Consider the following 144,179-nt stretch of genomic DNA (forward strand, 5'->3'; position numbering starts at 1 on the left):
ACTTTTGGTACACTTAAAAAAAAAAAAAAAAAAAAAAAAAAAAAGAATAAATAAAAAACATTATTGCATGTTGCATTCATGAATTGTACGTCTGGTCATTTGCGATGCAGGAGAACCGTGAACAGAGATGTTAACCTTTCCCATGAGTGATGGCCGTCAAGGCACACAGCTCCTCTCCATGACAAACCCTATCCTTAAAGGTCACATATCACCATCTATATGTGCCTGTCACTTTATGAGAGCAGGAGTTGAAGATGTGTGTAAAAGACTCCAGCCTGCATTCACACATTCAGTCATCATCCCAACTACTGCTAGCAGCACACAAAAAATTTGAACATTTTAAAATTTCCCTAGTGGTCTCAGCTCCCAACTGTATAATATTTTTGCATGTAAATGCTCCCCACATGCATCGATTTACTGACTCTGCTGAGCAGCAGGAATCCCTCAAAAATAGGTCAGCATTGATGAAGACCTGCCACTTCTTAAGAGTAATGGTTTAAACATCTTGCAGAGACACATAAATAAATAAATAAATAAACAACATGATTAGCATTTAAGGGGGTGGGGAAGGGGTTTGTCACATTAGGAAATCACTTCAGTTCTGTTGTTGTAGTGAAAATTTTTTTTTAGAATTGCCATTTTAGACTTCCATGACAAAACATGATTATACATGTTGAACATAACTCACTAACTTGAGTTTTAAACTGTCAACACAATTAACACAACCATGGAAACTGTTGAATTATAACGTGGCTATAAATTACACAATAAAATATTCTGCAAAATATATTCAGATGCCTTTATATAAATAAATATTATATAAATTATATATTGATCATTTTAAAAACAATCATGTTTGCTTAGTGTTAAACTGTGAAAGTGTGTCATAAAAATAACATAATAAACTACAAACTAAATAACTAAACAACTTATTTAAATTTGCATGTCACTTTAAGTTAAAATTAAAATGCATCCCATTTCCATTATTTAAAATCTGGAACTGAATTGAAATAAATCATTGTACCAAGCCTTGTGCCAAAATAATTTACACACAAGCTCGCTTGCATCTATTTACCTGCACACAAAAGCAAATTAATAGAGAGAAACCAACAAACCAGACTAACACAGGCCATCTGCAGGTGCATTAGTTTTGAAGAGACACGTTTCCCGTGAGACCCGAGGAACGGGATGATTAGCATATGCCTGCGATGACCGCCCCGATCGCTGCTTCTCTGCGGGACTGACGGGAGGGAGGGGTGAAGGGAGGGAACGAGGGATGAAGGGGAGGCTCCATCTCTCTAATCTAGTTGATGAAGATCCCTCACTCCGGAGACCTGACAGGGGTCGCACTCTCTCCAATCACGCGCGCTACGGACCGCGAAGACAGCGAAGCAGTCAGCGAATGCATTCCGCTCTGTCTTTTTTTCTCGGACAAGCTCACTCACTGTCACTCTGTCTCAGACACTCGCAAACGCGCGCGCTCTCTGTGCATGCGAAAACCGCAGGAATCTACACTTAGCGCGCACTCGCTTAACCTTTTTTCTCAGTAGTGGCACGCGCATATGTCTCCGCTTCTGTACTGTACAGGATGAACAAGAACGGTAGACTGCTGAGAGAGAGAGTAGATGAAAAAACAAGGAACTAAAACCACGAAGGCAAGGTGAAACGAAAAGGGGAAAGAGGTTGAGGGCAGATGACGGAAAAGTGTTTGTGAAGCATTTGGATTTTACTTATTTCAAGCCTCCATCTAATTTTTGCCTTTGGAAAAGGACTCAAGTAAGGTAGGATGTGTTCTATGCTCAAATCCCTTGAGTCTGTGTGTGTTTTGCTGCGTGGACTTTCTTGCCAGGGCAGTAATGAAATGTTTTAGGGAGCGTGGAGCAAAAACTGAGAATTTATAACTCTCTAAAATTGGTGTTGGGTTCCTGTCAAGCTCCAGCCAAATCACTGATATGTCAGCATCTTCAGTCATGAGTGTTTATGCCCAGACATTCAGTCAATGTAAATTGCAATACTTTCAGTGCTAAGACTCAGTGCAAGCCCATGATTAATCCCTGTACCCTTTAGAAACTAGCAGTTTTTGCCCTCCTTTTTGGAAACGCATGAGAGTTTGACTGTGGAGGCTGAGCAGAGAGATGGTTGTTTTGCTGCCTGACTGTTCAGAGCGAGGGGAAAACTGGCTCGATGCTCACAGAGATTGGAGTGGAAGTCCTGATTGCAACCCACCAGTACAAACACTCATACTTGAAGTGTGTGTGTGAGCTTCAGTTATGAGTGTGAGCCAACATGTACATATAAAAGCAGGTGCGCGCTTTGCTTCGCACTGCCACAAAGTTGTTAACCACAGGTTGAAAAAAAGGAAAAAAAAAAAGAAAAAGAGAAAGAGAGAGAGCTGCTACTAAGAGACAGTTGGGCAACATCAAGGATCTGCTTCAAGTGCTTTTGAGGACTCAAAAAGAACAGACAAATTACTAGCAATGCTGGATATCTCAATTGGCTGTAAAATGCAGTGTTTCCCTGACAGTTTGTTCCCATATGAAACAGCAGTGCAGTGAACAGTTTCAGCATGTTGTGAAGAACGAGACTTAATCCACATAATGCACTTGTTAATCTTTGTTTCTCCCACGTCATTGTCACACTATCAACAGAGAAATGCATGTACAAAGCGCCGGGGTCTGGTGTTTATGTATTTGTTTATTTAATCTCACAGAGATTATGGATTTTGTGACATGCGAGAGGGATTATAACTCGAGCAGTTCTGTGTTGCTGAGGTACAGTATGTGAATCACACACATACACTAGCAGATGTGCCATAGTTAGAATTATATGAGAATGCACCATTTGGCTTATATAATACCTGGACAACAAAAGAGGAATGATAATAATTTATCATTAACCAAGTGAACTTCTTTATACAAAAGACTAGATGTTCTTGCTTCCACTGAAGCACAAGATGCTCTTTGGAACATTTGAAACCATGCTGGAGTACGCAATGATCTGGTTTTACTCTTGTTGAGTTCATGCAAATGTTCATAAAATGTTCCTGATCATATAATTTGTAAGGAAAACGCTTAATGAAAAAATATTATATATATTTTCACAAGTAGTCCCAGATATTTGGACACCATTCTACAAGTTGTTGAACCATTAAAACTCCTAAAATATATTTTTTTTTTTCTCGTGGGAAACGCTTCAGAAACCTAAATGCTTCAGAATCTCATTTTGCATTGAGATGCAAAAAGGACATCATCTGTAGATTTAATACAATGATCAAATTCACAGTGATTCATGTTACAAAGCACTTCATGACTGTCAGAATTGCTCATTATTATGATAAGTGTAACCAAATATAGAATCACACTCTGGTGTTGAGTTTTCCCCCAGATACAACATATCTATAATTTTTAGTGGTTGTTTGTGCAAATGTGGCAGCTGTTACGTGTGTGTGTGTGTGTGTGTGTGTGTGTGTGTGTGTGTGAGCCAAGAGAGGTGTGGCTTAATCCCTTATGTATAGTCAAATTCAGCATCAGCATTCCTAGAATAAAGTAGAAAATAGCGTTAAAAATAATAGGAGGTGAGCTGTGAAATCCACTTTAATTCCTCCAGACTCTTGTCTCTAGCTGTCAGAAATGAGAGGACGTGATGTGCTAGGAATATGACACAATATCGGTCCATCTCTAACTTATCCACCTATTTTCACTTGATCTGTTGCAGCATTGCAAACGCCACACAGTAAAAAAAAGCTGATCCCATCCATCTGTTAAAGGTTGCACAGATTTGTGGGACACTCTAGGACAGAAAAATGTATATTAAAAAAGATGAATGCAGTCAGATGGAATTTAACTCACAGATAAAGCCAAAATCAAGCCAGCCTTTACAAATGCAAGGAAGGTCAGGTTTCAATCAGTGTCTGAAATCAGTAGGCAGGGACAATAGATAGAATAGATCCCTCCTGAACTTACTTTAAAAAAAACAAGTTGACAGGTCTTGGTTTGCTTTGTGTGCTCAAGATCAGAGCAGACAGTAGAAGAAGCAGAGCTCCTAGTGATCTGAGCTACTGGTGAAAACAAAGCCATGTCCCAACAAGAGTCCTATTTTCCAGAGGGAATTATAGCAGATGTGCTAGCATTGGGTTTAATGAGGAATCCTATTTTGACCAGTTGGTAACAAGAGCCAGACAGATCCGAGAGAGACAATCAGCACAGAGGGAGGGAGACAACTCTGAGGGTGAGCTAAATGAGGTCTAATCAGCTCAAAGCAGATGGGAACCCTGAGACGGAGGAGAACGAGAGCACAAGATTCGACATGTCCCCATGTCCCTTTCATCAGGATTCAATTGGAATTGAGAGGGAGTGATGACATGAAGTGGCACAGGTCCAAGGACACGAGCACAAGGGTCAATAACAGCTGGACACACTGATATATCTGTGTGTGTGTGTGTGTGTGTGTGTGTGCGCTATAGACCCAAACATCCAGATTAACCTTGAACCCCTTCACCATTCCCATAAAACCACCATGCCTATCCATCTCCATAAAACAACCAAATTAAACATCATATCATGAACCATGTTTTTTTAAATACAGTTGCAATCAAAATTACTCAACCCCTCAGAGACTGCAGTACTTTACAAATACAAGCTTTTCTGAAGATCCAGGATATAATAAAAGTTGCATCTATAACAGTTCTCTGGCATATTAAAAGTGATATTGTCAATATATAATGTAATATATTTGAGTTATAAGATTTTTTAATAATACTGCTATGTCATAATTATTGAACCCCTATTCAACATTGCTGTTTTTAAATCACTTATTTGCATGGTGGGGAATAAAACAGTCTCAAAACACAATTAAGCCTTTAGAAACTCTATTAAAAACAGAATTAGCTTGAGCCGTTACACATACAGTTAGCCCATGCATGTATTGAAGTTGAGTAGCAATAATGTCAACAGAGATCTCACAAAAGCAAAAGAGAAGAAATATTGTATTACTTTAGAAAGGCTAAGGCTATATGAAGATTTCCAAGATATTGAAAGTTCATAGAAACACAGCCTTATTTCTTAGCTTTAAGTGTGTTTTACCAGAAAACCTTTGAGGGTGTGGAAGAAAAAGCACAATATCATAAAATGTTTAATCAGAGCAACTGAGAAAAAACCTGCAATGTACAGCCAAAGACTTGCAAGATGACCCGATGAAAGGAGGAAAACCATTTCAATGCAGCGTGTAAGAAGAACACTAGACAAGTATGGCCTTCATGTTGAGACATCTTGTAGAATATCACTCTTGATCAAGAAGAACAAAAAGCCAACTTGAACTTGATAAAATTCATTTGTGTGGACCTGTGGAGCTCTGGAGGAATGTTTTATGGGGTAATGTGACCAAACTAGAACTTTTTGGACCCATGGATCAGCGGTATGTCTGCTGCAAAAAATGGCAAAGCTCATAAGCAGAAGAACACCATCTCCATCGTCAAGCTTGGTGGTGGATCAGTCCTGTTATGGGGTTTCTTTACTGTAGAAGGAAGTGGAAATCATGTCTGTATGAAGGACATCATGGATTCTTTCTAAGTATCAGGTCATTTTGACAAGAATTGTGATGCCTTTGGTGCAAAGACTGAAGTTGATGATCAATGGACTTTCCTGCAGGACAGTCATCCCAAAGTACACATCCAAATCTACTACTGCTTGGTTCAGAGATCAGTCATAGAATGTACTTGAGTGACCTGTTCAGTCTCCAGGCTTAATTCTCATTGCAAATATCTGGTTGAATTTGAAGAAAGCAGTGGCAATGTGAAAACCAAAGATTGTCAGTGATCTGGAAGCTCTTTCAGGCGAGGAATGGTCCAAGACTGTTTTAGAGAGGTGACAGAAGCTTCTAATCACTTACAGACAGTGTTTATTGGTGATTTTAAAGAATAAAAGATTCTGCAAAAAGGGGGTTGAATAATTTTGAACATGAATGTTTAGAGCCAGTTTGAATTTCATCATGATTCATCAGTGTTCCATTCTCAGAATCACTCAAAAGTGTATTAACAAACCTTCTCTAATACTTTACTGATGCCTTTGTTGAACTGAATTCATAAAATGTCGTTCTCCACAACAAAATGTCTTGCAGGTCAAGGGGGTTGAATAATTTTGATTGCACATTTTAAACAACTTAAATTGCCAATGGATTTTGGATAGCTTGAACGGTTTTGTCGTGGTGATTTTTTTAAATGACAGTAAAAATGGAATTATTAATTGTCCTGCATTTTTAAATTCCAAACACTTCAAAACCTTTTTTCATATAGAAAAAAAGTCATTCTGAGTAAATATGGATAGTTTCACGACTTTACAACACTGTATGGATAACAGAAAATTAAAAAACTGTCAGACATCTCATCTCACTCTGTCCCTCTGTTTGAGTATATGTGCTTCAGACTTCCAGACTTGTCTGAGAGAAATAGCGCCCCTACAGGTTCAATTCCCGGACTTTTAGTTTCACTTTTAAATTGGTTAAAATACAAATAAATACTTAGATTTAATTCACACTGACAAGCTAAACCAACATATCTGATTATTACCGGTTCAGGGCTCATGGATAAATTATTTCTGGCCAGAGATACGTGAGAAATAGGAGAGATGAATCACCGCTGTGATCACGAGCGTCTGGAGTAAAGAGCTCAGAAAAAACGAATTTATTCCTGTTTTAAAGCTTTTAAAAATAAATTATTACAGCGATATCACACAATCAACCAATTAGAACACACCAAGAGCTAAATTCAGATGTTTTTGAACTGTTTGTGTGAAAATGAAATATTTGTGGCTGCCTATCTGAAATCACCGCCTCCGATCAGCGCGTACAGTGTCGAGCTCAAAACAAACGAATTTATTCTTGTTTAAGAGCTTTTTTAAATAAAATAGTAAATAAATAGTAAAAATAATAATAGTAAAAAAGGAACCAGTAAATGTCTTTTTATTTTTTTAAAGTGCAGCTTCTAAACACTTACAAAAAAAATGTACACATAAAAGACAAGTCATTCTGAGGCATATTTCCTCAGAATGACTGGTCTCATGACAATAGTTTCATGACTATACAACACTATATGGATGATAGAAAATTAAAAAACTATCATACATCTGATGTCACACTGTCCCTCTGTCACTGTGGTTAATGTGTGTGTGTGTGTGTGTGTGTGTTAAGTGAATTAGGTGTGAAACTATCAGGGAGCATTTAGTCTCCAGCGCCAACATTTTACAGAACTGCCACTTTCCTGGAGTCTCCAGAATTACTCGGTGTCAGGCTCTGAGAGACTTAAGATTCCAAAAAATGATTTAATTAGAATACCATGAAGTATTGTGAAATACTATATATTAAGGCTTTATATATAGGCTTTATGAACAGATTAGAGTGACTCGTGAAGGACCAGCACCACCTCCTCTTGTTCGATGGTTTGAGGATTAAGATTTAGGAGCTCATTTTTATTCCACCTCCTTTCCTGAAAGTCTGTCTTGCAGAATTGACTAAAAATTAATCTTCACATTATTTCCTAATTATTTTGCAATTCTTTTTGTCAGTTCTTCTTGACCTGTTTTTCTCTTCCAGCTTTCCTGGACTATTGTATAGCACTCATAAATGATTAAATAAAAAATAATGGTAGTTATTAAGATTGATATGGTTTGGAATTGGTAAAATGTGCTTGGAAAAAAATCACAATAAAACAATGTTTTAATGTTTAAGTTTGGAATATTAACTGACATGAATGAATGCTATATAAATATTGTTCATGTTAACATAATGTTTATGAATGGAATCTTATTGTAAAGTGTTACTAAAGTTATATATATATATATTGTTCTGTCAATGTGATTTTAAAGTCTAGATGATTCGGATTAACCCTTTAACTGCCATATCCTTTAAAACCTCACTGCCAGAGGGATATTGTGAATGCATGTGCCCGCTGGGCACAGTTTACCTGATGCCACCAGGGTGGCGATGGCACTGGTGGCTTGAGCCCGCCATCGCTGCTTGCAGCTATATTTATTATTATTTTTTTTATTTTTTATTAAACCTTCCGGGGGTTTTTGGGGGCCTTAACATGCTCAAAAACTCATGAAAATTGGCACACACATTGGAATCTGCGGCCATCAGGACGCTGCAGAGGCTGGGACCCGGGCGTGGCACAGGGGCTCTACGGCGCCCCCTGGAACACTGTCAGAAATCATGAACCATAGCTCACACACACTTGCATATATTTATATGAAACTCGGTACACTTATAGATCTCATTGAGCCAAACAACTTTCACACTTTATGTCATAGGCTCCGCCCAACAGGAAGTCAGCTATTCATGGCTGTTTAAAAAAAGCATGCTCTGGAATTTGAAATACTCCTCTGAGGTTTACAACCCGTTCGCCACGAAACTCGGTGAACATGATCTCAAGACATTGGGGATGAAAAATTGCGAGGGGATTTTTGATATCTCGAACGGTTTGCCCGTGGCGAGGCGTTGAAATTAGGGCAAAAAGTGAGAAACAGGAAATGCCTAATAACATCCACATACATTGCCTGAGTTTGATCAAACTTCATTGTTTTATTCGTTGTATGATACCGATCGTATATATGTGACTATTAAGAGTCAACGTTATAGCGCCACCAACTGGCAGCAGGAAGTGAGTCATTTTCAAAATGCTTTGAATTCAGCATCTTATTTTTACTCAATTTGCTTCAAACTTCATCAGAATAATGACAAAACATGGCCGATGTAAATCTGTTTTGGGGATATTGATATCTTATATATTGTTGCCATGGCAACGTGTCAAACTTGAATATTCTGTTATGGTGATTTTGAGGCAGATAACAACCTCAGATTTACATGAAACTCAAAACACATATCAGTATTCTTGATAGCTAGACAATGGAAAAAGCTTTTAAAAGGGCGTGGAAGAGGCACTCTATAGCGCCACCTTTTGTCAAAAGTGGGGGGGTTAGTTTTAGCTACAGACACCAAACTGGGTACAAAAATTGTTCTTATCAAGACGGACAACTTTCTAATTCACAGTCATCAGCTACGATCAACAGGAAGTCAGCTATTTTGATTTGAATGTGGATTTTTTTTTACATTTAGCTGTGAATTAATGCATACTGCTCAGAGGAGAGTAACACTATACACACCAAACTTTGTCTACATGATGCCAAAAAAATGTGTTCCACCAGACCATTATGGAAATAAGTTGCAAAAATGGGTCATTCAGAAAGCACATATAAACATATTGCAGCCCTTATATACATACAGTATATAACACCTATTTACAGGTAAACAAAAAACATTCCAGCTTATACACTGTCATAAAAATTGTACCTAGAAGCCATACATTTGTGCCTGATTCTATTAGTCATTAAAGGGTAACATACACACATTGGGTGTATATAAGGTACAAACATATAGCTTTGAGGGATCTGCCTCATAGATGAGCCAAAGATGCACTTTTTGCACATTTATTGTTTCTGACAGTGTATTCAGATGTGGCGAAGTCCACTCTGCGTAGCCTTCTGAATGATCCTAATGTTAGAGATGAGCAGGAAACCGGGAATGGTTGTAACGCTGTAAAAATGTAACACTTTTTTTTCTTTCCGTATTTTATAATATATTATGTTTTTAAAGCACCAGATCAGCATATTAGAATGATTTCTGAAGGATCATGTGTCACTGAAGACTGGAGTAATGATGCTGAAAATTCACCTTTGCAATCACAGAATAAATGTAATTTCAATTAAAATTAAAATAGAAAATAATTATCTTAAATTGCAGTATTATTTCACAATATTGCAGTTTTTACTGTAGTTTTGAATAAATGCAGGCTTGGGGAGCATAAGAGACTTCTTTTAGAAATATAATTAAAAAATCTTTCTGACCAAAAATGTTTGAATATGTAGTGTAAGTAGAATATGTAGTATGTTTTGCATCAACCAGAGAAGCATCACACATATTAGAATACACCGCAAACCCACAAATTGTAATTGCAGTTACTTATTTCATATGCAAAAAGGGCATTTGTGTACTGTAGGAATACTAATGGAACAGTAGATTAAATATGTAGTGTTATTAATTCTAAAGGTCACAAAGAGGGAGACAAATGATCACAAAAATCTAAAAGATAACTGTTTCTGCTACAAGAAACCTTTAACATTGTAAGTGGACTTCAGAGAAAAGAAAGCTGCTAAAGTAGATGCTATGGCCCAGGGATACTTCACAACATGTCCTTTAGACACTTCTTAGTCACTTCACACTCCCTTTACACTCCAAAGCATCGAGTTCCTTATTCCTTATTCCTTATGGCTCTTTTCATTCACACAAACCTGAGCCGCTTATCTCTGGTTCTCTCTTAAATTGATCTCAATGCATAATGCAGCTGAATAAGCCATCGCTGATGCAGTGCAAGAGCTCTGAGGGAGTGAATGGTTGGGCAGTGCTGTACAGAGGAGGATATACTCTCTGGTGTGCTGCACGCCGCCGCAGGCTGCAGGGAAGATCCACCGTAATCCTGTGTACATATTGTGTGATTGGCGAAGGCCTTCAGATATCCTGGAGACTGAATGGGTGGCAGCCGAACCCCTCTAATTCCAAAGTCAACAAGGCCTCAGACAGTTCAAGGAATAGTTCATCCAAAAAAATGACAGCTCTGTCATCACTTACTCACCTTCATGCCATTCCAAAATGATATGACTTTCTTCTGCAGAAGAAGTTGACATCAGGCCACAATTTTCAGTTCTTTAGTGAATCATTACAATCATCATCAGATTTGGTTCAGAACGAGATCTGGAATCCAGTCTGAATGATTATTAATGAATCAAACTCGTCCATAAATAAATACCTCTGGAATTATCATCAAAAAATAATACATATGTAAAGTCAAAGTCATTAATGCCTTAGTTTAAGGAATGGTTCATCCCAAAATGACACCTCTGGAAACCTCTGCGTAACCTCATGTCGTCCAAAAACGACAAATTTGAAGAATGTTTTCAATACGCTTTTCCAATAAATTAGAAAACATCATAAAAAAAGCTTGGGAAAAAAGTGCTTTGTTTTACTTGCTATATTGTATGCACATTATAACTGACTGGAAAAAAAGATATTTTCAATTCCTGATTGAATCATTAGAATCATCACTATTAAACTCAATGTGATTTGAAATTCAGTCTAGATGATTCATTAATCCGACTGATCCGGTTCTGTTCACTCACTTTATAATCTATTCGCAATGAATAACAGCTTATTGGAGGGAAAGACTGCCAAATGTCTTTTTGTCACAAAATGCTGCATATCATTTGACTCTAGAAAGAAATGGTGACAGAATTTTCGTTTTTAAGTGAACTACACCTTTAAGTTCTTTCTTTCTGTGCTTTGGTTAATCTCTTCATTTTCTTTCTGCATCTGGCATCTTCCCTCCAACCCTTTCTACGATCTTGCTTCTTGCTTTCCCGTCTCTACTTTCTCTTCATCCATGTAATTTTAATGGAAGGACATAACATCAGCTCTTACCCTCCTTTATGTTCACAGTGATGATAGCTCCTGGTATTGAACTTGGGTGTATGCGTGTGTGCATTTGAGTATCCATTATCATTTTCATCCAAAGCGAGAGATCCGACCAGATCACTCATCCGGATATGCCTGCCATCAACACTCAGTGCCGCAAACACTCCTGTCGAGAGCCTTCTGCCAAATGCTGATCAATAATTGAGATTATTTGGACTCCCTTCACTTTGGGCCATATGTAGTTTAAAGCTTTATCTTAATTTCTACACTGTTTTATCACAGGCAGAGCTGCTTGTGTGTGTACTAGCATGTGCATGTGTCTGCTTGCATACAATTGAGATGTCACCTTACGGTTACAGATAGATCCGTTGCTGTGACATTGTTACTGCTATTCTGAAAGTCTTGAAACGTATAAGGCAGCAGCTCCGATGCATTCAACGGATAGCAGCCTGGAAAAAAGTGAAAGAGAATGAAAATCATTTTGACGTGTTTCAAGGTTGAGGCAACAATACGGCATTTACAGACAACGTTCCTAAAGCTACTGAGCTGCCTACGTAGCTAGGCATCATAAAAGCTTTATTTTAGCCAAATTCAATGGCAGCATTGGATATGTCCTTCAAAAAGAATGCAATCCCAGGATGCTTTGCAACAAGCTGAATATTGCAATCACAGTTTTATCATTTTATTTTATTGTATTCAGTTGTCAGTTGTCATATCAATGGCATTATGTTTTCAGTTGCATAAAGTAACATTTTCCTTCTGTTCCGTGGGATTTCTGCTGCCATCCCATTTCGAAAAATACACGTTAAACAAGACTACACTTTAAAACCTAAAAAAGATGACTTATGTAATATTTTCTTTGTTTTGCAATTGGACACAAAATAAGTTTTTCCCTGCATATTACGATGTAAGACATTTTACGTTTTTTTATAATCGCTATAAAATGGGTCCACTTATGTTTGGGGTAGGTAAAGAGGTCTGAAATTTTTTTTTATACAAATATCATAATGATATAAAAGATACATAAATATTTTACGTTTTTTAGCTGTAAATATGTAATAACGTTTTAAATGTAGAAATACGTCCAAATTGTGTGTTTCAGCATCAGTCAAAACATACAAAATTGTATGTTTTGTGCTTGTAAATGTTACACACTAATACCTGTGTATAAACAATGAGACCAAGCTCAAAATATGAAGCAGCACAACTGTTTTCAACATTGATAAGAAATGTTTCTTGAGCGGCAAAATCAACATATCAGAATGATTTCTGTTTTACTGTATTTTTGATAAGCATAAAACACTTCCTACAGACCCCAAATTTCATATTAATTGCATTGTAAAATAAATAAATAAATTAATTACATTTAAAAATATATTAACAATTAAAAAATCTTAACCACCCCAAACCTTTGAATGACGAATTAATAAGATATTTACCTTAGCTTCAGAAGAGTGCTATTTTGCGAGTATAGTGACATTTGTATAACACAGAGAGCTGCCGTGTAATTAGAACATTTCAAATCAGTCCATTGCAGTTCAGATTTACCCTTTGAAGCAAACAGCAAGGCATTTCACTTGGCTCCGGAAAACAAAGCCTCTTTGTTTTTTCCTAATTTCCATCACTTGTCTTTTTTCTGCCATTCCAGACCTCAGCCTTTCTACCATTTTCAATTTTTTTTATTTTATTATTTTTTTTGCTTTATTTTGAACATATAACCCCTCCGTCACCCTCCACCTGCCACACCTACACACACACACACTTTGAGACAATCAGCAGGAGGGGGACTAAACATCTCAAATTAAAGTCTGTGATGGATGGGCTTCTATCTGAGAGAGATATTGCACCTGTTTCCCCCCTGAATGATAGCCGCTTCTCGCCATCGTTTATATTGATTTGTCTCCATCCTCCCTGCTTGTTTCTGGCAGCTGATCATATACACATACTTAATGGCAGTAGCATTAACATCATGCTTCAACACATCTACATATTAACTAAAATCTCACTCTGATGCTTTTACATAATAGATAAACACTTCAACTATGCGTAAACTACAGTATCTTTCCCACTTTTTTAATCCCTCTTTCTTGTTCTCTGCATTTTCTCCAAATATTTGCAGACAATAAAGAACTCACATTATTTTGGCTCTGTGGCTCAGTGGTAGAGCATTTAGTTAGCAGTTTAAAAGGTCCTGGGTTCAATTCTCAGGGAACACATACTGATAAAAAACACAGTGGATAACTTTGGATAAAAGCGTCTGTTAAATGTAAATGTTATTGCTTTTACATTGAGAGAACGAAAAGGTGGGATGTGGAAAAATTCTTTGCCAATGCAGAGGTGGCTTGGAAGAAGAAGAAAATAAGTAAAAAAAAAAATAATAATAATAATAAAGAATGAGATGTTAACAATATGAAAACATCCTCTGCCATACAAAAAGACAATGTCAAGCTCAACCATATTTAGTTATATATATATATTCGTTGTTAATAAATATCCCTAGTAGTTTCTGCATGATAGGTTTATATATAAAAAATAGGGGTGTAACGGTACGTGTATTTGTGTATACAGTGTTTTCGGTACGGTGCACGTGTGTACCGAATGACCAAATGCAATATTTTGTGTTTCCAAACGAACATATTAAGTGGCGGAAGTCTCCGCGTTCAGCACAAATCCCGCCCTGCAGCTGATTCTAAGGCCGGTGACACACTGGCTGCGTGACGTGAGCGTGGCGTTTCTGCTGCGTGTCAGTTGTGTTACGGCTGCTTCGCGTTTTCTGTGTCTTTACACACCAGAATCGTGCCTGACAAAAATGCGTTTTCTGCTGCTTTTGTAGGTGACATAGAGGGAGAACGCCGACAGACCAGGATCTTGTCTTCACGACAACAATATCCATACTTCATGTTGAGCATAAATATAAAGCCTACTGATAAAGGACACCGTCAACAGTATTGACGGCAAAATAGACTATGTGTGACAGGTGCAATATGCCAGTGTGTCACCGGCCTAAGGTTTTCAAAAGCCATCACATGAGTGTGAACATCACTACAACTAGGAAAAAAACGATTGTAATTCAAACGCAGCTCCCGTCGACATTTAAACAGACCTTTGCTCTTAATTCCGATTGGTCCAATGCAATTACGAAATCGGAGCAGGTCTAAAAACTGAAACTGTTGTTGCTGCACTTTACACTTTGGAAAAGTTATGTATATTTTTTTAAATATGAGCAGGCCTACAAGTTAGGATTGGTAATGCTGCACTGTAATCATAGTTATTTATTTATATTTTCCATTATATTTTATTATATGATATTGGTTTGAGAGTATTTTAGTGGAGAACTTTGCAGCAGTATTTTATTTCTTATTCTTTTTTTATTATATATATATATATATATATATATATATATATATATATATATATATATTATTAAAAAGTATATAAAAAAAAAGTTTAAACAAATTGTAAAAAAAAAAGTAATAAACAACCTTTTTGCATTTCTTTCCCTTACTGTACCGAAAATGTACCTTGACTTTAAAACTGAGGTACATACCCAACCGTGATTTTTGTGTACCGTTACACCCCTAATAAAAAACAAACAAAAAAACATAAAGGATAATCTTTCATCAAAATGTATTTCCTTCAGCTTTAGAAACAACTTTTCTGATCTAACCTAGGCTGCAAAAAACAGGACATATAATATCAACTAATAATCCCATAGCCTAACATATTTTTCTCTTGGTATTGTGCAAAACTACACGATCTATCTATCCATGCAAAGATCTAGCTTTTAGATCTAGACTTTAATCTTCTATTTTATCTGTTATTTCGATTCATGAGACCTACACGCCTTCAAACCTTAGAGAGATTCAACCAACATATGAATCATTTTCATGCTCAAGTTGAGTAAATGATGACAATTTTAATTTCTAATTTCTAGGTGAACTATTAAGGTTTCTTAATTGTTTAAAACTTTCAAACAAGTGTTTAAAAACCCTTTATTTTTCATATACTGTACATTATTGCAGGTCAACTATGCCCCGCCTCTCTCAAATGCATCATTTTCTACAAAGTTTCTCCTTCCAACAAGCGCAGTCTGCTATGCATCTACTTTCGGAAGTCAAATAAAGTGCTTTTGCTTTCGCCTAGATACACACAGCATCTCAATGACATAGCTGCTTCAACACTAACTGCGGTTACTGAAACCACACCTTCTTTCACCTTGTTTACTGTAGTGGCAATCACTACAAATACTATATTTGAACTACGGTCACTTTAGTAAAGCCATGGCTAATTTTCATAAGACTGCCAGTGAAAGACTGTTGCATGCATAAAATGCCACCTTTTTATTGACAGTGTATGATTTATATTTACATTACAGAATAGAACATGATCAATATGAACTTTTGACGTTCAATTAAACGTAATTAAAGTTAAAAGTTAGAAACGTAATTGCACAAGCTGTGAAGGCTACAATTTCAATTGGTTTAATATGTATGACTTAATATTCGGTTTTTGTTTTAAATGTGTCAAATTATCAAAGTAAAAAACAAATGAGATCAAAGACTGTATCATTTGCATTTCTCTCTGCACAGTTAATTTCTGTTCTACAGCATGTGGTTTACATGCCGTGCCATGATATTCCTCCTGTATAAACCTCTTTTTTTCTGTGGATGCTGTGTGTGCAGTGACATTATCACCATGTTCTGTCGTCATGCTGTTAACTCATATCTCTGCATGGCTTTGATACTTTTCAGTGTTTTTCATGATCATTAAATGTTTCTGTTTCAACAAGCTGCAATTGCATGAATTTTTTTAATTTATGAACCACCCCACCCCCTCCGCTCCCTTATTTGAATGGATAGCTGATGGGTTCGGGTTGTAGAAGAAGTTTTGAATATATTCATGGGTTTACCTGGGACGAAGTGAAACCCACACAGTGAAACAACATCAAGACAGAAATGAACTGGCTGAAGTCCTACCACAGCCATGCAGAAAACAGCACCTCTGCAGCAGGGACAGAAAATGTATGAGCACTCGTGTGTAAAATAGAAAAAGCGTTATTGTGTGTCTGCATATACTGCCACATATTCAGCATTTGGATCAATCTCAGCATGACATTTCCAAACATACAATGAACTCCAGTGCTGTAAGTGGGCCGGTACGCACCGGTACTCAGTACCGCCACTTCCAAATATAGCTCCTGAGCATACCGCCACCTCTCCCTGCGCCCAGAACGTGCTTTTAGCGAACCGATACGTTCATTTGGACATCTGTTTTAATAGAGGTTTTAATCGTTTGCCTGCGCTGCCGCTTTTCAGAGCGCCTTTCACAATGCACGCTTCCTAATTCTTCCTAAATCGGAGTATGAAGCGTGAATCATTTGAACCAGTTTGGGAGTTCGGAGCGGGATCGCGAATCATTTGAGTCAGTTCGGGAGTTCGGAGCGGGTACGCGAATCATTTGAGTCAGTTTGGAGATCGCAAATCATTTGAATCAGCTCGGGAGTTCGGAGCGGCTTCGTGGATCATTGAATCAATTCAAGAGGTCGGAGCGGGTTCGCGAATCATGTGAATCAGTTTGGGAGTTCGGATTGTGAATCATTTGAGTCAGTTTGCGAATTCGGAGTGTGAATCATTTGAGTCAGTTTGGGAGTTCGGAGCGTGAATCATTTGAGTCAGTTCGGGAGTTTGAATGCATTGCAGTAGCTCTTTCTAAGGGTATTTTTTCAAAATCCTTTTGCACATTTTATTCATGTTCAGTAGTTCTTTCTAGGTCAAGCAAATCCACAAACTAATAAAATGATTTATTATTAAGGTTGCCTGTTGACTGCTGTATATAAAACCCCTTCAGTATATTGTTGTTACCTCAGGGGATGAGGGGAGTCATCAAAAAAAAAAAAAAAAAAAAAAAATGGCTATAATAGAGTACCGGCATCTCTTTTGGGCCACTTAAAGCACTGATGAACTCTATCCATATGTGTATGTTGACAGTATGAGACTTAATCTTACAATATAGGCTAATTTACACTAGAAGCAAGCAAATGTGATGAAACAGTGTGCAATATTGTACACCATTCTGAATTGATATGGAATTGAATTTTATTTGAATTTTGAATTGAATTGAGCAAACATAAAATTGTTGTTTAAATGTAATGGAAAGTAAAATATAACTAAAATTTAGTTTAAATTTTGGTTTGGAGAACATCAAAGGGAGCACAGAGCAAAGAGACTTTTAATAACAAAAAACAAAGGAAATCCAAAACTACATTGGCAAATGACAATTGAGACTAAACACAGGACTCAAGAAATCATGGGGCTAAATACAGGATCTAAATGGGGAACACCTGGAACTAAATGAGGGACTTAAGAAGACATGGATCTTAATGGGAACAGGAACAGGATTGAACAAATAAAGGCATAATCAAACACTACGGGGCAAAACTATGACATGGAGCACATGGGTCAGGAAAATACACACAAAACTGTCCATGGGTGTGACAGGGAATCACTTGCACCTTTTTTCTTCTCATGCACAACATGCATCAGACAGTCGTGGGTGTGCTGTTTGAGGCAGAGGCTAGTAATCGGCCTCCAGACAAACTCTCAACAACTCTTCTTTGCAGCTGGTAATATATCCTCTCAGACTGACAGACATTTGTGCAGCACATCTCTCTTACCACTTTAGCTGCATTCATCAGTCTAGGGTTGTCGGTGAGGCCCTGCGGCTCACGGGAGTGCTAGAGGAGGCCTGCAGAACTGATGGTCTCCTCCGAGGCTTTGTAACTTTAAACATAACCCAGCCATTGCCCATTGGCACCAGGGGAAAGATTTCCTGTCAGACAGGTGAATGACTATTAGTTTACAGACATGGGGAAGTGGATGGGCTCTGACTATTTCCCCCAAGCCATATTACATTCTCTCGCGCTCTCTTTATCTCTTCTCCTTCTTTCTCGTTTACCCTTGGCAAGGTAATGGCAGAAGGGATAGTATAGAAAAGAGGAAGGCCGAATACTGCTTGATGATCAAAAGCTTGAAGTGGTTGTTGTACAAAAACAATAAAATTAAGAGGAAGTGAAGAGGGAAGAAGGGCCGAAGAGTCTCAGCCACAAGCGATGACTAAACAAAATCAATGAAGCAGCTTCAAAGCATTAGAGATGCTCCTTTCAGACAAACGCCCCAAAGGGTCAAATCAATATCATCCATACATATTCACTCTCATCTATACCTGAAAGTTTCCAAGCCATGCAGAGGGGTTCTCTATGAATAGATTTTCGGTGTTAGAAATGTCTGTTAACAAAGATTATTATTATTATTATTATTATTATTATTATTATTATTATTATTATTATTATTATTCACTACCTTTCAATTTTTTTTATTAATACTTATTCAATAAGAATGCAACTGATTTGTTAAGATTTTTATAATCTTACGGGGAAAAAAATTGAAACTAAAACCTAATGGCTGCTTTAATTTCAGTTTTGGATTCACATTAATAAATTATATTTTAAAATATATGAAAATAGAAAGTACTTGTGATATTTCTGTTTTCACTGTATTTTTTGATAAAATAACTGCAGCTTTGATGACTTTCATACCACTTTAAAAATAATATGACCGACCCCAGTCTTTTGAACGATAGAGTTTGAACACTGGTAAACTAATTAACTAAATCGAATGCATCTTATACACATGAGGTTAACCAAATACAGTATATAAACAACATAAATAATATATTATAACTTACAACTGCACACAATGATGCAAGTTATGTTCTAATCTAAATGCATAAGTCAAGTTGCATTTTGCACTAAAATGTTACAACCAAAAACTGCTATTTTTGTCTAAAATGAATATGACATATAAAAGATATTTGCATCCAAACACATTGACTATTACTAAAACTAAATCAAATTAACAAAGTGTCAGTAGTTGCCAGTCCAGTGCATTACCAGCTGAGCTACATGTTCATAGAAGACTGGTGTTGAGTTGAGTGCCGCCCACAAATTGTCTTGCACTTGTCCATCACAAAGAGCCCTCTAGCTAGCACAGCCCTCAGAAATTGTGTCTGATATTATGAAACTGAATTTAAATTTGGGTGTGTATGTCTGCTGAGGAAAAAAAATTACAGGATTTTCTAAGCATGCCAGTTTTGCCAATGCTTCCAAGATGCTGAAACAACAGTAATACCATGATTTGACTTAATACTATTTAGAGGTGCATTAATCCTTGGAAACTGTAATTATTTGGAAATGGAAGACAGAGGAAAGATCCATCTCACTAAAAATATTCATATACTACTACTGCATCTGTCTATATTACTTATGCTGACCACATTATTTAAACAACTAAGGCCAAAGTGAAGACTTTGACTGAAAATACTCATTTGAAAACAGATATGTAATACTTAGTCAGTATGAATAAGTATTACTTTCTAATCAAGCATTTCACCAGAGCCTTTTCCTACCTCTATGAAATTAATATTTCATCAGCTGCTGAATGTCACATGAAATCTGAGGTTATATGCTTGCATGCCAATACCTATCTTCATTTCATTAAGAGAAAAAAAAAAAGTGTTTCCCTTGATTATAATTTCCTTGTCCAATGGGTCAAGAATTTCAAGGAAAACTAAGTATAGTATACAGTACAGTATATGCATGCAATTTCCTTTTTTTTTCAGTGGTGTGCTGGATTAGTTTAGAAAAATCTACTGTTCATTTGAAGTATATCATCCAAGTGGTTCTACCCCTGTATATGTGCCATCTGTCTGATCTACAACAAAGCTGAATTTCATGAGAATATAAACATACTTGCTTACTCCATTTGACCTCATTTCACCAGCAAAGCCAGTATGACAGGATTATCTTCTTCTTATAACTACAATGATACAACATACAGTTCAGCAGTTATTATATAGAAGTTTTAGACCACAGAATGTCACTATTTGCCAGTCAGAATTAAATAACACAATGTAATATGTTTATGCTAACATACATTTACTGGGAAACCAAGGCTCATTGGAAATACCTGACTGCCTAAAACTACAAAAATGTACCTAAACCTACATTTCCAGATGAAATATACACCATAGTGCTAATAAAATGCCAACAAAATTGTTTACCGTTTCATACAAATTACAGTATCAATGAATAAAGGCATACAGTACGGTATTTTTCGGACTATAAGTCGCATCAGTCCAAAAACACGTCATGACGAGGAAAAAAAACAGTCGCACTGGACTATAAGTCGCATTTATTTAGAACCAAGAACCAAGAGAAAACATTACCGTCTACACCCACGAGAGGGCGCTCTATGTCTTCAGTGTAGACTTCAGGAGCACTGAGCAGCATAGAGCGCCCTCTCGTGGCTGGAGAGGGTAATGTTTTCTATTGGTTCATTTCTCTCGGTTCATGTTAAATTAATTTTGATAAATAAGTCGCACCTGACTATAAGTCGCAGGACCAGCCAAACTATGAAAAAAAGTGTGACTTATAGTCCGGAAAATACGGTCATGACACTCCACAAAAGAGTGCCTTATGTTTGGAAGCTGAACAGGCATTGTTGCTTCAGCATTTGCTTTTGTTAACACTATTGGTAAGATTAAGGTTGGGTTTGGGGTAGATGGTATGTCAGTGTCAAATGCTATAGTCAGAGCATTAACCTTTTAACTCACTGGAAATGTTATTTATAATAATATATAATAATTATAATAATATAATGCAGTCACCTTTAACCGTTTCAAATAAAATTAAACATGCTATTTAGCACCAAACAATGGGCATTTCACTTTGTTGCTGGATGCTACAGTTTTTATACATTAAAATCACCCCATTCATGGCAAATATATGCTTCAGGTCTGCCTAAGGACAACACACAAATACAATATTATGTTTGTGTCAAATGCTGGTATTCTGGATTCATAAAAAACATAAAAAAATAAATAAAACTCAGTCTTTGCGCTCCTGCTGCAGTGGCTCAAACCTCAGTGAAGTGAGGCTTCTTGGCTCAGAATTTGGCCTAGCTCTCTGTTTCCTCTGAGCTGGATGGAAGAAGCAAACAGACTCAGTGTTTGTTCATCAATCACAGAGATTTCTCTCTCTTTTCCACCAGCTTCTGCTTTCTCTTCTCATGTTCCATTCCTGCAGGGTCATGATCTTACCTGCTCTCATGATTCCCTTTTTGCAGAGTAAATACCAGTGACATTTGCCTAATCCCAGGATGGTCACCGATTAGTCTTATCATTAAACATAAGCAAACATTAAACTATTTATACATGCAGAGACTCTTGAGCTTTCTAGCCTGCAGTGCCGAGTGCATCATTATTTTACTCTGTATTATAACAATTATATTTTAAAGCAAGACTAAGACACTCTTTGGCTTCCGGTGTTCTCATGCATATGTCATTAGATGAGGTGGGGGGTTGGAATAGAAATATATATATTTTTTCAGGGATTTAATTGATTAAAACATAGGATGTTCCTAGATGGATGTTCTTCATTGTTCTTGAAGGAACAAACCATACGGGAATTTGCATAGCTTGTCAGTGAACTACGGCTGTGTGTAGTGAATGCTGCTCCATCTGAAAGCACATGGAGATTTACTACTGATTAAAGAACTGGTTTTACTAACTAGATGCGCATGAAAATCGCATTCGATTAATCGTGCAGCCCTACCTATAATCCAGTGGAACTTATTGCTTGATGGAAATACAGTTACAGAACTTGCAAAGGATGCTGATCCAGAAACATTTCCCACTTGTTCAGATCACATTAAGCAGGAGAAATAAGAATGTTATATTAAGTGCAGAAAAGGAACAGGATTAAAAAAAAGAGAAAATCGGACCAAATTTGGCAACCCCACCAAAAAAAAAAAAAAATCAATTTCTCCTTGAGCAGCCTTCAGACAAATTCAAATGCTATTGCTGAAGTAACAACATCAAGATTGATGTGTTTAACAGTGAGAAACCAACATGCTGTCCATGCCTCGTCAATTCTGACCCACATCCGAGCCAATGCAGATTAACCTCCAAGCACCTCAGAGCAAAGAGCCACATCCCACAAGCCCCTGACAAAGACTTAGGCAAACTCATCATTCTTCTCTCTAATAATGCCAAAAAAAAAAAAAAAAAAAAAAAAAAAAACGTATTGGGCAAACAGGAGTCACTGAAGAGAAAAAAAAAAGTTAAAACAGTAAGTCAATCCTTCAAAGACTGCTATGGATTTATAACAAAATTGCCCATGTTCCCAAAGCCCCCCTTTAAATTACAGTGACTGCAAAGGACGTTGTTTCATCACCATACTTTGACTAAACAGCTTACAGTTTGGATTAGGGCTCGGCCCCCCTCCAATCCAGCACGGCTGCTTCGTATAAACCATGAACCCGGGATAGAGATAAAGCATTGCTCTTCAACTACCAAAATGGAATAAGAAATCATTCTGACTGAGCCAAGCGTCTTGACGGCCCGGCGAGTTGCAGAGAGAATGAAGGGAGGCTGAAGGTCACTGTTTTTCAGAGCCTTTCCTGGAAACAAAGAACCGAGCCATTTTTGATAAGAACATGGGTTAATGCATTCTGTTTAGTCTGGGAAAGGTGCAAGGTTTAAGGTGGGAAACCGATACGCTTTGATGGACAGAAAGAAACAGAGAAGGATGTCAAAGTGGCAGATAGAGAGACAGGATATCACTGGATCTCTTTAATCGAAATGTAATTCAGAAACAACACGATTAATCCTGCATAATAAGACAGCATTTTGCTTTGAGACGCAGTATGATGACAGGCACATGAGGACAGTTTGCTATCAAAAGAATCTTAATGTCAAAGTTTTGTTCGACCATATATCCCTGTATAAAGCTGACTCATACTGGATATACTGCGCCAGATCACTGAGATAGAATGTCATATTTGTCCAACCTTGATATGTTTCCCATGTCTTTAACAACCTCAACATGTGATTAGATTATAAAATGAGCCAATTGTAAAACACTGTGCCTTGAACAATGGCAGATCACTGTATAGCCAGGTTTCTAAATGGGCATATAGCACTGCATGCTGCATATTCAGGTAGTTTCATGGGACACACGGCTGCTCTCCATTCCGCTCACCCATCTCCCCGAAAATGAATTGTGTCCTAGTGCATAAGTTTCTCTGAGCAGTTCCCTGAGCTTTACTTCACCACCTCCTTTCACTTCACTTGCTATCTGTCTGCACAATAGAAATAGGATAAACGGTCTGCTCATAAAAAGTCCTACTAGAAGCCAACAATAGGGAAAGGATGATAATAAATATTGCAAAATATTATAGAGATTTTAAATACCGTATTTTTCGGACTATAAGTCGCACCTTAGTATAAGTCGCATCAGTCCAAAAATACGTCATGATGAGGGAAAAAACATATATAAGTCGCACTGGACTATAAGTCGCATTTATTTAGAATCAAGATCTAAGAGAAAACATTACCATCTACAGCCACGAGAGGGCGCTGTAGCACTGAGAGAGCACTGAGCAGTAAAGACGGTCGCGGCTGTAGACGGTAATGTTTTCTCTTGGTTCATGTTTCTTAGTTCATTTCTCTCGGTTCATGTCAAATTAATTTTGTTAAATAAGTCGCACCTGACTATAAGTCGCAGGACCAGCCAAACTATGAAAAAAAGTGCGACCTTTTATTCCGGAAAATACTTTTTGTAGCAAAATTTTCAGCATCATTACTCCTGTCTTCAGTGTCACATGATTCATTGTGGCTCTGACTCTGGAGCTAGAGTAAGAAGAGAGAAAAAAATATATATGTGATGAGTGTTTGCAGACAAACCTGTAAAAAACATATGTCCTGCGAAGTCGTGCTGCTCGTGGGAGTTGCATATGTGAACAGCGGCGGGGCTGAACCTGATACTCTGCAGGTGAAGGGAAGGCAATAGTTATTTCTCACCTCATCCATACTTGCAGATTCCCTCTCCATCAAACATGACCTATAGGGTGAGGAAAAATACATTACCAACTGGAAATGTAGAAACACATAAAAGAATTCACATACTCATGTGAACCGTTCTTCTAATCCCAGGAGATGGATGATGCACTAAAGCTACTGACAGGTTTTTCTAGCACACGAGCCAATAAGAAAAACAAAAGCTGCACTTCACTGATGATCCGGCTGTGCACAAAACTGAACAAAGTATTAATGCAAAGGCAGTACGTTTTGTTTTTAGTGAAACTTAACTGTTCAAAAGTCAGATATTGTATAAATGCAGTTGTATATTATTTTTAGACTTTGTTCCTTGTTTTGTGTGTGTTTTGCTCTTCATGTGCCTTCCTTGCCCTTATTTGGTCCTTCCTGACCCCGTTTAGTTCTGTTAGTTCCAGGTGTTCCTAGTTATTAGTTATCCTCCTCACCTGTCTGCCCCGCACGTTAAACAATATGACAAGATAAACAGAAACTCAGTTATTCACTTGGCTGCATAACTACAGTAACCCCTCTAATAAATAAATAAATAAACATATAAATAAAAATAAAATGTTTCAAATTTTCTGTTTTAATAAATTAAAATAATATAATATTTAACTTACTTAAAGTAATATTAGATTTTCACAATTTTTTTAAACTTTTAAATGTTTTCTGTTTAAATAAATACATATTAGTTTAAACAAAACAAAAAAACAAACAACAAAAAAAAAGATGTCAAGCGTGTAAGTTTAATTCTCTTTATGTGCAAACAGTTTTTATGCTCACCAAGCCTGCATTTATTTTGATAAAAAATACAGTAAAAACTGTATTATTATTATTATTATTATTATTATTATTATTATTATTATTATAGATATAAATTATTCTAATATGCTGATTTGCTGTAGAATAAATAATAATTATTATACATTTTAAAAACAGTTGTGCTACTTAATATTTTACATAAACAGTGATACTTAATTTTATTTTATTATTTTGTATTATTTGATGAATAAAAAGTTCAAAAGAACAGCATTTATTTGAAACATCTGTTGCTGTTGTCTTTTATTTCTTTATCTAATTCAATTAATGCACCCTTGCTAAATAAAATGTAAATAAAAGTAACAATGCATATCAAAAATATTGTTTATTAATGTTGTTGCTACTAAAATACGTTGTTATTGCTTTACTCTGATTATTTGCATTTTGTTTTAAAAATAAATAAATAAATAAATAAATAAATAAATAAATAAAGTAATGCAATAATTAATAAAACAGCAGTGAACAAAAACATACAAATAAAAATAATAAGTTCTTAATAATTATCCCATTTTTCAGATCCTAAAACATACATGCATGAAAGTTTGCCATGATGCCAAGTTACACCATGATGCTTAACAAAATGTAGTAATGCAAACAAAAAATATGGGTATTTGGGAGTCAAAAAGAGCACTTATCTATTCATGACAGAGCCTGCACATTTGGAGCGTCATTACATTCTTGTTAGCAACATGTTCAAAGAGAATTATGAATCAACCAAAAGCTGAAGCACAACACCATACACATTCCTTCATGGAGAAAAGAGCCAATCCATTCTAGCAGGTCTTGAAATCAGCTATCTGTAGGATTTTCTGCTCTACAAAAGGTCTATCAGACTCTTCCTACTTTTCCTCCAGTGAATGCCTGCAGTCTACAGGACATGCTGAATTCGTTATTTTTTTATTTATATATTTTTTTATAGAGCACTATGGGGAGCCATCAAGACCATTCTCTTGAGATAATTGAGGATTTATTTTACTCCAAAGAGTCGAGACTTCCATTTTATGCTTGTATTCACTCATTTAAATTACAAGCTCTTGTCGTAAATTCCTTTAAGTCCAGCAGTGCCTGCAATTAAATGTTGCACAAATACGCTCAAGGCCAACCAATTTCTGTTTCCCTCCATGGGTCAAACCAAGGAAGGAGAGATTTTAAGCAACACGAGTTCCCCTTTGTCACTGCAGAGATTCTGTATGTCACACCGTTGTACACATATACGAAAAAAGTGGGCGACGGCAGACTAAAGCTCACGGTAAACCTACACGGACTGTTCATGAGAAAGCAGATTAGTTTTATATTCAAAACCTGCTCTGCACAGTTACTACAGAAGAACCAGAAGGAAACAAATGGTTTAAAAACACATTAGTATATACTTAATGTATGAATGAGGAAGTAGTAATATATTAAAAGTAAATTACATTGTGCTGCAAAGCCTACCCTGGATGTGCATCACCATAGGACTAATTTCCCTGGGGAAATCAATAGTGAGTTTTGCATGTCTGCACAATTGGGAAGGTCTCATACTTTTATGTTCGTATTGTCCTATTCTCCATCAATACCTGTTTTTAATCTACCTCTCTGGCATTTCTGGCTTTGCACACATGACCATCCGCACCTAACAAAGCACTGGAGCATGTTGGCATCCTAAATGAGTTTTACATGATAGATTACCGTTTGTTCACTGGGTTCCCAGAGAAAGCCAAGAGAGAGTATTGATTAGACTCCATGATAGGTGTGGCAATGGCTTCACGCAGCCTAGATGTGACATTCAGATGTTTATGTATGCAGAAAAGCATACATCTTCAGCCAGGTTCAAAACCGATGAACTGGAAAAGGGGTCTTCCCTACGGCTCCATTTTAACCTGCTGACACATGCACATTTTGAAACCCGCTTTCCACTTTATGGCCACTGTCTGTGTGCTGTAATTGTGTGTGTCCATGGAGAACTCTCAAAATAGTTTTGGTTGGTTCTATTTACAACCTTTTCAGCGGTTTTAATTATTGGCACTTTTGACCCACTATTTAGGCTGTGAATGCCTAAGTTCTGATCCAGTTTTACATCTTAGATTTTGAAAACGTCTCATAGCTGGAATGCTGGGATGGTTTAATAGCACGCCGGCTCAGAAAGAGAATCACTTGAAGCAGTTTCAAAGCTTTTGTGAATGTTATAATTGAGCTATTCAATATTTCAGTAGGATTGCCTGCAGTCAAAAGCACATGGAAATATTGTCCTCCTCTGAGAACCTGGCCTGATCTACCTCCCAAAAAAAGATACAAATGAGCATTACACAAAAGGGAAAATGCAGATGACAACAGATGGAGGATAGACAGCAACTTGTCAAAGATATTTTTCTCTATGAAACGCTACATTGAAAAATTATTATTTATTTTTTTTATGTTAGAGTTTCCTGCAGTAGCCTACACCAAAATGTTACTATTAATATTAATATTGAGTTTTATGTAAATGGATTCTTGTGTAGTAATATGTTATAATTATATACTTTATTTTTATGGTATTTTTAATTTAATAATAATATTTTATTATTCTGTCATATTTTATTTTGTATATTTTAAGTATATATACCAGTATAACCTCTTGCATATACATTTTGAAATATATATATATATATATATATATATATATATATATATATATATATATATATATATATTGATGTGCAGATTCAACTGATAAATCATAAAATAAATTATTATTATTATTATTATTATTATTATTATTATTATTAATCTTTTGATTTCAACTGAATATATTTACTTTCTCAAACTTATTTTTGTAAATTAGTTTAATTAGGCACAGCATTTTTACAATCTAAATGTAATTTGGTCATATAAATATATATATAAAAAAATATAACATTTACTGACACTCCATTTAAAAAAAAAGAAAATTACCAATGTAAATCTTATAAAATGAAATGTAAACAATAAGGTATTTGTCAACAAAAATATGCGTTTCAAAGCAGTTGCATGTCAATCTCACAGCTCTCGGGCAACAAATTAAATTATTCTACTGTAGAAAGACTGTTATGGCTGACATTTTAATTGTACTACCTATTGGGTACTGAAGTACCAATACTTTTGACAACCCTGAGCAATTATCTATTTTGCTCAGTCAAACTGCCTACACTTCAAATGGCAAAGCATGAGTCTAATTCATTGATGGAGGCATTTCACACTTATTAGGATTTGCATGCCTCTTTGTGTCCTCCAGCATGATATGTCTTTGATTAAGTGAGTTGTATCACCTCATTGCCTGAAATAGCCAGCTTTAATACCGGGCAGTGGGATTACTGTGACATGGCCCGGGGCTAATGTGTCTCTTCCTGCTACTTGATTACTGCATTTAGTGCTCTAATGAGACCAAGCTAGCCTGGTGCCTCTCACATTGTATTCATCTCAGCTATTAAATAAAAATACATCAGTGTTTGTGAGGTGCATAATGGAAAATATTTTCCTTCTGATTCAGGGAGCAGGAGTACCCTCAATATCAAATTTTAGAATAATTAATGGCCCCTTAAAACAAAGGCTAACATGAACAAATGACTTCAAAACTGACAATATTTACCTTACGAAATGTTTTAATGAAATCAATCAATCAATAGTTTACAATATGCTGTCAACAACTATTATTATTATTATGGTAGCACTTTATTTTACAGTCCTGTTCCCCATGTACATACTATGTACTTGTTATAGTAATTACAATAACTATGTAATAACTAGGTACTAACCCTGAACTTACCCCTAAACCTAACCCTACCCCATGAAGTTACCTTGTATTACCAGAACTTTCTTAGATAAATACACTGTAAGTACACTATAAGTACATGCAAGTACATATACTGCAACCATTATTATTATTATTATTATTATTATTATTATTATTATTATTATTATTATTATTATGCCATATATATTTTAATAGTATTAGTGATATTACAATACTGAATTAATTTATTGATATTTATTGAAATATTTGATATAATTTGAAAATAAAATAAATGAATACAATTTTATATAAATTGAAAGCACTGGTTACAATCTTTTGTCAACAAGCATTATTATTGTTGTTGTTGTTCTATTATTAAATACATTGCATTACAATATTGTGATATTTCTTTATTCATTTAATGTTTATCATTTGGAAATTGATAGACAGAGATAGACACCCGGATGGATGGATGCATGGATAGATATATGGATGGATGGAAGGATTTTGTGTAAAACACAGCATATGAAATAGCTTTGTAAGCCAAACAAAAAGGCAGCCCACTTGAGTGGTAACTTGTCCTCAAGAGTGTTTTATTAGCTACTCAGCAAATGAGCTGATTGCTGCCACAGCTACTGCTACCAAGAACAAATGTCTGACAATTTCCATGAGCAATGCTCGGTCTAGTGTTGTATGCAATTATTGGTGAATGCAAAGAGGTTTGTTTTCTTTTTGCAGTTTTTCTTTTTTTACTTCTTTTTTTCAATTGAGTACTGAGTACATCAAGAGCGGCCACAGCTTCTTATAAGATGTACTTAAACGTGAAATGAATGGAAAGACCAACTTAAGCTGAAGCAACATATATTTGCTGAACCTTTATTCAATTTCCACTAGGCACGGAGGGAGTTAGATGGAAGCCGAGCGCGCTCCGAGACTATATTTTAATGGACTGAATGTACTGAGAACTTCATCACCCCATAAAGGCCTAATTCTTCCTGTCACCTTTGCCTGAGATTGTTTTCGGTATTCACAAGTGCATGACAGTGCAATGGACTTCCGCCTAGTCAAATTAAGCCCGGCTAGATCAGCCATAAATATTCACAATATGAGAAGCCTGTGCCAGTTAACATCCTTCACCAGACCTGAGGCCTCGACATGTGGTGATATATAGAGCTCTGACAAATGGATAATGGGTTGTAATCAAACTTGATATACCTATTTACTGAAAATTGGACAGAAAAGTTGGCATTTACTGGCTGTATTCATGGTATTAATAAAAAGAAAATCACAGGATCATCTCATAAACAGCGCATGATAATTCGATTATGGCTCAGTCCCCATGAATTTTAAATAACTGCTATTGTTGTGCTGTTCAATTAGATTGAAATGAGATCACATGAATCATTAGCAACACAACAGAAGAACGTTCACAGCAACAGCAGTTTAATAGCTTGGAGTCACTAAGATAGATTGACATCACAAAACTCTGTGTTTGAGGTTTTGTTGGTGTGTTAACATAGAAGAACCATTTTGGGTTCCCCAAACAACCACAATTTTCTTAATGTCAAGAAAAAATGTATAATCTGAAGAAACTTTTTCCACTTGTGCAATAAAATGGTTCCATTAATATCAATTGTTCTACATGGAACCATTGGTGCATTAAGAACCTTGATTTTTAAGAGTAGAAGAACCCTTTTTCTCAATGTGAAGAACGTTTGAATAATACAAAGAACCTTTTCTACTCACTCTTAATAATAAATGTTTGAAAATGGGGTTTTTCGCAACAATGCCATATAAGAACCATTTTGATTCTCCAAAGATTTTTGACATATAAAGACATATACTCACACACTGGTTCCATGGGTGTAGAGAACCTTTAGTGCAATGGAAATGTTCCATGAATGTTATTTGTTTTTAATGGAACTACAAATGCCAGAAAGAACCTTTGTTGTTTTTAGTGCAACCCAAAATCAAAGAAAGAAATGGAACAATTAAAATTAATTTTCTCCTAATCTGAGAGCCAAATTTGTCTATCAATGGAAAGATTATAGTCTAAGAGACCATGTTTTCCAAAATGTGTAGTAAGTGTACATTTAGAAGATTTGCAATATAGTATACAATTAACATTGACTAAGCATTTATTGACTATTTTGCTATAAGTTTGATTGCATCATATGATAATTGATGTTAACAGTGTTTGTCTGTTTGATTACCTCTTTTATAGATTTTTTTGTACATTTCTGCCATATTTACATAAACTTCCAGTCACCACTTATTATGCTTCTACTAAATATTGTAGAAACTGAATTTTCTGTAAAGTTGCTTTACCGCTATTTGTATCTTAAAAAAGTGCTATACAAATAAACTTGAACTGCTGAATTGAATTGAAGTATTGCATACAAGCAAAATGCAGCTTTTTAAATAAATAAATAAAAATAACCTCAGTTTTTACAGTATTTGGGCCTGAAACAATTTTTTCATTTTTAAGTGAACTATTTCTTTGAGATGCTCATCTCACTCAACTGTTGCATCATTAATGGATGGTGTTGCTCACACGCCTCAAAACTGAACAACTTCCAGTCAATTTTTTGCTGCAAATCGCTGCCAGTGTGAACACCTCTTTAGTGTTTTGCTATAAATGACCTGTGATGTCATCACAGAAATTCCTCACGTTTTTTGATCCATTGAGATCAAAGGTGTGCAACCAATTTGCAATCTTTGATCTCTCGCTCTTTTGCACGCTTGCAAACTCACTGTACCTTTTGCTCTCAACTCTCTGAGTCTCGATGCGACTAACGAGCCACCACTGTGAAATATTTCCTAGAGAAAATATAGCCTAGAAAAATATTTGCCATTTCATGGAATATTAAAAAGATATAGAGCTTTTAACAAAAAAAATAAAAAAAATAATAATACTGTGAAAGCAAAATCCCTGGTGAGAGAATGTCAAACAGTGAGAATGGGATAAGAGAGATGCCACGAAACCAAAAAAAAAAAAAAGCACTAGGGAATAATCAGTCCTGATGGTGAACAAAAGCAGCCAGAGGCCTAACAGCCAGAAACAGAAAGACAATGAGAGAGAAATAAGGGCCTGCATGAGCAGATTCTGGCATGAAACAGCTGAATCACCCCAGTTCTCAACATCCAGTGAGCTACAAGGTCAGCTGCATCGTTTTAGGCTCACTGAGTTTGCAAAATCTACTGTTTAATGCAATCAGAATAGGTGGTGTCTCTCCAGGGTGAACAAGAATTCAAGGGCGGACTTATACTGGTGTGTATCCTGTTTCACATGCTGTAGAGGAAGTAGCGTTCTCATTATATCAACAGCATGTGAGCAAGAGTGTGGGCAAGAGTATATTTTGCCACTCTTGCATTCTGTTTCAAGTTTTGTAATTATTCGTCGGCACGTGGAACAGATGGACAGTTTCAGGAAATAATAGTTGCATTTGACACACAGCGTAGCATATAAAAAATGTATTAAAGTTGCATCTGTTTTTTTTTTTTTTTTTTTACATGGTGGTGGATGGTGGGTGCATTGTTTTTTGTGATTTCTCTAGTATGCTGCAACCACTAGTAATCACCAGAAAGAAATGGAACGTCTTCTGTATGTGGGACAAACGTTTTCCGCCCTTTGCAGCCTATCTCGTGGGAAGTCATAAGGATTCACAAGGTGGTTCAGTTGTAAGGAAATGCACCGGTTGGATATTGTATTATGTTTATTAATTTATTTTGAATGTGATTTATGGTAGCAGACAGAAACTAAACCTGAATTTGAATATAAGTTCTGACACTTCAATTTTTTAATAAGAAAAATGAAAAAAACAAACAAACAAGACTAGCATTTCCCACTAGCATTTTGAGCAGATTCTTAAATAGCTCTGATTGGCCATTGTATTCACCTGATTTTTGTAAGCCACATCTATTAGCGAATCCGTCTGTTTGAGCAGATATAATATCTTTCAAATGCTCCCGTGTGTATCTGTGTAAGCACTCAATGAATAGCGTGAAGCGATGATCATTTTAGCCAATCACAGACAAATCTGTTGAGCACGAGAACACAATGGCCAATCAGAAGTGTTTGAGAACCCACACAAGCGGGAATCTTGAAGTTTATTAAAGGTTTCATATGAATCAGTGTTAATTTTGACACGAAATTTTAATTTAGTTTTAGTCTTAGTCTTTTGACTATAATTCTTTTTAGTTTTAGTCAAGTTTTAGTCATCTAATTTGTTTTAATTTTAGTCTTATTTTAGTCGACTAAAATTGCTTGGTATTTTAGTCGACTAAAATTGCTTGATATTTTAGTCGACTAAAATAAGACTAAAATCAATAACAGATTTACTAGACAGTTTTTTACAGCTGGTATAGGAAACAAACTTAACCAAAATATATAAAACAACAAATTCAACTTTATTTCAACACAACTGTGTCTTTATTTCAATTCAAAAGCTTTTATGCAGCAACAAACACTGTCACGATAATGTAAACAATAACTAGCTGCCAATTGACCATCAATAAAAGAAAAATAAAGTTAGATCCAGGACCTTAAAGCTTACAGCTGGGCTAAACAATAATTGCATACATTTAAAGTAAATATTTAATAAGTTGGCAGCTAGGTGGATAAAAAAAGTAACAAGATTTTATAATGTATTCATTTGTCTAGCAATATTGTATGTTTTAAATACTACAATATTGCTAGATTTGTATGTATAATGATAGGATGTGAACATTCACGTTTCACATGACTAATATAGAAATATTTGTGATATTGTCAACAAGTAGAACACTATAAAATATACTAAACATTAGTATTAATCAAATGTATGTATCATAATATTACGTATTAGCATCTAACTTGAAGAAGGGGCTATTTTACAGTACTTTTCAGTTCGTAATATTTAATGCTACAACATCTACGCACTGCAGTCTTCCAATTTTGCTTAGCTCAATAAACAAAAGAACATCGTTGTGAAATTACATTTGATAAAATGTCCGGGTGGCTCGTCTGTAAATGTCTTTTCAAATTGGTTGTGTTCTTGCCACGAATGAGCGCTCCGCATGCTTTACACTTTGTTTTGTTTTGTTCGTCGTCAAACGTGAAGTGAGCTGTGGACATTTTGTCGCTCTTTTAGACATCACCTCTTCGAATGCCGTGTCTTCCCGGGAGCTCATTTAAAAACTGAAAACCTTCGCTTCACGTCTCAATAAGTCATGCTCGGATTGGTTCTCTTCTCTCATGCAGTCTCGCCTGTTCCGTTTTGCCGGTTCTTTTGTTCATTCCTCGCATCTCTCCCGTCTGCTGATTTGATTTTCGTCACAGTCTATTTTCGTCTCGTCCTTTATTCGTTGACGATAATGTCAATCAATTTAGTCATAGTTTTAGTCTCCATCAATGCCTTCTTTTTTAGTTTTCGTTTCGTTTTCGTCCGCAAAAATATATTCGTGACGAAAATAATGACGAAAATATTTAGTCAACGAAATTAACACTGATATGAATAAACATAAAGATTGTGTTTCTGTACAACATTATATAAATTCAGCATTTCATATGAATTATTGTTGCCATGAAAGTGTGTTGTTCCTACAATATATAATTTATGACTGGGTCTGTCACTAAGGTTAGGAGAATACTTAAACAGATAATTTAGCCAAATAAATGTACTGGAAACATGTATGACTGTGTTTATGTGAAACGCAAAAGTAGATACTTAAGGGGAGATACTGCAGGCAAAAACATGTTTTTTCATGCACCTGTCAAGTTTGAGATTTTGGGCTAGTTGGGTTCTCATAAAAGTTTTTTTTTTCTTTTCTTCTTTTTTAATACTAGTGGAAAGAAAACATGAAAAATATAGCACTTTATCTGTTTGTGTCAATAGATTTCAAGTACAATACATCTTTGTAAACTCAAAATTTTTTTATTTTATTTTTTTCTCCTACACTGAGCCACAAATCTCCACTTCAGTAGCATTTACACACAACAAACTTTTTTTTATTTTTTATTCCTGTCTATATTCTGAAGGTTTTAACAGAGGAATTTGTTCATATATAATTTTCTTGATTATCTACAACATTATAATCCCCAAAATGTAGAAAAAATAGGGTTTTCTGTTCATTCTAAGCATTATCTGAATTATGGAATGAAAAAAAATGAGATACCCAAAATTCCCTCTGTAAAAACTTTTGACTCTAATATGTCAAAATAGATAAATAAATAAAACAGTAATAATTTTGAAACTGACATCATCCATCTTTTAAAGAAATATATGCAAAATAGCACATATTTCATTAAACAATTACTAATTTGCATATCTAAACCTAACATTTTAGATCACTTGTAAGATATTTTATAAAACTTTATAAATTTTATAAAACTATGAAAAAAAGGTTTGCAGTTATCAATGTAAACAATCAGTTGGGTAAAGCGATAACTATTTATTTTTATTTTATTTATTTAAAACTATTCACCTGCAGTGTCTCGCATAAAAAAAAAAAAAAAAATAATAATAATAATAATAATATTTATATATTTATATTTATAAGTTGGATCCCAAAAGCATTCACTTTCATTGTATGGTGTAAAAAAAATAAAAATGTCTTTTATGTGTCTTTTAAAATATCTTTTTGTGCTACAGAATAATATCCTACAGGTTTGGAATGACATAAGGACGATTAAAATATTTTTGCAGAATTGATTATGACTGATATGCAAGGATTCAGAATGAAACTCCTCAGACAGCTTACTGCAGGTGCCATTTTTAGCTGTTTTTAGCAAATGTGAAGATTTTACAAATTTTAGCGGGGCTGAAACAGATTTCCTGTCAATAGGAGCCAGGCTTCTGTTTAATTCTGTTGCACTGTGTCTAACTTTCTAATGCAAGAACATACCCTGCTTGAAGGCCAAACATGTAGGAGTGCCACAAAAACATACACAAAGCCACTGATACCGTACAACACATCTACACTGGTACAGCCAGGTGCATACATGCTATAGATGAATAATGACTCGCTATTGCACGGATGCACTTCTGAAATGAATCAATGGCAAGAAAAAAAAAAAGTAGGTTTCATCAAACTTGCAGATGAGATATTTCATGAGGACAAGATAAGGAAGGTACAGACTAGATACAAACCCCGGACAGGTGGCCATTCATTCTACTCCTAATTAATACACATAGTAAGAGGGCAAAGCACTTTCATATGTACTCAAGAAGTGTATTAATTAAAGCAGATAACACACTGCCTAAAGACACTTCATTTGTCTTTGTATCTTAGAATGTTCTTAAACTCGAGACTTTAAACCAACACAGCATAAAGAATGACCCAGAACAAATCTTGCAATATCACTTACACTAACAGCATGCAAATAGATGTTCAACAGTGTTGTGTGCCATTCTGCTTTTAACCTAAAATGAATTTAATTACAATTCTGAATTGAAATTTGAAATGAAATCAGGTAGCAATCAGGATAGAGAATTGCTTTTCAAATGCAAAAAAATAAAATAAAAATAACTTTAGAAAAAAAAAGTTTAGCAAGACACACAAAATGAAATAAATGTATTAAAAAAAACTATAACATTGACAGTTTATAGACCTATAGATGTACAGAGAGAATGACAGATTGAATGATAGAACCACAAAATGAACTACAGACAGACAGACAGACAGACAGACAGATAGATAGATAGATAGATAGATAGATAGATAGATAGATAGATAGATAGATAGATAGATTTATCACATAAACACATGTTTCTGATTTATGACCTGTTTTTGAACCACTGTTTTTGCTGGTCACACAGTAAACACTGTTTTCACCTTGCACTGTAAGCTCACATTTATAGCCTAGAATGACCTCGACAACTGACCTAAACACCAAGAAAAGTGCTCGAGAAAGTTGCAGCCGGTCGATATTGGTGTAGAGAGTGGGATAATGTACGACATCCATTCTCAACTTCCCTTGCATGTCATGCAGTTTTGGTGACAAATCGTTGGTGACATATCACCACATCCAGGTGGAGAGAGTATCCTTATCATGAGCTGACACCTCTGGCCAGCATGTTTTGTTCATCTGCTCGAGTTCATCCTTGAAGAAAAATGATATATTAATGGCTAGTCTCCCTGGAGGTTGACCATGCCTCTGGTCTAGTGTCTGCTCTCAATTTTTTATTTTTTTTGTACATAAACTGTGTATTTATATAGTGAACGATATATGTGTATGTGGAATATTTCCTACACATTTCCTTCTCCGAACTGTATTAAATGACGCTTTATTTTCTCCAAGCAATACAACTTTTCATTATTTAATGCATTTGTTGAGCTTATTGTTATGAGCACATAATGGAACAACTACAGCTTGTCTCGTGGTAATTTATTATCTGTAGTATGGACCTGTTTTCATAGCAGAGGAATTCAATTCTAGTCTTTTTGAATGAAACACCTGTGTTTGTCATATGAGCATGCGCTAGTGTGTTGTGAAACAGGGAGAAGTCATGCTTATATTGAGGTTATAATCAATATATGATTTATTTTTAATTCCCACTCTCAAACATGCTGATAAAATTATGAATTGCTGTAGGTTAATTGTTCTCTGGGGTCAGTTTTTACATTTTTAAAAAAATTAGTATTTTATACAGCTAGGATGCATTAAAATGAATAAATGTAACAGTGAAGACGATAATGTTACAAAAGATTAATAATTATAATAAATTACATTTTAAAATATTAAAGTATGAAACTGATATTTTATATATATTTTTAAATATTTCACAATATTAGCCCAAAGTTTTGAATGGTAGTGTATGTTTATCATGTGACATTTGCTTCAATACTTCATATTGACATTTATCAGACACTTTTATCCAAAGTGACTTACAGTGCATTCAGGCTATATATATATATATATATATATATATATATATATATATATATATATATATATATATATATATATATATATATATATATATATATATATGATGAAGCAAACAAAACTTCAGGGGGGTCAAGGCCAACATAATATAATGGGACCTAACACCCCCACCACAAGTTTACAAACAAAAAAAAAATGTTTGTATGCAATAACAGCATTAATACATTTAGTTTTCCACTGAATGGACACTGGACAGGGCGTCAGCTACAACATTCTCTGACCCTTTCTTATGGCGAATATCAAGATGATATTATTGGACCACCGCATCAATCTCTGGTTCGAATTAGCCTTTTGTGATGGAAAAACAAGAGGGTTATGGTCAGTGTAAAAAAATAATTGGGTTACAGTTACCTCCAAAATACACTTCAACGTGCTGCAATGCTAATGACAGGTCCAACACCTGCTTTTTGATAGTGCTATACCTCTGCAGGCACTTTATAAACTTCTTAGAGTAATAAAACACAGGGTGGTCAATCCCATCACGGTCCTCCTGTAGCAGCATTGCTCCAGCAGTGCTTGCATCCACCTGTAATGTCAACGGGAGGGCAAAATTTGGAGCAGACAACACTGGTGCATTACATAAAATATATTTGGCAGTATTAAAAGCATGTGCACACTCTGGAGTCCAAACACGCTTCTTAGAGGTAATGAGAAGGTCCATAAGTGGAGAAACTACAGAGGCAAAGTTTTTTACAGAAACTTCTATAGTAGCCGGTCATTATTACAATTATTACATACCTCCCCAGTCTAGGGATTGGAAGGAGTAATAAAGAAAGTGGAAGAAGAATGGAGGGAGCTTTCCACTTCTACTGACTCACACCATAATCGATTCAAAACGAAATGATTTATTTAACACAAGCAAGCAAACAGAACTTTTTTTTTTGGGGGGGGGGGGGGGGGGGTGTCAAGGCTAACATAATAAACAGAGCATATTAACTCCCAAAAGCAATCTACCTAATTTAACAAATAAAATAATGAAAAAGTACAAAATATTACACTAACTCCCTTGCTTTCCTTAAAAGTTTAGTCAAAATAAATAGCAACTACTTCTCTACAGCTTCCCACAAAAAAAAAAAAAAAAAAAAAAAATCAGTCTTAACAAAAAAATAAATTACTTGTATGTTTGGGTTAAAGGAGTTCTCCAACAAGAGGATTAAAAACCTTTCAACAGACTTTTGTCAACAACAAGTTAACCACAAACACGAGAAGCCAGCAGAAGGTACTCTTGCTCCAAGACTCCACGCTCTAGACATCTCAGCTCTGCCTTTTAACTCCAAATATTCCCTCTAGTGGGCCAATCAGAAAAGCGCAGTCATCAGCAGAATCATCAGTTTATTGAACTCCACCTGTTAGTCCTTATCTACTTTTGAGAGAGAGGGAGAGAGAGAGAGAAAAAACAACAGAACACATGCACAAAAGAGACACTACCACTTATATAGGTCCTGGGATGTAACAATATTTAAATACAAATAATAAATGGATTCCAGATTTGAAAAGGGTCATATCAGACCTCTCTATATATTGGAGTGTTATTGTTTATTTTTAGTTTTCTTGAGTTTCTTAGTCTCCCTGTTATCTGTTCTTCAGTAATGTTGGGCCATAATTCATTTGAGGTAAAATGGTAAATCCATTAAGAGCTTTAAATAATTAATCAGACCTTTCTCCAAGTTACAAGTCCTTCATTATTTATGCAAAATGCTTATTGGACCATAGCACATTTGCTGCACCCTGTAATTAATTGTGGAGTACCTTAACATGTTTACTTTCTATATCACAACCCTACTAGCCCCAAAACAAGCAATTCTATTCCAAACAAGCTAATATTTTTTTTTTTAATGCAATATGTAGTGATCTCGTAAAAACATAATTTTTCATTGTCTATGGTGCCTGAATGTGTAACTTCACACACTGCAATGGTACAGTACCTCAGTTAGAAACACAATACAATTCAACACAATAAGCCTGTCATTACTTCACACTAGTTTGCAGACCATTAAGTGTAGACTAAAGAAATTAGCCCCTTTGTAAAATCTCCCTTTGTGAGTAAAAAACGAAAAACAAAAAGAACAAGAAACTTACAAGGTCAAAGAACTCAAAATCTATTATTTCACATCACCTGTAAAAGAACCAATATCAGACATCCTTTATCAACAAATCCAAGGGACTGAAAAGCTTTTCAATCTACCGTGTTCACTGTCACCATAGAAATTGGCTGTCTGTGTCTTGACATTGGCCTCTGGTAACAACATAACTTGGTTCTGTCGAAACCCTCTCTTCTAGCAACATTTAAACCAAATGTCCAGGTTTAATGAATAGTTCAATATATGCACTACCTGAATAAATGAAACATACCATTAGTGTTTGTTATTAATGAGATAGAAACCTCCAATCTTCACCAATCACTCATGCATAACTCATATGTACAGTATGTTGTTGCACTTAACAATGGATCAATGGCTTATGACCGAACATAATCAAACATTTATTAAAATGACCAAATTAACTTATGTATATATATTATGTATATATATTATGTATGTATATATATGTGTGTATGTGTGTGTGTGTGTGTGTGTGTGTGTGTGTGTGTGTGAACTAATTTGGAAAAAGCATAGTGGTAACACTTTATTTAAAGGAGAAATTCTTGCTATTAACTAGTTACTTATTAGCATGCATTTTACTTGCATATTGGCTGTTTATTGGTACTTATAAAGCACTTGTTAATGCCATATTCTGCATGAGCATTTTGTGAATCCCCTAATCCTCCCCACACCTAAATGTAACTGTCTTACTAATATTAGTAAGGTAAATTATTAGTTATAGGTAACTTAACTTTTGGTTCAGGGAAAAGTTTTAGTAAATAGTGAATATGTGTTCTCTATTCAAAAGTGGTACACTATTCAATGAACATATCTATTGAAAGGCTTACTTTATAGATATCTATGTATGTATCATCCATCCATATATCCATACAAACACTTTATCAAAATCATCAGATTAACACAAATAATTATTTGATAAAGAAAAAAAAATAGTAAAAAAATAATAATTTGGCCATATAAATATAAATATTAATATCTGTCTGTCTGTCTGTCCGACCATCCGTCCATCTAATCTTGTAGCCACAAGATTACCACAAGATTATTTTTATTCTACTTGTTGTTGAAATATGAGTAAAATATAGAAGTATGTTGCAAACAAATGAGCAGTATTTCTAAATTATTGTAAGTACTGAGTTAGTTTGGTACCTCGGGGCTGACTGAGAAAAAAAAAAAAAGAAAGAAAGAAAAAAACACTTGAATGTTAAATTAGAAAAATCTTAAACCAGTGTTTACTTAACTGGAAATATTTGGCTACCTGTCACTGTTACTATTTCATTTTTTGTATATATTTTTATTTTATTATACTGCAGTCTGTTCAACAACACATAAGCACAGGTAACATCTCCAGAATGGTTTTATATGAATATAGCACATTCTCCCATTAAAACCCACAGTCAAGCCATCATGCACCATTGAGGAAACCATTCCCAGACTCCCCAAGTGCGGTCAGCATCTATGCGGCCTACATCATCTCCACAGGGCCACACATGCCCCAACAATGAGCAACATTATGCAGAGTCGAGTGAACAGCTCATTAAAGAAAGTTCAGCGCTCTACGTGTGTCAGTCATGCTATGGCTCTGCCTGCGAGAACAACATGCTAATTGGCCTCTCTCTACACCAAACCTTGAACAGAATGCAGACTATAAATTATCTGAATCAGATCAGCTATCCAACGCTGTTACTGAACATATGACTATTGTAAGTGGTTCAATGCATGCTGGGGGTTGTCTGAGGTCAGGGATGAGTATGCTTTATGCTGACTGTAGGAGATTCTGCTTTATGAGCAATATGACTGCTGCCTGGAAAAATAAAAGGAAAGATTGTAGAAGTAACGTGGACTTTATGCCCTACAAAATGACAAGTAATGAGTAGTGCACTGTAATAAATCAAATTTAGAGTAGCATACTAAATGTAGCTTAGATAGAATCTGAATCCACGGAAGCTCTCCGATGATCACATTCTGAGGATGGGATATACATTCACAATAGCCTCCCCTATCATAACAAATGGGAACAAACTATTTTGGTTTCGATTTTCTGGTAAGACTTTAAAATTAATTAAACGTTTTTGATGTTGAACATTTAAAAGTTAATGTATACTTTATCAGATTATTATTTTTATATTACCTTTAAAAGTTTGGAATCAGTAAGGCTTTCTTTTTTAAAGGAATTAACATGTAGATTCAACAAAAACGTCACTTTAAATTGATCAAGTGACAGTAAAGATTTTTACCTTAAAAAAAAAAAAAACTTTCAATTTAGAGACTTACATTTTTAGTATTTTTCAACTTTAATAAATGTTAGATATGTTGCAAATTGTTAAATCATGATACCTACTGTACTAACATCAACAAATTGAATCTTACTGAAAAGTGTTACAAATTATTATTTTAGTATTTGTTAGTTTACCACTTGAATAAAAACAAACTACATGTATTTTGGTTGGTTCTGTACCACCCATGTTTACAAACTGAACTGTAAAATAATAACTGAATTCCTCTGTATATACAGATATGTCTGTCTTAAACTCACATCTTTGATTAAGCATATATTGCAGACAAACAGAGATGTTTCGATAGTGCCACTGTGTTCAATACACTTTACATTACTAAAGACTTATTTCTACTCATTATCTTCTTATTGCTTAAACATTGATTTGTAACATCAAACAGTGAAACCCATTTAAACACTGATATAAACAACCAGTCTCACTGTAAACCTCACATATAGACAGAGAACGCAACAGGCCTGAGTCTGACTCGTGACTGATTCAGTTCATAAGAGTCAATTATTTCCACGACAGACTGCAAGCAACCAGCAAGGACAACAAAATACAGCAATGTGCTATCTATTTATTGTTCTTCTCTTATTACATTCGTTACAGACTGCAAGTTCACAACTCATACTTTCTCATAGAAGTGCTATAGCTATGATATGAGTAGTATGTTACCTGTATCTCAGTACTGCGTTTTATTCGCAGAAGCCAAATATACACATTCAAGGACTTTTAACAGAATGAGCATCATGAAAGCGGTTTTTCCTGGTTCAGGTTCTGGTTCTCATTTCTTGGCTAGCACAATCTCTGCATTAGCCTTCAGAGGTGGTGTTGGCACAGTGGATAAGACACATGCCTTTGGTGTGAGAGACCCGGGTTTGAATCCACTGTGAGACACCAATGTGTCCCTGAGCAAGACACTTAACCCCTTGTTGCTCCAGAGGTGTGCGACCTCTGACATATAGCAATTGTAAGTCGCTTTGGATAAAAGTGTTAGCTAAATAAATAAATGTAATGTAAATGTAAGAGCTGACCAGAACAAAGATTGATGGCCAGGGCGGCTGGAAGGGGATATAACGAAGCCTTTTACCACCATTGGTCCATATCTTCCTGCACAGGCCTAGCTGTAGTGATCCTATGTGATCTCTGCCAGGTTTTGTTCCCTCGCTAGCCTGTGAGACTCGGTTTTCCGTACACAAGCTTGAAGCATTGCTGTTATTTTTCAGCCTGTCAGATGACAAAAAGCAACAAAGGATGAGAAACATTGTGTTAATTTGGGAGTCTGAATGGTACATCTGGGGATGAAGACATGTGATTTCGGGGCAGGGAGAGGTAGTTCTCTCGGATCAATGATTTGACACTGCTGCGCTCACCTGAATTGTGTCCTAACATTAGAGCATCTGCCGTTGAGTCTCCACGTCGATAAAAATTTATTTTAAGCTTGTTAAAGGGTATTAAGAAACACATGAGTGCACTCAAACGCACACAGTTGACTGAGAAAGAGCGGTAGGTAGAGAAAATGTGGGTTTTTCATGTCCCAAAGGATGGTATGATGGATTGGTGCTCATGTTGTGAGTGTTTTTGCTCATTTAACTCAAATCCCTGCTCTCGAATTGAGATGCTTCTTTGAGACCCTTGGTGGCACGTTAACCCAGTAGACCGTCATCACCTTTATCAAAAACCAGCAAAAAAAAAAAAAAAAAATTATGTTCCATTTGGAGAGGGAGGAGGAAAAACACAAACTTGTGTCTATGGGTTGCATCCAAGCACTTCGGAGAAGAGAGCCAATCAAAATTTACATTTAGATTAAAGTTGTAATGGGAAAAAAAAATGGGTCGATGAATCTTGCTGAGGTAAAACAAGGACTAATTTTCTTGTTTGCCAAATAAAAACATACAGCCTCCACAGTGAGTGGAAAATATGTTTATGACTTGGTTTTATAAGGAAGTGTAATTAGCAGATATTGCAGAATTTAACTGATAATGGCTGTGTGATAAATGTACACAGACAAAAGACATCAATTATATTTCACTCGGATAGAGCCAAAAGAAACTGCTCTGTACTATAAGATAAGCTTGGGTGCATTTTAAAGATGAATAGTTATTTCAAGAATAGAAGAAGAATAGACATTTTACTCACTCTCAGTCAATCCCAAACCTGTTTTCTGTGAAACAGAGAAGCAGAAATTATGATCAGTCTTTACAAAACTATTAACATTTTAAATGCATGAACTGTAAAATGCATGCATCAGTAGGCCTGTCATGATAACAACTTTTTGTTGTGCGATATATTGCCCCAGAAATAATTGCAATAATCGATATCATTGTCAATTGAAAGACCATTTTATGCCAAAATCATAAAGTAACAGCATAAAATGCAAGAATGCCTACACTCTTCCAAATGACAACAAACTTTTAATTTGTGAGAATATTTTGATCGTGGAAAATAAGTATTTAAAAATTGGATACCTCAAAAACCTTAATAAATAGTAAATATATATATATATATATATATATATATATATATATATATACCTTCTTTTCTCTGTAAATAAAGGGTGCACACTTATATTGAAAAACACAATCACCACTTAGCAGTCAGATGTCTGTATGCACAAAGGCACAGATCTCTAAACAAGACCAAATCTGCAGATTAAACTTTTTTTGTAGAAGGCTTCTCACGACTACACCACATTTTGTACAATAATCTGCAAAAGTGGAATGCACTGTATGTATATATATATATATATATATATATATATATATATATATATATATATATATATATATTTATACAGTACAGACCAAAAGTTTGGACACACCTCATTCAAAGAGTTTTCTTTATTTTCATGACTATGAAAATTGTAGATTCACACTGAAGGCATCAAAACTATGAATTAACACATGTGGAATTATATATGGAATTATATACATGAAAAAAAAAGTGTGAAACAACTGAAAATATATCATATTGTAGGTTCTTCGAAGTAGCCACCTTTTGCTTTGATTACTGCTTTGCACACTCTTGGCATTCTCTTGATGAGCTTCAAGAGGTAGTCACCTGAAATGGTCTTCCAACAGTCTTGAAGGAGTTTCCCGAGAGATGCTTAGCACTTGTTGGCCCTTTTGCCTTCTGTCTGCGGTCCAGCTCACCCCTAAACCATCTGGATTGGGTTCAGGTCCGGTGACTGTGGAGGCCAGGTCATCTGGCGCAGCACCCCATCACTCTCCTTCTTGGTCAAATAGCCCTTGATGCCTTCAGTGTGACTCTACAATTTTCATAGTCATGAAATAAAGAAAACTCTTTGAATGAGAAGGTGTGTCCAAACTTTCGGTCTGTACTGTGTTTATATATATATATGTAGTTGTATGTATATATGTTGTTGTTGTTGTTTGACATTTCATGCAAAAAAAAAAAAAAAAAAAAAAAACTGCTTGAAGATACATAAAAAATCTGTTCCATCATTTAAAAAAAATAAAATAAAAATAAAATAAAATAAAGCATACAGGTTTGAAATGACATGAGGATGAGTAATGAAATAATTACAATTATTATAATAGTTTCTGTACTACTTAATCATACCTGTTTTTGTCATCATTGAAACCATTAATGACCTCTACTAAGAAACAAAACCAGTCAAAAATCCATGAATGTTAATTTACACATGCTATATTAGGCCTAGAAGTAAATTAGATAAAGACGACAAGCTTTAATATTTCTATCAGCAGAGGTTTTCTCATTCACTGTCACAAGAAAAGCAAATTTGTTTTCATAGCGCCCAACCCTCAGTCCGATCCTGCCATTCAAATCATCCGAGACCCCAAAATAGCAAAGGTAGTTAATTAAACGGGCCGATTTTTAGGACACATGGACACACGATGGATGATCCTGTAAAATTGAACAATAAAGCTAATAAGCAAATGCCACACACAGAAACAAAGAGCTTAATTCTCTGGCTTCCTCCATCTGTGTCTCAGTCCAATAATTGTTCCCTTATTCACTTATAGATAAGCTCAACTGGAAATAGCAAGTATTTCTTTCACAGAGACAGACACTCTCATTTACATCACCAGATGTGTGTGTGTGTGTGTGTGTGCAAGAGTGTAGACTTGTTGCTATTCTCCCAGAAATAATGGCAATCATCTGACTGTCAGCAGAAATCAGTCTCATTGTAGGGCTGATAAAGACACAATCCTCCTCTTCTTCACCCAGAGACCTTCATGTGATACTCCATGGTCCCTATTTAAGAGTCACTGCTAACAGCTCTCAATTTGATGCCTCGGCACCTTTATTTACTCATGCACCTCTAAAATACAAATTCAATCTGCTTCTTTATAAGTGCCCCTGAAAAAGCGCTTGTTGCTGACACAGGAGGGAATAGAGATTTTTGCTGTTTTCTTTTCTCTTTATTCTTCATAATCATGCAAATCAGATCAGGGCCGAGTGAATGCTAAAGAGTATCATGGGGTCTCCCAGTGGTCCCTGAGGAAGGGCATCCGGGGCTTTTTTCATAAGCATTTTATTTAGATTGCGGCCTTAAGTCACATAATAAACAGGCTATCATTATTACCGCTCTATTTATGCATTTGCCCTGTGCACTCGGATTTCTTATTGCACATCAATACATATCCACGTCAGAATCTCAGACACCTCCAGTTTATGCTCATAATGCTTTCCGTAAAAATGTTCCACTCTGCATTGTTTGGATTTATTGAAATGTGAAATAGAGTCTAAGAAGAACCTGTGACTGCGGAAAACTTTAATTACATTAGAGATGTGCGAGAATCTGTGAAAGGTTGAACAAAAAAATAATAAAAAAATACTGTAAAAATAGCACAGAATGTATAGTAATCGGAATTTATGCTTGCCCCAAAACCAAGAACAACACTCTAAATAAATAATTTATGAAAGAAAGAAAGAAAGAAAGAAAGAAAGAAAGAAAAAGTTTTGTCATTGAATTGCTTTAAAAGATTTCTATTGTAATATAGATAAAAAGCCTGCTGTCTGTGAATCATTTCTCAGGATCTGACAATAAAAAAGGGACATAAGAAAACAATCCAATAGCTGGTCAAGGTAAAGTCGATCCGATATAAGCCTAATTGAGATATAATAGGTTGCCATTAAAATAAACATCTGAGCATGGTGAGCTATTATAGAATATCTGATTGCAAAGTCATTTTTAAAAGCAGAACAGTTTATTCTGACAGAATCAGACTTCTATATTTAATCTTAAAAAGAGGCGTTTGTGATTGATGCTGCAGTGCTGTATCATCTGCCAGAACAAGAACCGTGTCAGATCTGGAGACAAAACCAGCATATGAATGAATTAGTACGAAGTTTAAAGTAAATTATTGTTAGACACGCTGAAATTTTAAGGAACTGGCATAGATAATAACCGCAAAACCAAAATGGGTTATCAAATATTGATTTAGCAAAATGTTTAAACTTTTGATTTTAACATTTTATTTTTTAATTACATTTTTACAATATTTGTAACTTTAATTTCATTGGTTACACATTTAATTTAATATGTCTATCTAGTGGCTAGTGACGCAATAAAAATAAGCATCAGATTGCCAGTCAGAAAACCAAATGATAACAGACATCGGCAATAAAAAAAATATAATAAAAGCCTGCTCTCTCAAATTCACAGAATAAAATCTAGCTTTTTTTAGGTCAATTAAAATGAATGTTCTGTCATTCGGCATTTGCTAAAGGGATTCAAAATATAGCTGGCATCCTTATTTTTTTTTTGATGAAGAGGTTTGTTGCTGTGGAAGATGACTCATTTTAGTTACTGCTAAGAGATTATTTGCTGGAAGTAATCAGTCAAAAACTCATAAATGTGGGGTTAATCACTGTTTTGACAGTTTTACCTGCAGTTTTGCACAATTACAGAACCCAGTCATTCTGTAAATGTAATGGCAACAACAACAACAACTGGAAGACCTCAGTATGGAGTCTATATATGCCTGCCAAGGACTCTGATCCAATGGGACCAAAAAAAAAAAAAAAAAAACAGATTCAGAATGAGTGTTTCCATTAAGTAAAGTGTTGCAAATTAACACAATAATCATTTGCTTGGAAAGTGCTCTTATGGGAGAGCAGGAGTGGAACAGTGCTTTACAGACAGACTAATGAAGCTTCTCGTTTAACAGGAATCAAATGTAGCAAGAGGGAGAATTAGGCATGCCAGTGATTTATTGGCTTGGAAGATTTCATTTCCTTCTTTCTAATAAAAGTTTTCAACAAGGGACACTTACATGGTAAAAAACGTATTTTAGCATCCACCCTCACTCAAAAGTTTCAGACGCTGTTCACTCTTCTGCGCACACAGAACAAAATTCAATAAAGCCAACACACAAATATAAATTGGCTCCATCTGGGATATTAGTTGAAAACAGAAAATCTAAATGCCCCAAAAAGCACAAAAGTGACTGCCTGCTTTATTTATTTATTTATCAATTTTTTATTGGCTTTGTACAATTTTCTGAGCTTCTGCAAGGGTCTGTATTAGGAACATTTCAGCTAAAAAAAAAAAATATATATATATATATATATATATATATATATATATATATTATAAATATATTTTCATTTATTTATTTTATTCTTTTTGAAACTTTATAAAGAATTATGTTTCAGTCATGACGACGTAAGCTGAATGCTGTTAATATTTATTTGTAATCTGCTTTGTTTTCTCACTGACACAGTGTACTCATGAATAAAGATGAGTCTAGAATCTGCATACAGATATAGCCATGCCATATGAATTCATATGATGTTTCAAGTTGTCTTTCAGATTGCCCACTGAACATATGGTGCGGTTCCAAGTAGCTCATTTAAAAGTTCAGGTGTTACAAAGGACAAAGACACTGAGAAAAGTTTCATAAATGAGTCAGCTTGTTAGCAGAAGCTTTCATACTAAAGTGACTTAGAAGAAAGAGTCCTTTTCTGATGTGCAGTCAAAAACCTTATGAAAGACACAAGGAAGATTTTAATAACTTTTAGCACAATTATGCTGAATTTTCTAAGACTAAGAAAGGAGTGTTTAATAAATCTTGAAAAAATACTGAAAATTATTAGTATAAAATAGCTGTTTTCTACTGTACTATATTTTAAAAATGTAATTTATTGCTGTTATCAATGCGGAATTTTCAGCAGCATTGCTCTATTCTTTAGTGTCACATGTTTCTTCAGAAATCAATCTAAAATGCTGATTTGATGTTTAACATTTTTCCAGGAACAGGCTTCACTGCTCCACAACGCTGTGTGGATTCAGCTCTTGAAGTGATATCAAAGGACTGAAAACTTATGTTCAGGACAAAGATGGTTACAGACCAATAAATGATGTGTCATTGCTGCTGGTGATGTTGAAGCTGCAGGGTTACTGACAGTGTTTAGTTGCTGATCTTTCTCCAGCTATTCTCTCTGTCTCCCTCTTATTACGACTTGCTCCGAGATCCATTCTCTGATGTCCGACCACAGCTTGGACTTTCAGACCAGAATGTCTAATGCCAGGGGTTTTGAACCTGACATGTGCTTCTTTCAGGATGTTTAAAGACACAAAGGTCCAGATTTGACAAGTTCCCCGCTCGTTTTCTCTTGCTGTGTGTTTTAAAAAAGACCCCAGCTTCTGAACTCTGATATGTGACAGGTAGCAGGAAAATATAAAGTCTGGATGCTCTGAGCCATTTCTGAACTGTCAAATGATGTCTCCGTCTCCTGAACACAGGCTTTCGTTTGTATTCGTTTGGTGCTTGCATCATAGCCGCTGATTGTTGGCAGCTAGGAATGGCGTGCTCCCATAGGGCTCTGCTGACTCAGTGCCTTCCGTATCTCTGCCGTTCCTCGCCCGCGGCTATCTCTGTCTGTGTGTTCACACTCGCTGTGTCTTCAGGGGGTAAAGGAGAGTTCGTTACTGTGTTATGGCAGCTGCACTGCTTTCAGCAGGTCAGGCAAAGTAGATCAAGGAGAGTGTAAAAAGATTGGGAACATGCAGACTGAATCGTGAGATTCTAATTAGGAGTGCAAACTATTTAAATAATTCTACTTTTTTAAATCGAAGTTTCACCCAAAAATTCTGGAACACAAAATAATGAATTCTGAATAATCATTATGCAGCTTTTAAAGACACATAACAAGCTCCAAACAGCTTTTTAGAAAATATGAAACAGAGTATTCCATACAATTTGTGCACTCTAAGAAAAAACGGTACAAAAGTTGTCACGGGCAGTACTTTTTCCAAAGGTAAAAAAAAAAAAAAAAAAAAATGTTCCATGTTGGGTTTACTAATATGTAGACTTTTTGTACTAACCCTAACCCTAATGTACGACACCCCCCTCCCCTTTTTTGGATTTAATGATTGTTCACAGTGACTGAATTAATTAAAGACAACAAATATCTATTAAAAAAAGTAATCCATATGATATATTTGCTATATTCCAAGGTGATAATACAACCGAATATATATTTTATAGCTTCTATAGCCAACTGTAATATATGCTGTCAGTTAGCACTGCATTATTCAGATACTTTTTTTAGTACTTGGAGATTAATTAAAATAGACATATGAAGCATACATATAGTGTATACCATGCAGTACACTACTGGTGCTTTGTGAAATAAATACCAACACACTGATCTAAAACAGCATGGGATGGAATAAATCAAACAATTGATGGTAGCCATTGACTTCCATAGTATGGACAAATAATATATTATGGCTTCCGTCAACTATTTGGGCAGCAACATTCTTTAAAGTATCTTATTTTGCACTCAACAGAAGAAAGAAACTCTAAGACAGGTTTGGAACAAGTGGAGGATGAGTAAACAATGGCAGAATTTAGATTTTTGGGTGAACTATCCCTTTAAAAACAGTTCTTTAGGTCTTCAGTCTGTTTGGAAAAAAAGATAAGAAAGTAAATGTGTTGCACCAGCCCTAGTGGGATGGAGTTTTCAGGACTGCTGGGAGATTAAAGTGACAGACACGATTGGTATTTAATCCAGTCTGCCTGAGGTCTCTCTGGGGCTTAAGCTCCATGCGCACAGGTTAGTTTCCCTCCTTCCTTCTGTGATGGAGGACATGCATGGGATAGTAGTTCAGGCCTCCAGCACAAAGCTGCGGTCAGTTGTTACAGATGGCTGGCTGGTTAATAGAAAGCTTAGCTCTGGGTTTGAGTCACTCAAATGGCCGTTTCTCTGGCGGGCACAAACCTTGGACACTGAAAAGCAAATTAATAGGAAGAGAAACAGTGTTTAAACCTTATCAAACATTTCACACACAACATTTTTTCCAAACATGTTTATCGGCAGAAGGAATAGTGTAGTCTATTAATAGTCTATTCCTTCTGCCGATAAACATCGGGTCCACTAGTAGCCAAAAGTGGCAGTGATTGAGATAGAATCTAAGACGATATGTGCACCTTTTCCAGCTGAATGAAAGTCACTGGAAGTGCTGAACAGAAGAAAGGGCAGTTAGCAGAGTAGGGTGAGAACTTTCTCAGTCTACCCCTGAAACTCATTCATGACCCTCTTTTTTTTCTCATTATATAGAATGTTCAAACTTATTTCAGCTTAATTATTAAAAAGGTGAACCTAACTGAATTTAACTGAATAAATAAAATTGATACCTATAAAATTTCACGAGTTCACAGTTACATACAATTGAGGGGGTAAAGTTTACTGCGTATTTGGCGTGCTGTCTGGAGGGAGGGCTCCGAGCTCGGAGTTCGGCCCGAACCCAGAGTACTCCCCCCTATGTAAGTGGTTTAGTACTAGAAGTGTGGAGAAGGGGTGGTGGGGGGATGCTGCGAGACTGTCAAATGAATTGCAGTGAGACTGCTGTATATATACCTCTTACCATTGATTGCTGAGTGCTCTCCACCTGTGTTAATTATCTGCACGTGCTCCTCCCGAACTTGTTAATAAAACCTCATTAAATCAATACTGTGAACAATACTATTAACAAATGAACAAACAAATGTTTCCGTTATATACTATATACTAAAGGTGTTTGGGTTCAGTAAGTTTTTTTATATATTTTTTGAAAGAAGTTTCTTATGCTCACCAATTTTGCATTTAATCAAAAATAACTGTTTAAAATAACTGTTTTCTATATATTTATTATTAATATTATTATTATTATTATTATTATTATTATTATTATTATTATTATTATTATTAATTTTATTCCAATGATTACTCGTGACCCTTTAAAAATCATTCTAATTTTCTGCTTAAAAAAAAATAATAATCTTATTATGATCATCAAAAAAGATGATGACATGCTTCTTAATATTTTTGTGGAAACTGTGATACAGATTTTATTTTATGATTGTTGGGTTAATAGAAACACCATTTAGTTTAAATATAAATCTTTTTTAACCAAGGTGTCTTAAATTTTGACTAATGCAATTAATTATTACTGGCTATTCTTATATATCAACATTCAGTATGAGGGCATTTTTCTGCTTATTTTGGTGGTATTTTTGCCCTGAGCCGTGGTTGATTTGTGACATTGCAATGTTCTCATCAGCACGCTGCCAAGATTTATTGTAAACCTGTGAGACTCTAGAGTTAAGAACTCATTTGATCTTCAGCATTTTGCTATATACTGGTCCTTGATGCTTTCTGAGTATCGACCTAGCAATCATGTAGAGCCACATTACAATGATTGCCCTGCACCAAAATATAACCAGTGAACTGTTTAATCACCCTTTGAGTCAAAGCTTGAGCAAAAACACCAATCCACATATTCATTTGCAGCCATTGATCACTTCTCTTAGCATAAAGCTTATTTCTAACATATGCCACTCAAACTGACAGGGGCACAATGAGATGGATGTGGAAGAGATGTAGTAGAGTGAAACAAGAGAAAAAGAATGAAAACTTGAGGAAAATACATCTGATGACTCAGCATCAGGCCAAAGGAAAGCCATAGGAAAAGGCTTGGCTGTGATTCAGATGTACTCAGGTGTGATAGCTTTTGGCCCTGAGTTGGCACTGTCATCCACTGTAACACAGCTTAAATGATCACACCAACAGCAGCCGTGCATGGCTTAAATAGCAAATTAAATCAGGGGCGGTGTTTGCATATTGCATAGTATGGAAGTTGCATACCATTGCATTCATAGTTCAGACAAAACATCATAATACTTTGTTGAATTCATTTCTTTAAAATGAGGAGTGCAATACATAGAAGAACCATAATAAGCCCATTCAGTTAAATCTGTTAAGTCTGGTACAGACTTTATTAGCTCTTTCCATCTTTGTTTTCTCACCCTGTCTTTATATAAACACCCCTTTCTGGATCTCATTTTTCTTCTAGTTTTGTCCTGTCTTTCTTCTCCCTGCAGTCCTGGCTTCGAAGCAGTGATAAACAACAATTGTATTTTACAGGTTCTTGGAGAAGGTGGTCAGGGGTACAGTTCATGCGAAAGCAATCCATAATAAGTCACAAAGGCGAACTGCTACTGATGACATATCATCTGAATGCTCCTGGTCATTCACAGAATAAAACATTTCTCAAAGCAGCTTGTCAAATAGCTCCCTTCGGAGAGAAACCTGCATTCTCTGCATCTCTTAAAACTCCATTCTATATTTTAACTGCCCGTTTGCATTGTAAATTACGTCTTGGACTCAAATTTTACTGGTGCCATATTAGTTTGAGGGCATTTTATTGACACATAAATCTCTGTTGACCGTTTTCTGATGGTGAGTAATATGTTTGTAAGTTTGCATAGTGAATTATGCATAAGTCTCTGCCTAAATGGCATTTCCCAATGCAAATCCCCACTTGGTAAATGATGGGTTACCTAGACTGCACCACTCTATTGCAGTACTTTCCTTAGAGAAGGAATAATATATGTATTTAATGATGGTTTACATGTTAGCATACGAGACAGTCCTCAGCCCCTGCCCTAGGGGCTTATATCTGTCCTTCCGTCAGTCCGTCCATCTATCCATCTTAACATAAAAAAATTCAGGAATGAATAAAGTAATTAAATACCATTTAAAATGGTAAAAAGTTGAATATGACAAGAAATCACACAGAATATAATGTCCTCCCTTAGGAGAGAAACCTGCATTCTCTGTATCTCTTAAAACTCAAATTTAAAACTCAAAAGAACAGTCACTGAGTTGTTGTGAAGCCACTCCTTCGTTATTCTAGCTGTGTGCTTAGGGTCATTGTCTTGTTGGAAGGTGAACCTTCGGCCCAGTCTGAGGTCCTGAGCACTCTGGAGAAGGTTTTCGTCCAGGATATCACTGTACTTGGCCACATTCATCTTTCCCTCGATTGCAACCAGTCGTCCTGTCCCTGCAGCTGAAAAACACCCCCACAGCATGATGCTGCCACCACCATGCTTCACTGTTGGGACTGTATTGGACAGGTGATGAGCAGTGCAAACTCCATGGGGGATTTTATGTGTCTTGCACTGAGGAGAGGCTTCCGTTGGGCCACTCTGCCATAAAGCCCTGACTGGTGGAGGGCTGCAGTGATTGTTGACTTTCTACAACTTTCTCCCATCACCCGACTGCATCTCTGGAGCTCAGCCACAGTGATCTTTGGGTTCCTCTTAACCTCTCTCACCAAGGCTCTTCTCCCCGATAGCTCAGTTTGGCTGGACAGCCAGCTCTAGGAAGGGTTCTGGTCGTCCCAAACATCTTCCATTTAAGGATTATGGAGGCCATTGTGCTCTTAGGAGCCTTAAGTGCAGCAGAAAATGTTTTGTAACCTTGGCCAGATCTGTGCCTTGCCACAACTCTGTCTCTGAGTTCTTCAGGCAGTTTCTTTGACCTCATGATTCTCATTTGCTCTGACATGCATTGTGAGCTGTAAGGTGTTATACAGGTGTGTGGCTTTCCTAGTCAAGTCCAATCAGTATAATCAAACACAGCTGGACTCAAATGAAGGTGTAGAACCATCTCAAGGATGATCAGAAGAAATGGACAGTACCCGAGTTAAATATATGAGTGTCACAGCAAAGGCTCTGAATACTTAGGACCATGTGATATTTCAGTTTTTCTTTTTTAATAAATCTGCAAAAATGTCAAAAATTATGTGTTTTTCTTTCAACATGGGGTGGTGTGTGTACATTGAGAATTATTTTTTTATTAAATGATTTTAGCAAATGGCTCCAATATATATATATATATATATATATATATATATATATATATATATATATATATATATATATATATATAAATGACAAAAAAAAAAAAAGAAAAATAATGATTTAAAACTTTATTTAAAATTTATCTCAATTACCGTACAACATAATTTGTTTTGTGGCTCGGAAAACATTTGTACATCTCAAAAGATGTTAATATAAAGTTGTAAATGCTGCCAATACGTTCATAGCATCAATTTTAGTGTCTGTTTGCAATACAAACACTCATGCACATCACAATTTAGCCTTATCCCTGTTTTGTGGTCCCTAAAGACTTTCAGTACGGTGTTGGCCAGAAAGAAATTATACATCATCATTCAAAATTCCCCAAAGCATTCCAATGATCCATTTACTTTAATTAAAACAGCGACAACTTCCATGCCTAATAAAATATTACTTGCGATGCAGTCACCACACACACACACATGCACCTGTGCCTTCGACACAATTAACACCCCCGCATCTACCACTGAGTGATAAACAGATTTTAGATTAAGGTCTTCATCCAGATGAGCTCCATCTTTCTTTCTCCAGTTTGCCACAGTTGCAGCTGCTTATCAGTTAATCATGTTTACGACAGGCCTGACAACTAATAACTTTCCCAGGGAGTTTTGTCTCCTGCCTCCTAATCGACGGCGGCAGCTCAGCGAGCCATATGCTCACTGATTATTGAAGGTGATGAGAACGGGTAACATCGGCCAACACTTAGGGAATGCTGTCAGGCCCAGGCTCTGTGTTACCGGGGGCCAACATGCGAGTCAGGGCTCCAAACGCAGGGCTTGACACATGCTAATGAAGCGCGTTCTCATCAAGCATGCGGCACAACACGGCCCGTTGAAAACGACAGTTGGAGCATTCTAGACTCTTTTGTAAGCACAGGAGCAGTCATTTCCCATTATGTCAGTGCAGAATATGCACTGACCCTCACCGTCACACGGATGACCCACGTCGTGACAGCTTGTCTTGATCGTGAGCACAGGTGGAGGAGGAGAACAAACCTGCTGACGAATTTGGACTTTAAAGCAGTATCTTGCGGGTATTCAGTAAGTGAAAGGGGAAATTCTGCATAACCTTGATCTCATCTCTCCTGTGCCACTGTATCTGGTCTTTGGAATAACGATTGTCAGCCAGACGAGGCTTAATTGAATTAGTCTGACAAAGACTTATAGAATTACATAATTTCGCATCAATTTATCATGTGGCTTTGAAAGACAGTCAGTGCAAACCTAAAAGTACTTATTGTTTCATAACATGGTAATTCAACACAAGCTGATGATTAAACTCATCTATTTATCTAATCACTCTCTTTTCATTTCAAACTCTTATATCTTTTATTTTTCTAAGGAACTTACAAGAAGAAATTAAGCAAATCTGTTCTTATGATGTTGTGGCAATTAATTGGGACTAAAACGTTCAAATTGCAAAGACATAATAAAAAGTCTCAAAAAGTGGTTCATAAGAATATATTCATTCTATTCCAAGTTTTCTAAAGCCTTTCGGAAGTTTTGTGTGAGAAATTTAGTAAAATGTAAGTCATTACTGATTTATATAACTATCTGAGGCTGCTACAAAAAAATAAATAAAAAAAATAAATAAATTATTTGATTCCTGAATTAATTTTTAGAATTATTGTATTATTTATTTCATTATTTTTAGCTTTTATGTATATTATAATTATATGGGAGGAAAGACTAGTATAATTTCAGTAACATTTTAAATTAAGGTTTTATTTCTTAACATTATTTAACTATAGTATATTTAACAAACTAACAATAAACAATACTTCTACAACATTTATTAATATTAGTTTATGTTTATATTTCTACACTGTAAAATTACTGTTGGAGTATATTTTAAAAGAAAATACAATTTCAGTCTTTCTTCAAAATGTCATGTTTAATTTAATCTGTTACTAACCATTTCTTTGGAATTAATTAGGAAGTTTACTAGCAATTTCTGAGAGAAAACTGTTTCTACACCATTTTTTTTTAAATCTTACATTTACTTTGAAGTCTTTGAAGCTCAATCGCTGTCTTTCTAGAGGCCTAATTTTGCTGGAATGCAGAGTACATATTTCAAATAATCCCCTAAATTTGAGATAAATGTTGAGCGAATCTGAAAATACTTCCAAGGACAACAGCATCACTTGCATTGGACTGATATTTTTAGGCTGGAGCACGCCTTCCCAGACTGGCAAATTTAGGCAAGGTAATTTGCCCAGTCCCACCAACGCTAATTAAATGCAAAACATCAAATGACTCCTGCTGATGGGTTGGTTTTCCTTGAACTTTGTTTAATCCAATCCTTTAATTGCTTAACAGGATCAATCACGGAACTTTAATTAGCCTAAATGTCCAGATGTGTTTAAGTCATTCAGGTTATGGAGATTGGAAAATCGTAATGGAGGCTGGCAGTCTTGGGCTGTCTGGGAATTCATCTACTGCAGTAAGTCGTCTCCTTGAAATGCAGCGTGAACGCTTCACTCTCCCTGCCGGTCAGCTTTCTCTATCCTCCTCTCTGTGCGCTGAGATCAATCAGCGAACCAATGCTATTCTGCACTGCAAAAAAATTGGCATTACTGCTTCCAAAAGTGGTATGACGCAACTTGCACAACCGCATTTTGACCAAATGACTGGACTGGAACTACAGAAGTGAATCTGTAATTGAGTGAAATTCAGAGCTGAGCCCTGCAAAGACTCTAGTAGAAGAGAAATATGTATTTCACAGGCATGTAATGGCTAAGATGAGTTTGACTTTGTCACCTCAATCTATGCTGAAGTGACAGAGGTTTCGAAAGTGTTGACATAAGCCATTCTCCATGCAGTGGAATCAAGGGCGTAGGCTTGCCTTTAACATTGTAGGGACATTTTAAAATCAATCAAACTATACAGTCACCACACATTTATCTGCAAAGTAAACTTGCCTGTTACAGTTGATCAAATGTTCTCGTTTTGAAAAAGTATGAAGGAGCTACAGCTTTGTGGGCAGGGGTCCGACAGATGATGCAAAAACACTTCAGGTGACCCGAGTTTCTGTCTTTCCTAAACCTTTCCTTTCCATCGAACAATTGACCCTTATGATTGTTTTTTTTTTTTTGTGGTCCAGGGTCACATACTATAATATATACTATAGTATTTAAAGTTTTCCCATAAAACTTATTGATTTTGGTATAAAATTGGGTATAAGAGACCCAAGAGATAATATATATATATATATATATATATATATATATATATATATATATATAAGATATATAAGCATATTTTAAATACTTGTAAATAAATAATAATAATAAATGCAAAATATTATATATTTATAAAAAAAAATAAAAAAAATGTAGGTTAAAACACTACTAAAATATAAATTTTGATGTGCAGAGATATAAAGCTGACTGTTGTTGTTTCATTTATTTCAATAAAGATAAGGCACAAAGCACATTCTTCTGATTGGTTTCCTTATAGCAAATACTCACCCTACAGTCAGTAGTACATTAGATATAAATACCCTATCTAATATGATTTAGCAAGGCAAATTTCAAAGGGGACAACTCAGATAGAACCTGCATGTTAAGAGCCTGGAGTTACTGCTGATTTTTTTTTATAACCGTCGCTTAAATTTATGGCTCCGAATCATTTTAGCTTTTCACATTTGCTTGTTGATTAGAACAGGCAGGTTGAATTCCACCCGTTTGAAGGGTCTCTTTGATTTTATTTGGCTTTGAAAAAAAGGCTGTTTCGGCTGAGAGCATCCATCGACACCCCCCTGCAGGAGATATCAAGTCTGGATGGCTTGGAGAGCTACTCCTCCTTTTGGCCTCCTCCGACCATTCTTGGCGTGCCAGCACCTCTAGATCTATTGTGAACCGAGAAACCTGGCAAGCCCAGCTAACTTTTTACACTTAATGCACTTGAATGCTGCCAAACCACCACTGGGTGGTAGCAGGTGGAGTTCAGCGCTGGCAAACTGATAAGCACATTGACCTGCACACAAACAGCTAGCTATCAGTCCCACAGCCAATGAACCACACAGGAGAGGCGAGATGCATTGAGGCATATCAGAGAATTATTGGGTTGGCATCGGGATGAATCAGGTGTTGTGAGAGCTGGAAAACTGAAATGTTGAAAAGTATGATCTGAACTGGATTCAGGAGGTAGAGGAAGGCTTGGGCTACTCCAACACTGTTGCTTCAGCATCAAACATAAATGCAGTTTTTCATATTCATGTTCATGCACCAGACAAATATATCATCCTAGCGCCTTATTTGCATGAGGGTGGCTGTCTCTTATTTGCCTCTTCCGGTCCTTTGACATTTACAAAGATCAAAGGCTCAACAAATATATTTAATAATTACAATGGAGCCCAAAAAAACAAAACAAAAAACAAAAGGACAATGTGACAATGTAAAAGTAACAATGTGAAAACAATGTACAATAAGATCCATTAAATTGCATTTTGAATCTCGAACAATGGACAATACATTAACAACATTGATTTTAATAAAGTTAATATACAGTATAATAAATTATATAAAATAATATATAACTATATAAAATAAAATAAAAACTGAATTAAAAGTGGAAAGTAGTAATATACACTGCCATTTGGGGATCAGTATGTTTATTTATATATATATATATATATATATATATATATATATATATATATATATATATATATATATATATATATATATATATATATATATATATATATATATGAAATACACAAATATATTTAGTTTTGTGTTTTGAGTTGCAGTTTTGATAATAAGAAATGTTAATATCAGCATATTAAAATGATTTATGATGGATCCCGTGACTCTAAAGACTGGAGTAATGACTGCGGAAAATTCAGATTTGAGAAATATATATAAATATATCAAATTATTATTCTTTTTATTATTATTATTTGTATTATTTATTTGTATAAATCTTTTTGGTCTTGTTGTTCATAATTCAATTTAGTCTCAGGCGTTTGGACTCCATTGTAGTTTTCCTTCCAGCTTACTGTTCTGGTCTTACTAACACAATCATTTTTGTAAGTAGCGTTTGAGTGACCGATTGGAAAGCATTCCCTTTCAAAAATTGCCAGAACTGATCTCATACCACTAAAACATTGCTTTATTATCTATGGCAGCAATACTGAAGATATGATATCCCCCAGTAATTATGGTTGTGTCTTTGTCTCTGCTCTTGAACGTTCTGTGATCCATTGAATCTCAAAAATGGTTTAATGTCAGCCAAGTCCCTGCTGGAAGCTTTATTTGTTGTTTTTGTATTTGAATGAGGGGGCCACTCTGTCCCCTTCTCAGAGAAAGAAACTAATTGATTGATTTAATTACCATCTAATCATGGTAATTCAGGATCCTGACACGTTGTTGAACACATTCCTAGCCAGACATGCTCAGAAAACCACAAGCTCGTTCCAATCCTTGATGGATCCCTGAAATAATTGCAAGCTGCTGCTGATGACAGCTTCTATGTAAAATTGCAATTGACTTTAATGCAATTGCTATTTGCTAACAAATTGACAAAGGTTATTCTTAACATGATATGATGTGATAATTATTCACAGATAAATGTTTGCTCCACTTTACCATCAGGACAAGTATAAGGGGGTGTGAAAGTGACATAAAAATTGTATATAGTCATCAAATGAGCATCCAAAAAAAGTATTTCACAGTTTACTTATCATTTTAAGAAGGATCAGCTATAAGTAAAAAGTAATAAAGAAATATTGACATGGTAGTACCAAATAAGTCTCAATTTGATCCCTAATGATACTTTTAGGATCAAGATATTGACAACTACCTTGTGATATGATATCATCATGATACATACGTCACAATTCAATGCATTGCAGTGCATCATAAAATCCTAAATTAGATTTGAAACTGACTGAAACTGCATCTAACACAAGACCTGATAGATCAGATTCGTATGATTCGTCATCTCTCGTATCTCACAGAAATGCATCTGACCGCGCTGAGATAAGTCTGCTGGTTTGTGCTTATTTGGATGACTTACGTTGTCAATTATTGATCTGCAGGACATATGAATATGATATGAATGCACAACATATAAATATTGGTAAAAGGATCTAAAATACAGTATCATGACAACAAATATTGCTCTATTTATAAGATAGCATCAGCACAGCACTATTACTACTTAAACTAATCTCTAACCCATGAAGAATAACACGAGATGAGCCAAAAGTTCATACTCCTCGTACAAATCCTTCCAGGTTCACATCCCATGCTAAAACACACACTACTTTACTACAACGGTATACTATGCCAGTGGTCAGCAACCTTTTGGCCATAAAGTGTCATTTTGCAATGTTAATTATTGTGACATCAAAGAGCGCTGTTAGACTGCTGAGGCAGGCCAGGCTGAAAATGTAACTTATAAAGCTTTTTGTCATCCTAACAACAGGAGCACTGCATAATGGAGTGAAGCAGATCAGTGCAAGGATTTCAAATATTGGGGGAGACTTATCGGTATGCAGCTTTCCCTGTTGCTCTTGTGTCAGTGATAGCACAGGTTGTCGACCCCTGCAATGCCACATCTCTCTAAGAATAGACATGCTATGCATGTGCAGGCATTATTAATAGAAAAACTGTATTCCACATCAGCCCTAGAGCATTTTTAGAGGATGTATTAAGCATTTATGTTTCTGTGCTTTCACAGAACATCCTCTCAGATGCTAAACAGGGGTCAAAACAGGGTCACTGATATCTCTAGATGACTAGATATTCCACAAAATGTATATTGTAGGTACTTTACATAAAAAAACTAATTTGAATTTATGTTTCTGATTTATCTTTTTTTTTCAGTTGCAGGGGATGATGAATCTACTACCTGGTTGACTTGAGTAATATCTCCAGTAAGGGGAGTGGTGGAGCACCAGACCCTTGACCTCTCCTCAATCCCCACTGGCTTCACGCTCCAGCTCGTGAGCCTCGGAGCCTTGAATCTCTTTTCTCTCACTTCTCATTTTACCTCTGGACCTTGACTTGGGAACAGCACCGTAACAGACCGCCCAATGCTGAGGAGGAGCTGCCTGCTGCTGGTCCTGTGCTTCCTCTTTGAGCAGAGCTCCTGCGCTCACTTCCAAAGCAGGCCAGGGCAAGAGTGGCCCCACAGCCAGACGGGGCCATCGGCGGCAGGAAGGAATGGAGGTTCCAGAGGATTCCAGAGGGTCAAGAGGGGCTGGGTGTGGAACCAGTTCTTTGTGCTTGAGGAGTACATGGGCTCGGACCCACAGTATGTTGGAAAAGTAAGAAGTTCTTTTTGATCCTGATTGCATTTCAATTGCAACACTGCTTAATAACTGTAACAGCTTCCAGAAGTCATACTCTGCCGAGCCAAATCCAGTGACCGTTCTGACGGCCTTTCCAAACCCCCATGTTAAAGGATCTCGGAGATTCGGTTTCTTAACGCTGTGAAGATAAACCAAAAGCACATAGTCAGCAATCTGACAGTATATTTTTATTACATTGATGTGTCAGTAGGTGCTTTTTTACCATGACTTACAAGATAGTTATGTAAGAAAGCATATGTAGCGGCAGCCTACCCATGTGAAATACTGTTACAGTGATTGATAAGCATCAAGGAAATCATGTCTAAAAGTAAAATAAACTCAGCTGAGTAAGACCAGGAAGACAGAATTGACAAATTTTGTCTCATTCACTAACCATGCATACAAACATATGTGCATAAAACCTGGTCAATTAGAATCTAAATTTAGAACCAACTCAGACTATTTTGGCTTGCAATTGTGCAAACCAAGCAGAAAAAAATAAAAAAAATAGAACTAAAAAAATCAGCACATACTGGAAGCTACAACATCAATACAGACAGGGAAACTTTGCCATTCATTCTAATTATGGAGAAGCTGGCAGGTCAAATAATGTAATTTTTCTATTGCGTTGCATGTACATGGATCTGTCATCAGGTAAAAATTGGCTTTTAGCATGATGCACACATTTTGAGGGAAGACATGTACGCACTGACAGCGATCTTTAATCACAATAACAATGGATTCATATTCAGTGCTGTATTTCCAAGTATGCAGTCATAACAACATAACACAACATGAAGCTGGAATCTAATTTTCATGCAGAAAAGTGCTGTATCTTTCCAAAGAACATCGCCTTTAGCAGATCATAACCCGACCATATCTCTCCACGTACTTATCAAGCAAAATGAAACATTTCAGTATGAATATTATTTCACGTTATTAAGATTCATCGCTGATGGACCTTGCCTCTGTGTCACTGTCGGCTACATTTTTTTCCAAATACATCCAGACATGTGGAGAGGAAGAGACTAAACAAATCTCCCAGAGTGAAGTTCCTTCTTAGTACTGATTAGGCCTTCATTTTGTGCCAAATTCATCTTAAAACAGATGGCTTCGTCCCCTGACTAGCCGAGCATAATTTGAACACCTCGCTTTATCTAACATTTAAAGATGATTTACCCTCTAATGGAGTATGAACTTGTGCCCTCCACCCCTTACCCAGTTTTAATAGAGCAAATCACCTTAATATCCTACAGTATATGTCACTGCAAGTAGAAGTAAATGACAAATTGGCATTTGCTTAACTTTTTATTTTGAACTACTGTCAGGATTTTATTCACTTTCTGCAATTTTTTTAAATTAGAAAGTAAATGTGACAATGGAATGATCAAGGTCGGAAGACGTTAGCAAACATGATTCGTGGCACAAAATGAACACTTATCCACCTTTGCGGCGATCTGCTTTGCTTACTTCTCAGAGCGGTTTGAGTAAGACATCTTAATCAGGAAAATGAGGCAAAATACTAGGAAAAATAATTAGCATTATGCAAAATAAATAAATGGAAACGGTAATGTGGCAATACACATTCAATGAGTCAATGAGCAGATCGTGGCTTGGGTATATATATATATATATATATATATTATTATTATTATTATTATTTTTTTTTTTCATCCATTTATGCAAAAGCTGTGAGCTTGAGAACAGTCTCCAGATACTGGCAAAACTGAACAACACATCAGCATTTTATGGTTTATTACGGAGGAATAAAAGCCTCATTGAGCCTTTGGGAATACCGTAACATAGGCTAAATTCTGCAATTAAATAATGTGCTACCGTCCTCGGTGATGCTCAATGTCTGTTTGCAGAAAAAAGGCAATCATTTGGCTAACTGTAAATCAAGTTCTCTTTCTGTTCCTCTCCCCGTCCTGCTTTAGCCTTTCAATCACCATTAAACCCTCCTCTCACTGTCTATTATTACCACCCACCATTCACCTTTCTTCAAACATCTGGGCTATTAATTTAATAAAGACTAAACATAATCTGAAAGACACAGGTCGGTGGGTTAAGCAACTTTATAATGTAACTTTATTTATGACATCATTAGCCAAAGTGCCATCAGTCAACCTCGCTGTCTAACCTATCATATCTGATACCTGCATTTTTTAAAAGCAAATGAACCAATATACAAAAGTAATTTGATTTGATGGAAATCTCTGTGTCATTTTGTGATGCTTCAAGTCAACATTCGACCTATTTGCTTTCTTAATGCATTGTTCTGGTCTTATTGTTGATGATTAATTGATTATAGTTTGAAAATGTTTTGTAAAATCTTTTCTCTTTTTTTTTGGACTAATGGCAAAAAATGGATACAGATATTTCAATACACATAAATACGTCAGTTTACAGCAGTAAACTGGATTTCATATTGATTCTGAAGCAGAGGGAGCTTCTCAGAAAGTTAAGCTGGATCACATTCACCTCATCTGGGGATTTCAATCCTAGATGAGCACAAAATAATTATCAGGAGACTAAAGTGAATCAAGGGCTTATACAGTTTACAAAGACGCAACTGACTGGGGTTTTTCTGTGTGTGTGTGTGAGCTTTTGAAGTCTTCCCATTCTCACAGTCTTTTACCTGCACTGACATAATTTTTCATTTATCTTCAGCCTTTCTCAGCACAATCTGTTCATCAGCTGCTATCCAACAGCTCTTTCAACAAACCATTTGGTTTTCTCATTGCCTTCGGCTTCACTGTTGTGCTCTTTTTCTTATATAAAAAAATTAAAATAATAATAATACAAATGTCCACATACTGTACATTATTGTTTCTTCTCTATGCCTTGCCTTTTTGAAACGCGTAAATTTTTACAAAGCTCATCATTCTGAAAAGTGAGTTGTACTCTGATTGGCCAGCTATCCAGTGCATTGTGATTGGTCGAATGCTTCAAGCGTGTGGTGGAAATGTTATACCCCTCACCATGTGATGCTGTGTGTCCAGGCGTGACGAGTCAAAACCAATAAAACTCATTATAAGTGAGACATTTGTTGCATTCCGTGGGGACATAATTACTAATTATAATAACTTATACCGTCTTTTAATGCATAGCATTGCATATTGCGCTGCGTAAACATAAAACCATGTATTCATCTGTGATCTGAAAAATGACAAATAACAAGCTCTGCTGTACTCTACACTGCTCAAAACTCGTGTTTGAATCATCAGTGGCAAATCCTTTACATATGATAACGTACTTACAGGATGTGAGTCAGAAGCGCCAGACTGTCCTTGCCAAGCTGGAATTGCCCCACTGTATAGAAACAATCAAGTGTATATATATATGTGTGTGTGTATATATATATATATATATATATTATATATATATATATATATATATATATATATATATATATATATATATATATATATATATATATATATATATATATGTATATGTATGTGTGTTTGACCAATCACGGAAAGTAGGGACACAAGTCAGTTCTGTGGCATTTTGAATTATTATGAAAGTGTAGTCTCCAGCAATGTGTAACACATGGAAATCTGATAATGATTGGAGAAGTTGTGGCCATTTGAAGGTAGGCACTCAATAAAGCTTAAAAGGGAGAAAATGGCCTCTAAAGTTTGTGCAGTTCTCACCTGTTCTCACCTGCTGGGAGTGACAATAGGGCTCATTTACATCTCATTTAGATAAGCCATACCCCCTGTAGAGCTGCATGGTTGCATAGCAATGATAGACGCAACGGGAAAAATCGGGCCGCATACTATTAATAATAAAGGATAATGTGCATTGTAAATATCAGTAATTTATCTTTTTTTACTTTTATAAAAATGATTTAGAGATAACGTGTACGTGTTCTTAGAATGAACACAAAATAACAAACTTTGATGTTTATGGAAACTCAACCCATAAGAAACAGAAAAGTATTCTTGCAGATCTTGGTGCCTCCAATTAAATAAGTCATTTTGGCACACTTTCTCTTTGTTGTGTCTTCTTTGTTGATGTAACCATCTCCGAAGTTTGCACTGTGCGTCTGTTTGCCTCTAAATGTCCAATAATTAGCATGTTCTGCCACTCTTTTTACGCAGCTAAGGAATCCAGCCGTATGTTGTACATAATGTCTGGAGAAAGCTTCTGGCTACAGGACTGTCTCCCATGCAGAGAGTTCTTTTTTCTCCTCGTGTAGCATTTACAGTCAAAGTTACGGATTTTCCCCATTTCTCTGTCTTTATGCCCATCAAATTTTACTATCAATATAGCCTCTGATATCTTACGGTCCAACTCGTCAGACGCCAGTCCGATACATTCTTCCTCATGTTCATATTCGCTCAGTACTAGGGATATTATTCAGTTTTATTAGTAGTAGTATTCAGTAGTATTATGCCGCTTTCATCCTCTCTCAGATCATCTTCAGAATCAGTGAGCACGTGTTCATAAGCATCCGGCTTGTTGAAGAAGTACTTCAAAATATTTCCAGTGTAACGGCCACGTTTCATCTCACCTGAAATAATCTTTACGGCGCCCATCTTCTTTGAATTTTGATATCAGCAAGAGCCGGCCAGAGCGCTGCATAATTAGTAGCCACGCTTCCCTTGGAGGACGGGAGCAATAACAGAAGAAAAAAAAGCCGGATTATCCTGTATGGAAATACACACAAGCAATGACATGCCCCTATTGCGTGCTAGAATCTCTGAACAACAAGCCGATTTCAACCTCAAAATGTACGCTTTCAAATATAACAATTCTACTATCTCAAACATCTCAACTGTTGATCTCAACTAACAGATTCTGCAAAAATATAAAAAAAAAACCCTGCTTCTTTCTCATTTTGCACGAATGTTGTGCTGCCGACTTGTGTCACTGGTTTCCGTGACGGGTCATATATACAAAAACAAACAACCAAAAAAAAACGTAAAAGTACCGTACACAGGATCACTCAAATGCTAATGAGGGGTAAACTGTTCCAGAGTTTAGGGGCAGCAACAGCTAAAGATGCGGAGATGTGAACCATTTCAAACGATTCAGTTCTATTTGGTGAACTGGTTCAAGAAGATCCGGTTACATCAAGTGATTCGTTCACAAACCTGATATCATTAAATTGCAGTGTTTTGAACTCGCTCACAACAGACCTGGAAGAGAAGACAATGCTGAATAAAGTCATAGTTTTTGCTATTTTTGGACCAAAATCTATTTTCGATGCTTCAAAAAATTCTAAATGACCCTCTGATGTCACAATGACTACTTTGAAGATGTTTTTATTACCTTTCTTGACATGGACAGTATACCGTGCACACAGTTTCAATGGAGGGACAGAAAGGTCTAAAGGATCTAAAATATCTTAAACTGTGTTCCGAAGATGAACGGAGGTCTTACGGGTTTGGAACGACATGAGGTCATTTAATGACATGAGTCATTAATGACATAATTTTCATTTTTCAGTGAACCTTTTAAGATCGATATGCAAGAGTTGTGTTTCAGGTAGGCGTGGTTGACTCTTAACTTTTATAAAGATATCTCTTTGGATTTGGGACTTTAGTCTGCAATTTTACAGACCTTCTTTATGCACCAAGAGCTTATAATACTCCAAAGAAAAAGGAAAAATTTAAATTGCATCATATGACATATGACAAGCACCTCAAAATAATCAGCAGTTAATTCAACTTGTAAACTACATGGCATGTCTTCTAAAGACACGAACAGGCCTAAATTTAGATCGGCGTGCATTTTCATTTAGAAAAAGCTTCCACCAGAAAGATCATTTGTGAACAATAATGCATTATCTAGAAAGGCCATTCATTTTACTGCTTGTTTACGTGAGCTCTTTCTGGCTGACAAGTCGACACTAACTCGCTCCCATTGTGTTATTGACACCCACGTCCACCTCATCTCTTCCCACCACCTATTCTCAGATTAATTCCCTAAATCGAATACGATCTCATCTGTATGGGGCCACCTATCATTAGCTCTTAGATCTTTTCAACATAACTTATGAACACACGGATCTGTGCATGGGAGTCAAGAGAGTTTTTTACTTTTTTTAATACATGCTTTTACTAACCAAAAGACAAAAAGCTTTTCATTCTATTGCTTTAAATACTGCAGCCTTTATTGTAACCTTAATGTGATATACAGCAGTGGTTCCCAACCTCGTTCCTGGAGGCCCCCCAGCACTGCACATTTTGTATCTCTCCTTTGTCTGACACACCCAATTAAGGTCTTGGAGTCTCTACTAATGAGCTGATGATCTAAATCTGGTGTGTTTGATTAAGGTGACATGGAAAACATGCAGTGTTTGGGGGGACTCCAGGAACGTGGTTGGGATGCACTGATATACAGTACTGGATTGGTGAAGGATTAACTTTGAAACAATTTTCAATCAGCAATTGCTATAACATTTCGAAACTGGAAATAAAAAAAAAAATACTTTCCTGTAAAACATATACTCAGATAATCATTGTTTTATGTGCAACTTTGACAAATACGTTTGTTGTACAGTGTATAAGTCACACAAAATTATGAACTATAAAATAACAATAGATTCAATAACTGGATTAGGTTCAAATGACATTTAGGGTGAACTTGACCTTGAGCCTTCATGATGCAGTCAAAGAACTTCATCAAAAATTGAGAGCTGCTGTTGTTTCAGACTCAGTCTAGTATGAAACACCACTTTTCAAAATCTAATCCATTGCCAAAGGATAATATATTGTACTGCCCTACTTTTTTTCTCATTGAATATTTAATTTCCCTCAGAAATGTCATATTACAGAAGTAAAATTGATTTGGAATGATGTTTCGTGCTGACTTTGAAATTAAAGAGCGTAAGCTTTATATATGCACAAATTATACACAATAGCATTCATCCCTTAAATTTAATCTAGCCATTTAAAACTGTTTGTAACTAAATGGTTAAAAACCTTTAGATGTATAACACACTTCATAAATACACATCAGCTGCAGCAAGAGTTCCATAATGCAATCACAGACTGTGTTCTCTCCAGTATAATCAGCGTCAAATGACCAGACAGAATCTCTTTAGTGACCTGTACATTAATCAAGGTTACCATGTACATAGACCCGGCAAGACACACCGCAATTATCCATTCACTCTCTTCACCAAGCATGTCTAAAGCATTAACAGAAGTTTTGAGTGCCATTAACATGGATCAGTTAACTGGGCACACCATGCACTATCTATGGATGTGTTCCTTGCAAAGACTGACATAGTGTTTTTTTTTTTTTTAAATAGACCAAAAGGTTTACATCAAATCAAATTCTCTCTAAAATCAAATTGTCCAACCAAAGAATAATGGCTTTAAAAAAAGCTAATAAATAAATAAGAAAAATATAAATCATATATGTCCTTAAATTGGACAACTCATGTGTATTTACACATTAGTCTGTAGAATATCATTGCTGATAATTTTTTTATTGATTTATTTATTGATTTATTTTTAAATAAACAGTCCAAATGAATACAATTACATGGTTTCAGGAGAGATAACTCTATACCATTATGCAGAATGCAACAGCAATACTTGAGTACTCAAGGAATACTTGACCTTACTGGGATCAGGAGTGCTTCTTGTGCACCATATTTGCTCCAAGCCAGACTGAGCCTCTTCTGAATTCCTCATCTAGGGTTGACCTTGCAGGCTGACAGCAAACAGCTGCAGATAATAATGGATTTTTCGCTGGAGAGCTTATCTTATCTTACAAACAGGCCAATCTTTACCTGTGTGTCTCACAACATAGCTTGGTTAAAAGAGAGGTCAGCTTTGACGTGTGCATTTAATGAGACTCGAGCATGATTGGAAATGTGCACCTGATAAGGCTGCACTTTACTCTGATGAACGTTGATGCTGTGGAGATGCCATGCTGCACACAATGCTCGGGCTCAAATGTGTCAGGGGATGAGGCACTGCTTATAAACAGTGCAAGCACAGTACAGTGCAGATCAGGCTAACTGGATGGATGACTCTAGATTAGTATGGATGGATGGAGGGATCTAGATGAGGATAGATCGATGGATGGATGGATGGACGGATAAATGGATTGATAGATGGGTAAATGGATTGATGAATGGAGGGATCTATATGAGGATGGACGAATGGACGGATGGAGGGATCTAGGTGGATGGATGTATAAATGGATTGATGGATGAATGGATCTAGATGATGGATGGATGGATTTATGGATGGATGGAGGGAAGGATCTAGATGAGGATGGACAGATAGATGGATGGATTAACGGATTGATGGATGAGGGATCTAGATGAGGATGGATGGATGAATGGATGAAGGGAGGGATCTAGATGAGGAGTGATGGATGGATGGATTTATATGACAATAGATGAACAGATTGTTGGATGAATGGATCCTTAGAATAGACTAATTGATGGATGAATGGATCCTTAGATGACAAAAATGGGTGAATGGAATGAACAAAATATGAAGGTGTATTTACTGAATGGATGGATGATTAAAACCCTGTAGATTTTCACTGAAAAGTTATTATTTATAATATATACTATCCTAAATTAATAAACTAAAATGCTAAATAAATTGATCATAACCTAAAAAAGTGAACAGGTTTCCAGTGAATCCATATCTGCATATACAGTATATCTAATAAACGGTATACATTTCTTATATATATATATATATATATATATATATATATATATATATATATATATATATATATATATATAAACCTTATAGACTTACATTGAAAATAACCTTCAGACTTCAATGTTTTCTGTTTATTGTGTCAAGTCAACATTCAAAGTTTGTCTTGTGTAATTGTTCTAGTTACAACTGGTTTCTAAAACATGGCTGTAAACAAGACAACTCCTTCATGTCTGTGTGCAGCATTGTGCAATATGCACTCCTTCATAACAGACACTGTGGAGACAAGCGATGCCTTCAATATTACAGTCAATCTAGTTTAAAGTTTACTTAATCCAAACTCATGATTACATTTGAAGAACTATGATCCAAAATGACCATAAAATTGTGTCAGCAGCATGCAGGAACCCAAGCATCAAAATAATCCAACACCTCGAAAACAATCAGACTGCAGTAACCTCACCCCTCCCAAAGCTCATGCCGTTTAGCTCACAAAAACCTGATGCCAAACTAATTCTGCAGATGTGAAGTCATTGTACGCATAACTCGGTCCCAAATTAGGCATGTGAAGACATTTGCGGTGTTGACGTGTGCCACAGATGACAAATGCGCTGGCACAGATTGGTTAAGGAAAAGGGAATAATTATGTAATTTATCTGCACTGCCAATATAATACCTTCCACATATTTTAATCCAACTTTTATAATAATAATAATGAGATTTATTTTTGAAGTGCACAAAAGATAGCAAAAAACAACAACACCAAAAACCTGCTAATGTTCTTAGCAGTATCACTCACTTCTTGCATTGAGGCCAGATGAATTCAGAGTGAGCTGATATTACTGGCTTGAAAATAACATTTCTTTTTAACACTTTTCCTTCAACTTGTTCAAATTGCCTCTTCATATTTTGAACTATTATCCATATTTCTGGCATAAGAAATTAGATATAGGAAGGGGAAAAACGTGTTCATCTGTAGAATCATTAATTCTTGCCTATCTTGCATCAGTTAATTAATTGCAAGCTGGTACTTTTTATACATTGCACATTATTTAAAGTGCTTAATGTCACTATGACAACCAGGCCGATTTGCATATGTCACTGATGTCAGCCATCAATGAACACAATTATTAATTAAGTGAAAAAAACAGTATAATAGTAATAATAAGCAGTATAAAATAGTGTGAACAGTCAAGTTTAAAATATTTTGTCAAAAATTCCTAAGGGAAAGTGGCCATTGTTATAGGGACAGTTCTGTAAGAAAATATTGAGGAAACAGCACAGAACTGTTTTGGTTGTCATCACAGCACATCCAGTAATATGAAAAACTACTGTCAGATTTCTCCTTTGAGCCTGACGGACTTTGATTGTTTGTTTATACACAGCTTATCCTCTTTTCTTTTGTTTGAGATGTTATGTAAGTGTGTTGCAGCAGTTTTGATGCAAAAGTACAATGTAGTATTCCTTAATTGTTTGTGATTAGATCAGCCGTTTATCCACCTGAGACTGTCTCCATCTGTTGGGACTGGTGTGTTTGTTTCATAAAACACACACACACACACACACACACACACACGCACGCAGAAGCACATCAGTATTCCACCTCGTGAGCAAAAACAAAGCTCACCAAAAAATTCTCTCACGCTTTCTCTCTGTATCACATAATCAAACAGCGAACTGTGTGACAAACTGCAGGAGTGTGAGACCACTTTCACAGTTTCCGGTGAATCTGAAATCTGATTACACAAAATACAAACAATACTGTATATCACTAAAAAACACACATAACAAAACAAACACAGACCAGCTTCCGTTCTCCCATTTTTGTCAACATTACAGCCATGACGTATGTAAAAAACACATCCTTATCTCAACACACTCACACAAAATTAATGATAGCCATTCCCAAACAGCCGTTCCTACAGTAACTAATAATATTCATACTAATGGTCAAATGTTTGGAATAATTTAGTTTAATTTTAAGTCTCTCTTATGTTCTCTTATGCATGTCTTATTATTATCTATATTTTAAAACAGTTTTGCTGCTTAATATGTTTGTATATATATATAATCTATTATGTTTTATGCACATACACTAATACACATACACTAATAATAACAACAACAACAATAATAATAATAATAATAAATAATAAATAAATATATTTTAAAAATCCACATATTGTAAGATTTTGGTCTCATCACCCACCCCTAATGGATCTGTACCACACACACAGTCATATTTTTATCCTCTAGCACAGTCTGCCTTTTAACATTCATAAACAGATCCATAAACACATATACGAACAATGAATGACTCTAGTGCTGGTTTCCTCTGACTCCTTGCAATCGCAGCACGCTGGGGAATGTATTTATTTAACTGAATTGGCTGAGTGTTTAGGCCCAGTCTGACTATATTAGCATTCAGTGAGTGTGCAGGAACGCTGGTCCTCAAGGGGTTTCGGTATCCTGGTGTGTAAGAAATATCCAGTCACGGAGCTTGTATACCAAACATGCATTTAATTATTGGCCAGACACCATTTAGTGAACCGTATGATCATGCACACACTTAAACACACATGTAATGTGGAGTGCTCGGCTTATGAACCACACATATCATTACTAAAAGCACACTAAGAGATCAATGAGATATGGTCAGGGCTCTGAAAATACTATAAATACCAGGCAAAGACATTTTTTTAAAAGGCTTCTCTTGATCCTCTGTGAAATAATTACAGCTTTAATAATTACTGGTTGTGTAACCACTAAAGACTGCTAAAGAAGTAACAGGGTGATTCTTCACTTATGGCTCCGGATGATAATAGACCCTTTATTTATTCCTTCAGTATATTAGGACCTTTTTGAATCTGCAGGCAGTGGAACAGGCCTCTAATTGTCCCTATTGTGAGAGGAGGCAAGTATTTGACTGTTGCTCTCTCAGCACCTGTTGACTGAGAAAATAACATGTTCGGTAAAATACAGTTCTTATCTTTACTCAAGAAATTTAAGCTGAGAATAGCATAATAAAGGTCTAAAACTTTCTGTATAATGGCACTATTTGCAAAGGTTATGTTAAGGAGATATGTGAAGCCACAAATTAGGGTAACTTTCCATTTGTTGAAATAAAAGGTACAATTAAGCAAACTTCAAAAACTAGCATTATCTCAAAAAAAAAAAAATGTAGAAATTTAGCATTACATCAGTTGCTCGCCAATGGATCATCTGCAGTGAATTGGTGCCATCACAATGAGAATGATTCAGACAAGACAACCTTTTCCACTGGAGAAACAGGAATTATGGATATAGGATATATTAGCTTTTTGCTTCATAATATGGAAATTGATAGTTTGTAGATTATTTTAATGTTTTAGCAGGCCTGTGTAATATTACAAATTCAAAACTATTTTTAAATACCTTTTAAAAGTAATCAAAAGATCCAAATTCCTAAACAAATCATATCCACATTGAATACACATCTAACATCTTAGTATGCACTCAGCTTCTCCATGCTTTTCCCCAGCTCTCTCTCTCTCTCTCTGTGTATTTCTCTCAGTTTTGGCAGAAATCTCTGTTTTGCATTTAGACACATATTTCTCACTTTATCACTTTTCTGTGCTTGTCAGTATATAAAAAAAAATATATAGGAGTGAGTTTTACTTCTGAAAGTGCAATGAGCATCTGGAAAAGCTGCTTAGTTTGGTTTGTGATATACTTTTCCCGAACTTATTATCGGGGGGGGGGGGTGGGGTACCCATTCTGCATGGATATTTGCGATGTTTCTCGAGGACCCAGTCAGCAATGAATGAACAATGGATCCCTTTTGTGTAACTGATTGCTATTGTTATGCTAACTCATTTTTTAATTAATATCACCCAACTTTTCCACTCTCTTTTTTTTAGCTCTTTTGGAAATCTCCCTTTTCTTTTCTTTTCTTTCTGTTCTTTCTGAATGTGCATTTATATGACAATGAAGCAGACTGATAATTAAGCTCTCTTTCTGATTTATGATGCTCTCTAGATATTATGCAGATTGGGAAAAACAAAATCTTTTTTAAACTTGACTGTCTCAACAACTTCGCCACAATCTTTGATTGCTCCCTCAGATGAGAGACATGCATATGATAAATGACACTGTACAGCACTGATGTGCTATAAAATTGAGAAAATAATACTGATTTGACTGCATTCAAATGTAGTTATTCTTAATTGTAATGTAACTGGTTTGAACTGAATTGGAATTTAATGATAATAGGGTACAAATTATCAGTTGGAATGTAAAAATAAAAGCTAAATTCACAGAACTGCAGAAAATCAATACATAACTGAATCAATCAATCAATCATTCATTGCAAATGACAATAATATGTATACATACATTATATATATATATATTCTATATATAGATTATATATATATATATATATATATATATATATATATATATATATATATAGATTCTACACTTGCAATTGTAACATTTAGTTAATTTTGCATGCTCAAGTTAAATTCAGTGCTCTCTTCCACTAACTGAATAATATTCTGTAACAACTTGTAATATATTGGGGGGAAAAGACAATGTTTTGAAACTCCCCTCCACTTTAAGTACATTATAGAGAACTTTGACGAGGGTGTATTCTAGTATTCCACTGTTTGAATGCCACTCTTTCTCTCTCCTTTAGTTGCACACTGACTTGGATAAAGGGGAAAGCGCAGTGAAATACACTCTCTCAGGCGATGGTGCTGGAACCATCTTCACCATAGACCAGATCACCGGGGACATACACGCTCTGCGCAGTCTGGATCGCGAGGAGAAACCTTACTACACACTACGAGCTCAAGCGGTGGACATCGAGACCAACCGACCGCTGGAACCAGAGTCAGAGTTTGTCATCAAGGTGCAGGACATCAACGACAATGAGCCAAAGTTCCTCGAAGGGCCCTACACGGCTAGTGTACCTGAGATGTCACCTGTGGGTAAGAAGCCCATTTAACCCTTAAGATGTTAGAGATAAGATAAGATAAGATAAGATAAGATAAGATAAGCCTTAATGTTACAAGGATGACTGTCACCATAGAGGTCTAGAGGTCGATCTTTTTCATGTTAATATGGACTAAATATGGTCAAATATTTATTGGTGTGGCAGAGGGGAGCAAATCCAGACATTACTGTGTGCCGTCAGATAATGAGAAGTGCATGGGCTCCAAATCCCCACCAAACTGGATTACACAGTCCTAGTAGGATTTCTCATCTCACATGGTAGAAACCTTGATTGTATTACTGATTATTTCACCGAGGCATCTGCTCTGGGTGATGATGGCAGCAGGATCTTATTTTGTTACTGTCTCTGCTTCTCTAAAAAGGCTCATCTCTGAAGTCGGCCAGAAGTTATTGATTTCCACACAGCCTAATCAAATCGCTATAACTAGCAGATCAATGTAGCACTATCCTCTTGCATTCATGAAACACATCGCCGGGCTTGTTAAAGTCATAATGGCCTCCATTATTTGGACAAAAATTCTTAATCATGATGTCAAATATGATTGCTGACAATGCATCAATACCTGAGGCCACGCTGGGGAGCGATGTAATATGATGCTCCGTTCACTGAAAAATGATTGTTAAAATGAAATGGTCAATGAAATGCTGCTTGCTTTTTGTGTTATATAACATTTAAGTGGATACTTCACAGACTTAAAGTCAAAATGATAGATAAAGGTTCAGAAGAAAACTTGTTAATTAACCACTTAAAAGGCCCCACAGTTATTGTTTGCACTCATTACATGCTATTAAAACATATTAAATATTGAAACTATTTCTAATTATACTACAACAAGTCTATAAATTATGATTTTACAAACATGGCATACTTTTATCCTTCAGTGGATCACTGCATACAAATGTTGGAGAAATTAATTTAATTTAATTTAATTTAATTTAAAAAAATCACAGTTTAGCTTATGAAAGTCAATCAATGAAGCCTAAACATAACATATACATATATATATATATATATATATATATATATATATATATATATATATATATATATATTACTGCAGTGTATAAGTGCTGAATAATACACATGAAATCTTCACACTCTTGAGTATATCTGAGGATAAAACAATTGGAAATGTAGAGTGCATAGAAAGTTTAATTACATCTTATGAAAGCTGATACTGTAAAACTGAAAATTGCGGGTGAGCAACCACGTGTTATAACACACTGTACAGAATATCACTGATTAAACAGCCTTTCATCTGTTGAGCAGAAAGCAGATGTTTAGATTAAAACATTTTGAAATGAAAGCTTTCGAGTTGAAAGAGGTTTTGTCAATCATGGAAATGTCAAGCATATATCCAAATAAACAAATAAATAAGAAATGCTGTGCATGTCAAGAGGTAAAGTCTGTCATACCATTTGGTGTTGAGCATAATAAACTACATGCCTTATCCAGCACCAAAGCCCTTTTCATGTTACTTCCCCTGAGGATGACAGATCAGGGTAATTCACTTTGAGATTGCCTTTTCCTTGATCTGAATGGCACTGAAATGAAATGAAACCCTCCCCTTCCCAGCTGAATAAAAGCTATCCATGATCTCAGATAGCAAAATGTGAATAGACCAGTTTATAAGTGCACCATAGTCCCCAATGAACCTATAGCCCTATTCCGTAGACGTCAGTGTGATTTTGATTGTGGTTATTTTTGACATAGGTACTGAAGTCCACGCTATTTCTCCTAGGTCCACTTACTTTAATATTTCTGGCCTCACCACTGGGACAGATTAAGCAAGTAATAAAAGCCTACTGGCTATTAGATAAAGAACAGATGTGAACCAGAATCAAAATCAGAGAGAATTTCTTAAAGAAAATAAAAAGCAAGTCAGGGCTGGGCAACTTCGGTCCTGAAGGACTAGTGTCCTGCAGAGTTTAAGGTGCATTCACGCCATATCATAATTACCATGATTGGAAGATGCCAACTTGTAATTATAACTTGTGAACTGGGAGTTTTTTGAGAGCTACGACTTGTCCACTACCTCCTGACCACCTCAAACTCATCATGTTCTGTCATTGATAGTGAAATAGTTCAGAGTCCAAGGGTGTGAACAGCTCCAAGTAGAAGGTCACGTGTTGTCATCGCAAAATCATAGTTATTATGACATGGCATGAATGCAGCATTAGTTCCAATCCTAATCAAACACTCCTGAACAAGCTAATCAATAGTCTCAATCAGTGCCTATAGCTCATGAATCAGTATATCATGTACACTAATTTGGTCACTGGTAAGTACTCTGGCTCACTGCACATTGGGACAGTAATTACTTTATTTATGGTGACATGAAGTTTTTGACCTTTCTTGGCTTGACTTGTCTTACTTTGTTTGCTTAAGAAAGATATTGTTTTGCTATCAAGTACGGTTAGCTCTGAGATGGTCAGATTGATTTTCGGATCAAATTTGAAAGAGATGGTGAGCTTTGAGCATTCAAGAAAACCAAAAAAAGCTAGAATGAACTGTACTGAGAGGCTGGTAACCTGTGTGGAGGGTGTGGATACATATTGTGAGAATTTATAACATTATTGGTTTGTCTAGAGTCGGGATGAGTGGGCTGGGATTGCTGTATCCCTTTAATCAGGAGGGAGGTTTGAGAATTGCTTATTTTGGGCTAGGAAACGCCGAACATCAGCTTGTGGAAAAATTGGACACCACTCAGATTACCTTTGATGGACCTGACTTGGAGACCCTTAACGCTGTTGAGAAAATAAATTAATGAGGTGATTGAAAGTAGGGAAAAATCGGGGAACGGTGTGTTGTATGTGAGGTGGAATGCCTTGAAGAATCTCCACGCTGTCACATATAACTGAAGGGTTCTGGGAGAAACCGCTTGGAGGATAGTGTCAAGCGATGCGTTGAGAAGGGGTTTTAACAGGTGGGTTATGGGAACATTAATTCTGAATAGGGAGTTACTGGAGTTGGGAATTGGTCCACCTCTGGAGCCACTGAGCCAGCGTCCTGCATTTCTGAAACAGAAAGCAAGACAGATAGTCAGCGATTTGGTTTTCTGAACCTGGAACCTGTTTGCCAATTATTGTAAATCGGTCGCATACTGCGATCCATATTAAGAGTCTAAGGAGAGGCATGAGGGCAGGAGAATGAGAACCCCATTCGTTCCCCCACAGGAAGACTGCTACTATGAGGGGGTTGAGCTCAAAAAGAGCTGAGGACTGAAGTGAGTCCTGCAGCTGATGGGGCCATGTAGATGCGAACCAACATCCTTTGTAATCAAAATCCAATCCAAGTGGACTGCAGTAGTCTTGAAAAAACATTAATAGTTCTATGCTGTGGATTGTTAAGTGCTTTTAACCGCATATAGTAAAGTTCATATAAATGTAAACTCATGCATCCTTTTAGATGTCTACCAGAAAAAATATTAAAATAACTCCATATATATATATATATATATATATATATACACTCTTGTTCAAAATAATAGCAGTACAATGTGACTAACCAGAATAATCAAGGTTTTTCGTATATTTTTTTATTGCTACGTGGCAAACAAGTTACCAGTAGGTTCAGTAGATTCTCAGAAAACAAATGAGACCCAGCATTCATGATATGCACGCTCTTAAGGCTGTGCAATTGGGCAATTAGTTGAATTAGTTGAAAGGGGTGTGTTCAAAAAAATAGCAGTGTGGCATTCAATCACTGAGGTCATCAATTTTGTGAAGAAACAGGTGTGAATCAGGTGGCCCCTATTTAAGGATGAAACCAACACTTGTTGAACATGCATTTGAAAGATGAGGAAAATGGGTCGTTCAAGACATTGTTCAGAAGAACAGCGTACTTTGATTAAAAAGTTGATTAGAGAGGGGAAAACCTATAAAGAGGTGCAAAAAATGATAGGCTGTTCAGCTAAAATGATCTCCAATGCCTTAAAATGGAGAGCAAAACCAGAGAGACGTGGAAGAAAACGGAAGACAACCATCAAAATGGATAGAAGAATGACCAGAATGGCAAAGGCTCAGCCAATGATCACCTCCAGGATGATCAAAGACAGTCTGGAGTTACCTGTAAGTACTGTGACAGTTAGAAGACGTCTGTGTGAAGCTAATTTATTTTTTTTAAGAATCCCCCGCAAAGTCCCTCTGTTAAAAAAAAGGCATGTGCAGAAGAGGTTACAATTTGCCAAAGAACACATCAACTGGCCTAAAGAGAAATGGAGGAACATTTTGTGGACTGATGAGAGTAAAATTGTTCTTTTTGGGTCCAAGGGCCACAGGCAGTTTGTGAGACGACCCCCAAACTCTGAATTCAAGCCACAGTACACAGTGAAGACAGTGAAGCATGGAGGTGCAAGCATCATGATATGGGCATGTTTCTCCTACTATGGTGTTGGGCCTATTTATCGCATACCAGGGATCATGGATCAGTTTGCATATGTTAAAATATTTGAAGAGGTCATGTTGCCCTATGCTGAAGAGGACATGCCCTTGAAATGGTTGTTTCAACAAGACAATGACCCAAAACACACTAGTAAACGGGCAAAGTCTTGGTTCCAAACCAACAAAATTAATGTTATGGAGTGGCCAGCCCAATCTCCAGACCTTAATCCAATTGAGAACTTGTGGGGTGATATCAAAAATGCTGTTTCTGAAGCAAAACCAAGAAATGTGAATGAATTGTGGAATGTTGTTAAAGAATCATGGAGTGGAATAACAGCTGAGAGGTGCCACAAGTTGGTTGACTCCATGCCACACAGATGTCAAGCAGTTTTAAAAAACTGTGGTCATACAACTAAATATTAGTTTAGTGATTCACAGGATTGCTAAATCCCAGAAAAAAAAAAATGTTTGTACAAAATAGTTTTGAGTTTGTACAGTCAAAGGTAGACACTGCTATTTTTTTGAACACACCCCTTTCAACTAATTGCCCAATTGCACAGCCTTAAGAGCATGCATATCATGAATGCTGGGTCTTGTTTGTTTTCTGACAATCTACTGAACCTACTGGTAACTTGTTTGCCACGTAGCAATAAAAAATATACTAAAAACCTTGATTATTCTGGTTAGTCACATTGTACTGCTATTATTTTGAACAAGACTGTATATATATATATATATATATATATATATTTACTCCATATATATTTACTCCATATATATTTATCCTAATATATTTAAAAGTGCTACCTTCATTATGTAAAACAGCTGTTTCAGACATATCAGAATACAGTGGAGAATCAGTACATAGCCATATAGTTGTTGTTGTTGTTGTTGTTTTTTTATCAGCCCATCATACCCAAAGAATATAACAATGTGTAGGCCTATTTTCGAGTACCAGTCAAACGCTACAGGCTATTACAGTTATAACCTTGAATAACCTATTCATGCAGTATAACACAAACACATAATATCCTCTGTGTTTGCAGGTACATACGTGATGAAGGTGACGGCGACAGATGCAGACGACCCTACATACGGCAACAGTGCTAGGGTGGTGTACAGCATACTTCACGGCCAGCCGTACTTCTCAGTGGATCCCAAAACAGGTAAAGCACAATTTTATAGCAAATATACAGAACAATGTTGGCTACATAAGTTCATCTGTTTTGTTTGTGTAATACAACAGAGAAGACTCATTCATTTCACAGTTCACAGGTTTCAACATAATTACATTCATTGACCCTATTAGACAGCTAAGCTCTGCAGTTTGATTTTATAATGTGGCTAGCCTAGAAAATGGATTTGTAACTCAAAATAAACGACAATTCATTTTGAATATTAGAATAGTAACGGACATCCTGTCAGCTAAACAGGCCTGAAAAGATCTATAATTTTACAGTTAGGTGCTGCATTTCAGACCCTCCGAGTAGAAAATAAAGTCAGCTCTGTAATAGCAAATGGATTTTTTTGTTGTTCATATTGCTAAGGGAACTGCGGCATCATCAAATAATGCAGCAAATAAACAGCCTTTTGTTTCCTGCCAGTGAATACGTTGTTATGCAATATTTAGAAGAGTTTACAGCAATGAATGATAATCTACAAATGGGCATCGACTGCATTCAATAGGCTGTAATATCCAATATGCAAAAGCTCAAACCTGCAAGGTAAACTTGATGCACAGAGTACATGCAAACATTTCCTGCTTGTTTTCGGTGTGGTTACGGCCTGTTGTACAACTACGAAGCATTGCAAACAAGCATATATGAATACAAATATAATATCCTGATATCAGCAAGCCCAGAGGGAGGGCTTAAAGGGTGACTGAACAAATAAAATGACTGGTAAGGAAGAAATATCTGTTTTTGTCTCAGGCCATATCAAAAAAAATTGCCAACACAAACTGACAGTAAACAAAAGCCGTGAGAGGAGGGTGGGAAACAAAGGCAGGGGGTAAAATGGATAAAAGAGTCAGCACTGAAAGTCGTGAGAGAGAAAACAGACTCAGGAAACACACACCTTAAAGGAATAGTTCATCTAAAAAATGAAAGTCTGACACCATTTAGGGTGCTTTCGCACCTGCCTTATTTAGTTCGGTTGAATCGTACCAGAGTTCGTTTCTCCCTTTGTGTGGTTCGTTTGGGCAGGTGTTAAAGCAGCAATCTCACTCAGGTGGGCACCAAAGGCAGACCAAACAAGCGTACCGAGACCTGCTTGAAGAGGTGGTCTCGATACGCTTTCAAAGGAAATCTGGAACGTATCGTTTGTGGTGAGAACGTGATGCAACCTTGAACAGACCCAACTGCAAAAAGTACTGATCATTTTTGGACTAAACCAGCTGCCGTAGTCAGCTGCGCTGTGCATTATGGGATGAGGAAGTGTTTGTTGACAGTTTGCACTTTAGCATGGCAGCTCCTGGACAAACTTGGAGTAGTGAGGAGGTGCAGAGCCTCATAGAAATTTGGTCAGATGACCATGAGCATGTCAGAGTTAAGAAGAATTAATGCACCCATCCGCTTGAAGTTACGAGCGATGCCCGCTCACCGTTTGCACTGCATTAGAACGTTGTTTTCAAGCCGCATCCGCGCTCCATTATAGAAATGTATTGTTTGCATATTGTGGTGTATACAAACAATGAAATAGATTATGGCCAGGGACAAAACCAGCCCACGCAGTCGTCTCTTCATAGTTGTGTTGTCTCCGTGTTGTTTGCTGGCTTTTCCTCTTGTGTTGGAATTTTCCTGCACGTAAATTCTGACCAATCGAAAAGCAGTTTAGGAAATACGTCATGGCCAATGAGTGATGTGAATGTTGTCATGTGACTGCATTTTGGTTCGTTTCAACTGGTTTGGACCAAAGCAATCAGTGTGGTGTGAAAAGGAACCAAAAAAGCTGAAAAATGCTACAATGTATAATTGTTTGCCCTTGGTTCGGACCAATGAACCGAACTAGAGATGTCGCTCCAAATTGATTCAAATCCTGTAATATTTTTTTCTTCTCTCTGTGAACAAAAATAAATTAAGATCATAGGCAGTATTTCTGCTTTCGATGCAGGAAAAATTAATGGTGATGCAATAAATGATGACGAAATTTCTATTCTGTTCATTTGCCACACTAAACTTCAAAGAGAGATCTGTTCACGTGAAACTAAAGTTAAAAAAAACAGATCCATCCTGTGACAGGCAGAGAGAATCACATGTGACATCCCTCTTACATCTCACCTTAAAAATGGCATTGTATGAAGGTCCGTGCCCTTTTTAACCATCCACCACCATGTCCAATTCATCCTATGAAGCACTCTCTTGATCTGAGAAAGCTTCTTGTGGTGTTGGGAAACGCATTAGTTGTTCTTTATGGAAGGATAGTGAGGAAAGGTGTTGCTACACTGGCTGTGTCTCCTTGTTAAGGCTGTCAAGTACCAGAAGATTTAGGAATGACCTCAATCTTTTAGCTGGTGACAAACACTTGAAGTTAGAAGTGTACATCAGTGGTTCCAGGAAGGTTTTTACCGTTTGAGATAGATATATAGAGTGCTTTTGTAAAATATATGGACTTAAAACATCCAAAAATTGGATACTTTCAATGCAAGTTCCTCACTGTAACCCTAACCGCTTCATTTATTTTAGTGGTTATTAACATTATATTCCATAATCTGCTTCACTTGCAGTGAACCTTGAATATTCCTTTAATTCTAATAGTCAGAGAAAAGGTTGAGAATAGTCAAGTACAGCAACATTTCATCGCTTAATAGAGAAAGAGGCTTTTTTAGTATCAAATGGCTGTGGAATCAGATAATAACAAAGCCATGCTAACCTTGACCCGTTCCGCGCAGTGGCACACTGAGTTAGGCAGATTAATACCTGCTGGGACACACAACCACCATGATAAAGGTGTTTAAAAAACAAAAAAAAAAGATAACATATCATCAGCTAAGTATTTCTTTTGGCAGGACTAAATTATGACCTCCAAACACTAATTTAAACCCTGAAACAAGACAAATATACTGTAGTGTGGTATGCCATGCAGAGAGATAAGACAGATTTTCAGGAAACTGATAATGGCACAGAAATGACACACTACACCTATAGGTACAATTTGCTTCAGTTTCATTTTCCACAATGCAGCAGAACTTCATCCATTTCCTTTTCTTTTTTTTTTTTTACTCTCAATTTTTTTTTTATCTCAGGTGTGTCTGTTATTTTAGATTACCATCCACATCCCTTTCTCAGCAGGCCTCCTTCTCGGGTCTAAACCCTATTCTTCTCCTAACCTTACCCTCTTTTCTGTAATCCGATTCTCTCCACACACTGATACCTGCCTGTATTCACAGCCTCTTCATCTATACTCTCTGTTTACCTCACTATGCCTTTATCTTCCTTTTCTCTGGTCTCTTCTTTCCATTGACGCAGTCTGACTTTCTTTTAAACTGTGTGCAGGAGTCATCAGGACAGCTCTACCCAACATGGACCGGGAGATGAAGGAACTGTATCAGGTCCTCATTCAGGCCAAAGACATGGGTGGACAGTTAGGGGGTCTGGCAGGGACCACCACCATCAACATCACCCTGAGTGACGTCAACGACAACCCCCCTAGGTTCTCCAAAAGTAAGCATCTCTATAACTGTATAACTATTATCTCACGTAAACTCAAAGCAGTCAAAAGTTTGAATACACCTTCTCATTCTTTTGTTTTCCATATGTTAGATCAAAAGTGAAGTTAGCAAAACACAAATGGAAGTATAGGAATGTTATAATTCCCATACTTCAGTTTGTTTTTATTATTCCATTATTATTGTTCCATTATTTTCCCATATTTCCAAATGGAATTATGGGAATTATATAATTATTATTATTATTTTATTTTTTTATGGCGAAAAATATATTTAAATAAAAATAAATAAAAATAAAACTGTAGCTCTGCCCATAAAATGATTTTATGCACAATTAATTCAGACCATCAAACTAATTTAAAGCATTTATGCATAAAGCATTAGATCGAAAATGTTTTAATATAATGAGAAACATAAATTCTAAACCTTTGACTGGTAATGCAGCATTTTCTTTTTAAATACACATTAAGAAGCTTAAAAACTTAAATGCATTCATAGAGAGAATTTCTTTTAAATAAATTAATGATCTTGAATCTATGAATCTTGGTTGCATAAAGGAAGAAATGCAGCATATTTAAAAGCGTCTCTGGAGAAGTACAAAGAAGAAAAGTATAATTATAAAAGTATTATAAATATAATTAGCTCTTGAATGTATGAACACACTAGACATGAATGAATGAGATTTCAGAGAAACCACAGTTTCCTAAAAGCAAAAAAGTCATAAAAATGAGCATGCAGTTTTAGGGGTCATTCACAAAGAATGTATATTTGCTTTGAAAAACACAAGATGTGGCCAGTGGAATGGGGGGAAAGGTTAAGATAGGACTTCTTTTAACCTGTGAGCCACATTTTTACAATGGTCTGCCATGCATGAGTTGCTACAAAAGACACTTGACAGCCTCTTATGGTCCCTTTTCCCAGCTTCTTTCTAACAGTCTCATATTTTATGCATTTATATACTTGTAGATTTGACTTTGTTTATTTTTCCACTGGAATAAAGCCTGGTCTTTAAACAAGTACTTGTGAACAGGCTCCATTTGCACTCTGAAATGAAATAGAAATCATGTTGAGTTTCAGTGATGAGCACTGGTTTCCTCGCTGTGTAAATATTGGCAATACCCTGGGAGCGAAGTAGATTTCCATCAGCATGTCTCAGAGGATGGTATGATGACTGCTGCATTCTGGGCCGTGTCTCTCTCTCTCTCTCTCTCTCTCTCTCTCTCTTTGTTTTTGGTGCATTGCACTAATCCATCTAATGACTTCTTAATTAGCTGAGGTGTTTTTATTTTTATTTTTTTGCTGACACGGCCACTAACCGCATTCGTTTTCACAAATCAGCATGATCTGTTTGTGCCTACCATGCATGTGTCTTCACCAGCATTGGGGTAACTGACTAAATAGCATCAGTACATCATTTATAGAACGAGGCAGCAGTTTACTGTCAGGATTTGTCGTGTCATGCTACGTTCAGTGTACACAGCATCACTGATTATAATGGGTTCTATAGTATTTTGTCATGTCGTGTCACACCGTGCCGCTCGCGTCTGGTGTAGACACGGTGTAACTTCAAAAATCTCATTGATTCTATAGGCATCTTCCACCTGCGTGTGCCAGAGTCATCAGCAGTTGGGTCAGCGGTTGGCCGAATCAAAGCTCATGATCTGGACATTGGAAAGAATGCAGAGGTGGAATACAACATCGTCCCTGGAGATGGAGGAGCTATGTTTGATATCACCACCAACGAACACAATCAGGAGGGAATCATCATGCTCAAAAAGGTAAAGCCTCATTTATATACTAACAGCAAATATATTCAGGTTAAAGACTCAAATTTTTATTATTATACGAAGGCCACATTAGAACTGAAAAATGCAACATTTTATCAAGCCTTCATTCATGTTTGCTTTACCCTTGTTGCAGACTCGCAGATATGGAATTCAGTTCTTACAATATTAAAACGTAAACATTCAACAGATCATCAAAACAAAAAGAGCAAAGCGAGTCTAAAAAATTTGAGTATTTATTGTTTGAAAACTATTAAATTCATTTTTTTTTTTTCACACAAATTGCAATTGACCCTCAGTTAATGAATTTTTATTATTAAAGATGCAACACTTTATCATGCCTTCCTGATTTATTTTTGCCATTGCTATATTTGCTTTATGGTTACTGTCACAGACAGACTTAAAATATAAAAATGCATCATAAAACTATGAATTGTTACAGTTCAATCATCAAAACAAAGAGTAAAATGATCATAAAGTGTTTGAATATTCTTTGGGAGAATATGATTCATATTAATGTTTACTTGAATTACAATTGTCCCTCAGTTAATGAAGTTTTATCATTTAAAAAAATGCAACATTTTATCATGCCTTCACTTATTTTTGCCATATGTCTACTTTACTTTATCCTGGTTTCAGACATAATTTAATTCTTAAAATATATAAATGCATCATAAAAGTGATCACAATTCACACCAACTGAAAATCAATCAATCAATCAATCAATAGTTAGTGTACTTGTTTCCAAAAATGTCAAAAGTGTCAGTTTAAATGTGCTTGAGATGAAATGCTGTCGTCTTGTGAGTAAAGAAAACAAAGAAACATCAAAGTAATTATCTCTTGTGAAATTTCCAATCAAGCTGTAATTTAGTCAGTGTGCAAAAATGTGTTAAAATATTATTTAAATCAGCTTTCACAAGTTTTCAACTCACACTACTGAACAGAAACACACACACACGCTTGACTTTTAAATGCAAACATCTGAGAAATGACACTGTGTGTATGTTCACAAAGGGCCTCCCTCTAGGCCAGTATATCCAAGTTAGCATATTCTTTCGACGTTTATTATTATATGAACATCATATTAAATGCATTATGTCAGGCTTCTCATGTTGTCATTTATTTATTTTTGCACTGCTACTTTGATTTACAGTTTGTGCAGACACAGAAAGTCAATCTTAGAATATGAAAATACAATAAACCTCAACTTTCATCATCAAAACTAAAAGTAAAATTATCAGAGTTTCAAAAAATGTATGGTGAGAATAGTATTTACACCAAAAGTGTCAGTCTAAGTGTGCTTGAAATGAAACACTGTATGAGTTGTTATCTGTGTAGGAAACAACGAAAAATAAAGGTAATTATCTCCAATTAAATTATGCAAAAATGTGTGAAGATAGTAATTAAGCTAGTTTTCACAAGTTTTAAAAAATATGGTTCTAAAGGCTGCCATAGACCAAGACACTACAGATCAGAAACACACACAAGCTTGACTTTTAAATGCAAAAACCTGATAATTGACATTGTGTTTAAGTTAGCATACCTGTAAATTGGCCTCAGTCTAGAGTCTATCCAAGATGCCACAGTGCTTTTACACTGTGTCATGACACCGTATGCTGAAAATAACAGAGATCTCATCATTCATTCAACCGCAACCACATTTTCCAAACATCACTCAAACATCGCAGTTAAGCGCACTTCAGGGTAATTGTGTCTGACATTAAGAACTCCCCCAAAGGTAAAATAAAACGTTCAACTATTCTGGAGAGTATGCAAGGTGACTTTCTTGGATTTGAATTGAGCCCAGTACTTAAAGTCTGGCAGCGTGACAGGACTTATTAACACGGCACTCATCTCTTTATATTATCTCAGCCGTGTCTTCGCCTACCGAATGAGAACAGGTTTGTCAATAAAAACAACTGCAGTGTTTCCCGGGACAGTGTGCTGGTGAAACCACACTGCACTGATCTCTGTAAGTGTTAGTGGAGATATATGCAGGTGGGGAGCGCTAACTGTGTCCATATGTTTCCCTCTAAATGCACACAGCATGCATCCATGTCGTCTCCACAATACAGCCTATATTATCTATCACATACACACTGCTATGTTTCAGGAGTGACAGCAGAGTTTGTTTTCAGGATTGAATCTTTTTTTGTGTGTGAAATAAAGGACATCCTTACAGTGGTTGTTTTATCTGTTTTTTATCTGGCGTGTGTGTGTATGTGTGTACGTATGTACGTATGTACGTATGTATGTATGTATGTATGTATGTATATATGTGTATCTATTCATGCATAGTAATACATATTATAAAATAATCTACTTTAGCATTCATGCTTCTATAAAAAAAAAATATATAATATAATATAATTTAGAAAATCCACTTTGAGAAACAGACAGTAAATGGTAAATTAGTATTGGTCTTGTTTGTGCATTTTCTACAGCATCCTTTTCACATCAGAACATCTGCATCTCAGTTAAGATAGAAATATAGATTATTGAGCAGCGGTCTTACAGCACTAAAGGCTAAATCTATAATATATCAGCTTTTTGTTCTTCTTCTTTTCTTCTCCAGTACATTTTTTATTTTTTTTTAATGGCATTATGATTTTGTTCCCTACTCTTGCCGGGTAGTCCAGTAACAGGTTTTCCTGCATTGTCTGGGGGTTCAAGGGGGTTCAAGACACCAATTACAGGGGTGGACAATGTTAGAGAAATTAGTGTGGTTATGTTCTCTCCATCTTACAGGCTGTGTTTCGGGATGGCTTAGAGAGAGCGAGGGATTTATTGTGGGTATGTATTGTCTCTGTTTACCGCTCAGTTTGAGTGTGTGTCGACAGAATCGTGCATTCTCCTCAATAGGAGGTCCAGGCAGCAATCCTGCCATTGTGGAGACACTGTCTCTTTCTCCACAGTGAGAGATTGAAGCATGTGCCCTACAAGCCACAGCTTTTATGAGGTGAAGAGGTTTCTGGGGTGTTTTGTAAAAAAAATGTTCGGATCTGTGTGCTGTTTATGCATTTGATAGCAATGAGGTATGGTGACCTCTGGGTGATTTGAAACCGTGAGCAGAACAGGATTAAGTGTTTGCTGCAATGTAGCAACAGTACAGGAAAAAAAAAATTATAACATACAGTACATCAAATACACTCACACGATGGCAATGTTTGGAATGCTGTTCTATAGTCTACTGTCTCTATACTGTTTTGAAAGGAAAGATTATGTTTTGTGCAAATTTATTTTCAAATTAACAAATGATGTTCTACATTTGCTAAAAATATGCACTAGACTATTGCATCCCACACTGCAATACAGTGCTGAATTAAACATGCAACAGTGGTCATGATAAACACTGTAGCATGTGGCTGTATAAACCTGTTTCTCATTGCACACTGCATATACTATAGATTAAGATGATATTTTAGTAGTAGGTCTTTGCTAATAAAGCTAAAAAAATTCTGGTAAATGGTGATTGGCCTGTACTCTGCACAAGGGGTCAAAACTGGTGCAAAAAATGTATATTGGGTGAAAGGTGTAAAGTATGGAAACTCATTTTTCTTTGCTTTGATAGATCATAATTATGACATGAAAAAAAATGAAAATTCCATAAACAAACATGAACAAAAGCCAAACATTATATATTGAAAGCTGAAATCATGAGATAAAATAATAGAAAAAGTTAATTATGACAAAATATCAACTTGTGATAACTATGATTTTTTACAGAATTATGATTTAGCAAATAATGTTTAATAGTAAAATATAGTAAAATTATTCCATATTACTAATTAATTCATAATAACTAATTTTACTCACAATTTTGACCAAACTGCCATCGCTGCCAACCAGATAAGTAAATAAATAAATAAAAATAAATTCCAATATGAAATAACCATGGTATATTTCCCATAAAAAATGTGTGTGTTCCCGTCATTTTACTGACAACAGCTCCTGTAATTGCGGAACTTCAACATGGGATTCACAGAACGCTTGCTTTTGAAATATGACTCAGTGCATAGTTTATTTGGACCAGCTGGCTCCACTCAATCACAACCTGTTTATATTTTCTGTTGACCGTTCAAAATACGGAACTATGGCAATGGGCATATTATTTCTTTTTTTTTACTTTACATGCATGATGATATTGCATGTAGAACATAGCAAATATTTTCAAACTACTGAATGATGTACTACTATTTTGCCTGTAAAAAGCAAAGAAATGAAGTCGAAGACTATAGCGGGACTGAATTAGATGTGTGTGTGTGTGTGTGTGTGTGTACTGTATGTGGCGAGAGGATCATCAGGGCTTAAGGATTCTGAGTGATTACCTGCTCTACTGTCAGCTTGAACATGGGCCACACAGGAGATCATGAAAATGTTTAGAAAACCTCTCGGCTAAAGTAGCGATTAAAGCAAACAAAAGGCCCTGCCGATCCCTGCCACAATCGTGCGGAACATCCCTATTTACAATTCCTTAAGTAAACACTCACCAACACAATTATGAGCGCACACACAGAGCGAGTCATGTAATTCCTTATCTTCAGCTCTACTAAAAGGATGCTCTTGTCAGATTAAAATGCTTGGTGAATTGCAGCATATTTGTGTCTCTGTCAGTAACTGTGAATGAAACAAGTGTTTTGTGATAGCAGTAACTGAATTACTAAATATAGAGGAGCTGCTCTGATGCCACAGACCCCACACATTTCACGTGTAGAGGAAACAGAATTGTCACATTTTAAAGTACAATTTTCTCAGAGTGAGATGTTACAATAGCTATGTTTCAATCAACCTATTTTTATGCGCATTTTGGATTACCACATAAATACCACTACATGGAAACACCAGGTTGTGCATAAATTAAAAAAAAATGAACATAAAAAAAAAAAAAAAACGTATGCACACAACTGAGTAGGATAAATATTTTGTCCAATGAGAAAAAAACTGCATAACCTATGATTTAAAGACATTTACTGAATAAATTCCACCATGTGCATTGAAAAAGTCGTGTGAATTTGTGCTATAAGACATGACGACTTAATTAATTCTCATCATCTATATGTCGTTTTGGTTGATCTGTCTGTCATCACAGTATTTCTGTGTATTTATTCTCTTACATGACTGCGTTCCCAAACAGTAGGCATCCACCTCTAAAAGCAATGACCACGTTTATAGTGTTTCGTCTGCTCGCTCTAAAGTGCAAATAATTTATTACATATGAAAATTATTATATTCAGTGGCTTCTCCTAATATTCTTAGAGATATTTAGTGCCAGTTTATCAGGAAGTGACGATTTTGCTCTCTTTGACTCATTGGATGGAAACGGTGCTTTATTCTTAAATGTTTTATGCGATATTCCAGTTTTGCATAAAAACTAAAGTTGCATCTTTGGATGGAAACATAGCTATTGACAATCTGCTATTAAATAACATACACTGTGTTTTTAACCAAATGTAAAATACACTACAAAAGAAAACAGTTATTTTAAATTATAATATTTCAAAATATTACATTTTTTTAATTTATTTATTATTTATTCCTCAAATAAGTGCAGCCTTGTGAGCATAATAAACTTCTTTAAAAAATGTAAAACTTACTAAGCCCAAACTTTTTACTGGTAGTGTGTGTATGTCTACACGTACACATATGAATAAATATATAATCAAACAAAGTCAGGTTACAGTGTAATCACATTGGGAGCCTTAGATTTCACACCAGTCAGCATTCTGTGTGACGGTGTGAAGCACAAAAGCCCCCAATTCCCTGCAAGTGGGTCAGCTCATGATTAGTCATCAAAGACAAATGATGTTTGTTTCTCCCATTAGTAAACAAAAGCAATTATTCTTTACAGTTGTGAGAGAAGTCTGATCCCACAGGATCTCACCGTGTGCCACTCCCTCAGAGTTGGCAACAAAAGACAAAATAACAAGCCTTCTAATTATCACATAGTTCACTTTAAATAAAGAAACAATGACACAATATTAAGGGTAATCTGTGCTGTAGAGAGGTCAGTAAGACAATACAAGAAAAAGTGTGAGGCAGGGATTAACTAGGATACACCATTTTCATACAAAAAAATAAAATAAAAAAAGGAAAATAAAAATGTGTAAAGCATATTCACTTGATTTGAGACCAGTTGCAAAAGAGGTAAGTCTTGGTTGCTAAAATCAAATTAGATGACTTTATCCATTGTTATTTCACTTCATCACATTTATTTCAATATGTTTTGTTTGGGAACAGGGACATGTACTGTAGGTTTCTAACAGGAGTAAGCAGTGCCACCTATAAGGTGGGTCCTTGTTGACGTACTGGTAAAATAAATAAAAAAGGCAAAGTTCAGAATGGAATACTAGCTCAGGCCTCACTGAATACTGAAATATACAAGATACTTGTTATATATTTACGAAACAGAATGCATTATACAGCAACAAAGATATCAAACATTAGTATGTAACATTTTTTGTCACGTAACATGAAGTTTGGAGACCTCATAAAAGCATGCAATGGATGTTTTTTTTTACTGTTTTCAAGAAGTTGTAAAACAGTGTGATCAGAAAATGTGTAAAAATAAAGAGGAATAAAGCACTAGCCAAGCAACTGCCATTAAGGCGAATGGGAGTCTTGACGGTTAACGTTTACCAGGTATGATACACTTACTTGGTTTAATATAGCGACTGACATTTAATTATGGTCTTGCAAAGAAAAATGGGTATTTATTTGTTTGTTTGTTTATTTATTTATTTGCTTCTTAACATTTGGCAGTCTTACATTAAAAATCATGGCTAATATCACTTCCTGATAATTCTTTCTCACTGGAAATGAAATGTCGAGCACACTGTATTATGGTATATTCCATGCATATAAAAAGTATGTCATGTATGTGAAAAACATTTTATATTTTTGTTAAATGTCTTTGGCAGTCATGTTAAATATGTTAACATTTTGGCTGATATCACTTCCTCTGCTTATCTTTTTTTTGCTGGAAATGTGATGTCAAGTCAAGCACATTCTATTATGTTATATATAGTATTCCATTCATTTGCATTTACATTTAATCATTTAGCAGACGCTTTTATCCAAAGCGACTTACAAATGAGAACAACAGAAGCAATCAGACCAACGAGAGAACAACAACAGTATACAAGTGCCATGACAAGTCTCAATTAGTCTAGCACAGAACACGTAGCAATTTTTTATTTTTTTTGAATAGAATAGAAAAGAAAAGGTAGGTGCTATTATTTGTTGGTCAAGCACTGACGAAAAAGATGTGTATTTTAGAAGTTTTATGAAAAATAATGAAGACTCAGCTGTTTGAATTTAGATCAGGAGGTCATTCTACCAGCTGGGCACAGTCCAGGAAAAAGTCCATGATAGGGATTTTGAACCTCTTTGGGATGACATCACAAGGCGTCGTTCAGTGGTTGGAATGAGAAGGAGAGTTGAGTGTCATCAGCATAGCTGCGATACGAAAACCATGCTTCTGAATGATAGATCCTAATGACGTCATGTAGATGGAGGAGAGAAGTGGTCCAAGCACTGGGCCTTGAGGAACCCCAGTAGCAAGAACTTGTGACTTAGAAACCTCACCCCTCCAAGACACCCTGAAGGATCTACCTGAGAGGAAGGACTTAAACCACAGGAGTGCGGTTCCAGAGATGCCCATCTTTCTGAGGGTGGACAGGAGAATCCGGTGGTTAGACAGATCCAGCAAGATGAGTACTGAAGATTTGGAAGCTGCTCCTGCCCGTCGCAGGGCTTCAGTAACCAAGAGCAGGGCAGTCTCAGTTGAGCTGAGATAAAATAATATTTGGAAGTAAAACAGCTTGTTTACCTTTATGCATACTGTACATGCGTGAATGTGAGACGTTATGACATGAGAGACAAGTGCAGTGACAAACATCTCATGATATATACTTGATAATATCCAATAATGCATATCAAAGACTCCACAGATGTGTGTGTGTGTGCAAGTAGGGATGTCAGCATGCACACAATGCGGTAAGGAGAAGGGATATAAAAATAAATAAATAAAAAAAGAAACTTTTGCTGAGAGCAGCAGTCTGAGGGAGATGAGATGTTAGCAGCGTGTTTGTGACAGTGCTGTGAACTGAGGTTATTGGAGGGGATATTTCATACTGTATTTCATTCTTAACGTCAAGAATCTAAAAAAACAAAACAAAGGTGTGTTATGACACTATGTGTGCCTGTGGATATATGCATCAAACTGGTGTGCAATATGCATTTGTTGTGCACTAGTTTTGTGTTTATGTCTGAATCAATCTCTTTTGGAAGCCCAAAGGATTATGGTGAGATAACCCCATGTGAATGAAGACATCAAGCATCTCAGCTGCAACATGAATTATCGACACAGAAAACTCATTTTAGCAGTAGAGGGCTCTGCATGCTTTGCTGGTTCCAAATAGAGGGCTGTATGTGTCCTCATCCCCTGCTGAGGTTGGAATATGCTTTACCATCTATTTCCAACCAGTTGTGCTCTGCTGTGTTTACCTGCAGTGATCGTTCAGTATCAAAACAATGTCAGATTTGATGTATTGGCTAATACTTGTGGAACAGTGTTGTGAAATACAGTTTATGACTTCAGTTGTGTGGTTGTGTGCTAGGATAAGAGATGCTGCTACTGATTTGGTGCAACACATCATGTCAATGTATTCAGTCATTTCAAGGGCAGTTTCCCTTAAGGTTCTCAATTAGTGGGCCATTTTCCAAAGAAAAATCATCATGCTTTGCTAAATCATAATTATGATATAGTAAATCATAAATAATTAGAGTTCAAAGTACAAAGTAAAGTAATTATGAGACATTAAGTCATAATTATGAGATGAAGAGTCAGAAAGTAGACAATGATATACTTAATCATAATTGTTAGATAAACATTATGATGTGCTAAGTCATAATTGTGGAAAAAAAATTGATTATGGGAAGTCATAATTATGAGATAGCATCATGATATACTATCTCATGTTTAAGATAAAAAGCAAACATTGTGACTAACATAATTATGTGATTAAAAGTCAAAATGTTTTGCAAAATAAAAATGATAAAAAGAAAAAAAGTTGAAATTATGACATAATAAGTCACAGTTATGAGGTAAATGTAAATATGACATACAAAGTCATCACTGTAGGGTAAAAAGTCCAGCTATGAGGCCTACAGGAATATTAAGGTTATTTTCAATGTAATGGCTAGGCATTGCATTTATGGCATGCTGATAATTTGGGAAATGTTTGGGTTAAAAATATTCCTTTAACCTGGAGTCTTTATTGTACCTCTCTGGCACACATTTTGTTGCTGCTTGAATAATTCAGAATATAAAGCAAATTAAGTCAGCAAAAGATTCATAAGGGTATAAATTTAGAACTGCACAGCTGCAGTTGCCAGCACTCTCTAAAGTCATTCACTAACCGAGTGAACTTTTTTTGGGAGCTGTGTCTTTGTGCCAATACAAATTATCCACTGTGCATTTTTGCTTATAACATTTAATAATATGTAAGATGTTCCTGTAATGCATTCATTAATGCTGATTGAATGAGCTCTTATCCACCAAATAGATGCAAGAGATGCAGACAGATCCTTGACTTTGAAAAGGCATCCTGGCTATGGCTTGCATTGTCAGTAATTTACAAGCCTATTCTAATAAAATAGAATATATTATTGGGTGCTGTGCCAGTGTCCAGGAAGAACTGTTGCTTTCTTTGGTGCTGAAAGTATGTCATTGTGTTTGTTTTTTGTTTTTTTGTTGTTGTTTTTTTGTTGTTTTTGTTTGTTTGTTTGTTTGTTTTTGTATGCAAAAGGTGCAAATATAAGTAGACCAGAATGCTTTTCAACCCTTTTCTGAAGGATCATTTGGCACTGAAGACTGGAGTAATGATGGAGAAATAAAATTCAACATTGCCATTACAGGAAGAAATTACATTTTGAGATGCATTCCAATAGAAATATAATATTAAAATAAAATAAAAAATTTAATCACATAAGTGCAGCTGTTGTTTTTATAAGAGACTTATGATAAATAAATAAATTAATAAATGAATCTTACTAGCCTCATTTTTTTTAAGTATAAGCAGTACCTTATATAGAATAATTCTGTAATGTTTTGAATTATTCTTGCTGGTGATGTTTTAACTTCAAACTTAAGTCATTCCTGGATGATAATGTTAGATTTTGTTTGTTAAATTATATTGCACAAGACTAACAGAATGGAAATGAATATTGGGAAAATCTATACTAATTCTACAATCCCTGTGTCCCTTTCAAATCCTGTCTTGAAAAGCTGATGAGAAAAGTTGTGGTAGTGTAATGTTCTTCCTAACACAAACAAATCCAGCTCTGTTTCAACGTCCTAAAGAGGAAAGTGCATGAGCAAGCGAGTGAGTGAGTGTCTGATGGGCTCATGCACAAAAAAAAAACAGCCTTTCATGAAAACTCAGAGCTATTTCAAAGGCCAAGGCTAACAGGCGCACTGTAACAAGAAGTGCACTTTTTTTCCAGGTGATTCACAGTGCAATCTTATTTAGATGAAGGCAACCTAAATTAAACTACGAAAAGCTGTGAACGAGTTCTGCATACCAATAGTAGTGTATATTGACATTGTGCAGAGAAGCCCTGAGGATTAAAGACCTGACTTTAATAATAGCTATTGATTTCACAAATATCTTCTTAAGTAAGAAGAGAATAATGCAGTATTTGGCTGTGTGGGTAAAATGTCTGCTGGAGTTTCTATTGGTTGCCATGAATAAGCACAGATCCCGAACGCTAATGGAAATAAAAGTGAACTTTACATCAAAGTGCTCTCGCATCTACACCATGAGCTGTGGTGGAAATTCACCAGAGGACGGTGACGCTGCATTTTAAATGTCCTTTTTGGAAATTGGAAATAGTGAAGAGAATACTAATGGTAGACATATTTACATTGCATTGAATGGCTCTGAGCATCTGCACCCACACAATGGATGGTGTTTGTTTCAGGATCAGGTGCGCAATTGTTCAATTCCCGTGGCTGGCATTGACGTCTTGGGCTGCGATCGTCTGAATTTCTTTGCTGGCACTCACACCAGTGCAAGGAGGGACCACATTACCATATCAAAGAGCATGAAGTACATCATTAGCATGAAGTACTGAATTTAAAGTGCCTTTTGTTCAGGTAACGTTTAAGTGTAAGCACACGCTGATACGGAAATGAGTATTTCCTTCACATTCACATGTACACGTACTGTCTGAACTACTAACACCTTTCCTGAAGCCTTTGATCTACTTGTTGAAAAAAGTTCCCCAAAGCTTTCAGATTCTCAGACCTATTGTATCTGTTACAAATGCACACAGATGCACTCAGTCTCTTGAGAGAAAATTGGAACCAATACCACATATATATCTGTATTTATTTAAATCTGTTATACATTAATAAATAAAGTGGTGGTTGTATTAGCCGCAGGATACTTGCTAACGTGAACTGTGAAATAGCAGCATCTGTTGTTTATTTATTTTTTGCGGAAACCATGATTTGTATTTATTTATTTATTTGCATTATTCAATGAATAAAAAGTAATTTAAAAGCAGCATTAACTTGAAATGTTTTACTGCAGTTTTATTTCTCAAAAGTAATTGACCTTGCATGACCTAGTCATAGCCCCCAGACTTTATTTTACAAAAGTTAGATCAATATATTGTTTTCTGTGAATGAGTGAGCAGGATGATTTTCAAATCATTTTATAGCTAAAACTCTAGTCTACCACATCCAGTTCTCAAATGTGTTGTGGACAATTAAGTCATTTCAGTGACTTTTGAATATATATATATATATATATATATATATATATATATATATATATATATATTTATTATTATTATTTTTTCACTAACCACACATAAATATTTGTTTCTCAAAAACACAAACATGTACATGCATGCTGATTACTTATTTCTTATTATTGTAGCACAGTTTGTGCTGAATACAGTTTAATCAGACTTTCATACTGTATGTTTTTAAGATAATGAAAAAAAGCACAAATATCAGGACAGGTCAAAACTTCTCCAGGGCCCCAAAAAAACCTCAGACCCCAGATTAAACCCCATTGGAAATCAGTGGAATGACTTGACTGAAGTCAACGAACACTCACCATTAAATGTAACTGAACTTGAGCAGTTCTGCAAAGAGGAGTGTGTGAATATTGCAAAGTCTAGATGTGCAAAGTTAGCAGAGACATATCTCAACAGACTAAAGGCTGCAATTAAAGCAAAAGGTGGTTCAACAAAATACTGACACAAAGGGGTGTTCCTTTTCTGTATTGCACTATATTGCACTAGTATGATTTCCGCATGTATCTTGAGGAACATGTTTAACATCTGAAGGGCAATCCGAATAAATGCTAAATCAGTGCCCCACCCCCATGCAATCAATTTTTTTGAATTACATTTGAATTACACACTTGTGTGTGTGTGTGTGTGTGTGGTGGGGGGGTCATTTTAACACCGATAGCTAATATTTTATGTGTGTCCCTTGAGCTATTGTCCTATTGTCCTACAATGACCTTTAATTAAGATCAATGCTTTGTAATGAAAATACTCACTGGAGGTGACATCAAATATTAATATAAATAATTATAAATATAAATTAATATAAATAATGCTGAGTTGTGTAACTCATCTGTTTTGTTGATATATAAAAGTTAATGGATGTTTGAAACTTATTTTGTCAAGACCGCAAGAACAGAACAATAGATGGAGCTGACAATAAGTTTAAAACCACCATGTATTCTCAATTCACTCATTCAGTGCCAGCTATTTTGATTTTATAATGAATAGTTTATGTTATTTTTCAACCTGACCCATGTTGAGTGACAGGCAAGGAAAATTACACATTATAAAAATGTAATTATATCCTAGCAGAAGTGAATGTCTCTGAACATTTTCTTAATGAATATATATTTTTCTCATTTCAGCTAGTTTTTTCCCACTACTCAAGTATGATCAATTGGCTATACAATTAAGTATATGCTATTAAAACAACAGCTCTTCTTCTCATGGTCAAGGGTTTATTTATTTATTTATTTTTTAATGACACAGTATAAAGCATTCAGGACCTTTACGAGAAAAAGCTGTTGTAAAGTATAGTCTTTGTATTGTGATTTGGTTCTATTACAGCTAGTGACACACTTGAAGAGCCTTTCATTAGTTTTGAGTCACTGTCATTACCCTTCCTGCGTCTTTTCTCTCTGTCTCTCTCTCTTTCCCTTGTCTCGGCGTAAAGTCATTAACCAGGGCTGCCGGTGTGATGTGGCCACTCACACACACTAAAAGGGCAATGATGCTCTTGAAATTCTTCTATAGGCTAAACCTCCTCACCTCCAATAATCCTGCAGCTTCCTCTGACATTTAATCACAGTTCACGTCCGTCCACCATCAATACCGTACACGGATTGTGGACAAGACGCCACGTCTGGTTCACCCTTTTCACCTCACTTCTCGTGTCTGTCGTGAAAACTCAAATGGGAATCTGATGAACATGGTAATAAAAGCAGGTGTTGATATGGAAATGTGTGTAATGGAGCGCTTTTTTCCCATCAGTCATTCTTTGAGAACATAAGTAGGAACTTATGCTTACCACGGCTGCATTTATTTGATAAAAAAAAAAGCAAAACTATAAAATTCGTAAATATGAAATACGTTTCTATTTTAATATATTTTTAAGCGTAATGTATAAAGCTGACATTGTCACTTTTGATCAATTGAAATTTAATTGAAAGTATGTGTGTGTGTGGGGGGGGGGGGGTGCTCTTGTTTTTGTGACATATCATGACACAACTCTTTATAATGACATGGGTATGACACAGGTATTACAAGGAGAGGGTGACTTATGAGGACATAACCCATGTCCATTTTTTAAAACGCTTATAAATCATACAGAATTAGTTTTTTTTGGAAAAGTAAAAAATGCAAAAAGTTTCCTGTGAGGGTTAGGTGTAGGGTTGGTGAAGGGCAATATAATATACAGTTTGTACAGTATAAAAACCTAAATATTTTATTCATATATTATATGGGAATGCATCATCTGAGCAAAGAAGATCGTTTGACATTTTCTGACTGTAGCAAAAAATGCATTTTTATGAAGTCACCATCGGTGCAGAGGTGAGGCAGATGCTGATTTGTATCTCCATATCTCTGTTTTTGCATGTTTCTAAGTATTAATTTACACTGAAGCAAAGCTGTTGTTTGGCCAAATAGTTTACAAGCTAAAATGACCTTGAAAACTCACGGGAGTATTTCTCAGGCACTGCGACTGAAGATCCAGCCATAATTCAATATGAGCATCACTAAAGATCACTTTGAGGAAACCAAGATGGAAAATAACCACATGAAATGGCAGTCAGAGAGCAATTTATAGCTTTTGTTTCAAATTAGAGACACAAAGGCTATGCATTCTGATTGAAACGAAGGACGTGGCATAATGTCATCTGGATAGAAACACAGTTTCACTAGCGTTATGCATAATAAAGAAGATAGAAGTCCTCCACGTGTCCTTTTTTTTCTGAAAAGCAAGCTATTTTTCCTGCAAACTGCTTTTCTGTCGTTTTTCTGTAGCGTGCAACCTTAATATCAATGTACCTCTTGGCCTCAAAAGGCCAAACAGTGTCGTCTCTGTGGGACACAGAAGGCCATAGGCTAGTTTAAATATTGAGATAAATATCTTTTGTGAAAAATGATTTGGGTCCTAATTACTTGTGGGCAACTGTGAGCTTATTGTCCCTGTATTTAAGTAGTTAAGACTTCGGTAATACCAGTGCGTCTGTTTTCATGTCAACAAGAATTCAGCTAATTAGCAACTGCATTTTTTGGAGGTTCACTGTTACTTAATTGGGAGTCTAATTAGCACCATTTGATTTAGTTGACGTGGAAACTTCAGCAAGGACCATCTGACACCTTCCAATCCCAAATGATCCAGATTTGCCACGCACATGAAGTTGATGTCTTTTTCTTTCTCAGCTAAATGGCTGTTTGCTTTGGTGCAAAATACATGTTACATCCATATAGAGTGCTTATGCTGCGTATTTATGGATGAGCCGGTGTCATTCATTTCTACCTGTGGTGTTGTTTTCATCTGAAAATGATATAGAAGTAAATTGCTCATGATGGAAACCATATACAGGTCAGATAAATGATCTCCTTTGCCCTTTCGCCATCTCTGAAAGACAGAGAGAGATTGTACAATAGTGTTGTATGGTTTTCATCTCTAGATGGGCTGCTTTGATTTAGTGGTGCGAAACCACAATCACCCACACACACACATTTTACGGCTGTCATACTGATGACATACAAGCTTTCATTTAGAAGAACCAAAGGGAGAATTTAAAGATAAATCTCAACAGTAAAGGGCTCACCTCCCCATTGATTCAGGAGAAAATGCACATGGGAGTATGAGAGAACCATTTTTGGAGTGACATGACTAAAAGCAATTGTGACAAACTTCCCCAGACAGGCCAACATCGACACACTGGAGATCTAAGAAAGGCCCTGCATTTGAAATGATCAAAGCGAGCAATTTATGCAAAAGATGAGACAAAAATAAATAAATGAAGCTTTAATGCAAAACCTCATTGAATGGCCAATATGGAGAACGATGTTTGTTGGCATCTTTGTTGAACCTGATGCTGTAGTTATGAATTAAATCAATCAAAAGTGACAGTGAAGACATGTTTAATATGACAAATGATTCTGATCTACCACGGTTTACACAAAAATCTTAAACAGAAAACACAAAAATAGTCCAACATTGATGATAATAAGAAATGTTTCTTGAGCACACAATCAACACCGCATTGATTTCTGAAGCATCATGTGACACCGAAGACTGCAGAAAATTCAGCTTTCCCATCAAAGGAATAAATTACATTTGAAAAATATTAAAATAGAAAACAGTAGCAAAATAAATGCAGCTTTGCTGGGCATAAGAGACTTATTTCAAAAACATTAATAAATCTTACTAACCCAAAGCTTCAAGTAAAAAATAGAAATACATGTGTAATATAAATAGAATAGCCAGCCAAATATTGACCCCTTAGTTGTGTCTAATTCAAGAGGCTTTGACATACTTTATAAATGAGATGCATTCAACTTTATTTTTTTCTACTTTTCTGTTTCTCTTTTTTCCTAGCCATTGGACTATGAGACCAAAAAAGCATACACATTTAAAGTGGAGGCCTCCAATGCACACCTGGATCCACGGTTCCACAGTTTCGGCCCGTTCAAAGACACAGCGACAGTGAAGATAAACGTTCTGGACGTGGATGAGCCTCCCGTCTTCAGCAAACCCTCCTACGCGATGGATGTTTATGAGGACACGCCACAAGGCACCATTATAGGAGCCGTGACGGCACAGGATCTCGACGCAGGAAACAGTCCAGTCAGGTATTCAAACACAACACATATAAACGGATCAGGCTAGCTGCTAGGGGCTGGTGACCAGATGGTTGTTAGTTCAGTCCTTGCAAGAAGAAAGCTATCACCATTGTGCCTTTGAGTTTTTATTTATTTTTTTATTTTGTATTTTTTTCATGGAACAATTGGCTGTGTGCCGATAAATAAAGTATTTATATATATAAAAAAAATAATAATAATGTATATATATATATATATATATATATATATATATATATATATATATATATATATATATGTATATATATATATATATATATATATATATATATATATATATATATATATATATATATATATATATATATATATATATACAGAAATATATATTTATACAGAAATCTGTATGCATGCAAACATTCCATCTCCCACATCCTTATATATTTGTGCACACTAAAAACAGCTGGTAAAAAGAGCAAAATGATAAAATATTTACCTTTTTTTATAACCCATTATGTTTTTGAATTGCACTTCTTAAGATTGCTTTTAAAGATTTACAAGAAGACAAACCATTGATGCATCACTGCGGGGTCCCAAAACTATATCTAACATCACAAGTTAGTTTATTTCTCTATGAATATTTAATTCAGTATACCGTGAGAAAGCAAAATGGACAAAGGAAAGATTTGTATTAGTGAAAGGGATTTGTTTCCTTTTTGTTTTGGCCTTTCCCGATTTATTATTTAGAAACATTTTGACATTGCTCAATGGGGATGTGCACTTTCTCACTGGAAAACAATGGTCCCCAATGAGCTTCCGTGCAAAGTGAACCACGCTTTTAAAATAAGTCTGTACACATCCACACACCGTTGCAGTCAGCGGGAGTGAATGCGGGAGACAAAATAGCCAAAGTGCTTTTTGGTATCGAAGGTTTCTAGGACTTCCTCCAAAGCTTTTAAGTTTTCTCCAAGCTTCAGGGGTCAAGGGAAGAGCCTCAGAGAGTTTAGAAATGGATGGACTTATGAAATCAGTCAATTTGTCCGAAGCTGTGTTGGTCATGTACACGACTGTTCACCAAACGAAACCTTTCTAGAAAGAAGAGGTCAGAGCCCCACAGTGAGCTTAATGGACTGAAACTCACACTTAGATTTCTTCATTTATAAAAAAACTTTTAACCAAAGTGACTGACAAATGAGGAAATACAACATAACAGATTCATTCTAAGGAGGCATGTACACTGATCAGAGAAGAACAGACTAGAACCAGGATGACAGTGAGAAATACTGAAGGAAAAGTCAAAAGTGCTATATATGGAGATTGCATAAACTGATTAAGGACAACATGAAATCAAAACTTTTCATAATTCAATCCAAAGGAAATAAAATATTAATTTGAAAACTTCTAGCAAAATATGTACTTTTTCTTGTAGAATTGCACTTGTAAATGCATAATATTATTAAAGGAAAATGGGTTTCGAACTGCATTTCATGTTGATTTTAGATCAATTTGTCCTTATAGTGTTTGTTTTTAACATACTCCGCTTTTCCACTGGGATATTTATCTCATTACACATTTAGATCTCGGGCCCAGCAAAGCTGCAATTTCAGATTAATCGACCAACTCCTCTTGCTTCCTATTTTTCCAAATAAAACTTGTTTCATCTGTGAGTTAACATTTGAATATACTGACACCGTACTGATTGCATGACCCCTGATTACAGCGACTGTCTTGTTCAATTCACTATCAGTTAATTAGAGGTCAAATTCAGGAGATACACAATTATTTGACTGGCTCTCACATCCTCCTACAGGAATAGAATAGAATAGAGAGTTATGTTAGTTGTTTAAATAAGACAAATATGATGTTCTGCTTCATCTCTCCGCACAGCCAAGGGTCTGTCGAGCCGAGTCTCTAACTACTTTCTACAATGAATAATTTGTTCATCAGTCTGTTTGTTTTGTAATGTAGTAGTCTTGTAAAGATTAATGAAGCAGCATATTGAAATTCTGTTTGAAGCTTTTTTTATTATTATTTTCATTTGGCAGCAGCATTTGCGGTTCAAAATCTTTGCTCTGATAAATTAAGGTAATCATGAGCTAATTGGAAATCAACCAAGAGCTTTTGTGGATCTAAAAAAAAAAAAAAAAAAATTGCAACCATAGTGCCCCGATAGAACATTAAATAGAACATGAAGATTATTTTAAACATTAAAGCCTTCTGATCTTGTTTGAACTTCATATTAAATATTTGACTTTCAAAAGCAGCTTGTGATGACAATCCCAGAACATTTTAGTCTTTCTTCTTTTTCATACATGATGCCACATGACTCTGAGGGTTCTTAGAAATCTTTTCTTTTCCCAAATGTTACACATTTTGAAATGTGCTATGTTAACACAAATTGATGAGTCAGTTATAAGCATTACATTCCGACAGCTGCAGTTGCTGTATGGTATTTATATGATGAGAATCAGGCCTCCTAACGCTTATGGATCACAACATCAAAGTCTTTTGTTGAGAATCCAATGCAAATGCACACAATCCTCAAATGTTTTAAGTTGACCACTTTTTGAGTGTACAAGGCAGCCGCTGAAATGTGGAAAACAGCGTAGCATCTCCCCTCACCCAGCGCTCCCACTTTATTTCTCTTTGCTCAGTTCTAGGTCAAGCCACAAATAAATAAATAAGTAGCGTTGAAAATATCAGCCCGCATTAATGCGTCAAGAGTTTAGAACAGGTTTGTAAAAGTGTTTGTGAGAGAATGAGTCCAAGAAGTTTTTCAAAGTTATTCAAATTCATGCATAATGGGGTGCAAGGTCTCACCGAGACACATGTAAAGTACCCCCTGAGAATGGCTGCGGTGTCTGTTAACAAGGCTGCTATTCCATTACACCGATGTTCACAGCTGTTCAAAACTGGACCCACACACAGTCATTCAGAGTGCACAATATTTTCATGCCAGCATGTCACGTGACTAATGCTCCCCAGGCGTCGCAGCAAAAATGGCTCCACTGCTCCAGGTGTGTGTCCACAGTGTGTGTGTTCACTACTCACTGTTGTGTGTGTGCACTTAGATTGGTTAAATGCACCATACAAGTCACTTTCATTTCAATTCAAATCAAACATAATGAGCGCTGTGCAAAACTGAAAACAAGAAAATGAGAAGAAAAAGTAATAATTACTCTTGAGTATCAGTATGTTAATCTCTTGTAGTACCTAGCCTAGTTAATCAAATGTAATGAACAGTATGTAAGGGCATGTTTAAATCTGGCATTGGTTTGATTAAAATGAAGACAAAAAACAAAACAAACTCAACCTTCAACCCTAAAATGGTTGAAAAAATTCCTCTGTTAGTGTGGTTCATTCGAATAAGTGTGAATGCTGCCATATGAACCTTAGTGCCCACCAAACAAATTTTGTATTTTTTTTTCTGGTTCTTCAGGTATTCCATCGACTGGAAGAGTGACCTGGACAGCTTCTTTGACATTGATCCTGTCAGGGGAACCATCTCCACCAATGAACTTCTTGACAGGGAGAGTATCGCCCAGCACAACATTTCAGTTGTGGCCACTAAAGTTAGTAAGTATGGCTGTGAACCTCAGAAGTGATTCGTAAAAGTTCAGTTGTCTCAAATGCTGGGATTTTTTGCGATCTGATTTTTAGTGGCCCATTGCTGCGCAGTCAGCAGCGCATTACATTAAGTCTGCTTTTTACAAGCATTCATAAAATATGACAACTCTCCTGGAATATGTATTATTACTACAGTGTCTATCCATTCAATTCAGTTCAAAATTGCTTTATTGGCATGACTGTAAATGATACAATATTGCCAAAGTGAAGTATACATAAACAAACAAACAAAAATAAAAATAAAAAAATAAAAAATAAAATATATATATATATATATATATATATATATATATATATATATATATATATATATATATATATATATATATATATATATATATAATAACAATTAATATTATTATCATTATTATTATTATATCTACCTGGCTAATTATGTGCCTAAAAGTGATTTGTGATGTTATTAAAAAATCTAAGTTTTATGTACGTTAAAGGTTTGCCACATAAGAAAAAAAATCATGCTTTGGTAAATAACAATGAAATCTGAATTATAAGATAAAGTTAAAATTATGGCATGCTAAGTAAAAATTATATTCATATACATGTCATTATTCCCTATATATATATATATATATATATATATATATATATATATATATATATATATATATAGTGTTTATGATTTAATTGCATTTAATAATTAATAATAATTTCATAATTAAACAAACCCAATTTTTGTAAATTTCATCTTTATTTGATAATTACTGCTTATAATGTCAGAATTTTGATTAGTTTTTTACCTTTTGTCATAATTTCCACTTTTACTTTATAATTATGACTTTCATCTCATAATTTGTAATTTTTGTGTAATAATTATACTTCTTCATTCATAATTCTGAAAGCATGATTTAGTATTATTATTATTGGGCTGAAATGCGCTTCCAAACATCTAATTAAAAAACTGTGAGATTATTGGGGGGAAAGGTGTTTTTACAAACTGAATTTCATATTTACTATTTTAGGAAGTAATCTGAAAGGCGATCAAACACCAGCGTCAAAGATGTCATTGCTGTAATTGCGTTTGTGTCCGAAAAGATCTGTGGACTGAATCACCACGTAAATAAGCAAATCCATCGTCATCAAGTCGTCAAATCCGCTAAACAGTCCCCAACGCCATTATCTTGGAGAATATGTGGTGCTCAATCAAAATAACAAAAGCGGCGACTCACATTCATTAAGACGGAATGGGGATGAGAGGTCATTAAAAGTTGAGCCTTCATCACCATGGTAACGGATATTACTCACTGCCTCTCAAGGTTGCACTGGTGATATGCTAATTGTGATTTCTAAAGCTAATTTGGGTGAGATTTAACACAAGACAGGGCTGTTAAACTTCACTCCTGTACTGCAGTGGGAATTGTCCACCCTGTGTTAGAAGCTCCTTTTTTATTCATATTGTATTCACTCTCTGTGTCTTTTAGACAGTTTTACATTCTGTTCCATTGACCCAGATGGGTTCAGAGAAATCACAGAAGCACATATTCTGATAAACTAGGCCATCTCTGCTATTTTTGGCTTTCTATTATATATTACATTTGAAACATCATTTCGCACAACTGTGACTGTATATTTCATATTTTCAACTTTTCCAGGCACCCAAGTAGAATAGTTTATTTTAATATGTAGTTTTGCATGTTCCTAAAGTCGGTCAAAACTTTGTTGCCCACTTTTGACCATTTGGAGTTGTTAACTATATGAGCACAAAAGCATTTAATTAACAAGGTATTTTTGCTGTCCTACGGCTTATAAATGCTCATATCACCAGTGTGCCGTGTGTAATATCCTTACTAGCATTATACAGTGTCTTGTAAAACATGCTTGACAGCTTTTATATCTCTCAGAACCAGTGATTATGAGGTGCAGAGAACACCTGTTCAACCCCATCACAAGCTAGTCTAGCATAAATCACAGCTTTTTGTTATTCTTTTATTCTTTATTTTTTCCTCCCCTCTTCTGCGCTTTTTAGGGGTGTTAATTTCACACCAGGTGGAATTCCAGATGTTCTGGAGCCTCAGAATCATATTGTACTAAATATGAAAGTGCTGAAGGAAGCACGAGTCAGCACACAGTCTCCAAACTCCCCACGCTTGTTGCACATCATGAAAACTTCAGCCTTTAGTTTCCATTAGGACAGCAAACATACACTCAATTTGCATAATCCCTTCTGTGATGCTCATTACAATAGAGTCAACTACGTTAGCTGAAGGAAAAACTATTTTACAATACAGTTAGAACCAATTTTTTACTAAATGTGTTAAGCAGACCAAATTGTTTGCTCTGTTTACACCTCGGACAGTACCAGTGAACAGGGCCACGATCAAAACTGGAAATTGAAAGGGGCATCCTCCTATAGGCTGTTGTAGGCCTACACAAACTGTCCCTCAAACCTGCAAACAAAGCACACTTGTTTTGATCGAAATGAGAAGCACCTTTTAAATATGTGATTATAGCATTTTCATTCGTTTGAAGCCAGGAAAACAATAACCATCAAAGTAAAAAAAAAAAAACAAAAACAAAACAAAAAAACAAAGAGAAATGGACTGTCTTTCTGTCATCAGAGCTACAGCAGCGAAATGGACGATATCTCCATTATATAACAGCGCCATCTAGTGTTAAAACCCGTCATTCAAGTCGTTACGTTGAAGCCATACTTGGCTAGACTTGAAAACTGTTCTCATTGTTGTTGTTGTTGTTTTAATAATAAAATAAAATAAAAGCTCACTAGATTTTAAGAAATTAATTGTAAATTTTTGAAAAACTAGCATTAGCATTCTGCAACAGTTCATAATTTTCATATTAACCTTGATGCATTAATTATTAAATTCTAAAACATAAATATAATAATTCCTAGTCTTTTAAAGTGTATTTTGAATATGTTTGTCTACTACATTTGTCCACTTCAATAGAATATATTTTTACATTTTCCAGAAGAACATCATCACTTTCATGAGAATGTTGAACTTTTTTTATTTTTTTTATTATTTAAACCTGAAACTTATTTAAATTAAACTTAAAGATTTATGTTAAAGATTTGTTTTTTTTTTTTTGACAAAATGACATTTTAAAAATGCCAGTCATATTAAATTGTAGTTTTTTGGGGTCAAGGGTCACACACTGAGTTGTTAACAAAAAAAAAATATCACTATTAAAATTATTGTCATAACGTATTGAAATACAGTATGTTAAATGTATATATTACTATTAAAATTATTGTCATAACGTATTGAAATACAGTACGTTAAATGTATACAATTAGAAAATGATAAATGTCACCATATTTTCATCATTTTCATCTGAACATATCAAATATGTTTTTGGAAATGATTTGTATTTAACTTTTAGTAAGCCAGAACTTAAAAAAAAGAAAAAAAGAAATAAATAAAAAAATACAGCAGTGACTACACAAAAAGTAATTTGCTGCAGGACATTTGGGGCAGAAGCACAGGACCTGGAGAATGATGATGTGTCAGATCTCAGATAAATTGTAACAACAGTAATTTTTATTTTTTTTACTGGACATCAGACACCCTGGAGCTTCTGAAGCTAAGGTAACAAACAGCTACACACACACACACACACACACGCACACTTTCTCTCCAGGAAGATTGCTCATCTTGATCAAGGTCGCTCAGGGGTCTCGGCTCTATACAGGACCCCTGGGAGGGATGAGTTCAGATCCCTCATTCTAAGCCTTCTCACCTTCCCTGAGCTCATCTCACGGATCTGATCTATAAAAGTTTATTCCACACTGATGTTCACCTCCACACTGCACGCTCAAGAAGAATTCAAACAATATAAGGAATACCTGTTCGAAAATCAACAGCTGTGACCTTGTGTGTCTGCTAGAAGCATCTTATTTTTAGACAGATTGTTAGCTTATTTTCTTACCCACTAAAAATGAAAGCCTTCTTTTTTATGTCATTTTAAGAATAGAATAGAATCAATTTGAATATGACTATGACTATGGAGTCATATTTAAAGCCCTTTTAGGTGTAGAACCACATGATGGCAGTATAGTATATTAGTGGTTTAGAACATCAGTACAGTATACCACTCTCAGTCTTTGCTCCCGGTCCTGTCTCTTGGTTCCTCAACAGAAAGCTGATGTGATATATGCCAGCAATGTAATGATTTTAGTAAATAATTGTGTATTCATTAATGTGTCATGGTCAATTCAGTCCCAATTCTAGCAGTTCTTAAATCGTAACAAAACTGAACCGTTTAAAAACGTATATTGGTGATTCTTTTCTATTTGTCTGATTTGGATATTGGGCTGCTTGAAAGTTTTTAAATGGGAATTTCTTCATACTGCACTAACCATTCAAAGGTTTGGGGTCAATGAAATGTTTTAATGTTTTTGAAAGAAGTTTCTCAGCAAGGCTGTATTTATTTGATTAAAGGATCATTAAAATGTTATCGGAATTTAAATAACTGTTTTCTAGTTGAATATATTTTAAAACTGTAATTTATTCCTGTGTTCAAAGCTGAATTGTCAGCAACATTAAACCAGTCTTCAGAGTCACATGATCCTTCAGAAATCATTCTAATATGCTGATTCGGTGCTATAGAAACATTGCTTATTATCAGTTTTATTTCAAGATTATTTATTTGCAATAGAAACACTATAAATGTCTTTACTGTCTCTTTTAATATATCCTTGCTGAATAAAAAAAGAACAAACAAAAATAAAAAAATAAAAAAATATTTAGAACATTATTTTATAAGTTATTATTTTATAAGTCTATAATTTTGGTTTCATGCATGATGCTTATACAGTAGTGAGTATTGTGTGTGATGATAATGATATGTTCTGCAAATGAAAACCTGTTAAATATCTGACATTATAGTTAACAGACATGCCAGATTAATTTGTTTTTTAATAAAAGTATAAATGGTTTCAGATTCTTTAAAATCAGAAACGTTTCCATAACTGAAGAACGAGAGTGAACTTGTGCATTGCTCGTGACATACAGTGTGCTGTTGGTGGTAATATGTGGTGTTTGTGTGGTTTGTGTAGATAACCCAGTGCTGACCAGTAAAGTGGCTGTCACAGTTCATGTGCTGGACATTAATGAGTTTACACCAGAGCTGGCCATGCCGTATGAGACCTTCGTGTGTGAGAGCGCCAAAGTTGGGCAGGTGAGCGAATATAAATGGTTGTGTGCGCATGTGTGTATGTTTGCATGTCCAAAACCAATTCTGGTCTAATGAGCCATTTAAGATGATGTACGACAGACTCCAGACGACTCTGACACTCTCATTAAATCCTGAAAGTGGAGTATATCCCTGCTTTAGCCAGGTACAGTGTGTGTGTGTGTGTGTGTGTGTGTGTGTGCCAGAGCATTTCCTAATCTACTGTATCTTACCCACTTACACTGAACCACTGAACCTCAGAATAAGCAGAAAAACCTGTCTGAAAACATGCTATGAGTTATTTTATACAATATTTTCTTCTGTTGCATTTTTATGTAAAATATGTATTTGTATCTTAAAACAAAAGTAAGTAGTTTTGCATTTACTTATGTGTTTGAAGTGGTATTTAAGGCATTGAGGTGTTATTTTTTTTTTATTATTATTTATTTTTTCCCAGTTCTGCTTCACTAGTTTCCAGGAAGAAAAAAAAAAATATATATATATTTATATATACATATATATATATATATATATATATATATAAACCCTGCTAACAGGAGTAGATAAGGTGTTTGGAGTAGTTGTTCTATTATAAAACCTTTTTCTTAGTTTAGAGCCTTTGTGATGTCTGAATGGATGTGATGCTTCGGGCCAGAACTGTGTGGTTTGATTGATACATTGGACAGGTAGAGCCTGGTGATGCATTAGTGTTGCGCTAATGGTCCTACCCAGCATGCACCTGTGGAGCTGGTGACAGCCTTGTAACAGGTGAGGCCAGCGGGAGGGCGGGCAGTGTGGACGTCTGCTTGTACTGGTAAAGCGCAGTGTGTCATGATCGCTGGATGTGAAAGCAGCAGACTAATTGAATTCAGATGCAAAATCGACAAGAAAAACCACAGGAGCACTTGAATAAACATTACTGAGCTCATATTGCCGGCTGCCACTCATCTTCATGCACTTGTGACCTGTCCTGTTTCATTTAATGGTGTGCGTGTAATTGTTTCATATACATAAAGCACTGTAAAGTGGATGTTTTTTCTTCTAAGGAATATACAGTATTTTATGATTGCTCGTATATCTCCATTAATTAAGAGCAAACACTGACTCTGACTAATGAGTTTTCTATACTAATGTTTATTTAATTAACATGTTTAAGATATTAATAATTTCTGTTAATAATGCATACTTTTTATATGCCTGCGTGCACTAATAACCTTCATAAATCATTTAGAAATTTCATAAACATTAATGTTAGAACCATAAAATATTTAAACAAGCGACCATTGAAAGATGAGTTATTTACTGAGTAATTTGTAGCCACATTCTGGGTGTCCAGCAGTGATGAAGTATACCACCAGAGACTGATCTGTTAAACTGAAACCCTGATCAATAATCTTTTGAATAACTTTAGGTGATTCAGGTCATCAGTGCAAGAGACCAGGATCTCCCTCAAGCCGGACAAAGATTTTCCTTCAGATCCCCTCAAGAGGGAGTGAAGACCAAAAACTTCACCATCAGAGACTTTGGAAGTGAGTAGCAATAGATAGCCTATACTAATAAAAAAGTTTTTATTTTTTTTTTTTATTTATTTTTTTTTTTTATGAATAAAAAATTAAAAGAACAGCATTTATTCAAAACAGAAATACTTTGTCTTTTCTATCATTTTTTTTTAATCAATTTATCAATTTAATAATTATTATATTAATTCAATTACTTTATAAAAAAAGTACTGACCCCAAACCTTTAAACAGTATTATATACTGCATATGTACATTGCTCTTTGTGCATGCAATCCTTAGATTAAAAATGTTTTAATTCATGGAAAAGTCATGAAACTTTGTTTATTTAATTGTTTATTATTATTATTATTATTTTTATTGTATTTTTTTTTTTTTATCACAGCTATTCTGCTACTACATTGAACAGCTTTCACAGCACATTCTGTATACATCCACTGTTTTGGCCTTATGGAATGCCTGTCCTCACTTCAGGCATGAATGCTCGCTTAAGATGTGATTTACTAGGACAAGGTGACGGTTTCTGTTGAGGGCAGTTCAGGAAAAAGAGAAGAAACAGGCTACCTGTAACATGCAAAAAAAAAAAAAAAAATGTTTAAATGCTCACCCGTCAAGAAAATGTAGCCAGCATAAGTCATAGCGACAGGGTCAGATGGGCTAATCGGAGTTCATAACCAGCAACTTGCAATAGCCATGATGCCGACAAAGTCTTTCGACAACATGTCATTTCTCTGAACGCTAATACTTAAAGCTACTTCACTCTAATGTTATAAAACATGAGCAGCTACATTGTTTATTGCCATTTAACCTTTTATGGCTGGAGACTGGGGGTTTCACTATAAGGACAAGCTCTTGTGAAAACCAAAACTGTTTACTTATTCATTTTTGGACAGAATGTCACATTTTTAGACACTAGCTGTGGTGACATGACATACAGCCAAGTATGGAGACTCATTCTCAGAATTAGTGCTCTGCATTTAACCCATCCAAAGTGCACACACACAGAGCAGTGAACACACACACACACAGCAGTGAACACACACCTGGAGCAGTGGGCAGCCATTTATGCTGCAGCACCCGGGGAGCAGTTGGGGGTTCGGTGCTTTGCTCAAGGGCACCTCAGTCAGGGTATTGCCGGCCTGAGACTCGAACCCACAACCCTAGGATTAGGACTCAAACTCTCTAACCACTAGGCCACGAAAAAAAGATGACTGCACAATGATGCTGTAATAAGATATAATCGTGCAATAATCGTAACTCTCTCTATTCTCTGAATCTATTGTCATATGAATCGGTTTATTCCACTAAAAAAAAATAAATAATAATAATCATATATATAATGGAGAGAAGTCTGATTTCATTTATTGAATCAGTTCGTTCAGACTCTTGTCAAAAGCCCTTTATGCCACTTATAGCTTTCTTGTAGTAAAATATTTTGTACAATTCTGACATATTTTTTTTCATCATGTCTAGTTTCATTAGTTATATTTAGATTAGAAGCATGATAGTGTCGGATTCGGTTGTAATAGTGTTTGGAACTGAGTCAGAGAGTTGAAGCAGCCTTCAGAAAGTTCTCAAATCTCAGCTGACCAGAAAAGGAAAGTAATGTTACTGTAGGTCAGAAGGTATGATGGGAAAGTGCTTTTCTACCTCCTGAAATCATTTCAGATGAATGTTCAGGCTCAAACACTCTCCGCACAGAGAAAAAGCATATTATTTAGAGCCCTGAGGGGGATTGAGCACTCAGCTGTAGTGTGATGTTCCTGTTCAACTAGACTCAGAGCACACTAAACACCGGATAGTTTGTTCACTATGAAGGATCATGGAAGATCTCTAGGTGATGCATAATATCATTTGTGATGAAGGATGCAACAGTTATGCTAAATCAATAATGCTACCTTATAATGACACAAGCACCCTTCCTGTGGAGCTCTAGGGCTCTTAAAGTCATTGAACAATCGATAGCTCTCTGCTAGTTTGTAAGCAAATTCAAATTGTGATTTTGTCTTTTGGGGTATGATGTAAACATTAAGCTTAATAAAAAGGAAAAGTAATCAAGGTTAAAGTAATCTCTAATAGGATTTTTTTTTTTTTAAATGTACAAAAAAAAAAACAATTTTAAAAATATAAAATGCATTAACAATATATACATTTTTTTATGTTTAATATAATTTGATCTTTTTAAATACAATTTTAAATAACGTAAAATAACATAAAGCTTAATATATTTAAATATAATTATTGAAATTGAAATATAACAAAATGAATAAATATATATTAAAAAATAATAAAAATAAGGACACAAAAATGCGCATCCTAAAATGTCAGTTTTCTTTTTTTTTTTTTTTTTACTCAGATAACACTGCCGGAGTCGTGACCTTGCGTGGCGGCTTCAAGCGGCGCTCTCAGGAGATCTACCATCTTCCTGTGCTGATTGAGGACGGTGGCCTCCAGACTTTGAGCAGCACCGGCACTCTCACCATCCGCGTGTGCGGCTGTGACACCGATGGATCTTTATTAACGTGCAGCGCTGAAGCCATTTTCCTCCCTGTGGGCCTCAGTACCGGAGCCCTGATCGCTATTCTGGTGTGCATCGTCATACTGCTGGGTAAGCAAACATTCATCCATCAGAGCATTAGACAGTGAGAGGGTGAGAGAGAGAGCGAGCGAGCAAGCTGCCTGTCCAGACTCCATATACCAGATGTGATCCTAATTCTATTTGGAATGAAAATGCATACTGCAAATCAAAAGCCGCCGGAACCTCATTTTGCAAGAAAACTAATCAGACGCTGATAGTGTACATCATAGACTTCTGAATCACATTTCAAATGCCTTTTATTAAATGGATATTTTTGGAAGGAAACACTTGCTTACATACTAAATACTGTACAGTATACACAGTTCTCACATGACCTCACCACATCTGTCTTGGCAATAACTTATCATATACAAACAAATCAAGAAATAACAATTTTCTTCTAGTTTTTCCATCGCCAAAGACATTAAAGGTCATGTCGAGTGCATTGCATTATGGGATACAGTATTCTGTACATTCAATAGAGTAAGCTGTGTTTTTTTTTGACTGATGTACTAGACGTCATCTGGGTATTGTGTGCATGCAGAAAATGTGTGCACAGCATACATATTAATATAGGTATTGTAGAACATCATAATTAATTTGTGATTAAAGTGGTTCTGAAATTGCACACTTTGAGCTTGAACTTGGTCATGAAACACCTTCACAGTTGTTTTTATTTCTACAGCAAGGCGTATTTTAAAATGAAAGTATATAATAAAGAAAACAAAATATTGATTGGAAAATGAAAAGGACAAGACTGATTCACTTGGTTTGAGGCAAATGTTTGAGAAAGAAGTGGATTTTGTTCTTCAGTTTAAAAAAAAAAATGTATGAAGCTTAATTCTGCCATGCAATGCAATGCAGAAAATAATAATAATAATTGTTGAGTTTATATTTCACAATTGTAAGCTATAAACTAGTAATTGTGAGTTTATATCTTGCAATTTTGATTAGTTTTCTCAGAATTCTGTGTTTACATCACATAACTTTGTCATTTTTTTATGAATTCTGAGTTTATAATCACACATTTCTGACTTTTTCTCTCTCTCAGAATTCTGTTTACATCTCGCAATTCTGACTTTTTTTGTGGAATTCCAAAATAAAAATACAAATCATAATAATAATAATAATAATAATAAATAACAATTGTGACTTTTATCTTTTAATAAAGTCAGAATTATGAGTTTATATCTAGCAACTGTAAGTTTCAAAGAGAATTGCAGGGGGGAAAAAAATCTGAATTGTTAGGCAAAAAGTCATATTTTTAATCTATTGTGGAAACAAATGTGCATTTAAAACATATTCCAAATTCATGAATATTTTGTTTCAGCCAGCTTTAGGCTGTTGTTGGATTGCAAGTATTCATGCTTCTTTAGATAGAAGTTACATAGGCTGCTCTGAAACTCTCTGGGGTGGTTTAATTAAACACACTTGTTAATTAAGTGCCACTTTATTGGCCGTTCTTGACAGGGAAGGACGAGGATAGTTGGATAAAGTGAAGAAGCACAGGTTGAAACTAGCCTTATCTTCACCCATCAACGTCATAGTAAAAGCCCTAAATCTCTGAGTGTCATCAGCATCAGATCGCAAGCTAAATCACTCTGCATGTTAACTTAACCCCCGAGGTCTAGACGGGGACATCTCTGGAGTTATAAACCCAGTTCATTTGCATATGGGATGTGCAGGAAGTTGAGGTGGAGGGGTGAGGAATGAAGTGGAGACTTTTATGGCCTCGTTTCCATGGTAATTTGTGTGGGCTGGTTGGTCATTAAGTAAGAGCGTGCTCAACAAAATGAGGTTAGCACTCGGCTGTCCTCGAATGCACCTCAGACACAGATCTCAACTCTAGTTTCAAATGATGTGTAGTCCACCTCATTGTCATAAGATAAAATTAAACATGAAAATGACGTCATGCAGATCATCTATGCATGTGATTCATCAGCACATGCACACATAGTTCATTTCTTTTTTTTTTGCAAATTATCTGTCTACAGAATCTATTTATTATATTGCTGTACCTCAGAAATGACTTTAGTTTTGAGCTGACATCACAGATTTCTCTCAAGAGTATGGAAGTTTGTTTCCACCACAAGATAATAAATGGATAAATAAAAGTAATTGCAAGTTTTTATCTTACAAATCTGCCCTTTTTTTTCATCTCGCAATTCAGAGATAAAGCATCAGAATTTTAGGATAGCGAGATATAAACTCTTTTGCAAATTTATATAGCAAGTTTACACTTGCAATTTTGAGGTGGAAAAATATCAGAACTATGAGATAAAACATAATTACCTTTTGTATTTTTTTATTCCATGGCAGAAAAATAAATAAATAAATAAACAGAATTTAAGTGACTTCTGCAGTGCTCTGTAGACTAACCTGTCTCTCAGCTCCGTTTCTGCGAGATACCAGCAAGCACCTCTCACAGCATCACTGCGTCCTTGCTAAAGGAGGCAGCCAGGATCACAGTCAGCACAGAGAGAACACATTGTCACGCTGGAGATTAGCCATTATCAGTGCTCCATTTGTCAGACTGACCCATTTCCCGCTCCATGCATGCAGTCATGGCAGACAGAGCGAGAGATCAGTTTCCCGAGGATGAGGGCTTATCAATCTCGAAACCCATATTCTGTGTATGCCAGTCAAATCACAAGAATGAACTCGCAAAATAGGCTACATGTTTGACATGTTTGAATTGTTGAGAGTTGCAGTGCAAATATTTGTCCCTTGGGGGCGCTGTCATCTCACAGACACACTTTTAGTCTTTGTTATTAGTTTTCTAACATTTTCCTCTGATTTGCTGCAAACTAATAAACATATACAGGTGTTCGCCTATGGACTTAGACTCTCTACATCTCCATTGCAGCACAGTATGAGACACGGTACAGCAAGTGTTGATCAAGGCTCGTTTCCAAAACCTAGTGAGCTACCTTCTAAGGTTGCATAGATGCATACTAACTGAAATGGAGCTTGGAGGGGCCAAATAGAAACAAAGTACACAGGCAACAACTCAGGTGTTGGGATTGAAATACATATCACACACAAATGTGACCCTGGACCACAAAACCAGGTTTTCATCTTATAGTTGCTGGGTTAAATATTTATAGCAATAGCCAAAATTACATTGTAAGGATTCAAATGATAGATTTTGTCTTTCATCCCAAAAAATCATTAGGATAGTAGTGATCATGTTCCTTGGAGATATTTAGTAAATTTCCTACCGGGGATATATCAAAACTTAATGTTTGATTAGTAATATGTATTGCTAAGACTTTAAATCTAGACTCAAGACTCATCTGTTTAGCTGTGCATTTATTGAATGAGCACTGTGCGATGTCCGAACTGATTGCACTGTATTTTACGTATACTGTATTCTATGTAAAATAATTTTCTATTTTTAACTGTTTTAAATTAATTTTAAATAGGTCCATTTTTTTATAATTTCCAAAGTTTAAAAAAAAGTTATTATTTTTCTTCATGATTATTTTACTTTCTTTTATGTAAAGTACTTTGAATTACCATTGTGTACGAAACAATACATTGTGTATCTATCTATCTATCTATCTATCTATCTATCTATCTATCTATCTATCTATCTATCTATCTATCTATCTATCTATATATCTTTCTATCTATTTATCTATCTATAGCTGAGGTTCTTCTGTGGCCAGTCAATAACAAATGAATAACAGTAGAGGAGTGAGATAGTCACGCATAATGGGTGAGCGAGTCCATCAGATGGAGGGCACACATTACTGCTGCAGCTTTCGTTCTGTCTCTAAATGATGACTGCAGTCAGGAGCTGTTTGCCAATCATGGAAAACGCTGACAAATGAGGGGGTTGTCCCCTTGATTGAACGAGAAGTGTGTTTCCACTGGCCTCTGCCATCGTTCTGCCTGCCTCACTCCCTGATTGTACAGACAGCATAACGAGGACGATTTGAGTCACTCGTAGAAAAAATGAATGGGGAAAAAAACACAATGCTCAATACAGAGGCTGTAGGAACAGAAAACCCTTCTAATTATAACAAACTAATCACCTGCGTTTTTTCTGTCGCGTACATTGGCTTGACCGAAAAGCACACGACTAAAATGTTATGATATGATTTTTTATATGTGTGAGAGTTATACAAAGATGCTAATCTTTCCTTTCTGCTCATGTGTTTCCTGCAGTGATCGTGGTTCTCTACGTTGGGGTTCGGCGGCAGAAGAAGAAAGAGACTCTCATGACGTCCAAAGAGGACATCCGTGACAACGTGATCCATTACGACGATGAAGGCGGGGGCGAGGAGGATACACACGCCTTCGACATGGGCACCCTCCGCAACCCCAAAGTCATCAAGGAAAATATGTTTCGCCGAGATGTTAAGCCAGAGTTGGGTTTGTGTCCACGGCGGCCAGTAGTCTCGCAAAACAGCGCTGACATCAGCAACTTCATCAGTCTGCGATTGCAAGAGCATGAAGGTGACACTTGCGCCCCGCCGTACGACTCGCTGGCCACGTACGCCTACGAGGGCGAGGGCTCGGTGGCTGACAGTTTAAGCTCTATAGAGTCTGTAAAGGGTGAACCGGAGGAGGACTACGATTACCTCAATGAGTGGGGGCCTCGCTTCAAAACCCTCGCAGGGATATTCGGACAACGATCAGAGAGCCAATCAGACGTGACATCCAGCACCACCACCGAAAACAAACACTGATGTTTTCTTTTCTTTTCTTTTCTTTTTTTACACTGGGTTCGAAACAAACATAGATGTGTGTTTAACTTTGACATTTGATCAGATTTCATTCTATTATTTTGAAGTTTTTGAGAGTTTTAATTTGCCTTGATTTCAATCTCAAAACGCGAGGATAAAGGAGGTCAGAATAAAAAGCAGCCTTTGGAGTATATGTAAATGAATGATGGAGGTTTTTGGTCATATTTATTCATCTTTGCTTTTCATGAAAAAAAAGAACATCATAGAAGATGCTAAATGTTTCTGACATCCTTAAAAAGTGCCTCAATGGAGTCGGTTTGTTATTCTTGTTTTTATGGTTTAGCTCTGTTTCGTCACTCTTCTTAAGGATGAATGGCGTCTCTAACCAAAGCTGACCATGACCTGGATTTCAAGCTTCGGTGGAAAGGGTTTTGAGGAGGAAATGTCTACATGGGCCTTTTCTGGCCAAAGATATTTTTTTGAATGTTATTTATGATTCTATTTATTTATCTGTGAGGCTGATGAGACGGGTTGTATCGTTTTGTTATGTATTTATCTATTTATCATGATTTGAAATCGAATATGAATTTCTTATTTTTTTGAAGACACAAGGATTTTCATAATTATTTGCTCCTCGCGAGGACCTGGACATTGTAGTCCCAAGAGGAACTTGTATAGACTTGTACTTGTTGTAAAAAAAAAACTCAACTTTAGGGCTAAACATGAGCTATTACAGTTGAGTCCTGTAATAAACACTGTTTTCTTAAATAAACACAACTTGGGGGAAAAAAAAAATCACTGCTTGAACATGTTCTAGGTTTGTGTGCACTTGCGAAATGAAAGTTCGTTTTGTCAGTGATGGATCGATGATAGAACCTTTCCACTACACAAAATATTCTTTATACTGATAAGATAGACAAGAGGTATGCTATTTCAAACAATCTACAGTTTAAAGAGTTAACTAATTTAAAGTTGTATAGCAGACTCAACAGTAAACACAGCTAATTAAAATGTGCTCATAATGTGCCATTTTATCCATCATTCATGGGACATGAACTCAGACTGCTGTGAAACCCTCCGAGTATAAATCAAACATCATCATGCAGGCAAGTCAATGGTGAATCTCTCTACCTGTTGCTTTTGTATTACTTTGCCTCGGGGCATGATCTAGGGCACTCTATGGATATGCAAATGAGCCTGTCGTTACTAATTTGCTTAATGACTCTCTCCATGGGGAAGTTTTACAGTGAGCTCTGGAGCTTATTAGATGGCAGGAATCTACAGACGCTGGAAAAACTCTGCAGATGTTGTGGATAGATAGTGTACAGTAAGTTTATGTACAATAACATACAGGAGTTTTCAGATTTATATTTAATCATTTAGCAGACACTTTCATTCACTTTTTGCAACTGAGGAAAACTGAAGTAAACATACCCCAATTATCACATCTTATGGCTGAAAACAGATAAGTTTGGAGATAAAAAATGTGAATATATTATTGACTGAAGCACACATTTATTTAAGTTTTCTAAAAGTCTAAATTTTCATTAGTGTGATGCACAAAAAGTATTTACACATATATAAATATAAATATAAAATGTTTAGAAATATGAAATGTATATGTATGCAATTAATCTATATGTGCATAATTACCATAAGAATAATTTCACAATGCAAGAAATCTTAAAGGTCCTAAAATAGGTTCCCTTTTCTTTATGCAAAATAACAAACAAACAAATAAATATAAAAATAATTCATTTTATTCCTGTGGTTCAAAGTGAAAGTACTGAAGGTTGGCACTGAGACCTTCCCTTGAACCTTCGCTCAAACACTCATTCTGTCTCTCTTTCTCAATGGTATTTAAGTCCTCGTGTATCTGGGCTGCACAGGGGGTGGATGGTTATGTGTGTGTGACTATGTATACTCATGTGCCTGTGTGTTAAGGTAAAAGGTATTTTAATTTCCCATTTGATGTTAATTACGTTCAAATCTCCTGTCCTTGTGACGTTAAAGTCACGCTCTGAAAATACTTAATCATGTTTCCAATCTCTCTTTCTCTTTTTCTCCTTTGCTTGTAATGCTCTTCATGCTTCATATCCAGAATCTACTTAGAATGAGCTTCAATTCACATGCCACAATCTACAAATATTGGATTTCTAAACTACATTTGTGAGGACAAACTGTTCTCGGTTGTAACTTTGACATGACCAACACCCTGATGCAAATATTCTACAGTTTATTTTAGGCTGAACCAATATCGGAGGTGAGTTTGATTAATGCATTTTTGAGTTTAAACACTAATGGTCATATTTGTGTTTTTCCCAGCTTGTACTGGGGTATGAATAATTAATATGCTTGTATTGTTTGCCTGCTAGCCAACTGTATTTCCGTCACTGATTCTGTAAAATTTAGTAACTTCTTGTGTGATGCCATAATGAGTTTATCTGTTCCTCTGAAAATGTTCTTGTATTTCACATGCAACAAATGAGTACAAGCACTTTGTTTTCTGTAAACTGTACATTTCTCAAAGAAAACATAAGATGAGGAACTTTCAATACAATTTAAAACGGAAAGTTGATTAAGAAATCAAGTAATTGCTGCAATAATGGAAAATTTACGTTCATTTAAGACATTTAAAATAAGCAAATGACTTCAACATAAAAAAGCCATGCCTTGGATTCTTTTTAAAATCTACACAGTACAGTGAATTACACTAAAGATAACTTTATCAGTATTCATTATCTTTTTAATTTGTGACTTCCTCCAAATAATGAAATGAGAAGATGTTAATTAGTAAAGTATTAAAATTCATTCCACTCAAAGATAGCATCACTACATGCATATTCTTTTCGCGGCTGCTGTATTTCTAGCAAAACTAATCCTATTTTGATTCACACCTTTACAGTGATATAGATTTTGGCCATGCTCACCCTGCCTCTCTCAACTCACTTAATCATGATAATGGAAGATGAAACACCATCATATGTCAAAGTGTTTCATACTGCTGGGCTGCGACAGAAGCAGGTCAATGTCTAAACATCATTTTTTATCTTGAAGTGTCAGGTAACACATCTATTACCATTAATATATGTGGCAGGGAGTGTTTCCCTACAGAAAAGGTCATAACCTTGTCACTCGATAACAGGCGTCTTGCTCAGGAAACACTAGGTGCCCCGTGACCAGTCAAAGAATATATATTGGTTTTATTACAGGATCACATATTTGCAGAATTACAATGATCCAAGCAGCTGTTGGATTTATTCACAACTTTCCTATTGCCCTTTTAATATTATAAATTTGGTTCCTGTCCGTTAAGCTACACTTCTAGCCTGCCAGTGTCCCTTTGACATTGTGCAGTAGCTTGTTAATAGCTAAGTAAATAAATAAAGTTTTTCAAAGCTGTAATTCTGTTGTAAAACATGTGATCAAGTCATTATCTTTAGTAGAACAGCTACCAAACCAGAATTCTTGAATGAAGCCTTTTTAATTATTATTTATTTATTTATTTTTGCACTGTAGTAGCCTATGAATTGCTTCAAAACGGTTAGCAAAACCAAACAAACTAAATCGGTTCGCGATTCATTTGAATCATTCATTTGAGTATTGAACAGTTTGAACAGCACACTCGCTGATAACGTACTGAATCATATGAACGGCTCATTCACTCAATGACTCATTTGAACAGCTCTCTCACACAGTGAATCATTCACTCAACTCTCTCATACACTGAATCGTTTGAAATTGGTTTCTCGTCCAGCAAACGTTGTCCGTGCTTTAAGCCAAAGAGAGAAGGAATGCGCTGCATAACGTGGATATTAACCTACAGCCCATTGAAAACAAGGCCTAAAATAGATATATCGTCTGGCATCGATGAAGAAGGTGTTCACGAAGTTCTACACCTGCACTACTCTACAGTATAGGTAAACTGTTTTCGACCAAAACTCGTACTATCGTCTATCAAAACAGTACACGAAAACACTTGACATTTCAACATAACATGGCATTGCTATGTTGATGTACCTGTACAGTGTTAATTTCGTACTATTACTGATGAAGTTGTGTCGTTGTATAAAAGTTTTGTATTGTTGTAGTGGTTCCTGAAAACATCAGCAGTGATTCAGGATTTCATTGACAATACATACCATGTTGGTTCTTATGAGAATAGTATATATATATATATATATATATATATATATATATATATATATATATATATATATATATATATATATATATATATATATATACACTATTCTCATTAGAACCAGCATGGTCAAGAACATAATGTAAAACAAACACTAATGTAGCTCTATATGAATCATATCATATAGTTTAAACAAACAAACATGATTTCCATAAAGGTGTGTATTGTCAATCAAATCCTGAATCACTGCTGATGTTTGTGTGATTTCAGATATAAATACAGCGTTTTTTTTTTTTTTTTTTTTTTTTAAGGTAAAACCGAGAATGTTGAATCTAATCTTATTTTTTTAGGAAAATTACTGAAAGCATACACTTTGAAATCTTGCTGTTCTCTGTGAAACGTAAATATATAAATAAATGCTATACTATTATACTATAACCCTGAAAGGAAAAAAAAATGTCAGGTTAAAATAAAATGTAACAAAAGGAATTGGCGTATTGCCATTTCTCAAGGAGAGGCTTTACAGTGCACTATGAGTGATCCCTGTTGATCGTTTTGCACTCGGGACTTAAGAGTAAACATGACATGCTTTAACATGCTTAAGGAAAGTAGGTGCATTTTCTCACAGTTTCTTTATTATTAGCTAAACAGTATAATTTAATTTATGCATGCCATACTTCACAGGTTATTTCAGTAGTACTGCACATACATTTTAAAACAGCATCTCAAACGAGTTTCAGTGTGGGATGATTTTCTTTAATAGCTAAACAGGGCACTTCAAATGGGGAGTGAATTTTGAGTATTTTTGATTCTTCATAGACTTTTTGCCATTTTATTGACGGTAAGAATCTGAGAGGACACAGGAGATAATAATGCGGTTTAAACATCACCATGTCATGGATCAATGGATCCTCTGAAGTAAATGGGTGCCGTCAGAATGAGAGTCCAAACAGATGATAAAAACACAAAATCCATAATCAACACCAGTCCATAAATTAATGTCTTGTAAATGGTGCTTGATTCGCACACATTCCTTTTCCTATTCCTTTTTTGATTCAGATGAGACCACTTTTTCTCGGGAGAAGGTAATATTATGAATAGAGCTCATATTTTAGCCTAAAGCAATGGTTTAAAAAAAAAAAAAAAAGTCTTGATTGATTTGCTTATTACAAACACACTGCAAGCTTCACAAGATGTTAATTGATAGACTCGGATTGTGTCTTACTTGTGGAGCAATGTTTTTATCTGCTATTTGGGCTCTGATTCGGACGGCACCGGTTCACTGCAGTGGATCCACTTGTGAAAAAATTTTCATTTGATATCGGTAACATGTAGTCTATTAAAACAGAATGTCTGCATTCAGTTTCTATTAATGTTTACAAGCCAAATACTGTAAGTGTAAAATGTGGTGACTTGTATGTAGTTCCTGATGCTTTGCTTGCATATGGTGGATGAAATACTTTTTAACAAAGTCCCTGATTATTTCAGCCCTTAACAGGTTGTGTAGTATATTTCGGCTTGGATTGTTTAGTCAACCTGCTACAAAATCAAGCAGGTTTGCAAAAAGTCTGTAAGTGTGTGTCAATGAAAAACTATATTAGACCAGACGGCAAACCCACAGTTTGCAGCAAAGCTCCGTTTCTCATTTCACCTGTAAAGAGACCATTTACATAGGGATATGGCTATAAAATCTAATTATGAAATCACAATTAACGTTATAAGTTAACTTCATAACATTTTAGACAGAACAATGAAGCAGTAGCGCAGCATGCAGTGGAGAAGAAAGGAGAAAGCTCAGCATGTGTCAGAAAGACAAGTAACAGACTGGTGCATGGCACTTAATGTAGCAGGTGATTTTTGGTATGATCTCATCCTCTCCTTGGATCATAATTGTGATCCTACTGTTTCTAGACTTCGAGCAGACAGAACAGAGAGCGCTTAGAGCACTGGCTCTCTGAAGACACTGGCATGAACCAAACTGAAACATGGTACCACAGTAGGGGAATGTTTGATTATTTGGAAAGCTTGACACGTTCAAGAAACTATTCAATGTCAATTAATTCCCTACTTCCGTTTGCCTGACCCCTGGGGTTTGGAATAATGACAACATGTCTGTCAAGCTAAAAAAACATGGATTTGTGTTATAAACAAAACAATTTTTATTAAATTTTTCTCATTCTTCTGAATATGTCAATGTATTGCTCAAATGAAATGTCACTTACATGCCTTCCATTTCCGCCTTTGACATCAGATCTCATGATAAAACGTTATTGATGTCAAACCGGATGCGACACATCTAATGTTGACGTGTTTGATTTCAGAACTGCAGTGGAGGGAAATATTTATGATCATTTTATTTTTTATTTTTTATTTTATTACTGAAGTGGTCACTCTAAACTCACTATTGTTCTAAAATCCAGTATCAGAATCAGTGGATTCACAGCATTCTTTGTAAATGTTGGCATTTAAACAGTTTCTAAACTTTAGAGAGGTACGGTGAAAATTCCAAGACATTGTACAATTTCACTTTTTGGAATTCAGTGATATTTGAATTTGAAATTAAATAAGCACTGGCCAATTTATGTGCTTTAATCGTACATTTATATGTTTTTGCAATCAAAACACCTTTTAAAAGTAATCCTGGCATTTTAATCCTGTAATCCTGAATCCTAAAGTCGAAACCATGACATGGAAGTTACTTGAACCAAAACAATTATATTGTGAGAAATAAACCCAAATAACTGAATTCAGAATGATGAAAAATAATAATTTATATCACTATTTGTATGGCATCAAAACGTAATATCTGTGTAAATTAAAACAAACTGAAAGTTGAGCGAATAACTCCCTACACTTTTAAAATGATTGAAATACAGCTTGTAAAATTAAAATAACTTGGAAAATAATTAATTCAAATTCACTTGCTGATCTGTCTATTGTTTATATATTATATGAAATTATCTATATTATAGATTAATGTTTTTGACATTTTTCAAATCAACACACCATCACAATTCAGCAAATTTCTAAATCGTAAATATGACTTCAGTTGGTTAATCATGTTCTTCGAACTAATACAATATTTCAGACTCACTTGAAGGGCACATATAAGAAATAATAAATCTATTTATAGTTCAGTTTAAATTAAGTTTATACTTCAAAAATGTAATGTCAAAGTCAGTGTGTTATGTGCAATTTCTTTGTAATTATTTTTTCATATGTATATATATATATATAATTAGAGTGTTGTTTTTCTCCACATAGAGAATCAGAGATATGATTAAAAATTATGGTGAAAATATATATATATATTTTTTTTTTTTTACTCAGAAATTACTAATAAATTTGAGTTTCTTGATTCCTATATGAACTTGAACTTGTCTTTTTTTTTTATCTTTGTTTACAAGGATCTTAAGGCACGGGTTTACTTTTATCTCTCTCTCTCTCTCTCTCTCTCTCTCTATATATATATATATATATATTAGTGGTGGGCCGTTATCGGCGTTAACGTGCTGCGTTAACGCGAGACTCTTATCGGGCGATAAAAAAAATATTGCCGTTAATCTATTCTCAAAGTTCGGTTGAGATCTGGGTCTATAATAAGCAAGCTATGATGACTTTCACCTTGATATTTTATATAACCGACTGGCTGACGCCAGCCTAAAAAGATGCTCAGGACAGTTGACGGGCCACTGCTGTGCATCGCCACAAAAGCTTATCTTTTTCACATGTTTTTATGTGTCGATTTAAACATTAAAGCATCCAAACACAAGACACGGAAAATCTGAACAGAGTAGCTGGTTCCTTGCGCGCTGTGTTCGGTGCGGAGAGAGAGAGAGAGAGCCACGTATCACGGACAGCGACACTAAACCGAGCTCTCTTCTGTGAAGAGAAAGGCGTCCCAAAACACTTGAACATCGAATTTGCATTTGTGCCGACAAATACATACAAAATCTGTCAAAATATCCACCTTGGAAATTATGCTCGAAAAAACTATCAGTTATTTCTTAAGTGAAAGTAAACAGTTGAGGGAAAGAATGGGATGTGGATGCGTTCATGGTCTCTTAAAGTGACCGCGCCTAATTTAGCTACTGGCTGCTGTAATGTTAATCCGAGAAAATGAAAATGAAAATCATTCACTGCTCTTTTCACTGCATTACTTTGTAGTTTTGACAGTCAAACCAAAAATTATTCAGACACCAGATATAATTTTTGATATATATAGCAAAACTGTAATAATGTGAGAAATGTTGAAGGTGTCTGAATAAATGTAGGTTTGATTGTATATTAAATTTTTTACATTGAAGACTATTCAGTGCTAATTTACATTTAATTATTTGGTTTCTGTACCTTGACTCCTACAAACTTGAAAAAAACTTAAACATTGGTGTGAAACAGGAGTAATGTTGTTTGCACCTTGTGCAACGTGGAATTAGTTTACAGCTTTTTCAAGCATTTTGTGATGCATTTTGGAAACAGGAGATGAGCCCCTTTTCTAATGCACCACCTAGCTTGATAAACCCCTTCTCAAAGACTTACTGTTTGTCAATTTTATTTGGGTAACACACATATTTTGAATGCCTTCAGCAGAATTCGAATGAGCCATTTTAATATAGATTAATCTAGATTAATTTTGATTAATTTCAAGATCACAGTGAGATTAATCAAGATTAAAAAAAAATTATCTATGCCCACCACTAATATATATATATATATATATATATATATATATATAGAGAGAGAGAGAGAGAGAGAGAGAGAGAGAGAGAGATAAAAAAGTAAAAGTAGTTTATTAGTAATCTCTGAGTAAAAAAAAAAAAAAAAAAACAACAGTTTCACCATAATTTTTAATCATATCTCTGATTCTCTATGTGGAGAAAAACAACACTCTAATTATATAAATTAATGATAAATGATTCATGGTGTGGGTGGAATTGCGGGTCCAGTAATTGGTGACCTGTGCTCTAGTGAGTAGTCGCCTTTAGTCTTCCCCACACTTCCACCTGTAATTACCTCACTAATGACTGTGAAGCTAAACAATGATCTGTGTTTAGTTTACCACACTGCTAATCAGGTCTATTGTCCAGGGTTACGTCCTCAATGCCACACTACTTGCAGTAGTTCAGTGTCACTGCTTCTGCCAACCACCTGCGTCATGTGGCTTCATCACTGATTATGGATTTACAGGTCAGACTCACAAACATTCCCTCATATCCCACCATGTGATCCCATCGTACGCCTCGGTCCTTCACTCTTTTTATGCACTGGCTGTCCGCTGATGGAGCCCTTGCAGTAAATTGAAAAGAATGACGGTCTGACAGTTTGATGATAGTAATTATCTTCTCAGCACTGGCTGTAACATTTTCACAACGATCAAAGGATGCGACGAGGCTGGTGGTTGAATGGGCCCTTTCTGTGTGGAGTGCTGCTGCTAATTTGGTAGTCACAAAAAATGCTTTCCCTCTGAAAATGTAAACACTGAAGACAAAAGAAACCTACAGGCTATCTGCTTTACAGCTGAGTACTGATTGTGTGGTGTTCGTCCCGGAGGCAAATAAGCAGACACCCAGGGGTCAGAAGACAGGAAGTGGTGAATTAATTGATGTGTTCTCAAATTAATTTAAGATTTCCAGATAGTCCCACCGAGCAATTCTCTCTCTACGCTGCGTGAGTGTGCTGCTGCGTTCTTCAGATGTTGCTCCCATGAAGATGGATAAAAATTCATGCTGAAGACAAACCTAATGTGTTGTTGTTGTTTTTTTATATATATATAATTTCATTAAACAATAATAATACTTATTTTTTGTTCTCCCTTTTCTAATGGTAATTACTGGTTTAAATTATATTCTGGGCCCCATGTTAAATATCATGTTTCTGCTCAGGTGGCTGAAGTGTCTGCCCAATAGATTTGGATTTTGCTCAGCAAGAACAAAAATTAGAGGACACGTTGCCAGGAAGCATCACTAATTTGGTCACTGTTATTGGCCAATGGAGGGTGCTGTATTTCATCTTCCAGACAAAATCTTTCTGTTGTTGATGGTGTTGTTGTTGTTGTTTTTTTCTCTCTCTTAAATCAGGTGACCCAACACTAGCTAACCTCCAATTTGATTTCTGCAGCTGTTCCCATGGCAATCGGTTGCTTGTGGTTTAAAAGCTTGTCTGAGTGGAATAGTGTATTTGATAACTTGGCTGTTAGCAAAATGTGTACGGAATACACTTAATGTCAGCATGTGTTTGGGGAAAACTTTCACCTTCACATTGCTGTATGTGTTATTGTAAAAAAATAAAAAAAATAATAAAAGGTTAAGTGTACAGGTTTGAGAGTGCATTCGTGTGTGTACAGGTGTTTGCGTTTGTACAGTTTGCTTGTCTAATCCTTTTAGACGGCTAATAATTCCAATAGATTAGATCCCTGAAACTGTTTTTATAAACCTCTTTTTATCCCCAGACATGTCACCATTACTTTTCTCTGTCGTATAAATATGGCTAATAATCTGTCATCTTCCAGGGAACTGAGTGGAAACCACTGGAGACTGAACCACTGTTATTTTCCAGGCACAGAGCAGTGTTGCCAGATCAGGTGGACAATTTCTAGCCAAAAGCTCACCAAAACCCACTCAATCCAACCAAAAAAAAAAAAGAAAAAAAAAAAGTTTAACTGTCAATAAAAAGTGATAGAATTCTATCGCCATGTCAATCAAGGTTGATAAAGATAATTTTGTAACACCTTAAAATGAAGATAAAAAGTAATATAAAAAAGATACATTTCTGAGGAAAACAGATCAAATCAGGTCTAATACATTAAAGAGAGAAAATATAAATGTCCAGGTAGTCACCATGTGAAAATGGCATCAAATAAATTAACCAATACTATCTGAAAAAAATACATGCTTCATTTTTCAGTGTTCAAGGTCAGAATAAGCCAGTTTGTTGCCAACTCTCTTGAGACAAATAAGCAACTACTATCCACCTATCAAGCATCCACTCATCTCCAATCATCTTTGAGCATAATAGGATTGGAAAAATAGAAAAGGAGAAAAAGATAAGAGCTTTAATGGGGAGCTGTAACATAGCCTAATAAAATATATTCAAACCAAATGTATATACTATTGGTATTACTATAGGCCTACTTTTTATAACTTTTCATTATTATTATTATTAATATCATAGTGAGTGACAATTTATACATTATAAAAACATTGTACAAATTAAACAATTACCTTATAAAAGAAAGCCATCCCATTCCTCTATTATTCTGTCTACTAGCTTCATGGCTTGGATTACAGTGTCACACACCTTCATGTTGAATGTAATTTTTCTCCAGTGAGCAGGAGGAGGGGACAGAATGTTTGATGAATTACAGTACAGCCCTTATATCTTTGCACTGATTGGCTACTTTGAGCAGACAGTGTATCAATAAATGCAATGGAGAATTTAGATTGAAAGTCACCAAACTGACTCCAAACAAGGCCAAACATTTGGTCAAAACCGGCCAATCTGGCAACACTGGTCTGGCACACAGTCTTATGAACAGCAGTCTCTATGGCTGCTTTCACATTCATTGGTCCGAACCAAGGGCAAACAATTATACATTATAGCATTTTTTAGCTTTTTTGTTTCCTTTTCGGACCACACTGATTGCTTTGGTCCGAACCAGTTGAAACTAACCAAAATACATTAGTTACATGACAACATCCACATCACTTACAAGTTACATGACAACATCCACATCACTCATTGGCCATGACTTATTTCCTAAACTGCTTTTCGATTGGTCAGAATTTACGTGCGGGAAAATTCCAACATAAGAGGAAAAGCCAGCAAACAACACGGAGACAACACAACTATGGAGAGACGAATGCGCGGGCTGGTTTTGTCCCTGCAAACAATACATATATTGCAAACAATACATTTCTATAATGAAGCGCGGACGCGGCTTGAAAACAACATTTTAATGCAGTGCAAACGGCGAGTGGGCATCGCTCGCAACTCCAAGTGGAGGCGTGCATTAATTCTTCTTAACTCTGACATGCTCATGGTCATCTGACCAATTTTCTATGAGGCTCTGCACCTCCTCACTACTCCAAGTTTGTCCACGAGCTAAAGTGCAAACTTCCTCATCCCATAATGCACAGCACAGCTGACTACGGCAGCTGGTTTAGTCCAAAAATGATCAGTACTTTTTGCAGTTGGGTCAGTTCGAGGTCAGATCACGTTCTCACCACAAACATACCACTCCAGAGTTTGTTTTAAAGCATACTGAGACCACCTCTTCAAGCAGGTCTCGGTATGCTTGTATGGTCCACCTTTGTTGCCCACCCGAGTGAGATTGCTGCTTTCTCACCTGCCCAAACGAACCACACCAAAGGGGGAAACGAACTCTGGTACGATTCAACCGAACTAAATGAGGCAGGTGCGAAAGCACCCTATATGTAACTAAACTAGAGATTGCATGTTGTAGCATATTTTTAGTTGAATTATGTTGTAGACATTCAATATGCCTGGCCTGTAAGAGGTTGTTTGGAATTCACCTTTAAAAAAAGAGGTTTGTTATAAACTTCGCCTGCTAACGTTAATAAATCATACATAGAATGTTACTAGCAGTATTGATTTTGAGTTTTTGAATTGAATGTTGAGTAAACTTTATTCTTTGACCTTCATAATATCAATACCGTATATGTAAGGGTTGTCTCTTGAAGTGACATTGGAAAATTCCCACTGACTTAGTGGATATTGTTTGTTATTGCAAATCAATACCAGGCCAATAAAGTTTAATTGATTCAGACAGGAAGGTTGCGGAAAGGTTGTGTTGTCAGAGTCTGAGATGTGAGCAGTTTCTTACCAGTTTAATTCATACTGACATGTCAGGGTCACTTCATTTATCTGCACAACGTTGTATATGTACATGTTTGTATGACTGGATTGGCAATGAAAAAAATGGACAACAACAACAACATTATCTGGAGAGTGATTGGAATTAGAGTTAGATACCACTGCAGGTGGCTGTGTTAACAGTAAATAATGCTCATATAAAATATTTATTTATGACGTAAACCCTGAATGAATACAGTGGAGATTAAAATTAGAGAACAACCTACAATTTCCTAAATATTGACATCACCAAGTCATATTTGAAGTTATCCTAACAGGAGTAAAACAGCACCAGTTCGTTTAAGCACATTTATTGAGCTGAATATATTCTGAAGCACAGCATAAAAACTTAAATGAGATATTTGAAGAAGAACACTGATCAAAATTCGAGAATATTTTTAAATACTTCCCAGTTATTGGTGTTAATCTGGCACCTTTGGGCTGATTTCCTTAATTATCTGACAAACCCTGTTTAACTGGAAGTCTAATTTTCCAGTTTTTACTGACTTTGCAAGATGGTGAGCCGTTCTTAAGTGACTGAATCCCTCTGACAACAGATTGTCCAAATGAAGGCTCAAGGGATGACCCTTCCAGCCATAGCAAGAGAACTCGCCTGCTGTGACTGCTGTGATCTTTACAGTGTCCCGAACTCATTCAAGTCCCCCCCAGAAGACGGGTCATCCACAAACGAAAAATGCACGATAGGGCAGGATAATGCAGAAAATCAAGACTGCAGCTGGAATTGCTTGCAAGTTCAGTGCTGAACAGGGTAAGAATATGTCTCAGCAGACAGTGTCTCAACAATCTGGACTTAGAGCCCACTTTGCAGTGACCAAACTCCTCTTCAGCAGAAATAATCAAATGGGTGGACTAACGTTTACTAAGGAGCAAGTTGTGTGGACAGAGGAGAACTGGTCCAAAGTTGGGGATGTTTTTTTGCAGCGGGATTTGGGCCTCATACAGCTACATGGCAGAGTGAATGCAAATGTTATTCAGAACATCCTGCGGCAGTTCCTTCCCTGCATTCATCGCCCAGTCAGCCAGCAATTTTCATGCAGGACAATGCCCCCTGTCACAAATCCTCCTGTTAAACTTTTCCCTGAGCTCTCGGTTTCCCTTTGTGAAACTTTGGAAAGGTTTTAATTTTTTTTTTATTTTTTTTTTTTTTTTTTTTTTTCACAAATAAGGTCATAGCTATTAGATCTCAGAGGTCTCTGGTTATACTTTGTCTAGGGTTGCCAGGTTTTCACAACAAAACCGACCCAACTGCTAATCAGAACAAGCCTAATCGCGTTTTGAGGGGGGATCCCCCAGTAAAAATCATATTCCAATAGGGTAAAATACACGTTTTTTGTTACGTTTTTTGTTGGGAAAATTGCAGACTTGGCAACACTGACTCTGTCTGATGCTGCTTTATGCTCATCATGGTATGTTTTTTATTTATTTATTATCTTTTTATTGATTTATAACATTTTAGTAACATAACAGACAGAAGAGAGAAACATACTTGGAATTAAAACTTTTTCTGATTCTGAAAACTGCTGATACAGTTTGCTAGCACTCGTCTGAAACAAGACCAAATATAACAGCAGAAATGAGATGCACGCCTGCAAATATAACACTTTTGGCAGCGTGACACACCAGGCCAGCCCTCATATCAGATGGGGTGAGCTGAAAATGATGTGTTGTCATACTTGTTACAGAGTCAACAGAGATAAAATTATAAAATAGTTTGTGTTGTTATTCTTGAGAATATTTGCCAATGATGTAGTTATGCCTCTGAGATACAACAGCTTAATAATGTGTAAAAAGTGAACATGTGAGGCTGAAGATGCCAATCCTGAATGGAATAAAAGTGGGGGGAAAAAGAGAGAAAAAAGCATGCACTCTATAGAGATTTATTATTCATATTATTACCTTATTTAGCAGTATTTATTTCAGGTTTTAGTGTTCTTTTTAAAACATACTGTATTGATTTGCAATATTGTTACTTTTTCTTATTGCATTTTTATATAATTTATTGTTGCCTTGTTATTCAGTGACATGAACTTAACAGATGCTTTATTATTATTGGCTGGAATTTCAAGAGCAATGCATCGCTAAAAAATGTAAATATTTGAATAAAATTGAGTATGACTGCACAAAATCGCAACAAATATTTCACCAGTGAAAATGCAAAGTTTCAAGTTCAAGCTGTACTATTTCAGTCGCTGGAATTAAGCTTTTTAATGTTTGGCTAGAAAAGCTGAAACAGCTGTCTTAACAGAGTTGTATATGCCATCCATACAAAAATGAGTTAGTATAATTTGTTTAAAGGTCACCCACATTAATTTACCGTTGTTCCATATGGAGCTAAAATATGGGGAGTGTATTTAGGTCCTTAATTAAAGTAGATCAAAGCTGAAAGAAGTGTGATATTCTAATGTGTTATTCATTAAAAATGGGTGGAATCTCAATGACACATTTTCAACACATACAAGTATTCTGTAAGTTAAACACTTATTAATGACTTGTGGTTAAAAGTGAGACTTCTAAAATTAAACGTGCATTTTGAAATTCGAATGAAACCAACCTAAGTTGGATGGCTGCTATATGAACATCAGTGTAGCAGAGAAACGAACTTAACTTTCAATTTTAATTTTTAATTTATTTATTTTTTTAAGTGTGAAAGTAGCTTTTCTGCTTTCAAAACAACTGTTCTTTTTCAAGTTACTTTTTCCTCTGTGCTTTTGGTCACATTGTATTGCACATAGCTTTACAGTCGAGCTAGCTAAAGTAATAATCCAGAATGAGTGAAATGCTCTTTCTATTATGCGTAAGTACCAAATGTAATTTATTTATTGTTTTTAGTGAATCTGTTCATTCGGGTGGTTCATGTAAAAGACCTCGGTGGAAAATCATTCAACAAGTACCCGTGCAGATGTTTCTGTGTTGCTGTTTTTTACATAGTGAAATACTTTACTGCTCCTGTTTGTCACTATTTCAGACAATTATATCATTTAGGGCAGAGGTATGTACACTAAGTGCAAATAGTATCAAATGCTGTTTGCATTGTGAAAATAGAAATAGATGCTATGTAGAATAGCACTAAGTGTATATAGTAGTTAGATGTTATTTGCACTAATCTAAAAGAGTTTTATGCAGTTACTACTGAGTGCAAATAGTGCAGTATAATATTTGCACAGTCAATCGCAAAGCTCCCTCTTATTTTTTTTATGCTGAAAACCAATGCTTCCACTCATTTAGCCACTCAGTGGGCGGAGCCGCAGTCACTCCGGCCGACAGTGACGTCATGTTCATACCCTCTTTAAATCAGGGGTGACAAACTCAATTCCTAGAGGGCCAGAGCCCTGCAGAATTTAGATTCAGTAATCCTAATTAAACACACCTGATCCAACTAATCAAATCCTTCAGAGTTATTTGGCAAGTGTATGGTAAGTGGGTTGGAGCAGGGTTGGAAAAAATACTGTGCAGGGCTCCGACCCTCCAGGAATTGAGTTTGACATCCCTGACATATATTTAAGATCTTCATTGCCATGACAGATAAATTAATAACAATTACATAAGTTCAGCTACAGATTCAAAATAGATTCTCCAACACTTTTATTCAGAGCTTACTGAAGGCAAGAAAAAACAGTGGGAAAACGAGTGAGAGATGTGGATGCAGGTGAGCAGTTTAAGTGACTGAGATGGAAATCATTCAGAGGAGATGTATGCAGGGAGAAAGCTCTGGGAATGTCTAAATTGTAGGAACCAAATCACAGTTCCAGTTAAACATGAAGAAAGACTTAAGTTTGTACATGGTAATGCATGATTTTCACTGTTGACCCAAGTAAGTGTGCAAGAACATACATGCAAATCCATCAATCTGCAATAAAATGTTGTCATTACGACTAAATGGAAAGTAGTGCTTTAGCATATCTTTTGCCACAATGGAAAGGATATTTTCTAGCCACAAAAAGATCCTTTAAGGAACCTGAGTTGATGAAAGCAACCGGAATCCTTAAAATTCCTGGTCATGTGATTCCTGCTGCATTGTCTTCATGATTCTGACAGAGTGACTGAAGCGTTTCGGTGACCTTTCGGTCCCATGATTTCTTGCAGGTGTGTTTCCATTATCATTCAAATCTACTTTTGCCATTTTTGTCCCCATCATCTCTTCCCTATCTTTATTTTATTTTTTTCATCCGCCAAGTATTATCTTATTGAGTTTCCCAGAATGCCGAGGGAGGTTGAAGGCTGTAGGTGGGATGAGACATTCAGTGGTTGGCTGCCTGTTGTTAGCACTCTGATGTATGCTGCTCCATCTTTGCTGTCTCCTTGCTTTGACCTTTGGCACTGAAAGGAAAACAGGAGCTCTGGAGTGCAAATGCTAGGGAGTCTTTAATAGTCTTCTCCACCAAAGAAAGCCAGTTTTAATTTTGAATTAAAGGTGACATATACTACAAAATTTGAAATGTGAATTTTTAATACACACATGGCATAAATATACTGGATGTGGCATAAATACAAGACATGCATTGATTAGTTACTTATTTATTTATTTTATCAAACTACAGTATAAACATTTTAACAAAAAAAAAAAAAAATATGATTAAAATTTAAAATTATACTTTATATTATGTTTTAATGTTATAAAATGGTTTTTGTTTTTCTGCGATGCAAAGCTGAATTGTCAGTGTCATCACTCCGGTCTTTAGAGTCACATGATCATTCAGAAATCATTCTAATATGCTGATTTGGTGCTAAAGAAACATTTAATATTATCCCACATTTTGAAAACAGTTTTTGTGGAAACTAAAAAAAAAAAAGGATTTGAAGAATAGCAAATTAAAACTAAATAAAAAATAGTACTAATTGCATACACTTTTCAGTTTTACAAAATATATCAAGAAAAAAATTGTGAACCTCAAATCAGTTTTACTACAGGAACCTGTCGGCACCCGCTGCGGCGCAGTTAATCAGACTGGTGTGCTTTTCCCATCATGTCACCGGTGTGAATATGTTCACATCCCACGCCATAGCATTATTTCTTTATCTTCTGCTGCTTTAACGCCTTCACGCTGCTTGATAGTGATCTGATCACACGTGCTTTGATCACAGCATGGGCTTTCAGACTGCAGACATGGACCAGAGCTCTCTGAGAGGTAATCTGAAGAGCTCTGCTGATACGTTGCTAACTCATGCAAGGAAGCCTCTTCCAGCGGGGTTCATTCTGCCAATGCTTTCAAACTGGCTTGAGGGTCATGTTCCACTTTTTATCTGGCACTTGGCTTTAACTAAGTCAATACCTCATGAATTATTTACTTTCTATAAAATTAGAGGGGAAAAAATTTAGGCTTTGGCTAGCATAAGAATAGATGGCTAGTAATGCATATATATATTCACTGGCCACAGGCTTCAGAAACCAATCGTTCAAGAATTGACTAGCATCTGGCAGCCAAAAAATAAAAATTCTCAACTGAAGGCTGTTCACAAGTAGAAGTGCTTTTGCATAGTCAGTTTTTTTTTTCTTTTTTTTTTTTTTAAGCACCTGATGAATTGCAAATATTTAGTTGCATTATAATATGTTTTTCTTTGACATTGCAGATATTTGGGTAGAATGCATATATTTTTGTCTTGATGTTACTTTTTCATTATCATTGAATTATTCACTTTAAATATTTGTTATTATTCTTTATCCAGACTCGTGCGTGTCCTTTTTTTCTTCTTCTTTTTCTTTTTTCTACGCTTGACAACACTGATGTCACATTTTACTGTGGGACTTGACTTTTGTCAAACTATAGTGGAAAAATAGTAAAACTAATAATAGCCTAAATAAATTAATAATGAGTTTCATTAATGTTCTAAAGTCATTTTAATTGTGTATGATCTGTCATTTTTGCTCTGCCTCCTGTGCTTCTACTTTTCTTTATTGGCTGGAAGTGAAATGGAAATGAATGAAAATTATTTGTTCTGTAATTCCTCCAAAAACAAAGCATCATTTGCCGATATTATCTCTAACTTAACTATCAAATATTAAAAAACATTTCTAACAGCCTGAGGGGAGCTGACCATTTCTAGGAAGATTCCCTTGATCTTGAATTTGTTCTTGTACATGATTTGTCACAGGGGAGAATGAAATTAAGGATTAGTACAAGAACAAATCCTGCAAACGTGAAGCCGACAGTATTGTCATTCGGCTCATGTTTCTCGTATTCGTGCTGGAATGAATAGACGATTATGAATGAAGTGCTGAAAGCAACAGAGGAGACCCAGAAGAGAAAAAGGAGACTCCAGAGACTGAGGCTGGCCAGGGCAGATATGAAGATCAGGCACCTGAGCCGTGACCAAAACCAAAATACACACACACACACACACACACACACACACTGCCCTCGATGGTCTGCCTCCTCCCCTCAGTCTGCTTTTTCTGCCAATGCCCCTGTAACCTAAATTTGTCCTCCACACACAGTTTCCGAAGGTTAAAGAACAGTAGGTATACAGACTGCTTTGTTGATAAAACAGTCCTTTAACTTATATTGTGTGTGATGGTTAAAGGAATATGACATGAGGGTGTATAAAGAACACAATTTAGTTTGCCTTTAAACTTAAAAAGTAGTCCATATTATTAGATTGTTTTCAGATGTTCTGATTGACAAAATTGAATCAGTTCTCATTCGGTTCACTATACATTCAAATTAGCGGCTACATGTTCGGTTATAAAATACAAGCTGCAGATGTGAGATATTAAAAATATGTTAATACATTTCTGTACATATCCAGGTACACATACAGTTTAAATATATTTAAAATGCTGTAATGCATTGCTGTAATTTTCCTGAAATGCAAAGATGAATTTTCAGCATCATTACTCTAGTCTTTGGTGTCATATGTGTCCCTGGATCACAAAACCAGTCTGGAGCACATTTGTAGCAACAGCCAAAAATACATTGTATGGGTAAGTATTGTTGATTTTTTTTTTTTTTAACCAAAAATCATTAGGATATTAGGTATAGATCATAATCCATGAAGATATTTTGTAAATTCCCTTCTATTAATATATTAAAACTTAATGTTTGATTAGTAATATGCATTGCTAAGAACTTCATTTGGACAACTTTAAAGGTGACTTTCTCCATTATTTTGATTTTTTTTTTTTTTTTTTTTTTTGCACCCTCAGATTCCAGAATTTAAAATAGTTGTATCTCGACCAAATATTGTCCTATACTAACAAACCATATATCGATAGAAAGCTTATTTATTCAGCTTTCAGATGTTCTTTAAATCTCAACGTCGAAAAACCCATATGACTGGTTTTGTGGTCCAGGGTCACAAATACAGTAATCAATCAGAAATCACTCTAACATGCTGGTTTGCTACTTTGGAAACATTTAACATTATCAATACTGTTTGGAGTATATAAAATATCATATTTGGACTACAGTATATGCATGGTTTTAGTCTCTTTTGAAAGGTGAAACTCTGAGGTGTGTTTCTAAAGAGAACAAACATCAGAATCACTTTGATTTTTACTGGTATTGGGTAACAGATATTTGAACACACTGAAAAGAAAGAAAGAAAATAAATATTTCATCTACATCAATGTTTGTTTTGTTGTTGTTGTTGTAAACGTATGTCTGCAGATGACTATCACACTCACACTATCACACACAATTTTTTACCAAAGGTCAGGGAACATATTTTGGATATTCTATAAATAATTTAACATGCAGTTTTAACAGATTAAATGGGGGTCATGAAATTGCAAGATGAAAACCCATTAAATTGTCTTTTTTTTTTCACCAATATAGACACTGGTTACTCTTACTGACTTATATAAGATGAACATGGTGTTCTGTCTACATAAGAATGGATACAAAGATCGGTGAAAATAAATGAATAGCAAGCAGTTGTATAACTTGTTAAACTGAAAGGGGAAAACTGAACAAGGTGTGGGAGGCAGACTGTCTTTGACTTTCATTAGGTGTAGGCCCGGTCCTCAATCATTTCACCCTTCACTCACACTGTGTGAGTGTGGCCTATTCCAGCAATCAATAGAGGAGGGAAGTAAGCCTGACTCTTTGTCACCAGAGATGGTCCTTTTGTGTTAGTAAATTAAACATGATGGCCAATATAATTCATATTAAATATTACACTGTTCTCCCCATGCATGCATTTATATATATATATATATATATATATATATATATATATATATATATATATATATATATATATATATATATATATATATTGTACACTAAAAGTATCTTGGAAGTATGAAATTGATAAAGCACACATTCTAATGTATGTATATGTACTGTACACATTTTCTAAACTTTTACTGTGTCGATGCTTTTAAATCCCCTTCTTGTCTTTCACCCACACACAATCTGTTATTCTGAATTTGGCATACAGTAGACTTCCTACATACGTTCAGTGCACCAAATAGCAGTAATATAAGCACATTATCTGCCATTCTGTTGATAGGTTAGTCAGTGACAAAGTTATTTTGTAGTGAAACATTAGACAGACATTTACCACAGAATAGAAATTAATGAAGAATGATGCTTTTTTTTGACCCCTGCTGCCCTCATTCACTTTTAATACAGAAAAAATGCCTAGCATCTCCTTTAGTGTTCCACAGAAGAAGAAAAATCACACGGGCTTGAACACTCTGAGGATTAGAATAATTAGTGCCTTGGTATCCATGAAAACATATTATTATCCCTCACAAGAAACATGCACCTTTAAATCGCTAATTACATGGGATTACATCACTGCTTTTGTGGCCGAGCTTGTGATCTCTCTAATGAGAACAAAATGTCTGTGATTGGTGTTCGTGAGTGTGGTCTAACAAGCTTGTTAGATGTGTAATTAGTAGATGTGTTCAGTGTTCCAGTCACTTATTATACTGTGTACAAACACGAGCGAGACCGGTTTCTGTGGTACCGTCTGTAGGGGATATTGAAAATGGTGACACGCTGCTCAATAAACAAATAGTGTCCTGGATATTTTTTTTTTGTTTGTTTTTGTTTTAGTAATGTTCGAATTTCTACTTTACTCACCCTCATGTTATTCAAAACCTGTACAAGTTTCTTTCTTATGTTGAAAACAAAAAGAAGATACTTTGAAGAATGTGTTTAACCAAACAGTTGATGGTAGCCATTGACGTTCATAGTATTTTATGTATTTATTTTAGATATTATAGACGTCAATGGCTTGCCAAGTCTTTTAGAAACATTTGTATTGCTCTTTTTTTTCGTCTTCTTTTTTTAGGTTTTCATCTAATGATTCTATTTATTATAATATTATAATAAAATTGTATTTCAGTTAGCACAATCTATTTTGAATAGTTTTAGTTAACAACACATCCTCTTGTATTCATGGGTCATTTATATGATACTATTATTTTCTGCAAGCAAGTATCTGTTAAGTAACTGTTTGATGCATAATGCGTAAGAAAACACCTGTTTTAATTTGATTTCTGGATCTTCCCAACTTTCATTATATTAGATTAGATTAGATTAGTTTGTGTTTGCAATAAATGTAAACATAAATATTATATTTCAGTTTTATTAAATTATTAGTTACTTGTGGATGCACATTAATTCTAATTATGTCTAAACACGCTCACTAATTTCTGTTGTGTTTTGTGTATAAAGATTTTCAAGAACAATAACTATAATGATTATAGTGTCCACATCAACGGATGATAACGTTCTGTTTATTCTAAACGCAAGGTGAACTTATGTCGCTTGCCACTTTAAATGCTCAAGCTCTGGACTGGATTTCAGTGTTTTGGTCATTCATCAGCTAGAAAAATTCAGAAACACTTATTCCCGCAATAAAACTCTTAATTTACTGCTTATTAATAGTTAGTAATGTTTTTAAGTGTTGGCATAGGGTGTGTTTAAGGTATCTAAAATATGGTCATGCACAATGAGGCATAAATTTGTGCTTTAGA

At 35.7% G+C, this 144,179-nt stretch overlaps 1 protein-coding gene across 1 annotated transcript; it reads left to right on the forward strand.

Annotated features, from left to right (window-relative positions):
• Positions 1-1,411: 1,411 nt before the first annotated feature.
• On the forward strand, positions 1,412-121,237 carry LOC113055912 (cadherin-12-like). Its single transcript, XM_026222293.1, has 12 exons — positions 1,412-1,781; positions 62,314-62,756; positions 76,110-76,404; positions 81,859-81,978; positions 85,306-85,473; positions 87,069-87,256; positions 103,425-103,678; positions 107,088-107,224; positions 112,311-112,432; positions 113,838-113,955; positions 116,300-116,551; positions 120,695-121,237. The coding sequence occupies exons 2-12, from the start codon at positions 62,523-62,525 to the stop codon at positions 121,216-121,218; spliced, it is 2,412 nt and encodes an 803-aa protein (XP_026078078.1). The 5' UTR covers positions 1,412-1,781; positions 62,314-62,522; the 3' UTR covers positions 121,219-121,237.
• Positions 121,238-144,179: the final 22,942 nt, after the last annotated feature.

This window comes from Carassius auratus, chromosome 37, assembly GCF_003368295.1.
Source record: "Carassius auratus strain Wakin chromosome 37, ASM336829v1, whole genome shotgun sequence".
NCBI classification, from domain to species: domain Eukaryota; kingdom Metazoa; phylum Chordata; class Actinopteri; order Cypriniformes; family Cyprinidae; genus Carassius; species Carassius auratus.

Coding starts and splice junctions, on each gene's coding strand:
- LOC113055912 (XM_026222293.1), top strand. CDS start 62,523: ATGCTGAGGAGGAGCTGCCTGCTGCTGGTCCTGTGCTTCCTCTTTGAG. Junction 81,979..85,305: donor CTCAGTGGATCCCAAAACAG/GTAAAGCACAAT, acceptor AACTGTGTGCAG/GAGTCATCAGGACAGCTCTA. Junction 112,433..113,837: donor AGAGCGCCAAAGTTGGGCAG/GTGAGCGAATAT, acceptor GAATAACTTTAG/GTGATTCAGGTCATCAGTGC.